Raw genomic sequence first — 144,179 nt, forward strand, 5'->3', positions numbered from 1 at the left:
AACCCAGGAATATCCTCCAGAAATTGTCACACATTTCCCATGATGCCCTGTACACTGTTTCTCTATTCATTAACAGAACACCATCAACTACTCTCTCCTGTTCTAAAATAAGAATAAGAGAGATTGCTACTGCTACTATGCTTCCCCTTTGGGACTACCTACAACTACAGAAAAATAATCAGTATTTGATTGTGGATCTGAAAGCCTTTTTTCCCTACTTCAACTGTGTGGCTTTAACTAACCTACTCTGAATAACCATTTCAGTCTGGTAACATATTTTCTATTTCATTCATGCCATCTCATGTGATTTGATTGACCTCAGGATAGACTTCTTGAAATGGAGGGGTTAGATAAAGCTCTCAATAATCCCTATGGGGGTGGGGGTGGGGTCTTCTGAGCTGAATGAAATCATCTGGAGATAGCAAGAATAATCTAGAAAATACAACACCAGTCTGAAAGAATTAATTTTTACATCTCTCTGTACAACAAAATTATTTAGTAAATTTCTTTGGAGAACATTAAAGCATGGACACAAATGCCCTGAACATGTCATCAGTAAAAAACAAGACACAAGGTTCCATCCAACATTTAGATTTTGTTACAGTGTTTGTTTTAAATGAACAAGGATCCCATATCCTTTTCAACCAAAGAGATGACCAAGCATAGTCAGACTGGAGTGTCATTTTGACTAGAAACCAAGGATAATCATTCCTACCTCATAAAAAAAGCCCAACTAATTTCCTGTATTCAAGATGTGTGAGTGACCCAGTTTCATCAGTTGAACCAGACTATAGTGTACCAACACTAGCCCTGTGCTTTGTTTCATACTGTCAATCACACAATCTGGGAAAGTGTGTCTGTGGCACTATTCCTGCTTCAACTACTGTACATTATTAACCCCTCCAGTCTGATGATGTATAATTTTACTCTTGCTATCTCCACACACTTCAATTTAGGAGAGATTTTTTTTGGAAATGGAAGGATTAAATACAGAACTGATCCCTCCACTTTCAGAGCACTTTCCTAACCAAGAGTGAGATGTGTGTGATAGTAACTAGAATAAAATAGTATTAAAAGGTCACCATTATACTGAAGAGATTTAATTCACAGCTATGCACCACATACATTATAACATTGTTATTCATACCTTAAATTCACTTCTGCTGAGTCTTGGCATATTCTTTTAAACCTTCTTTGATCAGGTCTGATGTTACTCCATCACGAACTAGAATCATGAGGACACCGATGGTATCCAAGTCTCTCTTGTTCCGCATCTCATCATCAAAGAAAAGCATATCTTTGAACTCGATTCCAGAGGCTTTCTTGATTCTGGAAAGAGTACAAACTACATATAGAAACCATTCCATGTACCAAAGCAATATATACGGTACAGAAATATACTGTACAAAGTCAGGGATAAAAGTCTTTGTATTGTTTCACTATGTCTACTTCACATTTGTTATCCATCGTGTTCCTCCCTGATGTATTCAAGAAAATCAACCACGAGCAAGGAAATATACCAAGCCTCTCAGCGTAGGAATAATAACCAGCACAGGTAAGGTGAGGAATAGACTACATGAAATATTACACAAAACCCATGTCCCTGACTGCAGAGTATAAGTCCTTGTTTTAAGTCCCTTTATTCTTTATTAGTGGTTAGCAGGGATCCCCATCATCCACTTGATGTATTCTCTCTCTCTCTCTCTCTCTCTCTCAGGTGGCTCTAAATTGAGTGACATGTCAAATAGTGTCAAATAGCTTCCTGTACCCCATAACATCATATACTATACTGGGTGGTAATTATATAACCTGAAGACAAATGATGCCTGGTGGTCTAGTGGGTAAGGTGTTCCAACCTGATGGAGCCTGTAGGGCTGTGGTGCACAAACAGTGGACTGGGACCAGCCCTGGTGTGGATCCCAGTGACTTCCCTCACTGAGGGTACACTAACTTGCTCAAAAATATGTCTATCTATCTATCTATAGCCCGACGCCCTAATCCCGCAAAGGGTGGCCGCAGACATCACGCCTCCAAGTCGCTCTGTCACCCACCATTTGACTACCCTCCCCCCAATTCACCCCCCCCTTCCCTCATATACCTCTCAACTCCATCCCTCCACCTCATCCTTGGTCTACCCCTCCCTCTTCCTCCCTCCACCTCACCTACATACACCCTCTTAGTCAGTCTTTCATTCTCCATTCTCTCCACATGTCCAAACCACCTCAATGTATTTCTCCTAATTTTCTCAACCACATCCACATCCACCCCACAATGTTCCTTCACTTCTTCATTCGTCAACCTGTCCCTCCATGTCACTCTACATACTCCTCTCAAGTAACTCATTTCTACTGCTCTCACTCTTGACTTGTTCTCCTCTTGCAGGGTCCACGCCTTGCTTCCATACGTCAGGGTAGGGATCACAATACTATCATGCAGTGACTTCTTAACTTCCATACTCACCTCCCTATTCCTCATCACTGCTTTCACTGAGCCAACAACCTTCCTTCCCTGCTATACCCTTTCACGCACTTCATCCCCCAAAGTTCCATCCTTACTCATCACACTACCCAAGTACTTGAATGCACTCACATTCTCCATATCCTCACCATCCAACCTTACTGTACATTCTGTGACTTCAATCCTCTCAAACACCAAAACTTTACTTTTGTTTATATTAACTTTCAGCTTCCTCCTCCTACACACTGTCCCAAATTCATTCACCAAACCTTGCAACTCCCATTCGTCTTCACTTAACAATACTGTATCATCAGCAAACAGCGACACCGGAATCTTCCAAATCTCACCCTCATTCATCAGAGCCACCCCCACATCCACTGCCCTACCTTGCACTTCCTTTACAACCTCATCCATGTATATATTAAACAGCCATGGAGACATCACACAACCCTGTTTTAGTCCCACATTGAGATCAAAGAACTCACTCAGCTCACCATCCACTCGCACCGTAGCCCTAGCTCCTTCGTACATACTCTTCACAGCACTCAACAATTTCCCCTCCACTCCATATATTCTTAATACCTTCCACATACCTTGCCTACCTATTCTGTCATAAGCTTTCTCCAAGTCCACGAAGGCAGCATACACTTTCCTTCCCTTCTCTAGATACTTCTCCACTAAACATCTTAGAACAAATATCTGATCTACACACCCTTTTCCCTTCCTAAATCCCCCTTGTTCTTCTCCAACTAGCTCCTCTGTCATATGCCTAACCCTATCAATGAGTATTCTACCATATATTTTACCAGTCACACTAAGAAGGCAAATACTCCTATGGTTACCACATACTTCTCTCTCCCCTTTTCCTTTGTATAAAGGAACAATTATACCTGATTTCCAGTCCTCTGGAACCCTTCCCTCTTCCCAAGCCAATCTACACAACATCCATATCCACTCCACAACAATCTCACCCCCATACCTCAGCATTTCACCACACACTCCATCAATTCCTGGGGCCTTTCCCAACTTGATCTTCTTCACTGCTTCCACTACTTCTGCCCTACTGATCTCTTCCTCCCTCCTCTCATCTCTTCTCCCAGCCATTCCCCAACCACTTATACTTGCACTGCTCTCACTCTCTACATTCAACAAATCCTCAAAATGCTCCTTCCATCTCCTCAATTTCTCTCTCTTCTCCACCAACAATCTATTATTCCTATCTTTCACTCCCCTACTATTTCCCCTTTCACACTATCTTACTTTCTTTACCTCCTTCCAAAACAATTTCTTACTCTCCCTCCATTTCACACTCAAATTCCTCCCAAACTCTTCATCCACTTTCTTCATACTCTCATTCACCAGTCTCTTCATCTCCCTTCTCCTGCTCACATATACCTCTCTCTTCTCTCTCTCATCTTCTCCCCTACCTCTCCTCACTAACCATTCACTATATGCCTTCTTCTTTTGTTCCACAGCTCGTTTCACCTCATCATTCCACTATGCTGTCCCTTGCACACCCTTGCATCTCCTCCTCACTCCACAAACCACCTCACATGCTGCGCCTATCTCTTCCGTAAATATCTTACATACGTCTTCCACCCCTTCCATCTGCTCTAGCTCATACCTTCCCAATCTTTCTTCCACTATGCTCTTATACTCTGCCATTCTCTCACTATCTTGCAAATTCTCCACTCTTCTCACAGGAGCTGTTTCCTCCTGTCTTCCCCTTTGTCTCCTCATCCATTTTCTTTGCAGCTTTACCTTGACCATCACTAAGTGATGGTCTGAGACTCCATTCCCCCACCCTCTCCACACTCTTGCATCCAACACTTGTCTTCTCATTTGCTCATCCACACACACAGTCTATCATTGCCTTTCGTTCAACAAGTTCACCATCCATCCTTCTCACTACTCTCCATGTATACCAGTGGATCATCTTATGCTGAAAGTAGGTGTTGGCTATTGCCAACCCCTTACCAGCACAGATGTCCACCAACGCACTACCATTCCCATCTACTTCAGCTGGCACACCCCACTGACCAACCACTCCATCCACTCGTACATTCCCAACTTTGCCATTCATCTCTTCAATCAAAAGCACTCTCTCGCTCCTCTCAAATTTGTCCATACATGCTTCTACTCTCGCCCAAAACTCATCTTTCACTCTTGCTACTCGGTCCTCTGTCGGAGCATACACACATATCCCACGCCTGTATACCTACTTTCATCCTCACCCATACTGTACAATCCTTGCACCCACTGTTCCATACTCTCTTATATTTTCCTTCCACTTCTTGCTTATCATCAGACATACTCCCTCTCTTGCCCTCTCATTCTCATTGACTCCAGCACATATACCTAAACCATATTCCCATTCTCTCACCCTTTCACCTTTCCATTTAGTTTCAGTCAAACCACATATATCCACTTTTGCATCATCATGCACCTGAACAATCTCTCTCTCTTTCACTTCATCATTCACTCCTCTCACATTCCATGTCCCCAGTAAAGTGAAGATATCTGACTACTTTTTTTCACACTACGGCTTAACTTAGTAGCATTTCACAAAACTGTCTACTTGCATGAAGTTCAGCTACTGTAGTTATAACTTGAGATATGTGTATTATATGCAATTTTTCTTTACAGAATCCATGATATAAAAATATAAATATATCAACCTGTTCACTTCATGTTTTACACAGCAGATGAGTGAGGCTACTTACTGAGAGGTCAATAATTTTTCAGCTACTCCAGGTGCTCACACTCCTCAAATTAACATTTCATTACAAAGACATATTTGCCCTGTAATCTTGTCAAAATTTAATACTGGTAACTCCTCCATCCTTCTTTACTTCCATCATCTTCTGTCTTTCCTTCATTCTTTCCTCATCCTTCTGCCTATGGGTGACTTTACACTCCCTCTTCTGTCTTTCTTTCCTCTTCCTTCTGCCTGTGGGAGACTCTACATTGGGTGACAAGCCAAATGGTTTCTTGTACACCAGGAAACCATTTACTACACTGGGTGGTAACCATATAACCAAATTTTGGTGCCTGGTGGTTTAGTGGTTAATTACAGTGCATCAGTCGGATTGAGCCGGTGAAGGTTTATATCCAAGGGATGGTTGGGGTTTACTGCTCACGTAATGCCACTCAGGGATAGGTGAGGCCGGTCACTCTCATCTTAAATGTCAGGACCAGCTTGCCTAGCCAAGGGCTCCTATGCTCCTCATGTGGCAATGTAGGATTGGATGATGATGATGATGAACTTGAGAACTGTATTTCCAGTCATGAGAACACTGTAAATCCATGTAGCAAGCTGTATTGCAAGTATCCTCAGATTTTTGTCATAAGGCTGTTTAAATGGTGGACTTACAGGGCTCCTGACAGGTGCTGGACTGGTTGCACAGTGGACAGTGCAAAATACTTGGGAGGATGTGAGGACAACATGAATGTTGTTATAAAGCGAGAGTAAAAGTAGTCTGGGCCATTGAAAATATTTCTTTCTTTTCTTTTCTTTCAAATAAGATGGAGACAATGGTAGTGTGGTGAATGGTTCTGCATGACTAGTTTCACCACCGAATATCTTCACTTTACTGACATGAAAGGAGTATATGGCAACTACCTTAGAGCAAATAGGATGGAAGTAATTCGAGTATAAGTGGCTGAGGAATGGCTGGGAGAAGGAGGGAGATGAGAAGACAGGAAGAAATCAGTAGGGTAGAAGTTGTGGAAGCAATGAAGAAAGTTAAATTGGGGAAAGCCCCAGGAATTGATGGAGTGTGTGGTGAAATGCTGAAGCATGGGGGAGAGATAGTAGTAAAATGGATGTGGAAGATGTGCAGATTGGCCTGGGAGGAAGGTAGAGTCCCGGAGCACTGGAAGTCAGGTATAATTATTCCCTTGTACAAAGGAAAAGGGGAAAAAGAAGTGTGTGGTAATCATAGGGGCATTTGTCTTCTTAGTATAATAGGAAAAGTGTATGGTAGGACACTTATTGACAGAGTTAGAGAAAGAACAGAGGAATTAGTTGGAGAAGAACAGGGAGGCTTTAGGAAGGGAAGAGGTTGTGTAATCAGATATTCATTCTTACATCTTTAGTGGAAAAGTTTCTAGAGTAGGGAAAGAAGTTGTATGCGGCTTTCATGGATTTGGAGAAAGCATATGACACAGTGGATAGACAAGGATTGTGGAAAGTATTAAGAATATATGGAGTAGATGGGAAGTTGTTGAATGCTGTGAAGAGTATGTATGATGGTGCTAAGGCTGCAGTGCGTGTGGATGGTGAACTAAGTGAATTTTTCTCTTTGAAAGTTGGGTTGAAACAGGGATGTGTCATGTCTCCATAGTTGTTCAATCTGTACATGGATGGGGTAATTAAAGAGGTACAAGGTAGGGTAGAGGACGTTGGAGTGGCCCTGGTGAGAGAGGATAGTGTTTGGAAACTCCCTGTACTGTTGTTTGCAGATGATACTGTGTTGTTGAGTGAAGACGAGGGGGAGCTACAAGGCTTGGTGGATGAGTTTGGGAGAGTGTGTAAGTAACAGAATCTAAAGGTGAATGTAGGGATGAGTAAAGTGATGAGATTTGAGAGAGGTGAAGTCAGTGAATGTATGGCGAGGTTGGATGGTGAAGAATTGGAAAATGTGAGTACGTTTAAGTACTTGGGTAGTGTGATGAGTAAGGATGGAGGTTTGGAGGGTGAAGTGCTTGAAAGGGTACAGCAGGGAAGAAAGGTTGCTGGCTCTTTGAAAGCAGTGATAAGAAACAGGGAAGTGAGCAGGGAAGTGAAAAAGTTACTACATGACAGTATTGTGATACCAACTCTAATGTATGGAAGTGAAGCTTGGACATTGTTGGAAGGACACAAGTCAAGAGTGAGAGCAGTGGAAATGAGTTATTTAAGAGAAGCCTGTGGAGTCACATGGAGAGACAGGCTGACGAATGAGGATATAAAGGAGCGTTGTGGTGTGGATGTGGATGTGATAAGAAGCGTTATGAGGAACACACTGAGGTGGTTTGGCCATGTGGAGAGGATGGAGGGTGAGAGACTGACGAAGAGAGTGTATGTGAGTGAGGTGGAGGGGGGAAGAGGGAGGGGGAGGCCGAGGATGAGATGGAGGGATGGGGTGGAGAGGTATATGAGAGAGGGGGGTGTGAGTTGGGAGCAGGGCAGTGAAATGGCGGGGGACAGGGCGATGTGGAGGCGATTTGTTTGTGGCCACCCCAAACGTGATTGAGGCATCTGGCGATAGATAGATATTTTACTCCGGATGTTATTTTTCCTAATCTTTCATGTCCTTTTCATTATCGTTTAGAAAAATAACTATGCATGCATTCTGAAATACTCTGAAGCGAGTACTCATTCGTAAATTCTGTTACATTAAAAATATGATGCTTTTTTTATCCAGACTTAAGACACATGGGAGGGCAGTGTGACTGTGTCTTCAAAGAAAGGCGAATCCTGCAGTCGGGGTTTCCATCTGAGGGATAGCTGGAATTTATTACTCACATAACGCCACTCAGGGCCAAGTGAAGCTGGTCACTCTTGCCTTAAATGTCAGGACAAACAAGTCTAGCCCTGCATCCCTATGCCCCTTTATGTATGGGGCAAAATGGGAATGGATGATGGATGGATGAATCATGCAGAAGGTAAATTCCAGATACTGTATATTGTTTATTAATGTTTCATTGCTACTAATAGCTAATCTTCTCCAATTCACAGTACCAGCTGTATGTAAAATGCTGATATATTCTGGAACACAGCTCAGACTTAATATGAGGAATGGCTGTACAGTAGCCTTCATAGAGAGAGAGAGAGAGAGAGAGAGAGAGTACTCCAAAAAGTAACATTTTTCATTCAGTTATTGTATAAATAACTAGCAAGGGAAATATATTTTTTTTTGTATAAAATTTCTCACATTGCTTAAGAACTTTACACAAGACCTTAAATCCAGGGGTCATTATGACTGGAAGTCAGTCAGATAAATTACTGTATTTGGATGGATAATCTGACCAAAAATATAGAAACACCTTGTTATTCTCAGTTATCTCTACTATCTACAGCCAGATGCCATAATCCCATAAGGAGTGGCCATTTGTTTTTGAGTTAGTGATTTTACAGGGAGGGGCACTAACCCTCCACCAACCCGCTTACTGACACATGGGGTTCATGTATGGGTTGGGTACAGTAAATCTTTGAAATACGAAAACCCGAAGTACGAATTTTCGATGATACGAAAGCGATGAATATAGGACAAATTCCACAATACGAAAATATGTCTCAGTGATACGAAAACCGATACGAAAGGAAATACAGAGACAGCCTGATTATCCAGACTATATGGTGTGAAGGGATGCCTGAATAGTCTGAAGTCACGATTAATCTGGCGGAAACAAAACACAAGTACTGTACTGTTAGATTGATTGATTTACTGGTAAATGTACACTTGAAGCAGCAGAAAGATCATACCAATTCAACTCATAATCCTCCAGCTTGTTTCTGTAATTTTCTGACAACTTTCAGTTTCGCAAACTACGTTTTCTTGCTGAAAAATTTCCTCCCCGTTATTATCGTCACTTTCCTCTACGATCGTTTCCAGCGCAGTGGAAAAAGCTCAATGTGCTCAAAGGTGGATATTGTTTCCCAATTTCCCAACTGGAGGTTAGGTTAGGTTAAATTATTAGGTACAAATAAGCTCGGTTAGGCCAGGTTTAGTTAAACACTTAGGGAAGAACAGTCCTTTCCGCCATCATGTTAGCGAAATAAACAAGAGTTTTCACACCAGAACAGCTAAAAACGATGGAGAAACAAATTTAACAAGAAATGTTTATTTACTAACCCAGAAATAATCTGAAAAATATACCGGTAATAGATTATCAGGAAGAACTGGTTTGGTAATATGCTTTTATTGCTTTAAGTATATTTGGCCATGTGGAGAGGATGGAGGGTAAAAGACTGATGAAGAGAGTGTATGTGAGTGAGGTGGAGGGGGGCAGAGGGAGGGGGAGGCTGAGGATGAGATGGAGGGATGGGGTGGAGAGGTATATGAGAGAGGGGGGTGTGAGTTGGGAGCAGGGCAGTGAAATGGCGGGGGACAGGGTGACTTGGAGGTGATTTGTTTGTGGCCACCCCAAACGGGATTGAGGCGTCTGGCAATAAATAGATAGATAGAAAGCGTATGTTTAGCCCCCTCAGTGGCTGTGGATTCTGAAATTTGCATGGTCGGCCTCGGGATCGTTTTTTGAAAGTTCTAAAATCAATTTCTTTTTCTTACATATGTGAAAACACTCATCTGGCACACCTGGCCTTTTCTTTTATTTTTTCCCCTAAACTCATCCTGTGATTTGCTATGATTCGTGAAAGAATTAATAAAATTAGGATGCATGCTATGTTAGCATGTAAACATCAGCGAAAACATCTGGGATGAAGTGAACTGTGAACGCCTGACTGCTTGGGATGGTAGAGTAGGGTCGTGTTAACACACCAATGACCTTCGTTCCCTTCCCATAATTGCTTGCAGTTTTTTATAGCTCGCCCTAACTCAGTGTCACTGACAGTAAAGCAATGTTCAAGGCCAGCAGCTATGAAAGCAATAATGGAATACATTACTGTTTGTATCAGTCCTCTCTCCTTCACACATACACAAAAGAACAAACAAAAGAATGAGCAGTAAATGTACACATGCTTTAAGGAGCAGAAATAACCGTACTCAGTCGGTTCGAAATACCGTACAGTAATCCCCGTACTTTCTGGACGCCCACTTTCCGGACACCCCACTTACTGGACATTGTGGGCCTGGACCATCAGAACCCAAAAATGGCCAAAAAAAAATTTTAAATCCCCCCAAAATCCTAATTTTTTCCCACCCATAATTTACTGCCGTGCGGCACCGAACAGCTGGTTTACACCACGGCCCCTTCACCCCTTCCTTCCTCCTCTCTCCCCCCTCCCCTGTCAGTGTTTCCATTTGGTATTTTTCATTACCAAATGTGGATCAATTTGGTAATGAAAAATTTGTTTGGTAATGAATCAGAATAATGCATTACCAAACGGATTTTTCACATGTGTGAGGATACACAGGATGGAGATGGTGGATTGTTTGCTCTCTCTGATTAATCTGCTAGCCAACATAGCGTGAAAATAATCAACATGCTGTTAATGTTGAGAGAAGAGTGATTACATGTATTTCCACTTGTATATATAATTGGTGAAGAATAAATGCTAGCTTTACGAATTTGGTAATGAAAAGTTAAAATTGGTAATGAAAATTGAGGAGTTTGGTAATGTGGCCGTTGCGATCTGGCAACTCTGTTTCCCCATCACCAACACTCCCAACAGTTACTGCCTAACTTCGATGGAAAGTAGATGCCTATCGCAATGGAAGCCACGTGCTCATTTTTTGTGAATAAACAGTGAATGAGCAGCGATACCTCGCCACTAGACCACACAGGAATTTACAATGTTGTGCAGTGTTAAGAAATTAGAATTTAGAGTGCAAAGGATTAACCGTGGAGAGTAAATTGGTGGTTGAAACTGGCGTGGTGCAGTCAAGAACAATGTGCAGTGTTAAACAATTATAACTCACAGTGCAAAGAACTAAGCGCAGCACAACACTGGATTATGTACGAGCTTCGAGAGCATTTTCACCACTGCCAAAACCTTAGAAAAGCCGGCCACAAACGTGCTGTAAGTACCCTGGCTGAAGTACAGTCACTTCTAATTCTTCATTCTTTGGTTCCTTTTCATTTATTTCATGCTTTATGTCCATTATTGGTGTGAATAGGGTCTTAAATAGGTATAAATAGGTGCTATGCATGTCTGGTAGGGAGTTATTTAGGTGGCTTTCAAAGTTAGGCTGGGTTAGGGTTCTTAAGTACCAGTCCAGGAGCTAGGGGTCCACTATCCGGACGGGACCACTTTCTGGACATGCTTTTGGCTCTATTACATCAGATAGTAGAGAGATTACTGTATATTGGGAAGAGAGATACCAAATGGAGAATGTGGACCTGAATTCTAACCTACGAAAACATGTGGGACGAAAGAGTACTTATTTTTTTCTGATTAGCGAACATTTTTGTTCCATTTTGTCTCCTAAAATTGTGAAACCCATAATCCTTTGTGTAAGCATACAGCCTAAGGACCTTACCAATTCAGTTCATATTGTTCTAGTTTATCTTCTATATTTTTCTGACTATTTTGAGGGTGGTAAATTATGTTCTCTTGCTGAAAGAAACTTACTCAAAATTACAGCGCATGTTTGGAAACTCCCTGTACTGTTGTTTGAAGATGATTCTGTGTTGTTGAGTGAAGACAAAGGGGAGCTGCAAGGCCTGGTGGATGAGTTTGGGAGAGTGTGTAAGAAACAGAATCTAAAGGTGAATGTAGGGAAGAGTAAAGTGATGGTCTTTGAGAGAGGTGAAGTCAGTGAATGTGCAGCGAGGTTGGATGGTCAGGAATTGGAAAATGTGAGTATGTTTAAGTACTTGGGTAGTGTGATGAGTAAGGATGGAGGTTTGGACGGTGAAGTGCTTGAAAGGGTACAGCAGGGAAGAAAGGTTGCTGGTTCTTTGAAAGCAGTGATAAGAAACAGGGAAGTGAGCAGGGAAGTGAAAAAGTTACTACATGACAGTATTGTGATACCAACTCTAACGTATGGAAGTGAAGCCTGGACATTGTTGGAAGGACACAAGTCAAGAGTGAGAGCAGTGGAAATGAGTTATTTAAGAGGAGCCTGTGGAGTCACATGGAGAGACAGGCTGACGAATGAGGATATAAAGGAGCGTTGTGGTGTGGATGTGGATGTGATAGGAAGCGTTATGAGGAACACACTGAGGTGGTTTGGCCTTGTGGAGAGGATGGAGGGTGAAAGACTGACGAAGAGAGTGTATGTGAGTGAGGTGGAGGGGGAAGAGGGAGGGGGAGGCCGAGGATGAGATGGAGGGATGGGGTGGAGAGGTATATGAGAGAGGGGGGTGTGAGTTGGGAGCAGGGCAGTGAAATGGCGGGGGACAGGGCGACTTGGAGGCAATTTGTTTGTGGCCATCCCAAACGGGATTGAGACGTCTGGCAATAGATAGATAGATAGATAGTAACATTAGCATGCAAAAGTCGATGAGTACATCTGGAGTTAAGTGAACGCCTGACTGCTTGGGATGTTAGAGTAAGGTCGTGTAAACACACCAGTGACCTTCGTTCCCTTCCCATAATTGTTCACAGTTTTTTATGGCTTGCCCTAACTCAACGTCACTGACACCGAAACAGTGAAGTGTTGTTCAAGGCCGGCAGCTAAGAAGTGGTTAATGGAATGCTGTATGAAAAATTCAAAACGAGCGCGGTGCACAGCGCCGCGCTCGCTGGTCGAGAGAAAACAAACTAACCCCTATCTGGTAAACAAATTTTCACGTGTTTCTCAGTTGAGTCCACGTCCCTCCTCTCCTCGCAGCCACGCTGTACGTGAGGCTATTTTTGGAGCTCTTCATCTTTTAGCATTGTTTCGCCACGCCTCCCAAGCGCCCTGCATCATCTCCAGCATCGGAGGATCCCACTGCAAAGCAGCAGCAGCACCATACTCTAATTCCGAAAAGGAAATTGGAAATTATAAGATGCCACGAGGAGGGGCAAGGAGTCTCGGAGACTTGGCGTGCTTTAGGCCTTGCATCTTCCACCACTGAGACTGTGAAGAAGAAAAAGGAGATGTACAGTTACCTCCACTTCTAACGAGTACAGTAGGTGGTGTGTCTGGTGAAATGTGGCACCACTGTGTTTACATCGTAGTAATGGTAAGTGAGTGGGCAGACCCGGCAGAGTTTCTCCTCCGCTACAGTATCTAGTGCCCACAGAAACAATGTTCCATCAAGTTATACTCAGTCTGTAAATACAAGTGTTTTCCATGTAGGTATATTGGAAGGTAGAGAGAAAAACAAATAGTAATGACACTGGCATCCATTTCTTTCTGACACGAGGTGACTGTGAGGCGAGGTGGAATGGAGGGAATCGGGGGAAAGGTGGTGGGGGTAAATGTATCGAAACTTTGACGTGTTTTGTTAAGAAAAATGCAGAATGTGATTATACAGATATTCTGAGGTGATCTGTAACTCCGTATGCAGTAACGTGTATTGGATGAATGGTGGAGTCTTGATGTTCGTCATACAATGTGTTGAACAACTGTAGTTGAGCATAAATGTTAGAAAGTGAGATGTCCGGTGTCTCGGAATGTGGTTCACCTGAGTCTAGTGTGTGTGTGACTCTACTGATGTAACATTTTTGTGGCCGAATTACGGTGGCCACAAATGATTCATGATTATGCATTTGACAAAAAGGTAATGCCATGTTGTGGATCATCTAGTCTGTTTTATTGTGAGGCTCACCAATGATTAAATTTGCAGACCATGGTATACGTTGATATCCTGTTGCATAAGATAATAGCTACGTTGAGTGCTGGACAGCTATTGGCTTGTTGTGCAAAAATGTTGTGCAGTCATCATACTGATGGATCACGCAGAGGTAATGAGATACTGTATTTACATAATGAACGCAAATCTGGTAATATAATAATTCAAATAACGGTGTTACGGATGTCAAGTCCACAAATGACGTCGCTTACTTCGAGGTGCTGTAAGCAACATTGGTGCACCAGAACCTGGATGGTAAAACCCAGCCACCACGCATTAGGCAAAATACCCCCGGATTCTAAAGCTACGCCAAGTCATCCTCTCTCTCTCTCTCTCTCTTTGTCGTTAAATTCCTGCCATTGCTTGTATTATGGTTAACAAGAACTGATATTGACTTCTTTATCACATCGCATCACTACGATGAGATTGCAGCCTTATCAATGACCTTGTGTAAATCTACTGGATGACGTGGGGTAGGTTCAGAATCCGGAGGTATTTTGCCTAAAGCGTGGTGGTTGGGTTTTACCATGCAGGTGCTGGTGCACCAGTGTTACGTTTAACTGAACGCTCTAGCAGCACTCAACCTTCATCCTACCACAGGTCCAGTTTATCCTTCCCTGTGGTATACTGTATCAGCCTGTATGATGACAAGGTGCATAAAACACTCCTTACTTAACATACAAAATTGCATTGTTCATTGTATTATTTAATGATTCTATTAGTTGAATACTGGACTTCATTCAGACTGCTGAGAGGTGAAACTGTGTTCAATGGTCAGCCAGTATAGCCAACAAAACCGCGACTTTGGCTGTTATCTTGGTATGAGTGTGAATAGGTCGATGAAGTATATTACCAGACTCCCAGCACAAACACACGTAGACTATGAGGAATTTTACACTATCCCAGCAGTACCACGCTACAGATATTTTGTGTAACCGTGGCTACATAATAAAACCTTGTGTTATAATGGCAGACAACGGAGAGGCATGCATTTTGTGGCCTGTGTTGCAGTTCGTTATATGTCTGTTTATCACACACAAACGTTGCAGACGTCATCTACTGCGTTAACATGGGACTGGATTAGCCAGTTGCGTTACTGGACCCCCTCCACAAACAGGGCTAGACCATGCAGTTTTCCTAGCAACACCACACAACCGAAACTTGTCCGTAACATTGAATACCAGCCCGAGACTATCCTTGCAATTTCATGACAGACAATGGACGCACACAGTCTACCAATCGTAGGACAAAGGTAAGCAGGGCCTAATAATCATGTGTAATGTGTATCAGGCACCGTGGTGGTGGTGATTGTAGATGGAATGCGAAACGTCGTCATACTATAGTTGTTTGCAGCCATCATATGAGATTCATAACCTCAAGTTCGACAATAAAGTTTGATATTACAGACATCCGTTATCCCGTGTCCCATGACGCTGAACACTGAAAACGATATTCCCAAGGTAGTTAGAATAGAATATTTGGTAGGTAAGGGAGGGGACTTGAGGAGAACTTGGGCAGTGGGACGGGGTATTAGGAGAGAAAGGAAATGTTGCAGAAAAGGAAAGGGAAGGTGGGGGGGGGGGCTTAACTACCCTACTTAGTGGCAAGGTGTGTGTGTGGATGCGGACTGGTGTGGAGTAGGGGCGAGTGAGGAAGTGGGCAGGTGGGAGTGGGATCATCACCAACATATGTGACGTTTGGTGTATGTTGTTCCTTTGGATAAACAGTGTGTGAGTGTAGACACACAGTTATATAATAAAATGTGTCTGGAGCTAAGGAGGGCATGAATGTGTAATACTCGTATGAAACCTAATGTATGAATGTCTTAAAGAGAATATGATAAAAGATGATCTGTGTTTGTGGATGTTGTGTTACAACCATCCAAACTAATGAAACAGCACCTCAAAGTAAGCGACATCATTTGTTAACTGGACACCTGTAACACCGTTATTTCAATTATCATATTACCAGATTTGCGTTCATTATGCAAATACAGTACCTCATTACCTCCGTGTGATCCATTAGTATGATGACTGCGCAACATTTTCACACAACAAGCCAGTAGCTGTCCAACCCTCAACGCAGCTATTATCCTATGAAACAGGACATCAAATTATACCATGGTCTGCGAATATAATGACTGCTTTTCCTCACAATAAAACAGACTAGATGATGCACAACATGGCATTAACTTTTGTCAACTTCATAATCATGAATCATTTGTGGCCACCGTAATTCGGCCACAAAAATGTTACGACAGTGGAGGCACACACACACTAGACTCAGGTGAACCACATTCCGAGACACCGGACATCTCACTTTCAACATTTATGCTCAACTACAGTTGTTCAACACATTGTATGACGAACATTAAGACTCCACCGTTCATCCAATACACGTTACTGCATACGGAGTTACAGATCACCTCAGAACATTTGTATAATCACATTCTGCATCTTTCTTAACAAAACACGACAAAATTTCGATACATTTGCCTCCACCACCTTTACCCCGATCCCCTCCATTCCACCTCGCCTCACAGTCACCTCGTGTCAGAGAGAAATGGATGCCAGTGGCATTACTATTTGTTTTTCTTTCTACCTTCCAATATACCTACATGGAAAACACTTGTATTTGCAGACCGAGTATGACTTGATAGAACATTGTTTCTGTGAGCACAGTACTTGATACTGTAGTGGAGGGGAAGTTCTGCCGGATCTGTCCATTCACTTACTATTACTATGATGTAAACAAACACAGTGGTGCCACATTTCACCAGACACACCACCCGCTGTGCTCGTTAGAAGTGGAAGTAACTGTACAAGAAAATGACCACCTCCTTCTCTACAATTGTTTAAAGGTAGTGCTTATTTCAAAATGGGGGAGGAGGCTAAAGTTTAGGTGGGGGGTTTGAGGGGGTCCTGGGATGTATCCCCCATATCTTTGTATATTTCAATGGGGAAAATCGTTCCGATATACGAAATTTCGAATTATGAAAGGTTTTTTGGTCCGTATCCCTTTCATATACTGAAGACTCACTGTATATGGTTACCACCCGGTGCTGTAAATGGTTTCCCAGCTTACAGAAGACCATTAGGCTTGTCACAATGTAAAGCCACTGAGACTCAGCTGTCTGAGGCAAACTGAGAGCAAAACCCTTTTCTGTTTCCTCCTACTTTCTCTATACTCATTTCAAAGCCAAAGGTGGCTGCTGTGTATGTGTACACAACGACTTACCTTGCTCTCATGTTCCTGAATTGATTCTTCTGAATTCTCTACTCTATGGCTTCGGCTTTCCTGTCATTTTCTGACTAAATATACCTGCAGTGCTTACTCATCCCCTAATTCTACTGACTATGCAAAATTCTTCAACTATCTTACTTCTATGATGGAACACATTCTATCCATTTCTCCTTTCTCTGAAATCTCCATTCTAGGAGATTTCAATGCTCACCAACACCTTTGGCTCTCCTTGCCTTTCACTGATCCACCTGGTGAACAAGCCTACATCTTTTTTATCCTTAATGACCTACAGCAGCTTGTACAGCATCCTACTCATATTCCTGACTGCCTTGGAGAGAGCTCCAACATATCTGCCCTCTTCCTTACAACTAATCCTTCTGCTTACACTGTTAATCTTTCCTCTCCGTTGGGCTCCTCCGATCACAACCTTATTACCTGAACCTGTTCTATCATTCCGGTACGGCCTGTGGACCCTCCAAAGAAATGTCGCCTGTGGCACTTTGGAGCTGCGGACTGGGAGGCCCTCAGGCAGTACTTTGATTTTCCCTATAATGATCATTACTGCCATGGCAGGGAGCACATTATGGAGGTTATTCTCTCGGGCATGGAAGCATACACTCCCTTCTCATATCCTTTGATTACAGTACTGCAAGAAAGCCTTGGTTTAATCATGCTTGTTCTAATGCTGTCCACAACAAGGAAAGGGCCTATAAAAGGTACCAGAGCCAACCCACCCCTGAATCACATTTTTTTTATGTTTCTGCCCGGAATCATGTCAAGTCTGTTCTTTGCACTGCTAAAAATAATTTCATCCGTACTAAGTGCTCTCAACTCTCCAACTCGAATTCTTCCTGCTCTTTCTGGTACCTTGCCAAAAACCTTTCTAACAACTATACCTCATCATCCTTGCTTCCTCTTCTCTACTCTGATGACTCTTTAGCTAATTCTTCTACTGATAAAGCAGATCTGTTTGCTCAGACTTTCTCCTCCAATTCCACCTTAGATGATTCCGGTGCCGTTCCTCCATCACTACCCCTCTCTGACTTCCTCATGGCCGATATTAAAATTTCTTCAGCTGATGTATTTTCTGCCGTCACTAGCCTCAATACTAACAAGGCATATGGGTCTGATGGAGTCCCTCCTGTTGTCCTCAAGAACTGTGCTTCTGTGCTTACACCCTGCCTAGGTAAACTCTTTTGCCTTTGTCTGTCAACTTGTACCTTTCCCTCTTGCTGAAAGTTAGCTCGCATTCAGCCAGTCCCAAAGAAGGGTGACCATTCCCAACCCTCTAACTAGCGTCAAATTGCTATAACATCCTGTGTCTCAAAAGTTTTCGAGTGTATTCTTAACAGAAAAATATTAAAACATCTTTCCCATCAAAACCCTCTTTCTGATCGTCAGTATGAATTCCATCAGGGATGCTCCACTGGCGATCTTCTCACTTACCTTTCAGACTCCTGGTCATCCTCCTTTTGGGACTTTGGCAAAAGCTTTGCCATTGCACTTGACATCTCAAAGGCTTTTGATCTAGTCTGGCATAAATCTTCAATTTCCAAACTGCTCTCTTACGGCTTCTATCCTTCTAGCTGTGCCTTCATCTCCAGCTTCCTTTCTGGTCGTTCTATAGCCGCTGTTGTAGACGGTCATCGTTCTTCTCCTAGATGTATCAACAGTGGTGTTCCTCAGGGCTCTGTCTTATCACCAACTTTCTTCTTTTTATTCACCAATGACCTTCTAAGCTGTACATCTAACCCTATCCACTTGTACGCTGATGATTCCATCCTTCGCTGTTCCATTTCCCACAATGTTCATCTCAGCAATTACTTCAACAATCAATGGATGAGGCTATGGCACACCTCATGTCTGACTTGGCTCGTATCTCTGACTGAGGTAAAAAAAAAAATCTTGTTTTTACTGCATCAAAGACTCAGTTCTTACACCTATCAACCCAACACAATCTTCTACAGGAGAACACACTAATGTTTAATAATATCCAGCTCAATCCTTCATCATCCTTGAACATGCTTGGGGTTTCATTCACTTGGGACTTATCTTGGAATGATTGTATTACATCTCTCATATAATCTGCTTCCAAAGAGATTAGGTGTGCTAAGCCGACTCCATACTTTCTTTACCCCTGTGCAGTTGTTGACTATATACACAGGTTTTATTCGCCCCTGTGTAGAGTACAACTCTCATGTGTGGGGAGGCTCCCCCATACAGCTCTTCTCAACAGGGTGGAGCCAGTGGTTTTCATCTCATTAACTCTCCTCCTCTTACTGGCTCCCTTCAACCTCTATCTCTTTGCCGCACTGTTGCATCATTATCTCTTTTCTATTGCTACTTCAATGGTCACTGCTCCTCTGAACTGTTTGCTTGCATCCCTCCACCTCTACGATGGGCGCGTAGCACCCGTCTAGCATTAAATTCTCATCCCTTTCCTGTCCAACGCAAGAGTTAACCATTACTCCCAGTCCTTCATTAATGCAACAGATCAATACTTTCTACTTCCTACGATCTCCAGTCTTTCAAATGCAGTGTGTCCAGGCATCTCAAAATGAACGGATCTTGAATTTGGCTCTCTTTTGTACTGTTTTTGTTTTTTTTCTTGAAAGGAATGGTTTGCGGGCTCCTGGCCTTTGGTTCCTTCTTCCTTACATTAAAAGAAAAAAAAAAAAAAACATGAAAGGGAAAGAAGAGTAATAAAAAGTGACAAGAAAGATGGGAGAAATGGGAAGAGAGGAAGGCAGACACAAAAAAAGAATGATAAAGCAGACAGCACTACATTAAGTGAGAAGATGATGGTCGCCACCATCTACCTAAATTATACTCCTGATTTATACATACAAATCAGTTTTTAAAAATATATGACTAGATATTTTACGGTTGATTTTAACAGGTATGCACCAAATTGAATGTATGGCCAAACAGAAAACAAAAAAAATCATTATTTAGTGCACCCCTACAGACAACAAAAAATCACTGTGCTCTTTTATGATTGCAGCTGAGGTTGATGCACTTGGGTATTTTGTTCCGGCTTGAACCAAAAGCTTTTGTTCAACTAAGAAATCCTAGTAGTCAGAGGTTTCAAAGACAATCTCCAGTAACCTTTTTTCTGCCATTATGGTAGTAGTAGCAGTAGAGCATTATATACTTGTGGCTCCATGTTTACCTGAAACGTGAACCCAGCGGACAGAAGACTTAAGTTAATCTTCTCCTGGTGTACATCCTCCTCCGTTGGGGAGACAGAGAATTAATGGGGCATTTGTATAATCAAGGAGTTGAATAACCTAGTTATATCAGTGCCACCACATGAAGGCATCCCTTTCCAGCACCACCTATTTTGTTACACCTACAAAATGTATCTTGGCTAACACCAGGCAATTTTGTTTCCTTGAGAGAAATCCTTACAGTCAACGGTTAAGAAATCTTTCTCCCTTAAAAAGCCAAACATACGGTACAAAATGGGTAGTTCAGTAAATAATGGATGAATGACTGTACTGTATTCACTTTCATGTTGAACTGAGTCCACTGAAAAACAATGCCTTCAGTAATAATAATAATAATAATAATAATAATAATAATAATAATCTGGTCTTTTGCTACTCAAAAGCACCAGTTCTTCCACTGGGAATTCACAAGCACTCAACACACATGTACATAATTTTTACAATTACAAGAACTGTGACGTCTCTCATATACAACAGAAACTTCATCAGTAAAAAAAATGCAAAAGTGGCAATAACTAAACCCTACGATTATCCGTCATATTGCCACTCTCCAGATCGTAGCACTTTGAAGAGATACGGGTTTTAGCTGTCTTTTAAAAGATTCAGCAGAAAAGAGTTGTCTCGTGGACAACAACAATCTATTATATAACTTAGGGGCTCTATACACAAAAGAACAATCAGAGAAAGGTGATTGGTGAATGGATCCAGGCTCGTCAAGATGCAAGGAATCATCTTCACCATGTAACATCACACCTGGGCATGTCAATGAGAATTTCAATAATTCAGCAAAGTACTTCGGTTCACCAAACTTAAGAACCTTGAATGTAATAAGACAGTTTAAATTCAATTCTAGCTTTCACTGGTAAACGTTGCAGCTCAATTGGGAATGGGGTAGCCGAGGAAGCCCTGCTGTCCTGTACAACAAAGAGTGAACTTTTGCTAGTGTATTATTCAGAAGACCAATTCACAGAGAATTACAATAACCGACACAAGACAAGATCACTGCATGGACCATTGTTAAAAGGCAATGTCTATTCAGGAATTTTCTCACAGTGTACAGATCTCTGATATGCAAGTTACACCCTCTGACAACTTGACTAATAAGTTCTTTGTCATTTAACTTTGAATTAAAATAAACAAAGATTTTGAAGAGAAATGACTACATGAAGCTGTGACACACCAATGTTCAAAGTCACGGAATTATCAGTCATCAACCCTTCTGTTTCCTCGGATGATGATGATCTCAGTTTTACCATAATTTAGTTTAAGTTTCCTCCTTGCCATCCAAATCTTAATGCCAGAGATGGAGATTCAAGCTTAGTCTTGGCATCACTAAAATCTGACATCTTAACACAGGGCTGAGTGTCAACACAAAAATGATATGACACGTTGTGAGTGTCAAGTAAAGCTAAACTACTGGTATGGACTGTAAATAGAACTGGACCCCAAAATGATCCTTGAGGGATTCTGAACAGAAGGGAAGCAGAATCTGGGCTAATGTGATCAATAGCTTCTCTCTGGGATCTGTCTGATATATATGACTTAAAGAGCAAAACAACACTGTCACAAATGCCATAAAAATAGATCATCTAACAATAGTTTATGATATACTATGTCAAAAGCTGCAGACAGATTCAACAGAACTAAAAGAGTGGACATCACACTACAGGTGTTTGCCACCAAGTCACTATGAAGCTTTGTTAATGCAGTCTCATATGAATAGTACTTTCTGTATGCTGACTGAACAATGGGAACAAGCCTGTTATGTTCCAGTGGTGGCAAAAGTTGACCAGTTATGGCCCACTCAATAATCTTAAATAACAAAGACAGAAGAAAGACAGGATGATAACCTGTCATGTTCTCAAATCAAGGCTGGGTTTCTTGGGTAGGGGCATGAGCAAAGCACATTTCTCAGACTGCACAAAATTACTTTCTAAGAAGCATGTATTTATCATGTTGCAGATAAAGGCTGCTCCATGCTCGTTCACATCAAGCAGTTGTGAGATGGTACATGGATCAAGTGGGCAAAATGTTTCGTTAAGTTCTCTGATGTAACATTTGACTTTATTTACATCCAGTGGATGAAATGTTGAATGCAAATGCCCCTAATTCTCTCATCTTTCCTGTCAATTCTTATTGCTTTTCTTTACAGGTGGCTTTACATTGTGTGACAAGCCAAATGGTTTCCTGTAAGCCAAGAAATCATTTACAATGCTGGGTGGTAATCATATAACCAAACCATACGTGCTCCCTACGTGTCAACAAACGTGTTGGTGGAGGGTTAGCGCCCCTCCCCGTAAAACAAATAACTCAAAGTCAAGTGGCCACACCTTACAGGATTATGGCGTCTGGCAACAGATAAATAGATAGAAATGACCCCCTATCCGCCGTGATGGGATGTCAACTGGGTACACATTACTAGAAAAACAGTTGTCTACATCACTGCTTATGTGATATATCTTAGCTGTAAAAAACAATGCAAAATTAGAAGCCAACTGGGCATTAGATACAGAAGTCGGCTTAACAATTACATTCCTCCAACCTACCAAACTGTTCACAACTGCAGCCAGTTTTTTTTTGTTTTTTGTTTTTTGTTTTTTTTTTGTTTTTGTTTTTTTTACCACCACATGAATCAACTTTGTTTTGACAATAACTTGCCTTTTGGGCATTTACAGCATGAACAACTGCTCTTCTCACAGAAACATAACGCAAACAAGTCAATTTGGTCCGTTTCAAGTGTCACTCACATTCTGCCTTTCTACTTTGTCTATGCAAAGAATTAATGGATGGATGGAGAGAGAGATTGTCCAGGTGCTTGAGGATGCGAAAGTGGATGTATGTGGAATAACTGAAACAAAATGGAGAGGAGAAAGTGTGAGAGAATGGGAAAATGGATGGGGTATATATGCATGAGTAGGTGAGAATGAGAGGGCAAAGGAAGGAGTATGTATAGTTGTGAGTAAAAGATGGAAGAGGAGCATAAGACAGTATGGATCAGTTGGATCAAGGATTGTGTGGGTAAAGTTGGAAGTTGGAATAAAAATGTGGGCGATTGTGTGTGTGTATGCGCCAACGCAAGAGCGTGCTAGAAGAGTGAGAGAAGAGTTCTGGACAAATGTAGAAGTGTGCATGGAAAAGTTTGGAAGGAATGAGCGAGTGTTTTTGATTGGTGATATGAATGGTAAAGTTGGGAATGTGAAGGTGGATGGAACAGTTGGTGAGTGGGGTGTGCCTGCTGAGATAGATGAGAATGGGAGTGCATTAGTGGACATTTGTGCTGGGAGGGGGTTGGTGATAGCCAATAACCTCTTCAGGCATAAAATGATCCACAGGTATACATGGCGAGTGATGAGAAGGGTGGGTGGTGAACTGAATGAAAGGAAGGCAATGATTGATTATGTGTGTGTGGATGAAAGGATGCGAAGATGTATATTGGATGCAAGAGTTTATAGAGGTTGGGGGAGTGGACTTTCTGACCACTACTTGGTGGTGGCCAGAATTAAAGTTCAAGTAAGATGGAGGAATAGAAGAAGGGAAAGACGAGAGGAAGGAGTAGTTGCAAGGAGAGTGGAAAGGTTACAAGAGGATGAGAAAAAGGCAGAGTATAAGAGAGAAGTGGAGGAACGATTAGGCAAATATGAATTGGAGCAGATGGGGGACGTGGAAGGTGTGTGTAGAATATTTACAGAAGAAATATGTGCAGCATGTGATATGGTGTGTGGAAGGAAGAAAAGACGGAGGGGGGTGCAAGGAACAGCGTGGTGGACTGAAGAGGTGAAACGGGCTGTGGCACAAAAGAAGAAAGCATACAATGAATGGATGAGAAATAGGGGCGTGGAAGAGGTTGAGAGGCGGAAGAGAGAGTTATATGTAGAAAGAAAGAGAGAGGTGACAAGATTAGTAAGAGAGAGTAAGAAGAGAGTGGATGAGGAATTTGGAAGGAATTTGAGTGTAAAGTGGAGGGACTGTAAGAAAATGTTCTGGAGAGAGGTGAAAAGAGTAAGACAGGGTGGAAGTGAAGTTAGCAGGGGAGTGAAAGATAAAAATGATAGATTACTAGTGGAGAAGGGAGAAAAAGTGAGCAGATGGAGAGAACACTTTAAGGAATTGTTGAACGTGGAGGAAGGAAGTAATGCGAGTATAAGTGGCTGGGGAATGGCTGGGAGAAGGAGGGAGGTGAGAAGACAGGAAGAAATCAGTAGGATAGAAGTTGTGGAAGCAATGAAGAAAGTTAAATCAGGGAAAGCCCCAGGAATTGATGGAGTGTGTGGTGAAATGCTGAAGCATGGGGGAGAGATAGTAGTAGAATGGATGTGGAAGATGTGCAGATTGGCCTGGGAGGAAGGTAGAGTCCTGGAGGATTGGAAGTCAGGTATAATTATTCCCTTGTACAAAGGAAAAGGGGAAAAAGAAGTGTGTGGTAATCATAGGGGCATTTGTCTTCTTAGGATACTTACTGACAGAGTTAGAGAAAGAACAGAGAAATTAGTTGGAGAAGAACAGGGAGGCTTTAGGAAGGGAGGAGGTTGTGTAGTTCAGATATTCATTCTCAGATCTTTATAGAGGAAAAGTTTCTAGAGAAGGGAAAGAAATTGTATGCGGCTTTCATGGATTTGGAGAAAGCATATTACAGGGTGGATAAACTAGAATTGTGGAAAGTGTTAAGAATATATGGAGTAGATGGGAAGTTGTTGAATGCTGTGAAGAGTATGTACGATGGTGTGAAGGCTGCAGTGCGTGTGGATGGTGAACTAAGTGAATTTTTCTCTTTGAAAGTTGGGTTGAAACAGGGATGTGTCATGTCTCCATGGTTGTTCAATCTGTACATGGATGGGGTAATAAAAAAGGTACAAGGTAGGGTAGTGGATGTTGGAGTGGCCCTGGTGAGAGAGGATAGTGTTTGGAAACTCCCTGTACTCGTTTGCAGATGATACTGTGTTGTTAAGCGAAGACGAAGGGGAGCTGCAAGGCTTGGTGGATGAGTTTGAGAGAGTGTGTAAGAAACGGAATCTAAAGGTGAATGTAGGGAAGAGTAAAGTGATGGTCTTTGAGAGAGGTGAAGTCAGTGAATGTACAGTGAGGTTGGATGGTGAGGAATTGGAAAATGTGAGTACGTTTAAGTACTTGGGTAGTGTGATGAGTAAGGATGGAGGTTTGGAGGGTGAAGTGCTTGAAAGGGTACAGCAGGGAAGAAAGGTTGGTGGTTCTTTGAAAGCAGTGATAAGAAACAGGGAAGTGAGCAGGGAAGAGAAAAAGTTACTACATGACAGTATTGTGATACCAACTCTAACGTAAGGAAGTGAAGCTTGGACGTTGTTGGAAGGACACAAGTCAAGAGTGAGAGCAGTGGAAATTAGTTATTTAAGAGGAGCCTGTGGAGTCACATGGAGAGACAGGCTGACGAATGAGGATTTAAAGGAGCGTGTGGTGTTGATGTGGATGTGATAGGAAGCGTTATGAGGAATACACTGAGGTGGTTTGGCCATGTGGAGAGGATGGAGGGTGAAAGAGTGACGAAGAGAGTGTATGTGAGTGAGGTGGAGGGGGAAAGAGGGAGGGGGAGGCCGAGGATGAGATGGAGGGATGGGGTGGAGAGGTATATGAGAGAGGGGGGTGCAAGTTGGGAGCAGGGGAGTGAAATGGCAGGGGACAGGGCGACTTGGAGGCGATTTGTTTGTGGCCATCCCAAACAGGATTGAGGCGTCTGGCAATAGATAGATAGATAGATAGACCATACCACGGAGAATTATCACATACAATTATTGTTTTTACTACCTCCATCCATCCATCCATCATCCAATCCTACAATGCCCCATGAGGAGCGTAGGAGTCCGGGGCTAGGCAGCTGGTCCCGACATTTAAGATGAGAGAGACGAGCCTCACTCATCCCTCAGTGGCATTACATGAGCAATCAACCCCAACCACCCCTTGGATATAACCCTTCACCGGCTCAATCCGATTGGAGCGCAATAATTACCCACTAAACCACCAGGCGCCAAAATTTGGTTATATGGTTACCACCCAGCGTAGTAAATGGTTTCCTGGTGCACAGAAAACCATTTGGCTTGTCACTCAGTGTAGAGTCACCCACAGGCTGAAGGAAGTGGAAAGAATGAAGGAAAGAAAGACAGAAGAGGAAGTGTAAAGTCACCCATAGGCAGAAGGACAGGGAAAGAATGAAGGAAAGAAAGACAGAAGAGAATGGAAGGAAAGAAGGCTGGAGAGGAAAGGGAAGACATCCGAGAGCCGCACTACATCAGGACAATAATTATGGTAGGTGCAGGCACCCATCATCCACTAACTCAATGAAGGGATGTGTTATGAGCTCTACACTCAGTGACAAGCCAAATGGTTTCCTGTACCCAGGAAACCACTTATTACACTGGGTGGTAACCATATAACCAGGGTTTTTGGCTGGGTTAGGTGTCCCCCAGCTTCCCTTATTTAAAATCACTTAATCATTGCAAATGTTTTGGAGAGCCTCGGAGGGCCCAATACCTGCCCAGGGCCCCAACCAAATGGACAGATTCGCAAGGCCATGTGGAATGTGAAAGGTGTGAATGAGGAGAGCAAGAAGGTGAAAGTGGTGAATGTGTTTACGAGTGCGAGATATGCTGTGATGGCATTGTGTTAAACATCTTGAATCCAACAACTTAATTAGTGATAGACAATATGGTTTTCGCCATGAAAGATCCACCATTGACATACTCAATCTCTTAACTCATACCATCCATCAATCAATTGATCTTTTTGGAGAAACTCATGTAGTAGCTCTTGATATCTCTAAAGCTTTCGACAGAGCATGGCACCGTTCCCTGATGTCCAAACTCCCTTGCTATGGACTAATGTCTTTTGTTCCTTTGATTTCTTCATATATCAGTGACAGGAAAATAAGAGTAAAAGTAGATGATGTACAGTATATTCGAATTTCCACTCAATTAACGCCGGTGTGCCGCAGGGATCAGTTCTGGCACAAACCCTATTTCTGGTTCATATTAATGATCTCTTATCTGTCACCCATAATCCCATTCACTCATATGCAGATGACTCAACACTACATAGTTCATTCACACTCAGACATCCATTTACAAAGTCTAATATCTCTACCTCTCAACTCAGTACAGCCATCTCCATAAATCAAGATCTATCTACAATCAGTGAATGGGGACAAAACAACCTAGTCTCTTTTAATGCTAGTAAAACTAAATATATACAGTTTACTAATAGACAGATATTGCTAGATTCGTACATTACCTTAAGTGCTACTAATATTCCCATCTCCAAAAGTATTGAAATTCTTGATGTCTCACTTAACAGTGCCCTCAGCTGGACCTCTCATGTCAGATCACTTGCTAAAACTGCCTCAAAGAAACTAGGATTATTGTACAGAGTCCATAACTTCTTCGCCGATGAGCAGTTAGCTATAATTTATAAGAGTCATGTGCGCTCTCAGCTTGAATATTGCTCACCCTTGTGGAATGCTTGTGGAGAGGTTGCATTAAGACAACTAGACAAAATTCAGAATAAAGCTGTTAGAATCATTAACAACCCTGCCATTACATATAAACTACCTCCCCTGCAAGTAAGAAGGAATGTTGCCTCCCTTGCATTATTATACAGATATTTTTTTGGCAAATGCTCAGACAAAGTTGCGTCCATGGAGCCACCTCTCCATGCCTTCCCCTGTGCTACACGGGCATCTGGTAGCGCTCATGACTGGAATGTCACTCAGCCATATTGCAGAACTTCTGCCTATCAGAATACAGTAATCCCTCTAATATCCGAACGCCCAATATCCGAACATCCCCACTAACCGGACATAATCCTCCTGGGATCCAATATTCCCAAAATGGGCCAAAAACTGCAAAAAATTCGAAAAAAATCTGACTTTTTTCCCTCCCATAATTTGAAATTCCCGCCTGGCGCCAAACAGCTGTTACACCGTGGTCCCTTCACCCCTTCCTTCCTCCCCCTCCCCCCTCCCCTGTCAGGTTGCCATTTGGTATTTTTCATTACCAAGTGTGGGCCAATTTGGTAATGAAAAATTCGTTTGGTAATGCATTAGAATAATGCATTACCAAATGGATTTTTCACATGTATGAGGATACACAGGATGGAGATGGTGGATTGTTTGCTCTCTCTGATTAATCTGCTACCCTACATAGTGTGAAAATAATCAACATGGTGTTAGTTATAAGGAGAGTGATTACATGTATTTCCACTTGTATATATAATTAGTGAAGAATATATGCTAGCTTTACGAATTTGGTAATGAAAAGTTATATTTGACAATGAAAGTTGAGGAGATTGGTAATGTGGCTGTTGCGATCTGGCAACTCTGTTACCCCACCAACATCAACAGTCACAGCTTAACTCCGATGGAGAGCAGATACTCATAACAGTGCAAGCCACAGGTGCTTGTTTTTTGTGAATAAACAGTGAATAAACTGCAATACCTTGCCACTAGAACACACAGGAATTTACAGTGTTGTGCAATGTTAAGAAATTAGAATTTAGAGTGCAGAGGATTAACTGTGGACTGCAAACTGGCGGTTCAAACCAGTCCAAGACCAAGGGACTTGTAAGTACCCAGAATGTTTAATATTGTATAAACTCACCTCTAAAACCTCATTTTATGGTTCTTTTGCATTTATTTCAGTCTTTTATGTCCCTTATTGGTGTGATTTGGGTCTTAAATAGGTGCTATGCATGTCCAGAGGGAGTTGTATAGGTGTTTTTCAGAGTTAGGGTCCGTAAGTACTAGTCCATAAGCTGGGGCCCAATATCCGGACAGGACCACTATCCGGACCTGCCTATGGCTCTATTGATCCGGATATTGGAGGGGTTACTGTACTTTCATTCCCCGAACTGAGTCTCTCTGGAACTCGCTTCCCCAGAGTTGTTTCCCTCCAAATTTCAACCCACAACTGTTTAAGTCTAACTGTTACAGATATTTTATGAACAAAGGACACCAGTAATCTGGTGTATGGATTATTTTTTTTTTACTCATTTACTTCATCATCCCAACCTCTTTTCCCACTCAAGGATGGGGTGAGGAAAAAAAAAAAGAAGCCATTATTTCTTCTATGCTTCTGGGATATATATATATATATATATATATATATATATATATAAAAGATGAAATGGCATGAGGTGGAGGACTGGGAGAGTGTGAAATGTGTAAAATTCACAGGGCCATGTGGAATGTGAAAAGTGTGAATGAGGAGAAAAAGATGGTGGAGGTGGTGAATGTGTTTAAGAGTGCAAGATATGCCATGATGGCATTGTGTAAATAAAAAATGAAAGGGCGTGAGGTGGAGGAATGGAACAGCATGAAATGTGTAAGATCGAGCATGAATGGATGAGGAAGATGCAAGGCGGGAATAGCTTTGTTGATGAATGAGGTGTGGCAGAGTGGAATGTGAGATTACAAATTTGTTAGCTCGAGATGTATGTATGTAAATTTCAAGTATGAGAAGGTGAAAGTGGCAGGAATTGTAGCATATGCACCATGTGATGACAGGAGTGAGAGAGAGAAAGACGGGTTTTGGGATGAACTGCATCAAGCAGTGGGAAAAATGCCCAGAAGCTATGAAGTGATCATAACAGACAATATCAATGGAAGAGTAGGCACTGGTCCTGAGATAACATAATAGGTCGTAATGGAGTACCGATAATGGGAAGCGACTGAAGGATATGTGTCAGGAAAGGAGGTTGTGCATTTGTAACTCATATTTCAAACACAAGGATGCACATAAATATACATGATATAGAAGGAATAAGGATCATGTTGAAAGGAGCCTGACTGATTACATGCTCGTAGAGAGGCTGATGCTGGGAGTGGCTGCTGATACATGGACAGTGAAAGGACGATGTGGAGGTCTCTCATATCAAGATCAAGCCGAGAGGAGTGAGGTGGACCAGGTGAAAGAGGAGCATTCAGGGAGAAAGACTGTAGGTCGAGAAGCTGAGGATCATAGAAATAGCAGATAAATACAGGATCAAAGTAGGGGAGGAGCTGAAATCAGTAAACTGGAAAGGAATGGATCTAGACAGCTTGTGGAATGCATGTAGGGATTGCTTAGTTTGGAATGCTAAAGTGATGTGTGGTGTGGCAAGAGTAACAACAAAGAAGAAAGGTACGGCATGGCAGGATGAAAAGGTTAAGAGAGCAGTGGAGGAAAAGAGGAAGAAGTGGCTAGAGCAGTCACAGGACAGGGGTTCATCTGAAATAAGAACTGAACATACTGAAAGCAAGAAGCATGTAAAGCCTCTAATGAAGAGGAAAAAGAAAGGAGATAAATGATGATCTAGGAAGAAAAATGAATGCAAATTACTCAGAAACTAGGAAGTTATTCTAGAACGAGGTGCAGAAATGTAGAAGTGACAGTGGAAAGAAATGTGAAAGTGTGAAGGATGTAAGTGGTAGATTATCAACCCATGAGGATGAAGTAAGAACCAGATGGAATGAATATTCTGAAAGTCTGATGAATGGGAATGGACAGTGCAAAGCGGCTATTAACATACAGTAAAATCTCAAATTTCGATGGACATATGTACCAAAAAACCGCATCTAAATTCAAAACATCAAAATTTAAACTGAACTTCTTATGGGAAAAATCAATTTGGGTCCAGGGCCTCCAAACTTCACTACGTAAAATCATGATTTTTTGCCCACACTCCGTGTAAACTTTATGAACTATAAATGTGGTTAAGTAACTGTAGTTCTGCACTGTATTGTCATACTGTACTGTAGTGTAGAATACAGCAAAATTTGTTACAGTTTGTCAGTGTCCTGTCACAGTTTTTATTACATTAGTTACAGCACACTGTACAGTACAGAACTAACCTTAGGTTATGGAATATTATCACTTGGCTGGCTGGTGTTGGTGGTGTGTGGCAGGGGTGGACCACTTAGTTGAAGCAGCCTCCTCTGTGGAGGTATCCAACCCAAATTCCTCAAAATGAAAATCATCCTTGAGTATCTGGACATCTGCAGTGACATCTTCCTCCTCACCCTCTTGGATGGTTATATCTTGCAACACCCTAGTAATTGGCCTGAAGAAGGTGATGATCTTTGACTGTTTCTGCTTATGAAGCCCGTGACAGCATCGAAATTCGCGATTTTGTATCGAAAAGTGAGGTAGGCAGACAACTCCAAAATGCATCTAAATTCGAATCATCGAATTCTAAACTGACAATATTTGAGATTTTACTGTAATTGGTTTTGGGGGTGTGCTGAGGAATGCAGTGACAGGTAATGTGACACTCGCACAGGTAAAGAATGCTGTGATGCAGCTGAAAATGGGAAAACAGATGGAGATGACGAGGTGTATGCAGAGATGATTAAGTGTAGTGGAGAAAGCAGAATGAAGTGCCTGTTGGAGATATGTAATTAGACGTGGATGAGTGAAACTGTGCCAGCAGAGTGGAAAAGGGCTATGACTGTACCCCTGTACAAAAATAAAGGTGAGCAGAGTGAGTGCAAGAATTATCATGGCACAAGTTTATTGAGTGTTGTTGAGATGGTATATGGAAGAATTATTATAGAGAATGTAAGAGAGATATCAGAAGTCCTAGCAAGTGATGAATATGGTGGTTTTAGGAGTGGCAGTGGAAGTGTGGATCAAATATCTGCTGTGAGACACAGTGGAGAAGGCTTGTGAGAAGGATTATAAGGTGTTTATGGCATTCGTGGACCTGGAAAAAGCATACAACAAAGAAGACAGAGAAAGATTGTGGAAGGTTTTGCGCATGTATGGTGCAGATGGTAAGCTGCTAAGTGTCGCCAAGAGTTTTTATGATGGTAGTGAGGCATGTGTAAGGGTAAATGGGCATCTAAGTGAATGGTTCACAATCAATGTGAGATGCGACAAGGTTGTGCGTTGTCCCCATGATTGTTCAATATATATACATGGATGGCATGTTGAGAGACATAAAAATGGCGTAAGGATGGCGCTGGAAATGAATGGTGATGAAATTGAGTATCTCAAATTTGTTGTATGCTGATGATGCAGTGCTACTTGCAAATACTGGACAAGAACTTGGTAGACTAATGCAGAGTGTTGCTTATGTCTGTGAGCACCATGCCTTGAGAGTGAATGTAGAAAAAGAGTAAAGTGATGGTAATCGAGAAAGAAAGTGACTCCCAGTGTGATGTTACAGTAAATGGAGAGAGATTGGAATTGGTAAGAGAGTTCAAATACCTGGATACAGCAATAGAAAGGGGAGGAAAATGTGCAAAAGAACTGGAAAGTAGAGTGACACATGGAAGGAGTGTAGCTAGTGCTATGAAGGCCTTAATAAGAAACAGAGGCTTGAGTGCTGCAGCTGTGCAAGGCTTACATGAAGGAATGTTACCGCCAACTTTAACATATGGATGTGAGACTATGGTGTGGCATTAAAATAAAAAGCCAAGAGTGACAGCAGCGGAGATGGGACTCCTGAGGAATGTATGTGGAGTACAGAGAGTGGATGGGATACGAAATAAGGTGATTCGTGAAAGATGCAGAGAGAGGAAGTCGGTGGACACCAGAATAGAAGAGTGTACTGAGATGGTATGGTCATGTGGAGAGAATGGATACCAACAGAGTGGTGAAAAGGGTATATCTGAGCAAATTTAAAGGAGAAAGGAGGCGAGGTAGGCCAAGGAGAAGGTGAAGGGATATGGTAGATGAGTGTGTGACAAAGAGAGGTATGGAAGTCGGTGAGGCTAGGGGTCTGACAAGAGATCAAGCTGGCTGGATGAATGTTGAAAGAAGAAGTGCATGATCAGGGATTTGGCACCCCTTTTTAAGACGACAGCGTCCGGATTTACTCTATCAGATATGTTTATGTGAAGCTCCAGAATGTGGTGAAAGTTTTTGGTGTATCAGATACAGCCAAGATTCCGGGGGTTTGAATGATGAGTAATGAAAGCATGGCCCATTGGACTGGGCAAACTTTGGCTGTGTGGACATTGTTACTCCTCACCCCGCCCTAGGGTGGGAAAGGAGGTCTGGATGATGATGAGGAGGAAGACAATAATGGTCAAATACTGACCTAAGCTCATTGTTATATATGAGGCGCTGAGTGGAATAACCTCTCGTGCGCCAAATATAAAAAATGGGAAAAAATGTAGTTAAAGTTTGTTTACTTTCAAAATGCCATATCTTTTCAACTGATAAAGATATTCTGGTGATTTTTTTTTTTTTTTTCAAATGTAGCTGAAAACATCTGCTTGCATGTTAGAATATGTAAATCAATGGCATTTTGAAAAAACAATAAATTACCAGCGTCTTTCTCCTCTTGCCTGACAACAATGAACTGCATTTTCCCAAAAATGTGTGTTACTGTAAGCCAACCTTACGATGTATGCCTATACTTTCACAATATCCATTAATATAGCACAAAACCAGCACAAAAAAATAAAATATGGCTAAGAAGATCTGTCCATACCATACTGCTGCCCATACTATACTGCTGACCTTGAACACTCATAGTTACATTTCTCTCCCACAATACTGTTATTCTAAAACCATAATAAAAATTAATGAACAATGTTATAAGAATAATAACACTTACACCCTCAAATATACTGGATTTAATGATTGGCCAGCAACTCAGTGCGTGGTGTCCTGTGGTGCTTGAGTGGTTATTACTAGCATTCTGCGACTTCCCCCACATGGAGCTGACAACAGATGCGTGTCTTAACGTGAATACATAAGAAAAATCAACCTTAACACCAGTGGAATAACTGAGCCTGATGTTGGTTTCCAGGGTTCAGAACCTGGGGAAGACAATGCTAAGCCACAATGATTTTCGGACTGAATCATTCAGGCAAAAATGGACCTAATGTCCACCTAGCAGAGTATAAACACCTTCGTGTCCAGCACGGTCAGTCAGTACCCTCTATAAAATGGGATTTTCACCCTTATTGGGGGCCTTTTGTCACATGATTCATTATTGTACTAGTAGAAGAGGGTTTGGGGAATACATTGGTGTACTTAACTCCAAAATGGCCGCTGCGGCGGACAAGAGGTTATTCCAATCAGCACCTCATACATCAACCAAATCATCAGAGGAAAGAATTGAATAATCAATGTAGTTTAAACATTGATCAATTTAAGACACACCAAATAGCAGTCAACGTTCCTGTAATTTCTGAACCTGTTAACCTTTTTATAAGAGAGAGGATTCAGGATATCAAAACTAGAAGTGATCAGATTATGATCAGAGATGAGGGGGTCTACTGAAACAACCTCCACATCAGATACGCGCCTGCAACCAACAGGAGACAAGAGCAAGTCAAGGACATGTCCCAAGAAGTGAGTTGGATCACTCACATGACTGAAAATATTATTCTGGTAGATCAGCTAAAGGAATTCTCAAGAAAATGGTTCTGACTGCGGACTGTTCACCCAATAACTGAAATAACTGCAAACAAGAAGTCCTCCAGATTTAAGAGAAAAGCCTTGAGAAACTGACCAAACACCTTCATAAAACCATGGTCTGTGCCTGGATGACTAGGTCAATAAACAATTGCAATTCTACTGGTTTTCTGATGGAAATTTATCAACTTCTCTATCCAACTATTGCCAGATGCCTCAATCCCATAAGGGGTGGCCACAAATAAATCATCACATCACCCTGTCCAATGCCACTTCACAGTCTTGCTCCTAGCTCACACACACCCCTCTCATATACCTCTCCACTCCATCCCTCCATCTCATACTCGGCCTCAACCTCCAATTTCCCTCCCTCCACCTCACTCACATACACTCTCCTCATTAGTCTCTCGTTCTCCATCCTCTCCACAAGGCCAAACCACCTCAATGTATTTCTCCTTGCACTTTCTATCACATCCACATCCACACCACAATGCTCCTTCACTTCCTCATTTTTCAGTCTGTCTCTCCACGTAACTCCACATGCTCCTCTCAAATAACTCAATTTCCACTGCTCTCACTCTTGACTTGTGTCCTTCCAACATGGTCCAAATTTCACTTTCATACGTTAGTGTATCACAATGCTTTCATGCGGCGACTTCTTTACTTCCATGCTCACTTCCCTGTTCCTTATCACATCTTTCAAAGAACTAGCAACCTTTCTTCCCTGTTGTACCCTTTCAATCACTTCACCCTCTAAACTTCCTTCCTTATTCATCACACTACCCAAGTAATTAAACACACTCATTTTCCATTTCCTCAACATCCAGCCTCACTGTACATTCAGTGACTTTATTTCTATCAAAGACCATCACTTTACTCTTCCCTACATTCACTTTTACATTCCGTTTCTTACACACACACTCCCAAACTCATTAATCACGCCATGCAGTTCCCCTTCATCTTCAATTAACAATACAGTATCATCTGCAAACAACAGTACATGGAGTTTCCAAACACTTCCCTCTCTCATTAGGGTCGCTCCAACATCCACTGCCCTACCTTGAATCTCTTTTATAACACCATCCATATACAGACTGAACAACCATGAGCACAGGACATATCCGTTTCAATCCAACATTCACATAGAAATATTTACTCAGTTCACTATACACCCACACTGCAGCCTTGGCCCCCTCATACATACTCTTCAAGGCATTCAACAACTTCCCATTTACTGCATATATTCATAATACTTTCCACATTCCTTGTATAACCACCCTGTTATATGCTTTCTTCAAATCCATGAAGGCTGGATACAACTTCTTTCACTTCTCTAGAAACTTTTCCACTAAAGACATAAGAATGAATATCTGATCTACACAGCCTCTTAACTTCCTAAAACCTCCCTGTTCTTCTCCAACTAATTCCTCTGTTATTTCCCTAACTCTGTCAATAAGTATCCTACCATATACTTTTCCTATTACACTAAGCAGACAAATGCCCCTATGATTACTAAAGACTTCTTCTTCCTCTTTTCCTTTGTACCAGACTTCCAATCCTCTGGAACGCTACCTTCTTGCCAGGCCAATCTGCACATCTTCCATATCGATTCTACTACTCTCTCCCCCATGTTTCAGCATTTCACCACACACTCCATCAATTCCTGGGGCTTTCCCCATTTTGACTTTCTTCATTGCTTTCATTACTTCCATCCTACTGATTCTTTCCTGTCTTCTCACCTCCCTCCTCCTCCCAGTCATTCCCCAGCCACTTAAACTCGCATTACTTCCATTCTCTATGTTCAACAGTTCTTTAAAGTGTTCTCTCCATCAGCTAATTTTTTCTCCCTTCTCCACTAGTAATATATATACCATTTTTATCATTCACTCCCTGAATTACTTTTTCATCATCCTGTCCAAAATATTCTTACATTTCCTCCACTTTACACTCAAATTCCTTCCAAATTCCTCATCCACTCTCTTCTTACTCTCTCATACTAATCTTTTCACCTCTCTCTCCCTCTTCTGCCTCTCAACTCCCTCCACACCCTTGTTCCTCATCCACTCACTATTAATTACCAATACTTCCATAAATTCAAATGAACATGGAGTCAGGTCAGAGTCTATGAAAGAAACATTTGCGAGTGCTGCCAAGCAGATAAGTGCTACACCTCCTCCCGGATAGTCAGCGGCAGGCCTGGGAATACTTATAATAGAATGTGTCTTACGCAAAGCACTACGAATAATATTAGTATCAGACTCATACAACCAAGTTTCTGTCAAGCAAAAACTGTCAAGCTTGTGCTGCTTTAGAGCTTCATTAATACAGCTACCACAAATTGACCTGGGACCTCCCCCCACAAGGTATTTAAAAACACAGAGTGTATAGTATATCACAATGTTTGTTCATGAAATGCCATTCATTAATATGAAATCATGTTTCCCTTGTTTTTCAGGACCATTTGGATGCATTTTGGCATAAATCACTTAGATCTCTAAAGTAATCTAAGGACATTTCTTTGCACCAAACATTTGTCAGTTCAGTCTTGAGGTTGTCCAGATTGGGTGTCTTCTTCTCTGCCATGATTTTCTTCATCTTTCTCTAGCAGTTTTCTATTGGATTTAGATCTGGACTGTTGCCAGGACAGTCGAGCACCTCAATCCGATTATCCAGAAACCATTTTGTCACCTTTCTTGACTTGTGACATGGAGCTGAATCGTGCATGAAAAAGTCGCACCCATGAATAGCAAAAAAGTTTAACAAATGATCTTTCAGAACTTGAATGTACTGGCCACCATTCATCATCAAGTTCTTATAAAGAAAGTAGAGGCCTCTCCTTCCCATTTCACCTGAGAAACACCCCCATACCATTAATGATTGTGGGATGCTTAACAGTCGGCACCGTGTATGCAGGGTCATATCGACTACAGGAGGCAGGGCGACAAACCTTGGCAGAAAGCACCTGGAACACTTGAAATGTGCTTTCATCGGAAAACATAATTTTTCTCCACTCATCCGATGTCCAGTGTGCATACTTCTTGGCAAACTGAATGCGCTGCTTCTTCATTCAGTCAGTGAGAAGCGGTTTCCTGGCTGTGGTGCAGCTTGGCAAACCAAGCTCTTTCTGCAAGTGGTGTTGAATACAGAACTTCAAACTGAGACATCTTGTAACAGCTGGGGATGCATTCTCCTCAATTCTGCTGCTGTCAGTCGAGGATTCTTGATTACTTCCATCTCCAGAAGAGTATCTGTACCTCTGGAAGTCATCCTCATCTTTCCACCATCATGCTTGTGCTCTGGCACAACATCAGCTTGCAGACTGCGCACTGTAGCAAAAATATTCATGTCGGTGGACTTTGTACGTCCAGTACGTTCACAAATCGTGTTGACGGACATTATCCTGCTTCCATGCAATGATACAGACCCTCTCATCCCTTGAGCAGTACAGTACTTTCCAGGCATGACAACTCAATTCTAAGCATATAACAGGGCAAACAGTAATCTAACTATCTATCCATTGCCAGACACCTTAATCCCTTATATGGGGTGGTCACAAACAAATCGCCTCCATGTCACCCTGTCCCCCGCCATTTCACTGTCCTGCTCCCCAAGCCACACACACCCTCTCTCATATACTTCTCAACTCCATCCCTTCATCTCATCCTCAGCCTTCCCCTCTCTCTCACTCCCTCCACCTCACTCACATACTCTCCTCCTCAGTAATGCACACGAAAAAAGAGGGAGGTGCAAGCTCGGAGCAGTGGGAACATATACTCCCACTCTCGCTTCTGGGCAAGCACTGACGTGCTGAGTATTTCATCACCTTCCGCCAACACCAGAGGAGTTGTCAGTTACTTCTTGCCCAAAAAATTCACTTGGTAGAGGTAGAGGTGGAAACACAAAGCAAAGACAGATAACTCTTTCACAGCAATTCTGTGTGTAGGTCCTAAGTCAATTTGCGGTGGGTGTATAGTCTACCCTACTACAAATGGAACGAATAATTAAAAGACCTATTCTCCATCCATCCAACCATCATCCAATCCTACGTTGCCCCACGAGAAGTGTAGGAGCCTGGGGCTAGGCAGTTGGTCTTGACATTCAAGATGATAGTGACCAGCCTCACTCATCCCTGAGTGGCATTACGAGAGCAATAAACCCCAACTACCCCTTGGATATAAACCTTCACCAGCTCAATCCAACTGGGGCGCAATAATTACCCATTAAACCACCAGGCGCCAAAATCTGGTTATATGGTTACCACCCAGCATAGTAAATGGTTTCCTGGTGTACAGGAAATTGCTTGGCTCGTCACTCAGTGTAGAGTCACCCACAAAGAATGAAGGAAAGAATGAAGAGGAAGCGTGAAGTCACCTGTGGGCAGAAGGACAAGGAAAGAATGAAGGAAAGAAAGACAGAAGAGGATGGAAGGAAAGAAGGATAGAGGAGAGGAAAGGGCAGACACCCAAGAGTAGCGCTACATCGAGTGAGTGGATGGTGAGTGCCCCCACCTACCACCTAAGACCCATTCTTAACTGGCTTAAATGGGATGTAGTTTTTTGAATGGTCAAAGCTGGTGTCTTCAATCAGTCTATTCCTGTGAGAAATCAAAACTGGACAGGCTTTCCTAGATGCAACATGGGCAACTGACTGTGGATTAGTGTCAGCTTCTTGGTGTCTTAAGGTGGGTCAGTTGATGCATTTAGGAGAATTTCTGTTACTACAATCCTTAGATTTATGGGCTACTGCACAAAAAACACATTTAGGTTCATCATTTTTTCTAGAACACCTATCAGACATATGACCAAAACCCTGACAGCGATAACACTGTGTAACCCAGACTGTCAAAGGCATCTTGTAAGATCCACATAGATACAGTTGCCCTGTTCTATGATGAAGGATCTCACCTCTGGTGACATCTTCAGGACAGAGGTTTTAGAGTCATTCTTAGTTCTCTTGAAGAGAAGGTTGAGGGTGAAACCTCCACCCACAAGCATCTTAATTTTACTGTTTTTGCTCAAAATGTTTGGGACGATGTCAGCGTCGCCCAAGGAAGAGGAAAGGCCTGTCAAGGTCATTTCTGGCAGCATTTTCTTTGGCTCTGATATGCAGAAAGTGCCACTGGAGCCAAAATAATAATCCGGCACCTCAACCTTTGGCCTCAGCTGATGGATACTTTATTATTAGCCCACCAGCCTTGGTCTTAAGGTAGCTATCAACTGGTACCGAGTCAAGTACACCACTGATGTCTTCTGGTCCCAACTGACTCATTAGAGAGTCAGCACTGCTTTTTGGTTTTACAATCAGTATCTGTTGACTACGGATGGCTTTTTTCTGGCCACGAGCACTTATCCCAATCATGCCTCTCGGCTGATTCATCCCATCTCCCACGAGAGACCCCCAAACAGCATCCACAAATGACTTGGCCTGATCTTGGGTGACAGCCATGGTTGATGAGACCTTGGTCTCTAGTGCCTCCAGTCTACTCGAAACATCCTTGATAGACTGAAAAACAGGCCCAACTACCCCATCTTCCAGCTCCTTCTTTGCAAATGCTTCCTCCACCATCCAAGACATCATCTAAAAATATAACACATTGGGTACACAGCCAGTGAATGCCCAGCTGGTAACATTTGTCACAGATGGATAATCGTTTGCATCCATATTTTCACATGCTGGGTGAACCAACTCACTGCAGCAGATGCACTTGAGTGCTTGCACACTTTTTGCAACAGACTTATTGCAGTGAGGTCATTAGTGTTGTCAGCTCATGATAAAGGAAGAAAGAAAATGAAAAAACAAACAGCAACAGCAAAAAAATATATACACAATACTACCTGGTATACACCCGGGTAGCACCACCCCCATTTGTGTCACCCTAATTTAGGGGGTAGTGGTGACATGTAGAGGTGTATGGTATGTAGGAGGACTGCTGGGCCTTGATAGCAGGCTGTGAAGCCTATGCCCAGAGTCGGACACATAAAAAAAAAAAAAAAAAAAAAACAAAAAAAAAACAAAGAAGAAAACCAAAAAACACGAACAATGAACAGAAATTTAAAAAAACAGGGTGTCTGCGAGGACACCACGAGCAGGTGGGGTAGCTATGACTTGATTATCTTTCTAGGAAAGGTACCCTAAACCAAGATGACACAAAAGTGCTGAGATGGTATTTTATAACTTTTCCCAATTAGAGCTTTATACCAACAGCAAATATAATTATCACATAGGAAAGACCTTATTGGTTACTATATTGCCACTGTGCAAAGCAGCCACTGAACTACCTGTACATCAATCATGAACATCTTTGCTAGAAGAAGTTCTTCCCCCATCAAGCAGAATCACACAATCTAGCAGTAGCATAAAATAAAGTCTTAATAATAGCTACAAGAATTAACAATGACTACATAAATACACAATGACAAAAATAAAACTTAATATATCAAATTGGCTTTGTATCCCTCTGGTTCATGTTCCTTAAGCTAATGGTACCAAGAAGTTATTATTTCTAATCCCTTCGCCATAACAGACCTTCCCACTGCTAAATAAATGCATCTGGTGTACCAAGTGAAAACAGAAAAGATATCATATGGAAAAGGTGAGCAGGGTATGTCCTACAGCTTGTCAGAAGAAAACATAATAAGGTCCAGAAAAATGGTGAAAAGGTTAATGAAGGCTGGGAGATGGAACGGGACAAAATAATTCCGACAAAATTACCTCTTTCGTGAATGATAGACCTGTGACATATACACTCAATCAGTGTACTCCATACTCTTGTGGGGGTCAATAAATGGTACACAACCATTTTTGTTTCTCCAGGTATAAGTGTTACAACACCATTGACCTACACAACAAAAAACTTTCTTAAAACTATGTAACTGTGGCTTATTAACAACTAAATGTAGACACATGCATACAGTGTCACAGTAGTACTTCAAATGACTTGATATTAAAGCCACAATGAAAAAAATTATGTCCAAATCAGGAAAAAATTTATTAAATTACACTGGAAGGATGGCAATACAAAAGTATCTGCAGTATTAGACAAGATACCATAACTAGTCATCCAATTTATCAAAGTTTAGAAACTCAAAAATTTTGTGATTAGTAAAACAACTGACCTGGTAAAGTGCGTTATCTTGGAACCTGGGTAGATCTCCTTGTACGTAAAATATTTATCCCAGTCAAATAGGTGTAACAGCTGGTTGGCACCATCTATCTCTCCCGTTCGAGACGCAGCCGCCAGTATGTACCCCTCATCCGTCAGCTGCTTCAAGATACCTCCTACCTCAGGGTATGGTTTGATCTTCCGGCCTCGTGAATCAACCACATGACCTTTCCTTTCGAGAGAACAGGCACCATTAAAAAACTGTAAAAAATTTTGAAATGCACCTTACTAGAAGTTCTCATTTTAAGTTAGGGATATGTTCCAAAATATCACTGTTGAAGAGCATAGACTTAAAAGAAAAAATGCATAACTGTGTACTGTACCTTACAGGCAATCATTAATTAAAGCCAGCCAAATTATCACTTTTTACCATTCACTGGTACTGTTGTTGCTAAACCCCAGTCACACCTGTCCCAGCAGATCCCTCAACCACAGGGAAGCAACTGCATCTATGGGGCCGTCCCATATTTACCTCTGCCAAGGAGGTTATGTTTTTGACCGTGTTGGTTTGCTTATTTGTCTGTTTGCCTGTCTGTTAGCAGGATTACTCAAATGTTATGAATGGATTTTCCTGAAATTTTTTGGAGGGGCAGAGAATGGCCCAAGGAACAATCCATTAGATTTTGGCTGTGATCCAGATCATCATCCAGATCCAGAAATTTGTTTGTTTGTTTGTTCAAATGATATCTCCAAAGGTTCTCGATGAATTTCAACAAAATTTTCTGGAAGGGTGGGCTATGGACCAAGAATGAACTGATTAAAATTGGGGGTGGATCTGGATGTGGATCCTGCAATGGCATTGGCAGAGCTATGCACTCTCTGTGTGCTTTCTAGTTCCCTATACCACTTATGCTGTCTCTGCATCTTAGTGTGGCATGTGTTGTACTGTGCTCCATAATGTAGGTTATACTGAGTGGGCCTATTCTACAAGCTGGGCACATGTCATGTGATTCCACCCACCCAAAATCTAAACTGGAAAACGTTAAGGGCTAGATAATGTCCAGATCTAACCCTGGTTCGATTCAACCAGCTATATTTAAGGATACCTCTGATCAGCGGATGTCAGGAGGGCAGCTTGTAGTATAGGGTATAGCGTTCTGATCAAGGTGTTGTACTGCCCTGCTTGTGAAATGAGTATGTAGGTGCTTCTTTACAAGAGGCATTTCTTCACAACTAGTGTTGGAGTGTCTGAAGGTGGGATGTTGTAGAAGAGGGTCTGATAATATTTGGATAGTGACTACTCTGTGTATCTAGTTATGCTGTACGACTGCCATATAATGAATGACAGGGGTGTTGTATGTTAGCACAAACTGCCAGGTAAAACTGTATGCCTGCTATGTCTTGATGTTCTCTAGCAAGGACAACTTTAAATTCAATGTGAAAGTGGTTTGTGGGAGTGGTAATGGCACAGACGGTGATAACGCACAAAGCACTGTTCTGCACGGTATGCAAGGTATCGGACTGGGCATAAAATAAGAGGAGGGACCCATGTTAGGGCGGCATAGGACAACTGTTCTGACATACTGTTTTTAGGGTAGGCAGAGTTATTTCCCTTTCCCCCCTCCCCCCAGTCTGTCTCCGTAACTGCTCTATGTGTGCTGTGTCTGCGAGTGCATTGCCTCTTGGCATCTTGTATGTGGTCCCTCAACGTGAATCCAGCATCATGACACTCCAGGGATCGAGGTGGAGGGAGAGGGGTGTCACTGGCACTGGTGCATTACTAAGCGTGATGTCCGGGATGTATCTGTGTTTATGACTGCTGCTGAGAGTGAGTGTAGTGACAGATCTCACAGAAGCAATAGTCAGTGCGCTGTCCTTGACCCATGTTTGAAGTAAGATAAGGTAGTCTTCTTGCAGTTTCCAGGCTATGTCTACAATATAGTGTGAGGCAATGTTTGTAGTCAGTTGGGATGTAGGAATGCCATGCATATAATGTATAGGTTGAAACGTATGGGACAAAGAACGAAGCCCTGAGGAACTCCAGTAAGGAATTTTCGTGTTAATGATAGCATGCCCTGGAGTTTAATATGTGCCTGTGTACCAGAGAAGTTGGCACGCCATTGTCTGGTATTGTTGTCGATGTCTGTGTTGTAGATATTGATGATTACTTGCATTAGGGATGGCATCAAACTGGTATTGTGAATTAGGGCAATCAGCAAGTCAGTTTCATAAATATCATATGAACTTTAATGGTCAACTCTTCTACAATATCATATGGATGATGCAGAAAAGAATAAAAATATACATACAGTGGAATCTCCTGAATCGCACACTTCTGAACAACAAATTCATAATATGCAGCAGCATCATGCAACAGTTTGCAATATCAGCTGGTTACCAACCACTGCACTGACTGGATGCATCAGTGTATCACGCATTCTAAATCCTCATTTATTGCTTTCAGGAGTATGTTTATATAAATGTCCAGTAGCTGTGGTAATCCAGGAATAATTATATGTAACCTTTGAAAGACTCATTTCAACAGAAAACAGGTAAAGGTCACACCAGTCTGGTAAAAAATTAATAACACATTGTAATTCTTCACTAGACACGTGCGGCAATTCCACCTATAATAACAAACTCACAATCTCTATATCTATCTATCTATCAATTGTCAGACGCCTTAATCCCGTAAGGGGTGGCCACAAACAAATCGCCTCCATGTCGCCCTGTCCCCCGCCATTTCACTGCCCTGCTCCAAGCTCACACACCCCTCTCTCATATACCTCTCCATTTCATTCCTCCATCTCATCTTTGGCCTCCCCCTCCCTCTTCCCCCCTTCCACCTCACTCACATACACTCTCCTCATCAGTCTCTCACTCTCCATCGTCTCCACATGGCCAAACCACCTCAATGTGTTTGTTCTAATGCTTCCTATCACATCCATATCCACACCACAACACACCTTCATTTCTTCATTTGTCAGTCTGCCTCTCCATGTCACTTCACATGCTCCTCTCAAATAACTTATTTCCACTGTTCTCACTCTTGACTTCTGTCCCTCCAACAAGGTCCAAGCTTCACTGCCATACATTAAAGCTGGTTTAACAATACTGTCATGAAGTAACTTTTTCACTTCCATGCTCACTACCCCATTTTTTATCACTGCTTTCAAGGAACCAACAACCTTTCTTCCTATTTCATCCTTGTTGTCCCCTTTCAAGCACTTCACCCTCCAAACTTCCATCCTTACTCATCACACTACTCAAATACTTAAAACGCACTCACATTTTCCATTTCCTCATCATCCAACCTCACCGTACATTCACTGACTTCACTTCTCTCGAAGACCATTATTTTACTCTTCCCTACATTCACCTTTAGTTTCTGTTTCTTACACACTCTCCCGAACTCATCCACCCAGTCTTGTAGCTCCCCTTCGTTTTCAATTACCGTATTTCGCGGCATGTAAGACGCAGCATTGTGAAAGACGCACCCTAATTCTGGCAGGGCAGTTCTGTGAAAAAAAAGTTTGCCCCAACCAAGACTGCAGTAAGGTTTCTTGATAAGAGCCATTACCACACAGATACACACTCACCTTACAGAATCTATTCATTACTGATCATCAGCCTTTGGTTTCTTTTTTTATATACAAAGAATGGTACAGGAAAAGAAAACAATGCCCCTTCTTGACAAAACGTGACTGATATGAGCCACTATCACTTAGATACAACACTCACCTTTCAGAATCTATTCAGTACTGCTCATCATCCTTTAGTTTCTTCTTTTATGTACAAAGAATGATACAGGAAAAGAGAAAACAAAACCCCGTCTTAACAAAACGTGACTTCAAACCACGAGGCCATCTCAACTTTGCTGATAAATATGTATCAGTAAACTGATATAAACACTGTTTTTAATATTCTATGAATTTAAAACCACAAATGAAGTCAATAAACTCTATTCTTTCATTCACTGACGAAAACATAAAATACAATGAATGTTCACATCAGTTCATTTATCCTAAAAGAACCCCGTCATATTCCACACCTGTTACGGAATTTCCTCACATTGCCTTGACTCAAGCACAATATCAGACGACTACCATCATTAATCATGCACTCTAACTAACCTGTAATTACCTCCACAAATAATATAAAAAGATAGCACTTGTAAATACACAAATTACAATGTTTTACAACCAAAGTTCAATTTAGCAAGCTGCTTGGGAACAGGATAGACAGCTGTTTTTACTCTCTTCTCTCAGTATCACTCCTTCACTGTCAGCTATGTTTGCCTTGCAGCATCAACAATTAAAAATGTATGTTTCACTGATCATAATTTACTATAAACATTCATTTCAAAACATACTATGGTGAAAACATCCATTGCTACACCTTAGTAACACTGCTGCCTCCCAGTCGCTAGACAGCAGTCTCTACCCCTTCCTCTCAGTATCACTTCCTCACTGTCAGCGATGTTTCCCTTGCAGCATCAACAGTTAAAAATACGTTCTTCACTGATCACAATTTACTAAAAACAGACATTCATCTCAAAACATGTCGAGAATGGTGAAACTATCTCTTAGCAACACTGCTGCATCCCAAGCGCTAGACAACTGGCTCAACCCTCTTCTCCCAGTATCAATCCCTTACTGTCAACTGTTTTCCTTCCAGCATCAACGATTAAAAATGCATATTTCTCTTACCAGAATTTGCTAAAAACAGACATCCATCTCAAAACATTCGAGTACTGTGAAAACATCCATTTTTGGTCTTAACACTGCTGCCTCCTAGTCGCTATGGTACACACACGCACACATGTACACACCACATGCAACATTCGCTCACCTCTGAAACATTTACATCAGTCCGTTTTGGAGTACCCAGTGGCTTTATTATATGCCAAAAACATCAAAATGTATTTGGTTGTTCAATATAAATATCATCACTTAAGGACATGAAACATCTCAAACAATTTATTCATCCAAACATCGTCAGTGCAAGACTAAAGGTGTACAGCACCATTGATCCTAAATTTTCCATGGTTGCATCTGTCATGATCACCTAAAACCTATATTCACTTCATATTACTGACATGGTGAAAATTTCACTGCGTCTTCAAATCCTGAGAATTCATCACTACTTCCCCCAAGTCCTGAAGCATCACTGGAAGTCATCACCACGGTCATCATCACTGTTTCACTGTCACTTTCATACAGTAAATGGTCCTCAGTACCATCCATTGAATTGCTTATACCACACTTCATACGATTTTAACTTGGCAATCGTTTTAACTGAGCACAGGCGATATTCAGACTTGGGGCATTTGATACAGCCCACATTAACCTCCTCAGTACATGTTTCCTGAACTGAATAAAATCATATGGCGAGCATGAATAAACTACACTATAAAATACATTGCTGGGCTGAAGGGATTATAATAAGCGGATTATCAGTTCCCCAGCCTGACTCTTCCCACTTCTACTTCCTTAACTACACCCACACCAAACTCTCACCTACACCTTAGGATTCTGGTCGTTTCGGCCGTAACGTCCAAAATGGCAAACGATTTTACAACCTAACCTAACCTAACAAATTTGGACGTTACGGCCTAAATGATCCCCATTGCCGATCATGAGAGCTTTGCTTAGGCAGCAGAGATGCAGAGAGTGAACGTTGTCAATCATTCTGATCGCTTTCGTCTGCTAAGAATACAGCAGAAATGGCGGACGCTGATATGAATGCCCGTCAGGCACTGCTATTTCAGATATTGCATCAGTTATGCTACTCAGTGAATTTTATCCTATTTTCATAACAAAATACTGTAACTGGGTGTGCCCTGAGTTGCATAGACATTGCTAAAGTACTTCACTTGGCTGAAAAAGTGAAGCTGTAACTTCGTTAGCTTGCTAGAGTAGGGGTGTACGCTAGACACTAAACTGCTAAGTTGCTAAACCGCTAAACCCCTTGACGGTATTGGCCAGTTGAGCTGAAAACAATCCCGTGAATGCTTTGTGTTTTTGAACTTGCATGTTTTAATATCTGCTGCATATATACACTCACAAAATGTCACAAAAGTAACTGACCTAATTAGGGTTACTGAATTTCCATACGTGACGAAAGTATGTTTTGGTGACTTGGCAGTTTCACTAGCCAGCATCTCTCCAGCATGATTGCTTTGCTAGTTAGTTAATGGATGGCAAGCAAAGTGGTCATGATTGCCTTTCAGAAGGTTAGCAGACAGTTCACCAGTGATCATGTACGTTAGCTTGCTGGAATAGTGCGGATGCTAAACTGTTAAATTGCTAAACCGCTAAATATCTTCACGATGTTAGCCAGTTGAGCTGTAAACAAACCCGCGAAAGTTTTATGTGTTTCTGATCTCGGGTGTTTCTGAAATCTGCTGCATATACACACTAGTGTATATTATTTTTAAGAATAAAATCAAGTCTGCATACTGTAGAAGACACCTGTGGTTGCTAAGCATTGAGATGATCATCTTTATAAGAGTTTCTTCTCAGTGAAGCCTAACTAACCTGCCTTAGTCTAACATGCAGGACGCATGGGGATATTTTAAGGTAACTTTGAGACAAAAAAGTGCGTCTTATATGCCGCGAAATACGGTAACAACAAAGTATCATCTGCAAATAACAGTACAAGGAGTTTCCAAACACTATCCTCTCTCATTAGGGCCACTCCAACATCCACTGCCCTACCTTGTATCTCCTTCATTACCCCATCCATATACAGATAGAACAAGCATGGAGACATGACACATCCCTGTTTCAATCAAACCTTCAAGTAGAAAAATTCATTCAGTTCACTATCCACAAGCACTGCAGCCTTAGTACCCTCATACATACTCTTAGCAGCTTTCAACAACTTCCCATCTACTCCATATATTCTTAATACTATCCACAATCGATGTCTATCCACCCTGTCATATGCTTTCCCCAAATCCATGAAGGCTGCATACTGTTAGGACTCCATATTATAATTACAAATCATAATAGATAGATAGATAAATAGATAGATACACAGACAGATAGAAGCAGCAAGTCAGATGATGAGAAGGTATTGTGTCTGCGAGAATCGAGCAATGCTAAACATGCTTACACACTCTAACTCAAGGAATGCTTTATAGGCACACAACAGCACCTAGTGACCATACACACACATACACACATACTCACACAGAGGCTTCTAGAACATTCCAACAACAGTGAAACACACGTGACACGACCCCTGCTACACCAGAATTTAGGAAGCAGAGCTCAGAAGGAGACAGGCTATAGAACCGGCAGGTAGTAGGGAGAACGAGCCTAGCAACATGGGCGAGAGAGAGAGAGAGAGACTGGGAGGTAGCTCGCGGGACTTTATACTTCACTCTGTGTGAGACTTTGTTAATATTTCCAAGACAAATAAAAATAGTCCCATAATATTCTTTACCTCTCCTGTCTTTGCATGATCAAAGGGAACCAAGATTATCTACTTACAAAGCTACTCACATATAACAACCGCTCATCCACAAGTCTAATATATGTATAACTGATCTACAAAACATCACTACAACAAACTACAAAGTTATTGTAAGAATACAACTTCTTTCCCTTCTCTAGAAACTTTTCCACTGAAGATCTAAAAATGAATATCTGATCTACACAACATCTTCCCTTCCTAAAACCTCCCTGTTCTTCTCCAATTAATTCCTCTGTTATTTCCCTAACTCAGTCAATAAGTATTCTACCATATACATTTCCTATTACAATAAGAAAACAAATGCCCCAGTGATTAACACACACTCCTTTTTCCCATTTTCCTTTGTCTATCTATCTATCTATCTATTACCAGATGCCTTAATCCCATAAAGGGTGGCCACAAACAAATCACCTCCATGTCACTCTGTCCCCTGCCATTTCACTACCCTGCACCCAGCTCACACACCCTTCTCTCATATACATCTCCACTCCATCCCTCCATCTCATCCTTGGCCTCCCCCTCCCTCTCTCCTCCTCCACCTCACTCACATACACTCTCCTCATCAGTCTCTCACCCTCTATCCTCTCCACATGGCCAAACCACCTTAATGTGTTTCTCCTAACGCTTCCTATCATATCCACATCCACACCACAACACTCCTACACTTCCTCATTTGTCAGTCTGTCTCTCCATGTGACTCCGTTTACTCCTCTCAAATAACTCATTTCCAGTACTCTCACTCTTAACTTCTGTCCCTCCAACACTTCCATACATTACAGTTGGTATCACAATACTGTCATGTAGTAGCTTTTTCACTTCCATGCCCACTTCCCTGTTTTTTTTGACTGCTTTCAGGGAATCATCAACCTTTCTTCCCTGCTGCACCCCTTCAAGCACTTCAGCCTCTAAACTTCCATCCCTACTCATCACACTACCCAAGTACTTACACGCAGAGTCTCCATTTCCTCCCCAATCTCACTGTACATTCACTAACTTCACTTCTCTAAAAAAAACATCACTTTACTCTTCCCTATATTCACCTTTAGATTCTGTTTCTTATACATTCTCCCAAACTCATCCACCAAGCCTTGCAGCTTCACTTCGTTTTCAATTAACAACACAGTGTCATCTGCAAACAACAGTACAGGGAGTTTCCAAACACTGTCCTCTCTCATTAGGGCCACTCCAACATCCACTGCCCTACCTTGTATCTCTTTTATAACCTCATCAATATACAGATAGAACAACCATGAAGACATGCCACATCCCTGTTTTAATCAAACCTTCAAGTGGAAAATTTCACTCAGTTCACTATCCACAAGCACTGCAGCCTTAGCACCCTCATACATACTCTTCAAAGCATTCAACAACTTCCCACCTACTCCATATATTCTTAATACTATCCACAATTGTTGTCTATCCACCCTGATATATGCTTTCCCCAAATCCATGAAGGCTGCATACAACTTCTTTCTGTTCTCTAGACACTTTTCCACTAAAGATCTAAGAATGAATATCTGATCTACACAACATCTTCCCTTCCTAAAACCTCCCTGTTCTTCTCCAATTAATTCCTCTGTTATTTCCCTAACTCAGTCGATAAGTATCCTACCATATACTTTTCCTATTACAATAAGAAGACAAATGCCCCAGTGATTAACACACACTTCTTTTTCCCATTTTCCTTTGTCTATCTATCGATCTATCTATTACTTGACGCCTTCATCCCATAAAGGGTGGCCACAAACAAATCACCTCCATGTCACTCTGTCCCTCGCCATTTCACTGCCCTGCACCCAGCTCACACCCCTTTCTCTCATATACATCTCCACTCCATCCCTCCATCTCATCCTTGGTCTCCCCCTCCCTCTCTCCTCCTCCACCTCTCTCACATACACTCTCCTCGTCAGTCTCTCACCCTCCATCCTCTCCACATGGCCAAACCACATTAATGTGTTTCTCCTAACGCTTCCTATCACATCCACATCCACACCACAACACTCCTTCACTTCCTCATTTGTCAGCCTGTCTCTCCATGTGACTCCACATGCTCCTCTCATATAACTCATTTCCACTGCTCTTACTCTTGACTTCTGTCCCTCCAACAATGTTCAAGCTTCACTACTATACTTTAGAGTTCCTATTACAAATACCGTCATATAGTAGCTTTTTCACTTCCAGGCTCACTTCCCTGTTTCTTATCACTGCTTTAAAGGAACCAGCAACCTTTCCTCCCTGCTGCACCCTTTCAAGCACTTCAGCCTCTAAACTTCCATCCTTACTCATCACACTACACAAGTACTTAAACATACTCACATTCTCCATTTCCTCCCCATCCAATCTCACTGTACATTCATGCATTGACTCGCTTCTCTCAAAGACCATCACTTTACTCTTCCCTACATTCACCTTTAGATTCTATTTCTTACACATTCTCCCAAACTCATCCACCAAACCTTGCAGCTCCCCTTCGTCTTCAATTAACGACACAGTATCATCTGCAAACAACAGTAAAGGGAGTTTCCAAACACTGCCCTCTCTCACTAGGGCCCATCCAACATCCACTGCCCTACCTTATATCTCTTTTACAACCCCATCCATATACAGATTGTACAACCATGGAGACATGACACATCCCTGTTGCAATCCAACCTTCAAATAGAAAAATTTACTTAGTTCATTATTCACAGGCACTACAGCCTAAGCACTCTCATTCATAATCTTCACAGCATTCAACAACTTCCAATCTACTCCATATATTCTTAATACCTTCCACAATCCTTGTCTATCCACCCTGTCATATGCTTTCTTCAAATCCATGAAAGCTGCATACAACTTCTTTCCCTTCTCTAGAAACTTTTCCACAAGAGATATAAGGATGAATATCTGATCTACACAACCTCTTCCCTTCCTAAAACTTCCCTGTTCTTCTCCAACTAATTCCTCTGTTATTTCCCTAATTCTGTCTTAAGTATCCTACAATATATATATATATTTTTTCCTATTAAACTAAGAAGGCAAATCCCCTTATAATTACCACACACTTCTTTTGCCCTTTTTCCTTTGTACAGGGGAATAATCATACCTGACTTCCAATCCTCCAGGACTCTACCTTCCTCTCAGGCCAATCTGCACATTATCTACATCCATTCTATTACTAACTCTCCTCCATACTTCAGCATTTCACCACACACTCCATCAATACCTGGGGCTTTCCCCATTTTAACTTTCATCATTGCTTCCACAATTTACATCCTACTCATTTCTTCCTCTCTTTTCACATCCCTCCTTCTCCCAGCCATTTCCCAGCCACTTATACTAGCATTACTTTCATTCTCTATGTTCAACAATTCATTAAAGTGTTCTCTCCATCTGCTCACTTTTTCTCCCCTCTCCACCAGCAATCTACCATTTTTAACTTTCACTCCCCAACTAACTTCTTTGGCACCCTGTCTAACTCTCTTTACCTCTTTCCAAAACATTTTCTTACATTCCCTCCACTTTACACTCAAATTCCTTCCAAATTCCTCATCCACTCTCTTCTTACTCTCACTCACTAATCTTTTCACCTCTTTCTTCCTCTCTACATATAACTCTCTCTTCTGTCTCTCAACTTCTTCCACACCTCTATTTCTCATCCACTCACTATATGCTTTCTTCTTTTGTGCCACAGCCCTTCTTACCTCTTCAGTCCACCATGCTGTTCCCTGCATCCCCTTTCGTCTTCTCTTTACTCCACACACCACTTCACATGCTGCACAGATTTCTTCTGTAAATATCTTGCACACACCTTCCACTTCCCCCATGTGCTCCAATCTATATTTACCCAATCACTTCTCCACTTCTCTCTTATATTCTGTCATTTTTCCATCCTCCTGTAATTTTTCTACCCTTCTTGTAAGAACTACTTCCTCCTGTCCTTCCCTTCTTCTATTTCTCCATTTTGTTTGAACTTTGATTCTGACCACCACTTGGTGGTGGTCGAAAAGTCCATTCCCCCAACCCCTATATACTCTTCCATCCATTACACACTTTCTCAGCCTTTCATCCACACACACATAATCAATCATTGCCTTCCGTTCCTTCATTTCACCATCCACCCTTCTCATCACTCACCATATACAGTATACCTATGGATCATTTTGTGCCTGAAGAGGGTATTAGCTATCAACAACCTCCTCCCGGCACAAATGTCCACTAAAGCACTGCCATTCTCATCCAACTCTGCAGACACACCCAACTCACCAACTACTCCATCCACCTTCACATTCCCTACTTTTCCATTCATATCTCCAATCAAAAACACTCTCTCATTCCTTTCAAACTTTTCCAAACATGCTTCCACATTTGTCCAGAACTCTTCTCTCACTCTGCTCGCACGATCTTGCGTTGGAGCATACACGCACACAATCGCCCACATTTGTAGTCCAACTCGCACTCTTACCCACACAATCCTTGCACCAACTGATCCATACTCTCTTATATCCTCCTTCCATCTGTTACTCACAACAATACACACTCCTTCTTTTGCCCTCTCATTCTCACCTACTCCTGCACATATACCCCATCCATATTCCCATTCTCTCACACTCTTACCTCTCCATTTAGTTTCATTAATCCACATACATCCACTTTTGCACCCTCAAGCACCTGGACAATCTCTCTCTCTTTTTCACCTCATCCTTTGCACCTCTTACATTCCATGTAGATATCCGTACCAAGTCCTTTGTTCGGTCCTTAGTCGTCACCTTTTGGTCAGTCCTGGTCCGAGGCTTTTTGTTCATATTTTTAGTTAGTTGTTTTCCACGGAGGGGCACTGAACCTCTGCCAACCCACTTGTCATCACGTAGGGAACATGTGTTGGTTGGTAATAAGGTTACCACCCAGCTTTGTAAATGCTTTCCTGGTTAACAGGAAATCATTTGGTTTGCCACTTAATGTAGAGCTACCCCCAAAACAGGGTACCACTACACTTGTGTAGAGTGGGTGGATGATGGGCACCCCCACCTATCACAAGGGAATAATTATACAGTACCTGACTTTCAATCCTCCGAGACTCTACCTTCCTCCCAGGCCAATCTGCACATCTTCCACATCCATTCTACTACTATCTTTCCCCCATGCTTCAGCAATTCACCACACACTCCATCAATTCCTGGGGCTTTCCCCAATTTGACTTTCTTCATTGCTTCCACAACTTCCACCCTACTGATTTCTTCCTCTCCTCTCACATCCCTCCTCCTCCCGGCCATCCCCAGCCACTTATACTCACATGACTTTCATTCTCTATGTTCAACAATTTCTTAAACTGTTCACTCCATCTGCTCACTTTTTCTCCCTTCTCCACTTGTAATTTACAGTAAGTCCTCGTGTCTGGACGCATTTTACTTCGACACCTCGTTTTTCACACAAGAAAAAAGTTTCCGAGTTGTCTCACAATTTGCAAATTTCCCCACAATTCGATGCTCCCAGCCGGTAGCCGACACTCAGAAGACGATGCATACCAATGCTCAGTCATGGCACTGTCCATTTTTCTATGCAACAGCTTTCCATGATCTTTATACAGCAGGTCCAGCTGGGCAGTAGACACACGTGAGTTTGTTATTGTTTGTGATCGTAACGTACAATCTTCAGCCATATCGTGCTACTATTTCTTAACAAAGAATCATTATATGTTTCTCATAACTGTATTTATTTTTGTTTTGATGGACAAATACCTGAAATGGATGTAAAATAAAGCTTGTCAATATTTAAGGAAGGAAAGAATAATAACTGTCCCAATACAGAGATGGTAGACTCAGCCCACCAATTTTTATTTTATTACAGCCTCGCTTCCATTTAGCAGTGAGTAAAATAATGTTTTTATAATTTCTCCCTTCCTCTTAGTGACAAAGAAGGCACATAAAATGACCGGGTTTAGTTGACCTACTTTGATGTCGAAAATTATATAATCTGATGAAAAGTCGCAGCTTTTCCTTGGTTAGTGGCATTGGGAACTAGCCCATCCACTCTCAACACACCTTCACTTGCCACTCAAGCCAGTCTTCACTTAATTTTCTGGTAAGGATTTTTGGTGTTGCAACTCTTTATAACAGTTTTAATGTCTTTTCAGGTACATGTTTATTGTGTTATGCTGTTTTAGCACTAGTAAACACTCTTCATTTAATTTTGGGTAGGGCCTGTTTAGTGTTATAGTACTTTCTGATAGGGTAGGTATATGTCCCACCGGAACGCTCCTCTGTTTTTCCCATTGATACTTAACTACACAATTTGACGTTTCATGTTTCGCGTGGTTTTAGCGGAACGTCCACGCCGCGAAAAACAAGGATTTACTGTACCATTTTTATCTTTCACTCCCCGACTACCTTCACTGCCGTCCAGTCTAACTCTCTTTACCTCTTTCCAGAACATTTTCTTACATTCCCTCCACTTTACACTCAAATTCGTCCACACACCACATCACATTTTCCAATTCCTCACCATCCAACCTTGCTGTACATTCACTAACTTCACCTCTCTCAAAGACCATCACTTTACTTTTCCCTACATTCACCTTTAGATTCTGTTTCTTACACACTCTCTCAAACTCATCCACCAAGCCCTGCAACTCCCCTTCGTCTTCACTCAACAACACAGTATCATCTGCAAACAACAGTACAGGGAGTTTCCAAACACTGTCCTCTCTCACCAGGGCCACTCCAACATCCACTACCCTACCTTGTACCTCTTTTATTACCCCATCCATGTACAGATTGAACAACCATGGAGACATGACACATCCCTGTTTCAAACCAACTTTCATAGAGAAAAATTCACTTAGTTCACCATCCACACGCACTACAGCCTTCGCACCATTGTACATACTCTTCACAGCATTCAACAACTTCCCATCTACTCCATATATTCTTAACACTTTCCACAATCCTTGTCTATCCACCCTGTCATATGCTTTCTCCAAATCCATGAAAGCCGCATACAACTTCTTTCCCTTCTCTAGAAACTTTTCCACTAAAGATCTAAGAACGAATATCTGATCTACACAACCTCTTCCCTTCCTAAAGCCTCCCTGTTCTTCTCCAACTAATTTCTCTGTTCTTTCTCTAACTGTGTCTATAAGTATCCTACCATACACTTTTCCTATTATACTAAGAAGACAAATGCCCCTATGATTACCACACACTTCTTTTTCCCCTTTTCCTTTGTACAAGGGAATAATTATACCTGACTTCCAATCCTCCGGGACCCTACCTTTCTCCCAGGCAAATCTGCACAGCTTCCACATCCATTCTACTACTATCTCTCCCCCATGCTTCAGCATTTCACCAGACACTCCATCGATTCCTGGGGCTTTCCCCGATTTAACTTTCTTCATTGCTTCCACAACTTCTATCCTACTGATTTCTTCCTGTCTTCTCACCTCCCTCCTTCTCCCAGCCATTCCCCAGCCACTTATACTCGCATTACTTCCATCCTCTACGTTCAACAATTCCTTAAAGTGTTCTCTCCATCTGCTCACTTTTTCTCCCTTCTCCACTAGTAATCTACCATTTTTATCTTTCACTCCCCTGCTAACTTCACTTCCACCCTGTCTTACTCTTTTCACTTCTCTCCAGAACATTTTCTTACAGTCCCTCCACTTTACACTCAAATTCCTTCCAAATTCCTCATCCACTCTCTTCTTACTCTCTCTTACTAATCTTTTCACCTCTCTCTTTCTTTCCACATATAACTCTCTCTTCCGCCTCTCAACTTCTTCCCCGCCCCTATTTCTCATCCATTCATTGTATGCTTTCTTCTTTTGTGCCACAGCCTGTTTCACCTCTTCAGTCCACCACGCTGTTCCTTGCACCCCCCTCCGTCTTCTCTTCCTTCCACACACCACATCACATGCTGCACATATTTCTTCTGTAAATATCTTACACACACCTTCCACATCTCCCATCTGCTCCAATTCATATTTGCCCAATCGTTCCTCCACTTCTCTCTTACATTCTGCCTTTTTCTCATCCTCTTGTAACCTTTCCACTCTCCTTGCAACTACTCCTTCCTCTCGCCTTTCCCTTCTTCTATTCCTCCATCTTACTTGCATTCTAATTCTGGCCACCACCAAGTAGTGGTCAGAAAGTCCACTCCCCCAACCTCTATACACTCTTGCATCCTTTACACATCTTCCCATCCTTTCATCCATACACACATAATCAATCATTGCCTTCCTTTCATTCAGTTCACCATCCACCCTTCTCATCACTCGCCATGTATACCTGTGGATCATTTTATGCCTGAAGAGGGTATTGGCTATCACCAACCCCCTCCCAGCACAAATGTCCACTAACGCACTCCCAGTCTCATCTATCTCAGCAGGCACACCCCACTCACCAACTATTCCATCCACCTTCACATTCCCAACTTTACCATTCATATCACCAATCAAAAACACGCTCTCATTCCTTCCAAACTTTTCCATGCAGACTTCCACATTTGTCCAGAACTCTTCTCTCACTCTTCTAGCACGATCTTGCGTTGGTGCATACACACACACAATCGCCCACATTTGTATTCCAACTTTCAACTTTACCCACACAATCCTTGACCCAACTGATCCATACTGTCTTATGCTCTTCTTCCATCTTTTACTCACAACTATACATACTCCTTCCTTTGCCCTCTCATTCTCACCTACTCCTGCACATATACCCCATCCATACTCCCATTCTCTCACAGTTTCTCCTCTCCATTTTGTTTCAGTTATTCCACATACATCCACTTTCGCACCCTCAAGCACCTGGACAATCTCTCTCTCTTTCACCTCACACCCATGAATAGCAAAAAAGTTTAACAAATGATCTTTCAGAACTTGAATGTACTGGCCACCATTCATCATCAAGTTCTTATGAAGAAAGTAGAGGCCTCCCCTTCCCATTTCACCTGAGAAACACCCCCAAATCATTACTGATTGTGGATACTTAACAGTCGGCACCGTGTAAGCAGGGTCATATTGACTACGGGAGACAGGGCGACAAACCTTGGCAGAACGCACCTGGAACACTTGAAATGTGCTTTCATAGGAAAACATAACTTTCCTCCACTCATTCGATGTCTAGTGTCCATACTTCTTGGCAAACTGAATGTGCTGCTTCTTCATGCGGTAAGTGAGAAGCGGTTTCTTGGCTGCGGTGTGTCTTGGTAAACCTAGCTCCTTCTGCAGGCAGTGTTGGGTACTTCGAACTGAGATGTCTTGTAACAGATGGGGATGCATTTTCCTCAATTCTGCTGCTGTCAGTCGAGGATTCTTGATTATTTCCCTCTTCAGAGCGTATCTATACCTCTGGAAGTCGTCCTCTTCTTTCCACCGTCATGCTTGTGCTCTGGTATGACATCAAGTGGCAGGCCGCGCGCTGCAGCAACAATCTTCAAGACGGTCGACTTTGCATGTCAATTACAGTAATCACTCTAATATCCGGACGCCCAATAACCGAACATCCCCACTAACCGAACCTTATCGTCCTGGGATCAAACATTCCCAAAATGGTCCGAAAATCCAAAAAAATTGGAAAAAAAACCGATTTTTTGCCGTCCGTAATTTGAACTTGCCGCGCGCGCCGCGTGAGAGCATTGTTTTGGTTCGTCATTCCTCCGACGTCCGATAGAGCGCCGCTGCATCCTCCCCACTTCCCGCCTGTCTCTCACCGCAACTGGACCTGCGCTCTTCGTAATGGCTGCCCACGTGCTCGCTTTTGTGGTGGTGCCGTACTTGCTGCAAGGCCTCCTGCTGCTCTCTGCCCTACTCTTAGTGTGTGTGATGATGGCCCCGCCTCCTGAGAAAAGGAAGAGAGTGGTGTTGACTCTGGAGAAGAAACGGGAGATATTGGAGAAGGTTGATGCGGGTTGGTCTTCCTCTCACATTCTCCGCGAGTTCAACCTGGCCCGGTCGACTTTGTTTGATATCAAGCGTTCCCGAGACAAGCTCATGCAGTACACGGCTGACTTCTCGTCGAGAAGCAAACGCAACGTGGAGAGGAAGGTTATGTTTACTCCCAAGTATGCAGAGATCGACCGCTCCACGTTGATTTGGTATCGACAGCAACGTGCAGCTGGTGTGATGGTACGTGGAACGGAGCTGAAGGCTGCTGCTGAGAAGTTTGCAAGGCTTCACGACGCCCTAGACTTCAAGGCATCCGAGGGTTGGCTCTTCGCGTTCAAGTTGCGACATGGCCTTACTAACCGTAAAGCACATGGCGAAGCATTGGACGCTAACGAGGATGGAGTGGACGAGTTTCGGCACAAGGTGAAAGGCTTGATCGACAGGGAGGGCCTCACTCTCGGTCAAGTCTATAACGCTGACGAAACTGGCCTATTCTATCGCTCGGTGCCAACGAACACTCTCGCCGATGAGACGGAGAAGCGTGTACCTGGCCGCAAGCTTTCTAAGGAACGGATATCTGCTTTGTGTTGTGCCAATGCTAACGGCATGCACCGGCTTAAGCCCGTTATTGTTGGCCGTGCAAAGCAGCCTCGGTGCCTTCGTGGGGTGATGGATGTCCTTCCTGTCGTATGGTACCATTCTTTGAAAGCATGGTTCACAGCTGTGATTTTCAAAGACTGGTTTCACCATCACTTCGTCAAGGAGGTCATACATTACCAGACGAAGACACTGGGAATTCCTCGCGACCAGGTAAAGGCTCTCCTTCTCCTCGACAATGCACCTGCCCACCCGTGCGACAAGGACTTGGTTGCTGAGAATGGCCGTATTAGGTGCATGTTTCTGCCACCTAATACGACTGCTCTCATTCAACCAATGGACCAAGGAGTGATCGTGGCAACAAAGCGCCTGTACCGTCGGAAGTTCCTGGACGAGGTGATGGTGGTTCTCGAGGACGAGGACGAGCGCAGGGAAGGACGTGACACTCGAGGCAAGCGGACTTTGGAAAACCTTCGCCGCTACAACATCAAGTCTGCGCTGTACAACTGGGCTAGTGCATGGAAGGAAGTCCCTGTGAAAACTCTTGAAAATGGTTGGTCTAGTCTGCTTCTCGGAACAGATGTGGAGTACGATTTCCTAGGGTTTGACGTGGATGACTTCCATGCACGGCTACGTACGCACGGCGACGATGTTGATGTGGACGATGTTCGTGAGTGGTTGGACGACGACGAGGGCGATCCTGGGTATCAGACGTTGTCTGATATCGAGATCGCGTCTTCGGTTGCTGGTGTCAGTCCCGAACTTGAAGATTCCGACGACGAAGGCGATGATGATGCAGACTCCGCCCAGCAGGACACTACTCCAGCCATCCCCAAGCTGAGCGCACTCCGGGAACATCTAGAGTTCGTCCTAGACTACCTGGAACACCCGGACTGCGACAGGGAGATGGGGCCCTTGGGACTCGTGGAGGAAGTGCGTGCTTTCCGGCAGCGCATCATCAATCGCCAGAATCGTCGGTCCTTGCGTCAGTCAACGATTGACAGTTTTTTCAGGCCCGTGACCCCCGCTGTGCCAAGCCCTGGTTCCACTCCGTTGCCTCCCCAAGACAGGCCCTCATGCTCCGAGCCACAGCCCAGCACATCAGCTACAGTGGAGTCACCGCTCGACGTGAGTTTGCGGCTGTCTTCAGAGTCTTCTGTAGTCGGTACGCCATCACCACTACCCACCGATGCACCCCTTGGACGCCTGCCAGTGATACTCTCGGGCTCTGACAGTGAATAAACAGCAAGAACTTCTCCACTAGACCACACGGGAATTTTGAGTGTTGTGCAGTGAAAAAACGGTGTGTTGTGTTAAGGTTTTCAAGTTGGGAGAAAAGACTAAGTAGAAAAGAAATTTAACGTAACTAACCTTCTTTGTTTTGGCTTTGGAAACTTAAAAACTTGGGAAAAGTTAATGTGCAACACTTAAATTTAATGGAACATTATTTGGACTAAAGTGAACACTGTGAAAAGAACGGACTTCTGTGTGTTAGTGACTAAGTTCAGTGCAAGACTTCAGGAAGAGTGTAGTGCAAGTGCTTCAGGAAATCGTTCTTACTGTCAGAGTCCGAGAGGAGGCGGTTATTCATCGAGGTGGCCAGGGACTTGCTGTAAGTAGCCAAAATGTTTCATGTTGTACTATTTTCCATACTATATTTACCAGAATGTTTCATATTGTATTTTTTCCCATACTATACTTACCAGAAAGTGTCATACTGTACTTCTTTCCATACTAAACTTACCTCATGCATGTGCAGTAGGAATGGGTTTTTCAGAGTTCGGTTAGGTTCGGTTAGGTTAGGTTCGGTTAGAGTCCATAAGTACCAGAATGTTTATTAATGTATGAACATACTTCTAAACCCACATTTTATGTGTCTATTGCATTTATTTCAGTCATTTATGTGCCTTATTGGTGTGATTTGGGTGTTAAATAGGTGCTATGCATGTCCGGAGGGAGTTGTATAGGTGTTTCTCTGTGTTAGGGTCCGTAAGTACAAGTCCATAAGCTGGGGCCCAATATCCGGACAAAACCAATATCCGAACCTACCGATGGCTCTATTGATCCGGATATTGGAGTGATTACTGTACATTCACAAATCGTGTTGATGGCAACATTATCCTGCCTCCATCCAATGATACAGACCCTCTCATCCCTTGAGCAGTACCTTCCAGGCATGACAACTTGACTCTAGGAAAATAACGGGGCAAATAGTAATGCATAAAAAAAAAAGAGGGAGGTGCAAGCTCAGAGCGACAGGAACATATACACCCACTCTCGCTTCTGGGCAAGGCCTGACGTGCTGAGTGCCTCACCACCGCCAACACCAGAGGAGTTGCCAGTTACTTCTTGCCCCAAAAATTCACTTGGTAGAGGTGGAAACAAAGCAAAGACAGACAACTCTCCCAGAGCAATTCTGTGTGTAGGTCCTAAATCAATTTGCAGTGGGTGTAAATCTTTAATTTCCAAACTGCTCTCTTATGGTTTCTATCCTTCTAGCTGTGCTTTCATCTACAGCTTCCTTTCCGGTCATTCTACTGTATAGCCACTGTTGTAGACGGCCATGGTTCTTCTAGATTTATCAACGCTGGTGTTCCTCAGGGCTCTGTCCTATCGCCAACTCTTTTCCTTTTATTCATCAATAACCTTCTAAGCTGTAAATCTAACCTTATCCAATCGTACGCTGATCATTCCACCCTTCACCTTTCCATTCAGTTCTTGCAACATCCATCTCAGCAGTTACTTCAACAAACAAGGGATAAGGCTATGGCACACCTAGAGGCTTTCTATTTTATGAAGGTACTTGGGTAGTGTGATGAGTAAGGATGGAGGTTTGGAGGGTGAAGTGCTCGAAAGGGTACAGCAGGGAAGAAAGGTTGCTGGTTCTTTGAAAGCAGTGATAAGAAACAGGGAAGTGAGCATGGAAGTGAAAAAGTTACTACATGACAGTATTGTGATACCAACTCTAATGTACGGAAGTGAAGTTTGGACATTGTTGGAAGGACACAAGTCAAGAGTGATAGCAGTGACAATGAGTTATTTAAGAGGAGCCTGTGGAGTCACGTGGAGAGACAGGCTGACGAATGAGGATATAAAGGAGCGTTGTGGTGTGGATGTGGATGTGATACGAAGCGTTATGAGGAACACACTGAGGTGGTTTGGCCATGTGGAGAGGATGGAGGGTGAAAGACTGACGAAGAGAGTGTATGTGAGTGAGGTGGAAGGGGGAAGAGGGAGGGGGAGGCCGAGGATGAGATGGAGGGATGGGGTGGAGAGGTATATGAGAGAGGGGGGTGTGAGTTCGGAGCAGGGCAGTGAAATGGCGGGGGACAGGGTGACTTGGAGGCGATTTGTTTGTGGCCACCCCAAACGGGATTGAGGCGTCTGGCAATAGATAGATAGATAGATAGTTTGGGTAGTTGGGTAGATTGGCTTGGAAGAAGGAAGGGTTCCAGAGGACTGGAAATCAGGTATAATCGTTCCTTTATACAAAGGAAAAGGGGAGAGAGAAGTATGTGGTAACCATAGGGGTATTTGCCTTCTTAGTGTGACTGGTAAAATATATGATAGAATACTCATTGATAGGGTTAGGCATATGACAGAGGAGCTAGTTGGAGAAGAACAAGGGGGATTTAGGAAGGGAAAAGGGTGTGTAGATCAGAGATTTGTTCTAAGATGTTTAGTGGAGAAGTATCTAGAGAAGGGAAGGAAAGTGTATGCTGCCTTCATGGACTTGGAGAAAGCTTATGACAGAATAGATAGGCAAGGTATGTGGAAGGTATTAAGAATATATGGAGTGGAGGGGAAATTGTCGAGTGCTGTGAAGAGTATGTACGAGGGAGCTAGGGCTAGGGTGCGAGTGGATTGTGAGCTGAGTGAGTTCTTTGATCTCAATGTGGGACTGAAACAGGGTTGTGTGATGTCTCCATGGCTGTTTAATATATACATGGATGGGGTTGTAAAGGAGGTGCAGGGTAGGGCAGTGGATGTGGGGGTGGATCTAATGAATGAGGGTGAGATTTGGAAGATTCCGGTGTTGCTTTTTGCTGATGATACAGTACTGTTGAGTGAAGATGAATGGGAGTTGCAAGGTTTGGTGAATGAATTTGGGACAGTCTGTAGGAGGAGGAATCTGAAAGTTAATGTAAACAAAAGTAAAGTTATGGTGTTTGAGAGGAATGAAGTCACAAAGTGTGCAGTGAGGTTGGATGGTGAGGATATGGAGAATGTGAGTGCATTCAAGTACTTGGGTAGTGTGATGAGTAAGGATGGAACTTTGGGGGATGAAGTGCGTGAAAGGGTACAGCAGGGAAGGAAGGTTGTTGGTACACTGAAAGCAGTGATGAGAAATAGGGAGGTGCATATGGAAGTTAAGAAGTCACTGAATAGTATTGTGATCCCTACCCTGACATATGGAAGCGAGGCATGGACCTTGCAAGAGGGGAACAAGTCAAGAGTGAGAGCAGTGGAAATGAGTTACTTGAGAGGAGCATGTGGAGTGACGTGAAGGGACAGGTTGACGAATGAAGAAGTGAAGGAACGCTGTGGGGTGGATGTGGATGTGGTTGAGAAGATTAGGAGAAATACACTGAGGTGGTTTGGACATGTGAAGAGAATGGAGAATGAAAGACTGACTAAGAGGGTGTATGTAGGTGAGGTGGAGGGAGGGAGAGGAAGAGGTAGACCGAGGATGAGGTGGAGGGATGGAGTTGAGAGGTATATGAAGGAGGGGGGGGGTGAGTTAGGGGGAGGGTAGTCAAATGGTGGGTGACAGAGCGACTTGGAGGCGTTTTGTCTGCGGCCACCCTTTGCGGGATTAGGGCGTCGGGCTATAGATAGATAGATAGATAGATAGTTTGGGTGGGGCCTCCTAAGACCTCACACCACTAGCTTAGTTGCCACATCACCGCCGCCACATATGTGTCATTACTCCTGCTCACCTCTCTCTCTCCCTCTCTCTCTTTCCTATTTTAAGTTCGTAACAATTTATAAATGAATTTTAAATACTCTGCCTAGATGTAATTAAAAAAAAAAAAAAAGGCTATAGTATAGCATAAATCCCATAAGACTTGTCAACGTTGCTTTTGCGACCTTGCTAAGTGCAGTGACATGACAGGTGTGCGAGTCATACTCGGTCAGATTCCCGCCATGGAAGCTTGCCCATCAAAAGTCAAAACAAGAGAAAAAAATGAAGAAAATAAAATTAGAAGCAGTTAATAAAAATATTAATATGAGAGAGAGAGAGAGAGAGAGAGAGAGGAGCACATGTGTGGCGGCGATGTGGCAACAGAGCTAGCGGTGTGAGGTCTTAGGAGGCCCCACCGAAACTGCCTTCATAAAATAGAAAGCCTATAATGTCTGACTTGGCTTGTATCTCTGATGGGTGAAAGGGACCTTGTTGTTTTTGATGAATCAAAAACTCAGTTTTTACACCTACTAACCCGACACAATCTTCCACAGAAGTACCCACTAATGTTTAATAATATCCATCTCAATCCTTCATCATCCTTGAACATGCTTGGGGTTTCATTCACTTGGGACTTTTCTTGGAAAGATCATATTACATCTCTTGTAAAATCTGCTTCCAAGAGATTGGGTGTGCTAAGCCGACTCCATACCTTCTTTACCCCTGCACAGTTGTTAATTTTATACACGAGTTTTATTCGCCCCTGTGTAGAGTACAACTCTCATGTGTGAGGAGGCTCCCAACATACAGCTCTTCTTAATAGGGTGGAGTCAAATACTTTTCATCTCATTAACTCTCCTCCTCTTACTGGCTCCCTTCAACCTCTGTCTCTTCGCTGCACTGTTGCATCTTTCTCTCTTTTCTATCGCTACATCAATGGTCACTGCTCCTCTGAACTGTCTGCTTGCATCCCTCCACCTCTACGACGGGTATGTAGCACTCGTCTAGCAACAAACTCTCATCCCTTTTCTGTCCAACTCTCTAATGCAAGAGTTAACCATTACTCCCAGTCCTTCATTTATGCAACAGGTCAACTCTGGAACTGTCTCCCTCTATTTGTATTTCCTACTTCCTATGATCTCCAGTCTTTCCAATGCAGTGTGTCCAAGCATCTCGAAATGAACAGATCTTGAATTTGGCTCTCTTTTGTATTGTTTTTGTTTTTATCTTGGAAGAACGGTTTGTGGGCTCCTGGCCTTTGGTTCCTTCTTTCTTGCACTAAAAAAAAAAAAAAAAAAAAAAAAAAAAAGGCAATATCACCAGTCATGGTCAGGTAAGAATCTTACAATATTGTTCATATCCATTAAATATGTTTTCCTGAATTCTCTTCCAGGTTGTTAGTGTTCACTGGTGACCAGTTTGATGTAGGTTTTGACCATTTTGATGTGGGTCTGCGGTAAAAAGGGCGATTTATCCAAGATGACAGACTCATACGTTTTTTTCCCCATAAGATTAGTTATTTCCAACTCACGAAATTCTCAAATCACAGCCTATGCCCAGTCTCACAGGACCATGAAGTACGAGATTCCACTTAACAGGTATACCCTGGTTTAACGAGGCAACTGGTTAAGTAAAAACCCATCGTTAGGTTGGGTATCATATCTTGGCGTAGATTTAACATGTCAAGTATAGGGATACATTTCTGAGCCTTGGGTGTCCCCCCCAATCAAGTCCTAAACCTGCCCGAATGAGTCCAAAAACAAGTCTGAAGCCAATCTAACTGGCCTAACAGCTGTAAAAGAAGCTAACCTAAGCCTACCACCTGCAAATAAGTCACTAAAACCAACAAATAAAATCTTAAAATTGTCAAATATAAGTTTGAAAAAAATCAAGCTTAGTAAACAGTATCCCAAAATGACCATATTCGCCCCACCTATGGCTAAAACACATTAACCTACATATAAAAACAGTTTATAAATCAATCTCAACACACAATTTTAGTCGAAAATATCATCAAAATCAGTAAAACAGAAAAATCAATACCCATCGTTAAACCGGAGTTTGGCCATCGTTTGGCTGGGTATGGTGGAATTTCTAACCCCATCGTTAAGCCGGAGTATCGCATCTACGGGTATCGTATATCATGGTATACCTGTATATAATTAGTGATTTATGTACATATGGTACTGTACTAACAAATTGACAATTATTCTCAAAGATGATAGGCTCTTAACTCCTTCACTAAAAAGGGCCTCCCCAAGTTCAATAAAATGACAAGTGGATGTAAAGTAATTCTGTACTGTATACTGTATAAACTTGTAACATATCACCATCACCATAATTCCATCTCCCAATAAAAAAAATGGAGTGGAAAAAATCTAGGAGCTAGAAATGGAAAGTATAAATGTAGAAATATCAACAGTGCCCAGTAAACTGAGCCATAGCTATACAGCATTTGTCATTCTTAACCCTCTGGAGTGGTAGGTGGTGGGAACCATCATCCACTCACTTGATGTACAGTAGTGCTGTATACTTCTTCCTTCGCCTTTATCATTTCTTTTTTGTGTGTGTGTGTCTGCTCTCCTCTCTTCCCATTTCTCCCATATTTCATGTCACTTTTTATTACTCTTCTTTCCTTTTCACATGGTTTTACACTGAGTAACAAGCCCATCAGTTTCCTGTAAGGCAGGAAACCATATACAATGCTGGGTGGTAATCATATACTGTAAACAATCCATACATGTTCCCTACATGTCAAAAAGTGGGGTTACCAGAGGATTAGTGCACCTTACCATAAAACAACTAACTCAAAGACAAATGGCCACCCCTTACGGGATTATGGTGTCTGACTATTGATACACAGATCAACCCCCTGTGAGAAATGGAAGCTATTGCTAGGCTGAATAAAGCTGTTGCTGGAAAGAAGACTAAAACAGTTATGATTATTCATGCCCTGATTTTTACATACATTATGTGAAAGATAATTCTATACACAGTACTTAACAAAGATTTTTAAAATCTTGCTGAAAAACTGATAACTAATCTACACCGTACAGTAGTTCAGTAAACTAAGTTGCATTACAGTAGCAAAATTATTCCTTTCAAAGAAAAAAATATATATCTTGAAGACTGACTTACCCATTCTTTGAAAATGGTGGATCCACATGAGTGTCCACCCAGAATGGCCACAGTGTGTAGTCTGTTAACAGAAAAATAAATATATGAAAGACTCCTTTCATCATCACCATCTTCTCTCTATCCCATTATATGGAAAGAGGATATATACTGTATAATCTCTATACCTGACAGAACTTGGGTACACAAAGTACAGTAATAACAAATATCATTCTTGCTTTCAGCAAGCACTTTATACATAGCAAAAAAGTGAGAGGCATAGTGTAATTCCAGATTATTAAACACAGCATCTCAAATTACATAAGCTAACCTAATCTAACCCACGCTGAAGAATGTCTTCCACAGGATAAACAGGTAAAAAAAAAAAATGATAAATCATGCATTAGTTACATTTAGGTTAGGTTAGATGAAGATGGGTTTTAAGTACTGTCCATTATGCACAAGACAGAAGGATGCATGTACAAGGAAAACAAATTTGACAGACATCAGGGAAACTGTCAAATAAGAAAAAAAACACAAATATACAAGAAAACAAAACAAGCAAACTAGTAGTGTTTATATCTGCTGCTCAGTATACAACTTATCAACATTCCCCACACAATTAAGTCATTGTAAAGCTTGGAAAGTACAGTGCAGTACTGGTAAAGTATGGGAAGTTAACATTAATGGGGGATACAAGGTGAAAAAGAGTATTTCAATTAGGAAGCAACGACAGAAATACCCTTTTATCTTTATGTACAACTGATTAGTTTCTTTAATGCAGCAATTAACTTGTACCTACAAAAGTATTGTTATACATTATCTTAATTTTGTTCATTACCAGAACATCATGAACATAACCACAAACAAACTGATTGCAATAATTAGCTAACACACATTGTTTCCCACATATGTCATAGCCATTGTTTTAGTCAGTGAGCAACCATAGACTGGAGTTAATAAAAATAATAATAATAACTATAATAATAATAATAATCATAATAATAATAATAATATTATTATTACTATTATTATTATTATTATCATTATTATTAATCATCATTTTCATCTAATCCTGTGTTGCCCCATGAGGAGCACAGGAGCCCTGGGCTAGGCAAATTGGTCTATCTACCTATTGCCAGATGCCTTAATCCCTTATATGGGGTGGCCACAAACAAATCACCTCCACGTCACCCTGTCCCCCACCATTACACTGCCCTGCTCCCAATTCACACCCCCTTCTCTCATATACCTCTCCACTTCATCCCTCCATCTCATCCTTGGCCTTCCCTTCCCTCTCTCCCCCTCCACCTCACTCACTACATTCTCCTCATCAGTATCTCACTCTCCATCCTCTCCACATGGCCAAACTACCTCAATGTGTTTCTCCTAATGCTTCCTATCACATCCACATCCACGCCACAATGCTCCTTCACACCCTCATTTGTCAGTCTGTCTCTCCATGTGACTCCACAGGCTCCTCTCAAATAACTCATTTCCACTGCCCTCACTCTTGACTTGTGTCCCTCCAACAACGTCCAAGCTTCACTTCCATACATCATAGTTGGTATCACAATACTGTCATGTAATAACTTTTCCACTTCCATGCTCACTTCCCTGTTTCTTACCACTGCCTTCAAGGAACCAGCAACCTTTCTTCCTTGTCGTACCCTTTCAAGGGGTATTGGGGGGAGGCGGTGGCTCAACCGGTAAAGAGGTGGCCTGCAGTCCTACTGGACCCAAGTTCAAATCCCCGCTGGGGCAGGGAACAGTTTAAGGATTTGAATTTCACAATATCAGACTTTACTGATCTACCAGAAGACCCTCCGACACATCGTAAAAATAACCGCGCTAATACCAATGCACCAGTCCTGTATGAGACAGCCCTAGGATGTATTCAATATGGACAGATGGTTTTAGCACTGAAGTAGTGATATGTAGAGGTGTATGGTATATAGGAGGACTACTGGGCCTTGAGAGCAGACTGTGAAGCCTATGCCCAGAGTCGGACACACACACACACACAAACTTCCATCCTTACTCATAACACTACACAAGAACTTAAACATACTCACATTTTCCATTTCCTCATCATCCAACCTCACTCTACATTCACTGACCTCACCTTTCTCGAAGACCATAACTTTACTCTTCACTACATTCGTTTCATTTTTAAAGGCTCCAACATGCTTGCATGCGTTGGCCTTTGTCACCTAATGGCGGCTCTCCACGCTGCACGATCCACTGCAGCCTCCCTGTTCAGTCCCTTAAACCTGAGGTCACATTTAATGACCTCTTCCCATGTCTTTCTCGGTCTACTACTCATAACCCCACCCCTAATATTAACACTTCTCACCTTCCTCACGCAATTATCATCCCCCATCCTCTCCACATGTCCAAACCATCTCAATCTACCTCTCCTCATCACAACACCAATACACTCCAGTCCAATCCTACCTCTCAACTCTTCCATCGTAAACCCAGCCCCACCGGACCTTGCATGCAGGGACGCACTACACATCCACCTAATCATTGTCATTTCTGTACGTCTGAGCCGGCGAATATCCTCCTCCTTTACTGTCCAGGTCTCACTACCATACAGCATTACACTCCTAACACATGCTGCATACAAAGACCCTTTAGTACGTAGGGAAAGCCCTCTCAATGTCAGAAGAGGCAAGAGCTCCCTGAACTTCTTCCAAACTCTTCTCACCCTAGCCACAGAGCTAGCTCCAGCCCCACCTCCAGCACACAACATGTCTCCCAAATAACAAAACCCTTCCACACACTCAAGAGATTCACCAGCAAGTTCAATCCTTTCACGCCTGACAATCTCCACCTGCTCTCCCCGACATGCTGTACACATAAAATCAGCATTATCTCGCAGTCTACCTCTGATACCACTACATCTCTTGTGCATTATTTATCACAAACACCGCACAAGATAAAATTACTTCCCACATCCTTGTGGCAAACTGCACATGGCCACTCTCCCTCTTCTTTGACAGTATTGCCACCGATCCTAGATATCATCACTTTTGTTTTATCTCCATTTACCCTAAAGCCCTTGTGCCCCATACCATCTCTCCACTTCTTACACCTTTCCTCCACCTCCCTTTCGTTCTTTGCAATCAACACCAAATCATCAGCATACAACATCTCCCAAGGGAGTCCGCTTCTAAAGTCATGTGAGAGGGCTCCAAGTACCATGATAAACAACATGGGACTCAAAACTGACCCCTGATGCACACCAACATTCACGGAAAACTCATCACTCAAATCTCCATTCACTCTTACCTGGGTGTGAGCACCCACATACATAGCCATAACCACCCTAACCAGCCACTCCTCAGAGCCAAGCTTTCTCATTGCCCACTTCACCACCTCTCTAGGGACTCTGTCAAAGGCCTTTTCAAAATCAACACAAACAAAATACAGATCCCTTCTCCTACCAATATATTTTTCTTGAAGCTGTCGAACAATGAATATGGCATCATGGTGCCCCCACCTGGCATTACCCAAACTGCATCTCATCAATATTCACTCTTTCTCTAATCATACCTTCTAAAACTCTCTCCATTACCTTCATTATATGTTCTACAAGCTTTATATCTCTATAATTTCCTCTTTCCAGGGCATCACCCTTCCCTTTATACACATATACAATTACACTCTTCAGCCAAGCATCTGGGACAACACACTCATAAATAATCATATTTATCACGTCGGTGACTAACCTCACCCCTATATCTCCTGAGGCCTTCAACATTTCGGCAGTCAACCCAGACACACCTGCTGCCTTCCCCACCTTCATCCTGCCTATTGCCTCACTCAAAGTAGCAGCATCAATCAAAGGCCAATTACCAAACACTGGATCTGCTGGCTCCAAACCTTCCCTGTCCCAGTCAAACTCCTCATTCAACAACAGGCTATAATGCTCTCTCCATGCATCTTTAATATCCTCGCTGTTCACCACTACCCTTCCTTCATCATTCTTCACACACTGCTCACCTATAATATCCCGATTATCCCTCTTCATCTAATTTGCCACCCTAAATATCATTTTTTTCTTTTCCCCATGATTTAGGTTATCAGGTAAAAGTCTCTGTGACTCAGACCTCACCCTGTATACCTCTCTTCTAGCCCTACGCTTGGCAGCCAAATATTCCTCCTTGCTACCACCCTTCTTCCATTCCCGAAAAGCCTTCTTTTCTCCTTAACCGCAGCTTCTACACCCTCGTCCCACCACCAAGTTACTTTACATCTTGGTGGTCCTCTTGTCCAACTGCATGTTACATCAGTAACTCTCAAGAGATTGTTCTTGAGGGCTCTGTACTGTTTATTAACGCCTCTGTATTCTGCTCCCTGTTCAGCCACCACTCTCCTCATCTCGCTATAGAAGGCATCCCTTACTACTTGGTTTTTCAGCTTCCATACTTTCCTCCTAGGTACATAAGTCCTCTTTTTCATCACTCGTTCTTTAAGCAACACATCACAAATCAATAGTTTGTGCTGCTGCACACACTCCTGTCATAAAGACTTTGTAGTTACTTGTAGAGAAGTATATTTTAGACTTGTGGTCGAGCGGCTTTTATATCTTGTAGTAGTTTCCCCACCAGATGTCATGTAGTGACGGGAGAGGTAAAGAATAGTATGGGACTATTTTTATTTGTCTTAGAAATATTAAACAGGTTTCTCACATGGAAAGAGTATAAGTCCCGGGTAGCTACCTCCCTGTCTCGCTATCTCTCTCTCTCTCTCTGTCTAAGGCTAATCTCCGTCTCGACCTCTCTCTAGGGTCGCTTGTCTCCTTCTAAACTCTCTTTCCTAAAATCTGGTGTAGCAGGGGTGTGTCACGGATGTTCCTCATGGTTACCAGATCTTTCTCACGAGAGGACTGCTGACAGCTAACTGCATCATCTCCTTACTGGCCGCTGTCGTCAGCTTTCCTCAGTGTTAAGAGTGTGTAAGCATGCTTAGCACTGCTCGATTCTCGCAGACACAACACCTTCTCATCATTTGACTTCCTGCTTCTATCTGTCTCTCTATCTATCTATTTATCTATCTATCTAGTATGATTTGCAATTATAATATGGAGACCTACCACACTCCTACTTCCTATAACTTTAACATCCCTCACTAATCTCCTATCAGCCCTCCTAACCAGATAATAATCTATCTGACTGCTATTTCCTCCATACTCATACATAATTAACATACTTTCTCTTTTCCTAAAATATGTGTTGCACACAATCATGTCCGTTGCCTCCCCAAACTCGAGTATCCTTTCCCCTTCCGCATTCCTTATACCATACACACATCCCCCATGTACTCCTCCATAACCTTGTGCTGCTTCACCTACACGACCATTTAAGTCCCCTCTCAAAACCACTATCTCATCATCCCACATACCACCTACTACACGTATTAAATCATCCCATAATCGATCTTTCTCTGCATCATCCAATCCTGCCTGTGGAGCATATGCCGATATAACTGCAGCTATCTTTCTGCCGAATAGAATTTTCACTACCAATATCCTATCGCTTACTCTTATAACATTCATAACATATTCCACCCATTTCTCAGCAACCATCACACAAACACCCCCATATCCGTCTGTCCCCCCCTGCCAAAACAACTTACAGGAACAGTCTTTCCCAACAATCTTACTGGCTGATCCACCCCTGTACCGGACTTCCTGCAAACACGCCACATCCACACACCTCCTACTGAATGCCTCAACGACTTCCCCCGCTTTTCCCCTCAAACTTCCCACATTCCATGAACCCACCCTCATCCCTCTGGGTGATTTACTGTCCTCAGGCTTGCTTTGAAACATATTCTTGTGTTCTGTCTTAGCCAGGATTAATAAAGGGGGATAGACATGCCACAGGCCCCACTCACTGCACAGTCCCACGTCCACCTTTAAATTCCATTTCCTACACACTCTCCCAAACTCATCCACCAAGCCTTGCAGCTTCCCATCGTCTTCACTTAACAACAAAGTATCATCTGCAAACAACAGTACAGGGAGTTTCCAAACACTGCCCTCTCTCATTAGGGCCACTCCAACATCCACTGCCCTACCTTGTATCTCTTTTATAACCCCATCCATATACAGACTGAACAACCATGCAGACATGACACATCCCTGTTTCAGCCCAACCTTCAAATAGAAAAACTCACTCAGTTCACTATCCACAAGCATTGCAGCCTCAGCACCCTCATACATACTCTTCACAGCATTTAACAACTTCCCATCTACTCCATACATTCTTAATACTTTCCACAATCTTTGTCTATCCACCCTGTCATTATGCTTTCTCCAAATCTATGAAGGCTGCATACAACTTCTTTCCCTTCTCTAGACACTTTTCCACTAAAGATCTAAGAATGAATATCTGATCTTCACAGCCTCTTCCCTGTCTAAAGCCTCCCTGTTCTTCTCCAACTAATTCCTCTGTTACTTCCTTAACTCTGTCAATAAGTACAGTTTCCTACCATATACTTCTATTACACTAAGAAGACAAATGCCCCTATGATTATCACACACTTCTTTTTCCCCTTTCCCTTTGTATGTACAAGGGAATAATTATACCTGACTTCCAATCATCCGGAACTCTACCTTCCTCCCAAGCCAATCTGCACATCTCCCACATCCATTCTACTACTATCTCTCCCCCATGCTTCAGGATTTCACTACACACTCCACCAATACCTGGAGCTTTCCCCATTTTGACTTTCTTCATTGCTTCCACAACTTCCATCCTATTCATTTCTTCCTGTCTTCTCACCTCCCTCCTCCCAGCCACTCCCCAGCCACTTATACTTGCATTACTTTCATTCTCTGTGCTCAACAATTCATTAAAGTGTTCTCTCCATCTGTTCACTTTTTCTCCCTTCTCAACTAGGAATCTACCATTTTTATCTTTCACTCCCCTACTAACTTCATTGCCACCCTGTCTGACTCTCTTCACCTCTTTCCAAAACATTTTCTTACATTCCCTCCACTTGACACTCAAATTCCTTCCAAATTCCTCATCCACTCCCTTCTTACTCTCTCTTACTAATCTTTTCACCTCTCTCTTCCTTTCTACATATAACTCTCTCTTCCATCTCTCAACTTCTTCCATGCCCCTATTTCTCATCCATTCATTAAATGCTTTCTTCTTTTGTGCCACAGCCTGTCTCACCTTTTCACTCCACAGCCTGTCTCACCTCTTCATTCCACCATGCTGTTCTTTGCACTCCCTTTCATCTTCTCTTCACCCCACATACCACCTCACATGCTGCACAGATTTCCTCTCTGAATATCTTGCACACACCTTCCATGTCCCCCATCTGCTCCAATTCATATTTACCAAATCATTCCCCCACTTCTCTCATACATTCTCCCTTTTTCTCATCCTCTTGTAACCTTTCCACTCTCCTTACATCTACTCCTTCCTGCCGTCCTTCCCTTCTTCCATTTCTCCATTTTACTTGGACCTTGATTCTCACCACCACCAAGTGGTGGTGAGAAAGTCCAATCCCCCAACCTCTATATACTCTTGCATCCATTACACATCTTCACATCCTTTCATCCACACACACATAATCAATCATTGCCTTCCTTTCATTCAGTTCACCAACCACCCTTCTCATCACTCGCCATGTATATCTGTGGATCATTTTGTACCTGAAGAGGGTATTGGTTATCACTAACCCCCTCCCAGCACGAATGTCCACTAAAGCACTGCCATTCTCATCTATCTCAACAGGCACATCCCACTCACCAACTACTCCATCCACCTTCACATTCTCTACTTTACCATTCACATCACCAACCACAAACACTTCCTCATTCCTTTCAAACTTTTCCATGCACTCTTCCACATTTGTCCAGAACTCTTCTCTCACTCTGCTTGCACAATCTTGCAAGTTGGTCCTGACATTTAAGATGAGAGTGACCAGCCTCACTCATCCCTGAATGGCATCATGTGAGCAATAAACCCCAACCACCCCTTGGATATAAACCTGCACAGGCACCAAAATTTGGTTATATAGTTACCACCCAGCATAGTAAATGGTTTCCTGGTATACAGGAAACCATTAGGTTTGTCACCCACAGGCAGAAGGAAGAGGGAAGAATGAAGGAAAGAAAGACAGAAGAGGGAGTGTAAAGTCACCCGTAGGCAGAAGGATGAGGAAAGAATGAAGGAAAGAAAGACAAAAGAGGATGAAAGGAAAAAGCGATGGAGGAACGGAAAGAGCAGACACCTGAGAGCAGCACTGCATCGAGAGTGGATGGCGAACACCCCCACCTATAATTATTATTAACCATCCATCCATCATCCAATCCTATGTCATCACATGAGAAGCATAGAAACTAGGCAAGGCAAGTTGGTCCTGACATTTAAGATGAGAGTGACCAGCCTCAATCATCTCTGAGAGGCATAATGTAAGCAATAAACCTGGATATAAACCTACACAGGCTCAGTTCGACTGGAGTGCCTTAATTACCCACTAAACCACCAGCGCCACAATTTTGTTATGTGGTTACCATCCAGCACAGTACATGGTTTCCTGATGTACAGGAAACCATCTGGCTTGTCATTCAGAGTAGTCACTCATAGGCAGAAAGAATGAGGGAAAGACAGAAGAGGGAGGGTAAAGTCACCCGTAGGCAGAAAGAAGAGGAATGAAAGAAGGAAAGAAAAACAGAAGACGAAGGAAGGAAGACAGGAAAGTGTAGAAACCCACTGCAGCACCACATCGAGTGAGTGGATGGTGGGCGCCCCCAGCTACTGCAAAAATTATTATTATTATTCTCAATCTTACATTAGAAGCTAGTTGGCACTAACACTCTTCATGTAAGCCTTGCGCAGCTACAACACTTAAGCCACTGTTTCTTATCAGGGCCTTCATAACACCATCTACTTTCCTTCCAAGTGTCACTCTACTTTCCACTTCTTTTGCACATTTACCTCTAATTTCTATCACTGTATCCAGGTATTTGAACTCTCTCACCAATTCCAATCTCTCTCCATTCATTGTAACAGAACACTGGGAGTCACCTTCTCTCTCAATAACCATCACTTTACTCTTTTCTACATTTACTCTCAAGGCACGATGCTCACAGACATCAGCAAAACTCTGCACTGGTCTTTAAGTTCTTGTCCGGTATTTGCAAGCAGTACTACATCATCAGCATACAACAAATCTGAGATATTCCATCCTTCACCATTCATTACCAATGCCATCCCTCTCTCCATTACTTATGTTTTTACTTCTATCATCACCCCATCCATAAACATATTGAACTACCACGAGGACATCACACAACCTTGTCACACATCCACAATGATCATGAACCATTCACTTAGTTGCCCATTTACCCTTACACAGGCCTCACTACCATCATAAAAACTCCTGACGGCACCTATCAGCTTACCATCTACACCGTACATGAGCAAAACCTTCCACAATACTTCTCTGTCTACTTTGCTGCAAGGTTTTTCCAGGTCTATGAATGCCATAAACACCTTACAGTCCTTCTCACAAGCCTTCTCCACTATCTGTCTTACTGCAAGTATTTGATCCACATATCCTCTGCCACTCCTAAAGTCATCCTGTTCATCACTCATAAGGACTTCTGATATCTCTCTTACTTTCTCTATAATAATTTTTCCATATATCTTCCCGACCACACTCAATAAACTTATGGCACGACAATTCTTGCACTTCACTCACCTTTACTTTTGTACAGGGTGTACCCCTGTACAAAAACAGCCTTTTTCCATTCTGCTGGCACGGTTTTGTCCATCCATGCCTTCTTACATATCTCCAACAAGTACTTCATTCCACTCTCCCCACTACACTTAATCATCTCTGCATACACCACCTCAACCCCAGCTGCTTTCCCATTTTTCAGCCGCTTCACAGAATTTGAATAGTATAACTGTCGGAGACAGTTACTGATTTCCTATCTATCTATAGCCCGACGCCCTAATCCCGCAAAGGGTGGCCGCAGACAAAATGCCTCCAAGTCGCTCTGTCACCCACCATTTGACTACCCTCCCCCCAACTCAGCCCCCCCTCCCTCATATACCTCTCAACTCCATCCCTCCACCTCATCCTCGGTCTACCTCTCCCTCTCCCTCCCTCCACCTCACCTACATACACCCTATTAGTCAGTCTTTCATTCTCCATTCTCCTACATACACCCTCTTAGTCAGTCTTTCATTCTCCATTCTCTTCACATGTCCAAACCACCTCAGTGTATTTCTCCTAATCTTCTCAACCACATCCACATCCACCCCACAGCGTTCCTTCACTTCTTCATTCGTCAACCTGTCCCTCCACGTCACTCCACATGCTCCTTTCAAGAAACTCATTTCCACTGCTCTCACTCGACTTGTTCCCCTCTTGCAAGGTCCATGCCTCACTTCCATACGTCAGGGTAAGGATCACAATACTATCATGCAGTGACTTCTTAACTTCCATACTCACCTCCCTATTTCTCATCACTGCTTTCAGTGTACCAACAACCTTCCTTCCCTGCTGTACCCTTTCATGCACTTCATCCCCCAGAGTTCCATCCTTACTCATCACAATACTCAAGTACTTGAATGCACTCACATTCTCCATATCCTCACCATCCAACCTCACTGCACACTTTGTGATTTCATTCCTCTCAAACACTATAACTTTACTTTTGTTTACATTAACTTTCAGATTCCTCCTCCTACAGACTGTCCCAAATTCATTCACCAAACCTTGCAACTCCCATTCATTTTCACTCAACAGTACTGTATCATCAGCAAACAGCAACACCGGAAGCTTCCGAATCTCACCCTCATTCATTAGAGCCACCCCCACATCCACTGCCCTACCCTCCACCTATGAGAATACTGGTGACCAGTAAAACTTACATTTTGTATAATAACTCAAAAACCACTGGACAAACTGTTACCAAACAGCATACAGACCTGGTCCAAGGCCTGACAAATCTTCTAGGGTCATGAAGTACCTCATTTATGTTTTGATTTTTCCTGTATGGAAGAGCAACTGAAAAGTGGAGTGTCTGGAATATCTTAATGTTGTTGAAGAATGACCTTCATTTTTTCCATACAAATGTTTGGAAAATAACTTTATCACGGGATTTCCTTTTTTGTTTATGCATCTATAGCTAATAGTTCTGGAGAAAACTAAGGATGAAAGTTCATGATTTTATGGACATTCTTGGCCCAGCCACCTTGAAAAGTACGTGATGGTCGCTGAAACTTTTTTTTTTTTTTGATAACTAAAAAACCACTGCCCACCAAAAAGTATACAGACCTGGTCCAGGACCAGATAAAACTTCTAGAGCCAAGAAGTGTCTCATTTATGATTTGGTTGTTCCTGTATGGAAGAGCAATTGAGAACTGGGGTGTCCGAAATATCACATTGTCACGCATGACCTTCAAATTATTTCCATACAAATGTCTGGAAAATAATTTTATCATGAGACTTCCATGTTCATGTATCTACGATACTTTTGGAGTAAACTGAGGTTGAAAACATTTTTGGACCTGTGACTTTGAAAAGTAGATCACGGTCACTGAAACTGAGTCAGTGTAAGTCATGATGATGTAGCTATATGCTCAGTAAGTATGATGAAAACTGGAGGAGGAAAGTGATGGAACAATGATAAATAATAAAGACAATGATGGATACGAAGATCTTTACCTATGATAGTAGGTGGAGATCAGTAATAATAATATGTTAATAATAATAATAAAGCGTGAGGGTTAACTGATACTAACCTTTTTTTTTTTTTGTTGTCGTTGTTTTTTTTTTAATAACAGAACAGAAGGAAAAACAAATGAATAAAAAAAAGAAAAATCCATACACTAGATTACTGGTGTCCTTGGTTCATAAAATATCTGTAACAGTTAAACATGAACAGCAGTAGGTTGAAGTTTGGAGGGAAACAGCTCTAGGGAAGCGAGTTCCAAAGAGATGTAGTACAAGGAATGAGAGTATTCTGATAGGCAGAAGTTCTGCAATATGGCTGAGTGATATTCCAGTCATGAGCGCTACCAGATGCCCGTGTAGCACAAGGGAAGGCATGGAGAGGTGGCACCATGGACGCAACTTTATCTGAGCATCTGCCATAAAAATATCTGTAAAATAATGCAAGGGAGGCAACATTCCTTCTTATTTGTAGGGGAGGTAGTTTATTTGTAATGGCAGGGTTGTTAATAATTCTAACAGCCTTGTTCTGAATTTTGTCTAGTTGTTTTAATGCAACCTCTCCACATCCATTCCAAAAGGTGAGCAATATTCAAGCTGAGAGCGCACATCTATCTATCTATTGCCAGACGCCTCAATCCAGATTGGGGTGGTCACAAACAAATAGCCTCCACGTCGCCCTGTCCCCCACCATTTCACTGCCCTGCTCCCAACTCACACCCCTCTCTCTCATATACCTCTCCACCCCATCCCTCCATCTCATCCTTGGCCTCCCCCTCCCTCTTCCCCCATCCACCTCACTTACATACACTCTCTTCGTCAGTCTTTCACCCTTCATCCTCTCCACATGGCAAAACCACATCAGTGTGTTCCTCATAATGCTTCCTATCACATCCACATCAACACCACAACGCTTCTTTATATCCTCATTCGTCACCCTGTCTCTCCACGTGACTCTACAGGCTCCTCTTAAATAACTCATTTCCACTGCTCTCACTCTTCACTTGTGTCCTTCCAACAATGTCCAAGCTTCACTTCCATACGTTAGAGTTGATATCACAATACTGTCATGTAGTAACTTTTTCACTTCCAGGCTCACTTCCCTGTTTCTTATCACTGCTTTCAAGGAACCAGCAACCTTTCTTCCCTGCTGTATCCTTTCAAAGCACTTCACCCTCCAAACTTCCATCCTTACTCATCACACTACCCAAGTACTTAAACGTACTCACATTTTCCAATTCCTCACCACCCAACCTCACTGTACATTCACTGACTTCACCTCTCTCAAAGACCATCACTACTCTTCCCTACATTCACCTTTAGATTCTGTTTCTTACACATTCTCCCAAACTCATCCACCAGGCCTTGCAGCTTCCCTTCGTCTTCACTCAACAACACAGTATCATCTGCAAACAACAGTACAGGGAGTTTCCAAACACTATCCTCTCTCACCAGGGCCACTCCAACATCCACTACCCTACCTTGTACCTCTTTTATTACCCCATCCATGTACAGATTAAACAACCATGGAGACATGACATCCCTGTTTCAACCCAACCTTCAAAGAGAAAAATTCACTATAGTTCACCATCCACACGCACTGCAGCCTTAGCACCATCATACATACTCTTCAAAGCATTCAACAACTTACCATCTACTCCATATATTCTTAATACTTTCCACAATCCTTGTCTATCCACCCTGTCATATGCTTTCTCCAAATCCATGAAAGCCGCATACAACTTCTTTCCCTTCTCTAGAAACTTTTCCACTAAAGATCTAAGAATGAAGATCTGATCTACACAACCTCTTCCCTTCCGAAAGTCTCCCTGTTCTTCTCCAACTAATTCCTCTGTTCTTTCTCTAACTCTGTCAATAAGTATCCTACCATACACTTTTCCTATTATACTAAGAAGACAAATGCCCCTATGATTACCACAAACTTCGTTTTCCCCTTTTCCTTCGTACAAGGGAATAATTATACCTGACTTCCAATCCTCCGGGACTCTACCTTCCTCCCAGGCAAATCTGCACATCTCCCACATCCATTCTACTACTATCTCTCCCCCATGCTTCAGCATTTCACCACACACTCCATCAATTCCTGGGGCTTTTCCCAGTTTGACTTTCTTCACTGCTTTCACAACTTCTATCCTACTGATTTCTTCTTGTCTTCTCACCTCCCTCCTTCTCCCAGCCATTCCCCAGCCACTTATACTCGTATTACTTTCATCCTGTATGTTCAATAATTCCTTAAAGTGTTCTCTCCATCTGCTCACTTTTTCTCCCTTCTCCACTAGTAATCTACCATTTTTATCTTTCACTCCCCTGCTAACTTCACTTCCACCCTGTCTTACTCTCTTCACCTCTTTCCAGAACATTTTCTTACAGTCCCTCCAATTTACACTCAAATTCCTTCCAAATTCCTCATCCACTCTCTTCTTACTCTCTCTTACTAATCTTTTCACCTCTCTCTTTCTTTCTACATATAACTCTCTCTTCCGCCGAAATTTCAACTTCTTCCACGCCCCTATTTCTCATCCATTCTTTGTATGCTTTCTTCTTTTGTGCCACAGCCTGTCTCACCTCTTCAGTCCACCACGCTGTTCCTTGCACCCCCCTACATCTTCTCTTCCTCCCACACACCACATCACATGCTGCACATATTTCTTCTGTAAATATCCTGCACACACCTTCCACATCCCCCATCTGCTCCAATTCATATTTGCCCAATCGTTCCTCCACTTCTCTCTTATACTCTGCCTTTTTCTCATCCTCTTGTAACCTTTCCACTCTCCCTGCAAAAACTCCTTCCTCTCGTCTTTCCCTTGTTCTATTTCTCCATTTTACTTGGATCCTAATTCTGGCCACCACCAAGTAGTGGTCAGAAAGTCCACTCCCCCAACCTCTACAAGCTCTTGCATCCCATACACATCTTCGCATCCTTTCATCCACACACACATAATCAATCATTGCCTTCCTTTCATTCAGTTCACCACCCATCCTTCTCATCACTCGCCATGTATACCTGTGGATCATTTTATGCCTGAAGAGGGTATTGGCTATCACCAACCCCCTCCCAGCACAAATGTCCACTAACGCACTGCCATTCTCATCTATCTCAGCAGGCACACCCCACTCACCATAAATCACAGCTAACTGCTCGTCAGCAAAGAAGTTACGGACTCTGTACGTTAGTCCAAGTTTCTTTGAGGTGGTTTTAGCAAGTGATCTAACATGAGAGGTCCAGCTGAGGGCATTGCTAAGTGAGACGCCAAGAATTTCAATACTTTTGGAGATGGGAATATTAGTAGTACTGATGGAAATATACGAATCTGGCAATACTGCATATGTCTATTAGAAAATTGTACATATTTAGTTATACTAGCTTAATAATTAAATGAGACAAGGTTGTTTGTCCCCATTCACTGATCGTAGATAGGTCTTGATTTATGGAGAGGGCTGTACTGAGTTGAGAGGTACAGTGCTCGTCAGAAGTATCGAGCGCCCTGCGTCCCTCCTACGAAACAAACCTTTCAACATTGAAAAAACATATAAATAATACATTTTATTTATCTTTAGTACTTCGTAGGGTATTCTTTACGCTTCTTCACGGACCTGAGACGTTTTGGAAGTGAAAGGGCGAGGTTCCCGAGGTGCTGGAGGGGTATTTTGTCCCAGGAGTCACGAATGGCGGCTTCCAGCTTAGGCAGAGAGCTCACGTCCTTCCCTTGGAGATTCTTCTTTACGAGGTACCATAGGTTTTCAATCAGGTTGAGGTCTGGGCTATTTCCTGGTCAGTCTTTCATGACTGATACCTCACAGTCACGAAGCCAATTGGTGACCGATTTGGCCTTCTGCGCAGGTGCACCGTCCTGCTGAAACACTCGTGCACCTGTTAGCTCGAATGACTCAGGTAAATGATCACACCGAAGCTCCAGATAAACATCCTGATTCACTCTGCAGTTCCTGGGAAGCACAACAAGCTTCCCCAAACCTTTACCAGAAAAATAACCCCATACCATGAGTGAATCAGGATGTTTAACTGTGCTTTCAACATACCATGGGTCAAGTGGGTCACTATCATTGCGCCAGTACACACGTGCTCCTCTGTTACAGGTTACACTAAACGTTGCCTCATCAGACCACAACACTGACAACCATTGCACCTCACCCTAATTAAGGTATTTGTTAGCAAAGGCAAGCCTATGAAGTTGCTGGTTGCTTGAGAGAAGAGGCTTTCTCACAGGCCTGTGACTTGTGTAACCAAGTTCATGGACACCTTCGAGACACTGCGCACAGAAACCTCACCAAACACTTCCGGGTTGCTCTCCTTTATTTTCCTTGCACTCACACGAGGATTAGACTCCACTGCAAGTTTTGAAACATTAACAGACCTCGGGGAAGTTTTCCTAAGCCTACCAGACCACGGTTTCTTTGTGGGAACGTCACCACTGTTTTCCACTCGAAAACACGCGCACCACCTATGCACTGTCGATCGAGCCACGCCAACCAATTCACTAATTTCCTTCGTTTGGTGGCCTGCCTCCTTTAGAGCAATGATCTGGGATATGATTTCACTCGACAGTTCACGGGTAGGTGCCATAACAAAGTGGCGAATGCCAAAGCACTGCGGGGCACTCGGTAAAAAATGGAGCAAAAAGAGAGGGAGACGCAGTGGAGTTCCTCTCTCTCAGGCAGCCCGTAGGCAACTGAGGCGGGAACCAACCAGCGCGTAGGAAGGCCTCAGGGTACCGGGATGTCATGCTAGTGCCACAAATTTCTGGCTCAATTTTTATTACCAAAAACGGGTGATTCTTTTTTGGCCATAAGTATTGCGCGCCTGGCCATAGGCGCTCGATACTTCTGACGAGCACTGTAGAGACATTAGACTTTGTAAATGGGTGTCTGAGTGTGAATGAACTATGTAATGTTGAGTCATCTGCATATGAGTGGATAGGGTTGTGGGCAACAGATAAGAGATCATTAATATGAACCAGGAACAGGGTTGGCACCAGAACTGATCCCTGCGGCACGCCGGCGTTAACTGAGTGGAAATTGGAATATACATAATCTACTTTTACTCTTATTTTCCTGTTACTGAGATATGAGGAAATCAAAGGAACAAAAGATATTAGTCCATAGCAAGGAAGTTTGGACAGCAGGGAACGGTGCCATACTCTATCAAAAGCTTTAGAGATATCAAGGGCTACTACATGAGTTTCTCCATGTAGATCAATTGATTGATGGATGGTGTGAGTTAGGAGGTTGAGTATGTCAATGGTGGATCTTTTGTGGCGAAAACCGTATTGTCTATAACTAATTAAGTTGTTGGATTCAAGATGTTTAACCCCGAAACAGCAGGTTTGTTTTTGCTTGACTTGCGTGTCTCGTGGGCAGATTCGTGCTCCGACAGACTCTCTAAAAATATTTGCCAAAAATCAGTTATTAGTCCTAGAATATTAAAATTACATATGCATGTGGCACATACCTTCAGCTTTCTCCTGGGATGTTTGTTGAGCCTTCGTCAAGTACCGCAGGACTTGTGGAGACCTCTGAAGTTGGGTAACGAAGTCTCCACTTTACACTTCCCGACAACCCGTAATATGATTACCACAGCCTGATATTATCACTAGAAACTCTATTCTATGATTCTCAAATAGTTTGGAATCCATACTCCAAAAAAAAAAAAACACTGTGAGAGCAATGAAAATTACGAGTGCGTATGACCTTCCCACTTGCGCTCGTTCACCGCTGGTGTTCTGTCATTTATTATTCATAAAAACACACTTTATATTTCTCTTACTAAATAACATATATATCTACAGTCTTTATCCATAAGTTTCCTTCAGGAATAGTAGTTTATTGTCACTGTAGGCATTCAATTTCTCTTTCAGTAAAATACATAGCATTCACTTTCTCGTCCTGTATACTAGCGTTGAGAGTGAATCTGTCACTTTCACTTTCACTTTCATAACTCATAGTATTCATACATGCTAGAGTGAAACTTTCACTTTCATTACTCCTAGTATATATACTCGTATTCTTATATTACTACTCATTTACATTTCAATTTACATTCTCTATTTTATTAACATTATTTACATTTCTATTTTATTTACACTGTGTTATGCACTGTCACTTGCAGTAACTTATAAAACTATTTTCCACTGTTCACTTGTATTTACATTCGCTGCTTTCACTTGCTGTTTACACATTATTTACACATTATTTACATTTCCACTTGCACTGTTTTACTTACCAGAAAGATCGTAGTCACTCTCTATCAATTTCATTGACAAATTAGCCAGTTGACGTTCCACAGCAGTCACTTAGCCCTTTACCCCTTTCCACACGAGGTTTAGTAGGGGGTAGAGGCACAGGGCCCTTTGCATGGGGATAAAAAGCAGCAGAATTGGACAGGCGTGAATCCGATGTGGTTTCACCTTGAAGACAACAGTACACTGTATACAGTGTGGTGGCCTAGGGGGAGTGCAATGCCGCCAATGTCAGCATGGTGACAGCTGCTAATATATACGCTATGAAATGATTGGCAGGAAATCTAGATAATACATAATACAGGTAAGCCCTTAATTCAGGCGAACTTTTTTCACACGATTTCGCTTATCCACGAATTTTTCATACAATAATTAAAACATAAAATTATAGTATTCGAATAAATAATCTTAATATACAAGAGAAATAAATAAAATATAAAAATGCCTACCTGCTGCCCGTGTGCATACATGTGTGTGTGTGTGTGTGTGTGTGTGTGTGTGTGTGTGTGTGTGTGTGTGTGTGTGTGTGTGTGTGTGGGAGGTCAGTCTACCAAGCACCACACAGTCAGTTTGAATCCGACAGTCGAAATATGCGTGACTTGCGAATCGTTATTTGTGGCTTATTTTTCTGCCTTCCAGTGATTGCTTGCCTTGTCTGCCAACATGAAGCCTAAGCGTAGTGCTAGTGATGCATGTGGTAACACACCAAAACGGACTAGTAAAGTGATGTTGCTGACAGAGAAAGTTAAAGTGTTGGACAAACTTAATGGAGGAATGTTGGCGACAATTCTCCGTCAGGACGATTCCCCGTCATTTATTTACATACAAGTTTATTTAGCAAGTACAGTACACTAGTTTTTTACTTATATGAGTTATAAAATCCCCCGGAAAATTAGTTACTAAAGTATTAATTAATCAATAATAAATATATTTATAGAATGACAGGAAATCGTCCATGTTTTGATGGTGAATTGACTTCGTGGTGAATTGTCTTGGAACCTTGTGTTTGGGGTGAGTCAAGTTAGTCAACTGTTCTTACAATAAAGAAGGCAGAACGTAGCATAAGGGAGGCAGTGAGGGCTAGTGCACCAGACTGTGCTGAAGTGTTTCCACCTACTCATGTGAACTGGCTCAGAACCGTATGTTTGGGGTGAATGAGTCAACTGTTTGGACAATAAAGAAGGCAGAATGTAGCATATGGGAGGAGTGAGGGCTTGTGCACCAGACTGTTGAAGTGTCTCCACCTACGCCTGTGCTTGTTAGGTTTCAGTGTTAAATTTCTTACATTTTTGTTGTTTTTCATACCGTATGCTAGTTTATAAGGTGTATGTAGTGCATAAACAGTATTATTCAGATGTAATATACTTAGTAGACATGCATAATTATGTGCACACAAGGCAGAACATATACGCGAATTTACCACATACACGAAGGGTCTGGGAACATAACCCTCGCGTGAATTAAGGGCTTACCTGTAAATTACATAGTTCCAGGTGAATGTAAATATCACTTAGGCTTCTCCCTTTCTTTCTTATATATATTTTTATTACGAGAATAGATTATACGGCATATTTCAAGGGGAAATAAACAGCGAAAATTAGCGAACGAGTGCACGTGAGGTGTTGTCAGGTGATAATTAGCCAATTCCAGGTGTATGGCACTATCACTTACCTTATTTCTTTTTTGTATATATTATTTGGTATAAGAATAGGGCATAGGGCTTATTTCAATGGATGAAATCAGTGGAAAATTCCAGGGAAGATTTACTTAGCGTAGCACGGTTGGGCAGGCGAGAGGAGAGGGTAATGGAGGGGAGGTAGGGAGGGGAGTCAAGAACGGGGAGAAATGACTAAATTGTCAACAGTGGATGGGAGTACAGATGAGATTTGGAGTGCTGACTAGTGTTGGACATTGGCAGTACTGATAGATGATACAAGCCACCACCTGAATGCCTGGCCGAATTCAAAATAACACAATCAGAAAAGTGATGCCCCGCGGTATGATCCCTTGCCCCCAAGCGTCACGAAAGTGACGCCCCGCAGTTAAGGGGTTAACCCGTCACGTCCCAACCGATTTTCCACCACTGACTCCCCCCAATTCCGACCAATTTGGAAAAATTTTTTTTGGCTCAAACCTCCACTTTTGGTGAGAAACATCGAAAATTCATAGAGAAATCGCTCACCTGAGGTTTAAAATACTCGATACAGCTAGCAGTACACCTTACCTTACTGGGTTTTCTATCAGGCTGGCTCCAAAGAAAATGAGTTCTATGGGATGGTAACTATTCCACACCACTCATAGAGGGTACAGTATTTATTTATTTATTTGGTACGAATTTATATGTAGTATGAGAGTATATTGGCTTTCACACAGTAATACAAGCAATATGAGCATTGTTTCACTCACTAACACACCAACATACCTGACCTTTTTTGGCAACATTACCTGATCATCATTTCTGACTGTTTCTTCCTCTAATGCTACGTAAACTTTGTCCTCCACATTGTCATCGATTGGGGAATCACTCTGGCCCTGAATGTCTTTATTAGTCAGGTCACTGATAACAGGTGACTTGCCGAGACAATGGCATGCGGGGGGGGTAGAGGTCATGCGGGGTAAAGCATTGTCCCTGTCCTGGCATCTTGTAGAAGAAGGTGTCCTGTGTATACGTACCAAAAATCGCGCGAAAATTGAAAATTGTGCAAATTATGAACCTTGCAATTGTGCGACGTACTGCTACGTCGATGGGACTAGCTGTGACAAAACGTTGCGACGTGCCCATACATTAATGGAACGCCTCGGGTTAACAATGTCCTTATTAATTAAAGTTTCAAATACTGTACCCTACCAAGAGAAGATGTGACTAATATTGGTCTGTAATCAGAAGGGTCAGAGGAACCTCCTTTCTTCGGAATTGGGTGGATATTGGCTTCTTTCCATGAATTTGGGAATGAAGAAGTATGCGTGCATAATCTGAATAATTTAGCTAGGACAGAGGCAAATCGTGGGGAACACTTTTTCAAACAATTGGCGGAATTCCATCTGGGCCTGGAGCTTTGTTTGTAGGTAAATTGTCTAGGATGGATGTTATGTTCATTGTCTGTATTTTAAGTGGAACAATTTCAGGAGAGTCAAGTTCTAGTACTGGGATGTTCTGGTTGGCATCATCTATGGTAGAATTTTTGGCAAATGTACTGGCAAAAATATCTGCTTTCACATGGGGGTCATTTGTAATATTGCCATCTGAAGATTGTAGTGGGGGAATGGATGATGACTTGTTAAAGTTATTATTGAAAGAATTAAGAGCTGACCAAAATACAGTAATCCATCCACTATCCGATGTAACAGAGCCAAAGGCATGTCCGGAAAGTGGTCCCGTCCAGAAAGTGGTCTCATCCGGAAAGTGGGCCCCAGCCTCCTGGACTTGTACTTATGGACCCTAACTCAGAAAAACACCTATACAACTCCCTCTGGACATGCATAGCACCTATTTAAGACCCAAATCACACCAATAAGGGACATAAAAGACTGAAATAAATGCAAAAGAACCATAAAATAAGGTTTTTGAGATATATTTATACAATACTAGACATTCTGGGTACTTACAACAAGTCCCTGGCTCCTGGACTGGTAGTTATGGACCCTAACCTAGCCTAACTTAGAAAAACATCTCCCTACTGGACATGCATAGCACCTAAGACCCTATTCACACCAATAAGGGACATAAAAGAGTGAAATGAGGTTTTAGAGGTAAGTATGGAAAATACAGTACAATATGAAACATTCTGGGTACTTTCAACAAGTCCCTGGCCATCTTGATGAATAACCCGCCTCCTCTCAGACTCTGACAGTAAAAAGGAGTACCTGAAGCACCTGCAGTACACTGTACATGAAGTCTTGCACTGAACTTAGTCATTTGCACTCAGAATTCCATTCTCTTAACATTGTGCACTCTAGTCTTACTTGCGCTCCATTGTACCTTAATGAAATAAGTGTTGCACTCTGTTAAAGTCTTTGCACTCATAAATCCATTTTCTAAACATAACACACTCTAGTTAATTTGCGCTCCATTGAAAGTCAATAAAATCAGTGTTGCACTCTGCACTTTAGTCTTTGCACTAAGAATTCTAATTTCTTAACACTATGCACTGTTGTTTTTCACTGCACAACACTGTAAATTCCCGTGTGGTTTAGTGGAGAAGTTCTTGCTGTTTAATCATTGTCAGAGTCTTAGAGTAGCTGATGCAGGTGGCCTAGGGGTGCGTCGCTGGGTCGTGATGATGGAGTACCCACTGCAGACGACTCCGAAGAGAGGCGCAAATTCACGTCAAGAGGTGACTTCACCGTGCCTGATGTGCTGGGCTGTGGCTCGGAGGATGAGAGCCTGTCTTGGGGAGGCAATGGAGTGGAGTCAGGGCTGGGCACAGCGGGGTTACGGGTCTGAAAAAGCTGTCAATGGTTGATTGACACAAGGAACAATGATTCTGGTGATTAATGGTGCGCTGCCTGAAAGCGCGCACTTCCTCCACAAGTCCCAAAGGCCCCATCTCCCTGTCGCAGTCCGGGTGTTCCAGGTAGTCGAGAACGAACTCTACGTGTTCCCGCAGTGCGCTCAGCTTGGGGATGGCTGGAGTAGAGTTATCCTGAGAGGAGTCCGCATCATCGTCGCCGTCCTGGTCGGAATCTTCAAGCTGGGAACTGACACCTGCAACTGAAGATGCGATCTCGATATCAGACATGGTATGATACCCAGGATCGCCCTCGTCGTCATCCAACTACTCACGCACTTCGTCCACATCAACATCATCCCCATGCGCACGTAGACGTGCATGGAAGTCATCCACGTCAAAGCCTAGGAAACTGTGCTCCACATCCGTTCCGAGAAGCAGACGAGACCAACCATTTTCTAGAGTCTTGACAGGGACTTCCTTCCATTCACTGGCCCAGTTGTAAATGGCAGACTTGATGTTGTAGCAGCGAAGGTTTTCCAAAGTCTGCTGGCCTTGCGTGTCCCGTCCCTCCCTGCGCTCGTCCTCGTCCTCGAGAACAACCATCACCTCATCCAGGAACTTCCGTCGGTACAGCCTCTTCGTTGCCACGATCACTCCTTGGTCCATTGGTTGGATGAGAGCAGTCGTATTAGGTGGCAGAAACATGCACCTAATGCGCCCATTCTCAGCCACCAAGTCCTTGTCACACGGGTGAGCAGGTGCACTGTCGAGGAGAAGGAGGGCCTTTACCTGGCCGCGTGGGATTCCCAGTTCCTCCGTCTGGTAATGGATGACTTCCTTGACGAAATGGTGGTGGAACCAGTCTTTGAAGATCTGGGCAGTGAACCATGCCTTCAAAGAATGGTACCAAACGACAGGAAGGACATCCATCACCCCACGAAGACACCGAGGCTGCTCTGCATGGCCAACAATAATGGGCTTAAGCCGGTGCATGCCGTTAGCATTGGCACAACACAAAGCAGATATCTGTTGCTTGGAGAGCTTGTGGCCAGGTACACGCTTCTCCGTCTCCTCGGCTAGAGTGTTCGTTGGCAAAGAGCGATAGAATAAACCAGTTTCGTCAGCGTTGTAGACTTGACCGAGAATGAGGCCTTCCCTGTCGATCAAGCGCTTCACCTTGTGCCGAAACTCCTCTACTCCATCCTCTTTTGCGTCCAAAGCTTCGCCATGGGCCTTACGGTTGGTAAGGCCATGTCGTAACTTGAATGCGAAGAGCCAACCCTCAGATGCCGTGAAGTCTGGGGTGTCGTGAAGCCTTGCGAACTTCTCAGCAGCAGCCTTCAGCTCCGTACCATGCACCAGCACACCAGCAGCAGGTTGCTGTCAATACCAAATCAACGTGGAGCGGTCGACTTCAGCATACTGGGGAGTAAACATCATCTTCCTCTCCACGTTGCGTTTGCTTTTCGACGAGAAGTCAGCCGTGTACTGCATGAGTTTGTCGTGGGATCTCTTGATATCAAACAAAGTAGATCGGGCCAGGCTGAATTCATGAAGGATGCGTGAGGTTGACCATCCAGCATCCACCTTGTCCAATATCTCCCTCTTCTTCTCCAGAGTCAAAACCACTCTCTTCCTCTTCTCAGGCAGCAGGGCCATCATCACACACACTAACAAGAGGCACGAGGACAGCAGCAGAGCCTGCATCAGGTAAGGCACCACAACAAAAGCGAGCACGTGGGCGGCCATGATCACAAGCGTGCACTCGCAACAAGTGACGTGCGGAAAGTGGGGAGGATGCAGAGGCACTCTAGCATACGGCGGCGGAACTACACACCAAAACACAGCTGGTCCGTGCCGCGCGCGCCGAGTTCAAACTACGGGTGGAAAAAAGTCGGATTTTTTTTTTTTTTTTTTTTTTTTTTTTTTGGGGGGGGGGGGGGATATTGGATCCCGGGACCAAAATATCTGGTAAGTGCGGATGTCTGGAAAGTGGGTGTCCGGATAGTACAGGGATTACTGTATTCTACTGTCATTAGGGTTGTTAAGTAGTTTTGATGCTTGCTTTTGAAGAAAGTTAGATTTAGCTAGATTTATTACAGCTTTTGCATGATTTCTAGCAATTTTAAATTGAGAGAGTGATTCAGATGTTTTTTACTTTAAGTAAGAGTTACATGCTAATGACTTTTGGGCTGTTGCTCTGGTACAGTTGCTATCAAACCATTTTGGAGAGTTCGATCTTTTAGTGAACTGTTGACTTGGTATGAATAAATCCATACCAACTAGTATTAAGTCGCAAATGTGGGACTGGGTAGAATTGGGATCACTAAAGAAGAAAGACTGCCATGGAATGTCAGCAAGATAATTTCTAAATCCATCCCAGTCTGCCCTATCAAAGTGCCATCGGGTCATCCTGACAGGTTCAGAATGGGGAGGTGTGGGAGGGTTAACTAATGAGGCTTTGATGAGATTGTGGTCTGAGGATCCAAGTGGTGACAGTACCTCTATCCTGTATTGATCTGGATTATTTGTCAAGAATAAGTCCAAGAGATGGGCATTATGGTCAGGATTATCAGGTATTCTGGTTGGTTGCTTTACCAGCTGGGTGAGATTAAACGATTCTGCAAACAACTCGCACTCTAGAACAGCGTCATTAGTCCTGGCAGAGTGCAATAACCATTCAACATTATGTATGTTAAAATATCTAAAAATGGTAATTTCGGTACTGCGGGAAAGGTTAAGGTTACTCAACTGTGTGGATGTGGAATCAAATACACTGGGTTCCGAAGAAGCACTGGGGGAGCGATAGACTACACAGATATACTTGGTAGTATTTTGACAATTTAGTTTATACAATACACAAGTCAAGAGTGAGAGCAGTGGAAATGAGTTATTTAAGAGGAGCCTGTGGAGTCACATGGAGAGGCAGGGTGACGAATGAGGATATAAAGGAGCGTTGTGGTGTGGATGCGGATGTGATAGGAAGCGTTATGAGGAACACACTGAGGTGGTTTGGCCATGTGGAGAGGATGGAGGGTGAAAGACTGACGAAGAGAGCGTATGTGAGTGAGGTGGAGGGGGGAAGAGGGAGGGGGAGGCCGAGGATGAGATGGAGGGATGGGGTGGAGAGGTATATGAGAGAGGGGGGTGTAAGTTGGGAGCAGGGCAGTGAAATGGCGGGGGACAGGGCGACTTGGAGGCGATTTGTTTGTGGCCACCCCAAACGGGATTGAGGCGTCTGGCAATAGATAGATAGTTTATACAATGAGTAATCAAAACTGGATGAAGTGAAGTTTATAAGTGCGTCAACTGCATATTGGGATTTGATATAACAACAGGTGCCGCCCTTGTTATGGAAGTTTGTGAGGAGACGGTAACTGGCAAAACAAAATGGGGATATATCAGTAGAGGGTGAGATTTGTGGTTCTGTGAGGAAAAGGGCCAGAGGGGATTGGACTGAAGGAAAAAATGAACTGAGTTTAAATCTGTACTAAGGTCGCGGATGTTGGTGAAGAATAAGGCCGCACTTTCACTTCTCCACTGACGAGCATCACCAGAAATTGTAAAAGTCACTGCCGGCACAGCAACTTAATGGCGACCGGGAGGACCCTGTGCCGCCAGCCCTACCCTGCCGGTGGTGGCAATCCGAGGTACCACCTCATCTGATAGTAACATTGCAGCGGCCATTGCTAAAGAGAGTGAATAGAAGGTGAGATATGTTATGCGCGTGTAGTGTGGTGTAGACAGTTGAAGGTAGAGGTATTATGAGAGTATGCTGGCCTACTCTCTATGTAAATGAATGCACTGAAAATGTTCAGCAAAAGGAGATGGTCAGGATCAAGTCCTAAGGACTGGTGAAACTGGAGCTCCAGCTCTCCCTATCACCAGCTTGTCATCCACCTCAGGAGTACTGCCCTGTTCGACTGGTGCTAGTCTACTCCTCACCTTACAATAAAACAGTATTATACTGTCAAGTCTTATTTAGTGTGGTTTACTGTCAGGGTGCAGTATGTCACGTGCATATTAAATGTACAGTACCTAAACACCAGTGCACCCCCCCCCCCAAAAAAAAACAACTCAACTTGCATTATCCACAATAATACAATGTTCTTTCTTCTATGCATGGAAGAAGGAACCAAAGACCTGAAGCATGCTTGAATGCTTCCTCTGACAAAAAATAAAAAGATAATAGATAGCCAAATTCACGATGCATTAATTTTGAGATGTCTGGACACAATGAGTTTGAATAACTGGAGGTCATGGGCAGTAGGGAATGCAGACAGACAAAGACAGTTCAAGAGATGACCTGCTGCATACATGAAGGAGTAGGAGTACAGTTAACTCTTGCATTACAGAGCTGGACAGAAAAAGGATGAGATTTACTGCTAGATGAGTGCTAGCCTATGCTCCTGCCGTAGTGGTGAAGGTATGTAAGCAGACAGTTCTGAGGAGCAGTGACCAATGAAATAGTGACAGGAAAGAGATAAGACACAATAGTGAGTCAAAGAGACGGAGGCTGAAGGGAGCCAGCAAGAGGAGGAAAGTTAATGAAACATAATGCCTCTGACTCCAGCTTGCTGAGAGAAGCTGTATGTGGGGAGCCTCCCGATACATGAGAGTTGTATTCTCCACAGGGATGAATAAAACCCCTGTATAAAGTCAATGACTCTGTAGGAGTAAAGAAGGCACGGAGTTGGCTTAGCACACCTAATCTATTGAAGGCAGATTTTACAGGAGAGGTAATATGATCTTTCCATGATAAATTCCAAGATAATGAAACCCCAAATATGTTCAGTGATAATGAAGGACTGAGCTGGAATTGTTTAAAATTAGAGGATACTCTTGCGGAAGATTTTGACAGACTGAAAGATATAAGAACTCAATTTTTTTTATGCTTTAATAACAACAAGATTACTTTTACCCCAGTCAAAGATATAAACCAAGTCAGACATTAGGTGTGCCACTGCCTCATTCCTAGTTTGTTTAAGTAACTGCTGAAATGGACGCTGCAAGAGGCAGATGGAAAGGTGAAGGATGAAGTCATCAGTGTTTTAGTAGGTAAGGCTAGATGTACAGCTTAAAAGGTCACTGATGAATAGGAGGAAGAGAGTTGGTGGTAGGACAAAACCCTGAGAAACACCACTAGTGGCAGCTCGAGAAGAACAGTGGCCATCTACAACAGAAGCTACAGAACAACCTGAAAGGAAACTAGAGATGAAGGCACAGACACAAAGATAAAGACCGTAATAGAGCAATTTGAAGTTTAAAGATTTTTGCCAGACTCAATCGAAAGTCTTTGTGATGTCATGTGGAATGGCAAAGCTTTCACCAAATTCCTGACAGGAAGATGGGTCAGAAGGAAGGTGGGAACACCAGTAAAGCATCCCTGCTGGAACCCATCCTGATGATCGGAAAGAAGGATGTGATAGAATAGGTACTTTAAAATTGTGTTATTAAGAATAGATTAAAAAATGTCAGAAATACAGGGTGTTAAAACAATTGGGCAATAATGGTCACCCATCTCTGGGAAAGGCAGAATGATATTTAATGTACGTTAACTGATGCCAATATTCATATCTTTCAAGAAGGAAAAGGAGCAGGACAGCAATATTTACTATAGTTCTTACCTAAATCAAAACCAATGAGCTTTGGTTTCAGCTTGGTAGTGTCATTCATTCTGGGTGCCTTCTCAGATGATGCAGGTACCTGAAAAATGGCAAATTTTAAATATACAGTTTACTGATATATATATATATATATATATGCACACACACACGCCATAAGATAGGGCTATTCGACTCACCTGGGGCAACTTAGCGTATTAAGGGGTAATGAGACTCAGGTAGTCCAGACAGTGTAAATAGGGGTATATTTGACTTTTTCTTATGGCACTATGTTCTACAATCGCTAATTTATAAATCTAGGGATAGCATGCTGAAGGCAAGTGAGCTGTGATCAATTTTTCATTCTTGTTATTTTCAGATTTTTTTGAGCTGTGATATGCAAGCATAATTACAAGATTAATTGTATTTTCCTCTGCTGTCCCTTGGATATATGATAACAAGCTAAATGTCATTAATGTTTATCCACCTACAAATGTAAGTTAGCTGCTTTTGTTTATAAGATATTATGATTTTAGACTACGGTAATGGGGCAATCTGACTCGCCCTCTGGGGTAATCAGACTCGGCATTTGGGGCACTTTGACTTGGCACTTTGGGGCAATCAGGTCTCTTGCTTGGCGAGCCACAGCTCACAAATGTCAGTAATTTTTCCCTTCGACAAACAAACTTTACATGGAAGTCGCCTTTTGGCGAGGAGAAAATACATCCACCTCAAAATCCAGTGCTACAAAATAAGTAAATCTCACTTAAATGAACAAAAAAGCACGTTGTGATCGATTATCAAGTCTTTCCATGTCACCACTGTGAATGTTTAAAACATCAATATATGATTCTAATCATCACAGTGGGTAAAAAAATAAATAAATATGTTTATTGCTCGTAAAATATTTCGGTTTGTAGTCAGTTTGGCTGCTAAAAATTTATTTTGCTCGTAAATCTGAAACCTCAGGAGCCAAATCGGCAGTTAGCAAGAGCCCTGGCAATTCATGTGCTGCAAATTCTACAAGTACCATCTGGACAGTTGTTGACACTACATCATGGATTTCAAGGATAATCTCCCAGGTACAGACTGAGTATATGGTTTCCTGAGAAGACATAAAGACCTTCTGTCCTCCAGGACATGCCAAAATACTCGTACTTCGAGGAAGAAGGCTTCTGTCTCTGAAGAGGTCATAATGGCCTTCTTTAAAAAGCTAGAAGAGAGTCTTAGGGGAGTACCTCCTACAAATATCATTAACTATGACGAAATGAACATCACGGATGTTCCTAAGGGAAGGCTCCAGATATTCCGGTTTGGTATATAACATGTGGAGTGTATCATAAATACGGCTAAGAGTTCATCATCCATCATGTTCTCCATCACCAGTGGAAAACACCTTAGTCCATATGTTGTTTACAAGACTGAAAGCTTGCAGCAGTCATCAACTGAAGTAGGACCAATCAACATACATAACCCACCTTCTTCTGGCTTGATCGATTCAAAATGAAGCAGGGGGAGTGGCGAGGTGGGTCTCCTGAAGACACACAAAGGACAATACTGGGCATGAAGGTACCGAATATTGGAGTGATTCGAATGAAAACTTCATATGTTCCACTGACGGAAAGCCCACCAAGTCTAACTGCCCCACACCAGATGCTGAAAATCATTTTCATTTTTCACATATAGCATGTCTTTTCTACGTTACTACGTTTTCACATCTGATGTTGGATCATTTGTGTTTCATTACCCATACAGTAAAAATGTTGCACTACAAATCTTAGTACAACAAAAAATAACCAAAAGTGAGTCGAACAACTCCATTTTACGTTATATATATATATATATACAGTGGAATCTCAAATTTTGACTGTTTAGAATTTGATTAATCAAATTTCGATGCATTTTGGAGTGGTCTGCCTGCCTTACTTTTCGGTGCAAAGTCGCGTATTTCGATGCTCTCAGGGCCAGACTCAAACCAAAACAAGCAAAGATAATATTTTTGATGCAAACCAAAATGCTAGAAGTGAAGGAAAATTATAAGAAAAAGTATGAACCTAACCTAATATCGTATGTGACATGTGCTCTCAGAGCCAGACTCCAACCAAAACAAGCAAAGATAATATTTTTGATGTGAACCAAAATGCCAGAAGTGAAGGAAAATTATAAGAAGAATGAGCCTACTCTAACATCGTATGTGACATGTGTCATGAAGAGAATGAAAATCAACATCATTTATTCATACAGTATATGACGCATATGATGATATGGTTCCGAGACAATTCACCGTCAAGTCAATTCGCCCGTCAGATAATTCCCAGTCAAACATGGACGATTTCCTGTCAGGACAAGTCGCACCCTGGATGATTCCCTGTCATTCTATAAATATACTTATTATTAACTAATCAATACTTTAATAACTTGAAGATATAACAAGAGAAATTAAAGGAAGAGAATCAATAGTGAAAATACTAAAACAAAATGAATTACAGGTGGTAGCAAATACAGTAGGCAGAATACTGAAACAAAGAGAAGTACAGTAATTATGAATATAAGGAGCAACATAGAAATGAACAATAGAGACTGAGAAAAAAAAAAAAAGTCATGTTGTTTAAGGACAAGAGCTCCCAGATGAGAGTAGGCACCACCAACAACAAGCCATGTGCAAGGCGATGCTCTGTTGTTGGCGACCATCTTGCAACTGTCCTGCCAGCAGCCAGTCCTCTACAGCCAAATGCCGCACTTTCAGCCTGTACCTTTCACTGCAATTCAGTTGTATGTACAGTAGGCTCGCCCAGTGCGCGTCATCACAATGCGCGAGTGACCAAAAATCATAACGAAAAACCTTAAATGCGCGAGTTTACCCCACAAAACACGAGGTAGAGGCAAGAAGTGGCTTAAAAACACCATTTTCCATCAGTACGCGACCCCCCCCCCACACAACGCACCAATAGTGACCTAGAGGCTCATGGGGAAGGTGCTCAAGAGGAGTCTACAATAAGACATCGCCAATAACAGCTTCAATAATAACGTTTTCGGCAATAACAGTAAGTTAGAATAGGTACCCAGTTTCTATAATAATGATGTTTATTTCGTGAATACCAAGTTGTTATACTGCCAATACATCTATAACAAGATGAGGAATGAAACAAACAAGCAAGAAGAGATGAAGGAAATTGCCGAAAATGTGAACAGTAGCGAGGAGGAGAGGGAGGATCCTCCCCTCACCACCTCCCCTGACTCGCCCACCGCCGTCCTCCACTGCCCCACCTGACTCACCAGCCGCCTCCCTCTCCACATTCACAGCCCCACCTGACTCACCTGCTTCACCTGGCATACCTGCAACCCCCACCATAATGATGGAAGAAATGTAACATTCAACAGGCCATAAATTTCTTCGTCAAAGCCTGGAATAATACAACATTGGCAACCTTTAAACAAGCGTGGTGCGGCCGGGGTGGTGGCGGGGGCACTGTAAGTGCGTTGCCGCGCCTCAGAACTCTTGTTGTTTAAATCCATCAGGCCTGTTGTCTACTGATGTAAAGGTGACTGCCCATATTTTGTTACTGCAGCTATATCTGTAGTACAATGTCTGAAAAATTTGACCTTTTTTATGTCTCTAAGGGCCAAAAAATGTCCAGGAATTAGGGCGTACCGCCCATATGTAATTTTTCCCATGAGATTATGTATTCTCAGTGCGCGAATTCCCAGTGCGCGAAGTCGTGGACCGCCCAATCTCTCGTGCACTGTGTGAGCCTACTGTATTTTCTTTGTATTTTCGTTGCAACTTACCTGTTTCAAGATGGCAAGCAAGAGTGGTTCTTCGGGTAGCAGTGGTAATGGATGAGAGCAGCCTGGCTCCTCTAAATCTTTGCAGCCAAAGGAGAAATGGCAATACAGGAAAGGGCAGAAATACACCAAGTATACAGTTGCTGACAGTATGGCAATACAATGCAGAACTACAGTTACTTAACCACAATTATAGTTCATAAAGTTTACAGGGGGTGTGGGCAAAAAATCAAGATTTTTGGTAATTAGGTTCGGAGGCCCCGGACCCAAACTACTTATTCCCATAAGAAGTTCAGTTTAAATTTCGATTATTTGAATTTCGCGGTGATTTTTAGGTACATATGCCAATCGAAATTTGAGATTCCACTGTATATACTTATATATATATATATATATATATATAGATATATATATATATATATATATATATATATACCGTATATGGTATATATTTTAGTTAATACATGCTAACTGAAACATCTTTTTATATCTGCAAAACAGAAACCAGTAAATGCTCAAAGCCTGAATATGACTGTCACTGCCATTGAAAACTGAACAAAAGAAAGCTAAAATCAAGATTTGTTTAACTTGAGAAGCCTGTATACATTGCATTTAAAAGACTGCAAGTCATAAAACAGGAAGGCAAACTGAGAAAAGTAAAGATTCTCAATTTGACAGCTGGGCATGCGAAGGGCAAATCATACCACTTCACTCTAGCTCTACAGAACTGGAGAGGAAAGGGAGAAAGCGTATAACTAAACAGGTATGCATGCCCACTATAATGGGGGATAGATGAAGGCAGAATTCAGGAGAGCAATGATTTGTGCAATATCAGTACCAACAATAGAAAGATATGCAACATTTCAACAAAGAGAAAGGGGCTGAAGTAAGTTGCTGTGAGAAGATGGAAAATGTACAGAATGTGGTGATGTATTCCAAGTCAGGGTACAACAGGCTGCTGTACTTAGTCAACGAGAGAGAGAGAGACAGAGACAGAGAGAGAGAGAGAGATTTAAAGTAAGATTTTGCAAAATGTACATTTTACCACTAGCTACTAATTACATTTTTCAATCATCATGATACATACCAGTCCTAGTAACAACACTATGCCAATAACTTCATACAGGCACTTGGAATGATACCACATGTTCCAATTCATTCCTGACAAAGAAGTTTAAAATCTCTTATTATTGGTATGTCAAAACATTATGCTTTCAAAATCAATCTTACAGATTTTTTTTTTTTTTTTTTTTTTTTTTGTGTCCGACTCTGGGCAAAGGCTTCAGGGCCTATATCTCGGGGGCAGTAGCCTATCCCAAGGCCCAGTAGTCCTCCTCCACCTCTACATGTCACCACTTCCATCCATACTGAATACATGCTAGGGCTGTCTCATACAGGACTGGTGTACTGGTATTAGCAGGGGTATTTTTATGACATGTTGGCAGGTCATCTGGTAGATCAGGAAAGCCTGCTTTTTATGAAATTCGAATCCTTAAACTGTTCCCTGTCCCAGCCGGGATTCGAGCCTGGGTCCATCAGGACTGCAGGCCGCCTCTCTACCGATTCAGCCAACATAAAAAGATACAGCGTTTCGTTTCATTATTGAAGGCTCCAACATGCATGCATGCATCAGCCTTGGTCACCTAATAGAGGTTATCCATGCTGCTCGATCTATGGCAGCCTCCCTGTTCAGTCCCTTAACCCTGAGGTTACTCTTAATGACCTCGTCCAACGTCTTTTTCGGTCTACCCCTCACAGCCCTGCCCCCAATATTAAAACTTCTCACTTTCTGCACCCAATGATCATCCCCCAACCTCTACCTCTCCTCATCACAACACCAATACACTCCAGTCCCATCCTACCTCTCAACTCTTCCATCATAAACCTAGCCCCCCAGGCCTTGAGCGCAGGGACGCACTACACATCCACCTAATCATTGTCATTTCTGTATGTTTCAGCCTGTAAATATCCTGTTCCTTTATTGCCAAGGTCCCACTACCATACAGTATTACACTCCTAACACATGCTGCATACAAAGACCCCTTAGCACGTAGGGAGAGTCCTCTCAATGTCAGGAGAGGCAAGAGCTCCCTGAACTTCTTCCAACCACTTCTCACCCTAGCCACAGAGCCCCACCTCCACCACATAACATGTCTCCTAAATAACAAAACTCTTCCACACACTCAAGAGACTCACCAGCAAGTTCAATCCTTTCACACCTGACAATCTCCACCTGCTCTCCACGACACGCCACACACATAAAATCAGCATTATCTTGCAGTTTACCTCTAATACCATTACATCTTTTATGCACTCACTTACCACAAACACTGCATAAGATGTAATTACTTCCCACGACCTTGTGGCAAATTGCACACAGCCATTCTCCCTCTTCTTTGACAGTACCGCCACCAACCCTAGATATCATCACTTTTGTTTTATCTGAATTTACTCTTCAGCCCTTGTGCCCCATACCATCTCTCTACTTCCTAAATCTTTCCTCCACCTCCTTTTCATTCTCTGCAATCAACACCAAATAATCAGCATACAACATCTCCCATGGGAATCCATTTCTGAAGTCACATGATAGGGCTCCAAGTACCAAAAACGTGGGACTCAAAAATGACTCCTGATGCACACCCACATTCATGGAAAACTCATCACTCACATCTCCATTCACTCTTACCTGGGTGCGAGCACCCACATACATGACCATAACCACCCTAACCAGCCACTCCTCCATCCCAAGCTTTCTCATTCCCCACTTCACCTCTCTAGGGACTCTGTCAAAGGCCTTCTCCAATTCAACAAAAAACAAAGTACAGTTCCCTTTTCTTTCCTTACACTGTTGAACAATGAATATGGCATCAGTGGTCCTCCTGCCTGGTATAAACACAAACTGCATCTCATCAATATTCACTCTTTCTCTAATCATTCCTTCTAGAACTCTCTCCATTACCTTCATAATCTGATCTAAAAGCTTTATACCTCCATAATTTTCCCTTTCCAGGACATCACCCTTCCCCTTGTACACATTTCCAATTACACCCTTCAGCCAATCATCTGGGACAACACACTCATATATAATCATATTTATCAAGTCAGTGACTAACCTCACTTCTATATCTCCTGAGGCCTTCAACATTTCAGCAGTCAATCCAGACACATCTGGTGCCTTCCCCACCTGCATCCTGCCTATCGCCTCACTCACAGTAGCAGCATCAATCTATGGCCAATGGCCAAACACTGGATCTGCTGGCTCCAAACCTTCACTGTCCCAGTCAAACTCCTCATTCAACAACCAGCTATAATGCTCTCTCCATGCATCTTTAATATCCTACTATTCACCACTACCCTTCCTTCATCATTCTTCACACACACTGTTCACCTATAATATCCCATTTATCGCTCTTCACCTGACTTGCCACCTTAAATATCATATTCTTCCTTTCCACACGATTTAGGTCATCAAGTAAAAGTCTCTGACTCACACTTCGCCCTGTATACCTCTCTTCAAACCCTACACTTGGCAGCAAAGTATTCCTCCATATTACCACCCTTCTTCCATTCCCGGAAAAGCCTTTTCTCCTTAACTGCAGCTTCTACACACGCATCCCACCGCCAAGCTACTTCATGTCTTGGTGGGCCTCTTGTCCAACCGCATACTGCAGCAGTAACTCTCAAGAGGTTGTTCTTGAGGGCTCTGTACTGCTCATTAGCACCTCTGTCAATGGCTCCCTGTTCAGCCACCACTCTCCTCATCTCGCTACAGAATGCATCCCTTACTGCTTGGTTTTCCAGCTTCCATATTTTCCTCCTAGGTACATAAGTCCTCTTTTCCATCACTCGTTCTTTAAGCACCATGTCACATTTCAATAATTCATGCTGCTGCACATACTCCTCGCTTCCTATAACTTTAACACCCCTCACTAACCTCCTATCAGCCCTCCTGACCAGACAATAATCTATCTGACTGCTATTTCCCCCAGACTCGTATATAATCAATCTATCCTCTCTTTTCCTAAAATGTGTGTTGCACAGACTCATGTTCATTGCCTCCCCAAACTCTAAGTATCCTTTCTCCTCCTGCATTTCTTGTACCATTTGCACATCCCCCATGTACTCCATATCCTTGACCTGCTTCACTTACATGACTGTTTGAGTCCCCTCCCAAAACCACTAGATCATCATCTCCCATACCACCTACTACATGTACTAAGTCATCCTAAAATCAATCCTTCTCTACCTCATCCAAGCCTGCCTGTGGAGCATATAGCCTACCGACATAATAGCAATCATCATTCCACCAAACAAAATTTTCACTGCTAATATCCTATCACTTACTCTTACAACATTCATAACATATTCCACTCATTTCTCCGCAACCAACACACCCACACCCCCATATCCGTCCGCCCTCCCCTGCCAAAACAATTTATAATAGCAATCCTTCCCAACAATCTTTCTGGCTGATCCACCCCTGTACCAGACTTCCTGCAAACATGGCACATCCACCCACCTCCTACTGAATGCCTCAAGAACTTCCGCAACTCTACCCCTCAAACTTCTTACATTCCAAGAACCCACTCTCATCCCCCTGGGCGATTTAATGTCCTCAGGCTTGCTTTGAAGCTGTATTCTTGTACAGCCTTACCAGTGGCTGTGGTAGTAGCCTCAGGGCACACTACCAGGACAGCTACAGGGACACCCTCCAAGCGCACCTTGGCACTGTAACTGACCCGCCATTATGCACCCATTGATAGGGCAGCCTCCTGGGGTGCTACTCCCAGGTTCGAGCCCCTCTCTATTGGGCGGAAGTGGCAGCCTGGAAACTGCAATGCCTTGTACCCTCTAGCACAGGTTCGAGTCCCATCTCACCCCGGACGCACGATCTATGCCGGTGGAACCCCTGTCACGCCTCCCCCCAGAAGGTCCTCCACTAGGTGATGGGGGCAAAGTTTTCTGGCCATATGCCCTTGCTGGCGTCAACCCCTGTAACGTAGTAAAGCAAATTTTGTGTAGTGCATAAGACAGATGGAGGAAATGTTTGAGAGAGTATGGTGGTCTACTCTCCATGTTAGTGTCACACTGAAAAGGTCAGCAAAGGGGGATGGATAGATAGCTAGTGAAACAGGAGTTCCAGCTTTCCCTATCACCAGCATTCCCATTCCCCTTGGGAGTACCACCCTGTTCGGCCAGTGCTACAGCCTCCTCCTACTATCTACAGCATGGAAAAATAAGCAATACCGATAACACCGAATTAACTATCCTAGTAAGATCACTGTCTGCATGAAACGTATAGGTTATTTTATTACCTGACTTTTGTATCATGCCAGATCTGATTAGAATAACTAGCTACTGGTACCTTGTTTGCAGGATCTAGTAATTAAACCACTGGTGGTATTTCAAAGGAATTCTACTATCTACTGCCACACGCCTCAATCCCGTTTGGGGTGGCCACAAACAAATCGCCTCCAAGTCGCCCTGTCCCCCGCCATTTCACTGCCCTGCTCCCAACTCACACCCCCCTCTCTCATATACCTCCCCACCCCATCCCTCCATCTCATCCTCGGCCTCCCCCTCCACCTCCCTCTTCCCCCCTCCACCTCACTCACATACACTCTCTTCATCAGTCTTTCACCCTTCATCCTCTCCACATGGCCAAACCACCTCAGTGTGTTCCTCATAATGCTTCCTATCACATCCACATCCACACCACAACACTTCTTTATATCCTCATTCATCAGCCTGTCTCTCCAAGTGACTCCACAGGCTCCTTTTAAATAACTCATTTCCACTGCTCTCACTCTTGACTTGTGTCCTTTCAACAATGTCCAAGCTTCACTTCCGTACGTTAGAGTTGGTATCACAATACTGACATGTAGTAACTTTTTCACTTCCCTGTTTCTTATCACTGCTTTCAAAGAACCAGCAACCTTTCTTCCCTGCTGTACCCTTTCAAGCACTTCACCCTCCAAACCTCCATCGTTACTCATCACACTACCCAAGTACTTAAACGTACTCACATTTTCCAATTCCTCACCACCCAACCTCGCTGTACATTTACTGACTTCACCTCTCTCAAAGACCATCAATTTACTCTTCCCTACATTCACCTTTAGATTCTGTTTCTTACACACTCTCCCAAACTCATCCACCAAGCCTTGCAGCTCCCCTTCGTCTTCACTCAACAACACAGTATCATCTGCAAACAACAGTACAGGGAGTTTCCAAACACTATCCTCTCTCACCAGGGCCACTCCAACATCCACTACCCTACCTTGTACCTCTTTTATTACCCCATCCATGTACAGATTGAACAACCATGGAGACATGACACATCCCTGTTTCAACCCAACTTTCAAAGAGAAAAATTCACTTAGTTCACCATCCACACGCACTGCAGCCTTCACACCATCGTACATACTCTTCACAGCATTCAACAACCTCCGATCTACTCCATATATTCTTAACACTTTCCACAATCCTTGTCTATCCACCCTGTCATATGCTTTCTCCAAATCCATGAAAGGAATTATGACTTCTTATTGCATATAAACAATCTAGGCTATAGTTACTTTGATTAGCCTACCACAAGGAATCTTAGTACCATACCCTATATCAAAACCTTTGCAGATATTAACGAAAATGGGCTTTGAAAAATGGTACTGGTAACAGCCGATAGTAAATCCAAATACCAGTTGTTCTTCTACAGTACCAGTATCCTATTACAATGTATCTTCTAATCTGGGAAGAAATAACCACTTCTAAAAAAAAAAAAAAAAATACCGTACCATTTCACAGCAGACGAAAGAGAACTCAAGTAGCCTAATACTGTAGGCTACCAAGATGTATACCAGTATCTATATACCGGTAGTTTATAACATTGCTGGTTAGGGCCTACCAAAAGTATTATTTTAGAATTACACCCTACAATCAGACTGTAGTTAATGTTCACCATTTAGTTTATGCAATTTTAAGCAATTTCTTTCAATAAACATCTGCTTAATGTGCAAGTTAACCATGTTTTGGAGCATACTAGTAACACAGTAGCTAGTACAGGTACTGGTAGTAGTGATATAACAGTAGCAGTAGTGGCTGTAAATAGTAGTAGTAATAATAGGCGGCAGCAGTAGCAGCGGTGGCTGTAAACAGCAATAGTAACAACAACAAATAACAAGAGAGAGGGAAATATCCAGCTCCAAGCTGCTTCTGTTATTCTATTGATGTTAAACTTAGGTTAGGTTGGGTTAGGTTTGCTAGTTGGGTTAGGTTAGCTTGCTTAACTTAGCTTACCTTATCTTATGCTTGGCTGTGGTAGATATGTTCAACTTATTTTATATTAAAATAAATGTAATAAAAGAATGAGATAGGAAATGGAGAATCTCTCATCTCTGCATTTACTAAGAATGTAAAAAAAAGCAAGTACGGTAAGAGATGTTTACAGAAGAAAAAATGCTTAGAACTGCTTAAGTTTAGCAATGTGCATATTAATTCAAGTGATTGTTAGTTGGGTGTAAGTTCGAAAATTTACGAGGAAAGTGAGGTGGGTGGTGGTGACCATCATCCACACTTGACGTAATGCTGAATACTTCTTCGTTCACCTTTAGCATTCTTTTTCCATGTCTGCCCTCCTCTATCCCTATTTCTCCTATCCTTCCTGTCACCTTTTATTACTATTCCTTCCAGTTCAGAGGGTTCTCCAATAAGTAACATGTCTATTAGTTTCCTGTAACCCAGGACACTTTACAATGCTGGGTGGTATTTGAACCATATAACCAAATATGTAACGGGGTGATGCATACGGTGCCCCTGTTAACTGGACAGTATGCAAATGCGGCGTCCATCCAGGAACCAAACCTCCACAATCTTCCATGCACCTCACACTGGTGAGGCACTGTCCACCCAATGCGAACATCAGTTCACTGCATGGGACAGCCCTGCGAGACAGTTGCTTGGCTGCAGTTGATGGGTCTACTCGACCAGACAGACCAGGGTTACTCAACAACAACCAAGGTAATGAGCTACACATATTTCAACAAACTTAAGGTTCTTTCAGCTATAAAGGGCTCTGGCTATGTGCACTTCAAAACAGCAACTGAAAGATCTAGATCAACACATGCCTAATTACGTAATTAAAGAGGAATGCACGAAGCTTTAAACCTTCGAAATGATGGTCCTTTTCGAGATGGGCATTTCTGATTTTATTACCAAGCTCTGCGACGGTTGAAATAACTTTAACACATCTATAAATTATACCGTCAACATCAGCACCAATAATGTTATCATTGTCAGCGTACAATCAGTGATACACCCCAAAATATTAAAGGTGACACTTACCCGTGCACACGATACCGGCATCTAGCAACCTTGTAAACAAACTATGATGCAATCGAGTTCTGAATTAATCGGTTCAATTTACAGTTTTGTTTGAGTTTGCACTACTTCAACATTGGTGCTGAATAAACGATGCTGAGATGAGGAAAGAGTTTTTTTTAACACAAGCTGAATGCAAGTTTTGGAACAAAAAAAAATACAACTGCCGAGTCTGACTACTCGGCGCGTTTTTCGAACTCCACGCTGAAGGCACATTGCGCTTGAAGGACTGAACGTCATAGGCAACAGGCAACACAGACAGCGCAAAGACAGTTCCAGAGTTGACCCGTTCACACATGAAGGACTGGGAGCAACGGCCAACTGCACCAGAAAGCTGGACTGATAAGGTTTGTGAGTTTGTTGCCAGACGGGCGCCACGTACTGTACCCGTTGCAGCGGTGGAGGGACGCAAGCACCGAAGCAGACAGCCCAGGGGATTGTTGTGCTGTTGTTCCAGGTTCATTTGAACGTACGGTGGACTGCAGGCAGAAATTGCCCTTCCCATGCAGGTCCAGATTAACCCTATGGTACATTAGATACGGTGGTTTCATTACAGCTCACGCAACCAACCAGAATTCCAGATAATTAATCCTCACCATGGCGCCTATCTCTTGGACCTATTCCTGACAAATAACCCAGATCAGTATAGGGTTGAGGTGCTGTCACCACTTGGATCCTCCTACCACAATCTCATCAAAGCCTCATTAGTCAGTGTCCCCAAACTTCCCGGTTCTGAACCAGTCAGGGTGACCAGATGGCATTTTGATATGCAGACTGGGATGGATTTAGGAATTGTCTTGCTGATATTGCAGTACAGTCTTTCTTCTCCACGGACATCAGTTCTACCCAGTCCCACGTTAATGACTTAATACAAGCTGGTATGGATTATGTTCATACCCAGTCAACATTTTACTTAAAGATCGGATTCCTCAAAATGGTTTTACAGCCAGAGCAACGACCCAAAAGTCCTTAGCATTTTCCTTCTTTTTTTATGCAAGGAAGAAGGAACCAAAGGCCAACAGCCCACAAACCGTTTCTTCCAAGGAAAAAAAAAAACAATACAAAAGAGAGCCCAATTCAAGATCCGTTCATTTCGAGATGCCTGGACACACTGCGTTTAAAAGAAGTAGGAAATACAGACAGAGGGAGGCAGTTCCAGAGTTGACCTGTTGCATAAATGAAAGACTGGAAGTAACGGTTATCTCTTGCATTAAACAGAAAAAGGATTAGAGTTTGTTGCTGCACGGGTGCTACGCGCCTGTCGCAGAGGTGGAGGGATGCAAGCAGACAGTTCAGAGGAGCAGTGATCATTGAAGTAGCAATAGAAAAAGATAAAGATGCAACAGTGCGGCCGTGAGACAGAGGTTGAAGGGAGTCAGTAAGAGGAGGAGTGTTAATGAGACGAAAAGCCTTTGACTTCACTCTACTGAGAAGAGCTGTATGTGGGGAGCCTTCCCACACATGAGAGTTGTAGGCTACTCTATACAGGGGCGAATGAAATCCTTGTATAAAATCAACAACTGTGCACGGGTAAAGAAGGTACAAAGCCGCTTCAGCACACCTGATCTCTTGGATGCAAATTTTACAAGAGATGTAATATGATCTTTCCAATACAAATCCCGAGATAATGAAACTACAATTAAGTGTGTTTAAGGATGATACAGGATTGAGCTAGATATTATTAAACATCAATGGTTACTCCTGTGGAAGATTTTGTCGGGTTGATAGGTGTAAGAACTGAGTCTGATGCATTAAATACAACAAGACTACTTTTACCCAGTCAGAGCTACGAGTCAAGTCAGACATGAGGTGTGCCATAGCCTCATCCCTTGTTTGTTCAAGTAATTGCTGAGACGAACGTTGCGGGAACAGAATGGAAAGGTGAAGGGTAGAATCATCAGCGTATGAGTGGACAGGGTTAGATGTACAGCTTGGAAGGTCATTGATGAATAACAGGGCGAGAGTTGGTGATAGGATGGACCCCTGAGGAACACCACTAATGATAGATCTAAGAAAAGAACGATGGCCGTCTACAACAGCACCTATATAACTACCAGAAAGGAAGCTATAGATAAAGGTACAGGTAGGAGAGAAACAGTAATAGGGCAGTTTGGAAATTAAATATCTGTGCCTGACTCGATCGAAAGCCTGCGAGACGTCAAGTGCAATGGCAAAGCTTCTGCCAAAGTTCCGAAAGGAGGATGACCAAGAGTCTGAAAGATAGGTGAGAAGATCGCCACTGGAGTGTCCCTGACAGAACTCGCACTGACGATCAGAAAGAAAGCTGTAATAGGAAGATGCTTTAAAATTTTTCTGTTAAAAATAAACTCGAAAACTTTTGAGACAGGGTGTTAAAGCATTTGGGCGATAGATAGAGGGTTGGGAATGTCGCCGTTCTTAGGCACTGGCTGAATGAGAGCAAACTTCCAGCAAGAAGGAAAGGTACAGTACAAGTTGACTGACAAAGGTGAAAGAGTTTACCTAGGCAGGGTGTAAGCACAGAAGCACAGTTCTTGAGTACAACAGGAGGGACCCCATCAGGCCCATATACCATGTTAGTATGAAGGTCAGTGATGGCAGAAAAATACATCCATTCAAGAAATTTCAATGTCAGCCTTGAGGAAGTCAGAGGGGGGAAGTGATGGAGGAACAGCATTGGAATCGTCTGGGATGGAATTGGAGGAGAAAGTCTGAGTGCAGAGATCTGCTTTATCAGTAGAAGAAATAGCTACAGAGCAATCAGAGTAGAAAAGAGGAGGGAAGGATGATGAGGTAAAGTTGTTAGAAAGGTTTTTGGCAAGGTGCCAGAAGGAGCGGGAAGAAATAGAGTTGGTGACTTTAGAGCATTTAGTACGGATGAAATTATTTTCAGCAGAGCGAAGTACAGACTTAGCATGATTCCGTGCAGATACATAAAAAAGATGTGATTCAGGGGTGGGTTGGCTCCTGTACATTTTATAGGCCATCTCCTTGTTGTGGACACAAACGTGATTAAATCAAGGTTTTTCTGCATTAGTTAAAGGATACGAGAAAGGAAAGTATGCTTCCATGCCCGAGAAAATAACCTCTGTAATGCGCATGGCACACTCAGATGGCTCCCGGCCATGGAAGCAATAATCATTCCAGGGAAAGAAGTACTACCCAATCAGCAGTTCCAAGTGCCACAATCGACGTTTCTTTGGAGGGTCCACAGGCCATATTGGAGTGATAGGAGAAGTTAACGTAATTAAAATGCCCGCGACCGGACCTTCCGCCCCGCCACCCCCCACACCACCACCGGGCCACCACCACCCCACCACCCGAGGAGGAGATAACGGTCAGGTTAGTGACCCGGGACAAGAGGGTCATCCGACCACCTCTGACCTGGGCCCCTTCTCCCCGCAACTACCTCAACACCAGGTGAGCCCAGACCCGCAACAAGTTATACGGCGGGTTAACCCTCGACAGCAGTGGGGTGGGACTGATATGTCAGTCCCTCGTAGTCTTGTGGTGACGACCACAACTTCACCCCAACGGGACAGGAGGTCCCTAGGTGAGCCACGGGGTGTTTCCACCTACTGCCACCGCAAGCCACGAGGAAGTCCCTTCCTCTGCCGCAGTAACCCAGGTGAGCCACGAGGGGCTTGTCTCCTCTGCCACAGTGAGCCACGAGGGCGTAATACCCTCTGCCACTATCAGGACAGGAGGTCCTTTGACGAGGGAAGAGAGCCCTCTATAACAAATAGGGCAGGAGGCCCAATAGTGGATTGTACGGGGCTCACGCCCCTAGCCACTCTAAGGGTAAGAGACCCTCACACACCGCCACAAGTGGGTCCCAGGACCGATCGACCTGGTGCCACGGCAATTATAAAGACAAGAGAGAGAGTCGCCTCTGTGCTACCCTCCATAAGTGTAAGAGAGACCACGGCCTCCGTGTGTCCTCTAGAGCCAGCTAACTCCTGCAGGAGTAGCCGGACACCACTCGGGGGAGTTACCCCTAAAGTGTCACCTGAACAGAGGCCTGGTCCCAGTCGGGACCTACCTCCTACCCCCGGGAAATTCTTGTCTTCCCCAGGTACCAGCGGGAGACGAGGCCGCAGCCCACACCTGACAGCGCGTCCCCCGGTGGACTTCCGCAGTCCTCGGACCCCTAGGCGAGCCCGGCAACCCGTCAACGCCGACCTCCCCCTGCCGCAGACCCTACGACGTCAGGCCCGTCTGCTACACCTGTTTGGCCCCAGTCCCTAGGGCCAACACAGACAGGCCTCCCTTCACAGTGACCAGAGGAGGGCCTACAACAGGTCGAGACCCCAGGCAAGAGGGTCTCCCTGCACCGTGACCAAAGGAGGACCTACAACAGGTCGAGACCCCAGTCAAGAGGGTCTCCCTGCACCGTGACCAGAGTGGGGACCTACACCTTACAGTGACAAAGTGATATCGCCCCAGAAACTCGGGCAAGAATAGTGACTTCCCCTTCCCTGTAGTGATCCAGTGACAGAGTGAACCAGCGGGATTACACCAAAAAGTGTCCGTAAATACCTTCCCCTAACAAAGACTATAAGTTCTGGGTTCATCCGAACAGTGCTATCCCAAAGTCCAATCTAGAGTAGTCCCCCCCCCTTGTCAGTGTACACGCGGGCGAGAGTTGCCGCGCCGAGCCTAAACAGTGAACTCTAGTGCTCTACCTCCCTTGCTAACTTATAGTAATAATCCCTCCTCGGCTCATCAAGCCCAGACATCTCCATTGCCCCGACACGCTAAGACCTTTTGGACTTTGATACAAGTGAATCCCATCCACTTACGGACTCTTAACCTATTATAAAGCATAATTAAGGAGTGTGTGAATATCCCATATTACATTAACGTAACTCTGTATGTCTGTATCCTCTGTTTATAATACCATCCTATGTGATATTGTTAAGGTGTTGTAATTAAGGTAATAGATGTGTTAAAGGTGGACTGCCTAGTTTTTATGTCCTGTTCCCTTGTTAGTGCATTACTTCCGGTCCGGAAAAAGGACCCCGTTCAGTAGCTAGTGTCTTTAGTACGAGGAGTCGGCCTAAAAACACTCAGCATAACACTGGTGGCAAGCGGTGGTTCTGGATCCGAGTAACGCACGGGGGAACGTTAAAGGAAACCTTGCACAATGGCAGCTAAACCGCACATTCAATTACCAAAATTCAACCCGGACCAATGTGACATGGATGTTTATTTGGACATGATCAAACCCCTTTTAGACATAGGATTTGAATCAGATAAGGAGAAAATTGCAGTCACACTACCGAATCTGGGAAAAATTATCACAAATGTCGCACCCAAAATAGTCCCAGAACTGTCATGGGACCAGTTCACTCAGATAGTGAAACAGGCTTTTATGCCTTCCATGGGCAGAGTTGTCGCACTCTCACAACTCGACGCCCTCACCTATGACGGTAAACTGGATGATACTTTCACCCAGGCTCGGCGCCTCGTCACCGCCGCTTATCCCGAAGCTGAAGTAAATACTCGGGACACTCATACCTTCAACGCCCTGCTGAGGATCCTCCCGAGCATAGTCAGGGAACATTTCTCCATATATGATCCCTCAGGAAATATGGATCAAGACCTGCAGCTCGTCAGGCGTCTTCTCGCCGCCCGTCCCACACCACAACCGCTTCACGCAGTGACAAAGTTCCCCACAAACCACAACCCTCCACCAAAACCCAAGCCGCCGCCTCACCAGTCGCCTGCAGAACCACCTCCCACACTACCCAGGGCTTACCCGCAAAGGAAGCGCCATAACCCCAGGGAACAAGGTAACTTCATTAGTATAAACCCTTGGGAGTTCACGGCTTGCAGCCGCACCTGCCCCCTTCATGACATAAGGGAGCAACTCAAGGCGAATCGGCGAAAGAATCCCCAACAAGGCCGTAGGAAAGTTTCCTCCCTTGATGACGACGCCCCGGAGGACGACGTACCACCACTGCTCTACCAAGAACCGGACGACGACGAGCACGACGACTACCCCCATCCTCAGCAGATGGATTTTTTAGGGCCGCCCCCGCACCTCCCCACGGTGGCGGGGGCCACCTCACATAGCTACAGGCCCCCAGTCTACAACAAGGTATGGCTGAACGGGGTCAAGGCAAGATTACTGGTGGATACGGGAGCAGCCAGGTCTTGTCTCTACTCCCATTTTTACTCCCGCCACACCTCAGCATTCGGCCCACTTCTCCCCACTTCAGCCAACCTCGTAGACGCCGGGGATGGCCCCCTACCCATCCGTGGGGAAACCAGGGCCTTACAAACTACCACCCACCAACAAGTCTCCACCGACCACCCATTCATCATTTTTGACTCCTCATGTAGCCAATATGATGGATATCTTGGCCTGGACCTGCTTCAGAAACTCCACGCGACCATTGATTGCTACCAACGTCGCCTTCACTTCGGTCCACCCCACCCTAACCAAGCATCCACCAACAAGGAAAGAAAAACAAAAGGAAACAAAAACAACACCACCACCCCCACACTGCCCACACACACACCACCCCACCACACTCTCCCTCTCCAACCCACCTGTACATGTAAACCCAACCTAACCTCCCTAAATGCCTCACTTCATCCCCTTCCAACCCCATCCCCCACCCCATCCTTGCCATCCCAGACTCCCTCATTCCCTGCCACTATTGCTTCCACCATTACCATTCCACCTCACCACGAAGCATGGGTTACACTCACCAGACCCTCAGGTACATCAGTTCTCTTTTCACCGTCCATCCCCACCGGACCCCTGTCATCCTGTCTAGTCTCCCCCACTTTCCTCCCTCCCAACGCCCACCAGATACGTATTGCTAATCTCGCCACAACACCTTTAACCCTGCCCCGAGGCCTCATCATCGGCGACACAGAAGAGGCAGAACCATGCCCAACACCACCCCCCAATCACCCCACCCTCCCCAACATACCACCACATCTCTCCCCTACCCAGTCAACCAGCCTCCACCAACTACTCCTGGACTTCCAGGACTTGTTCTCCGTCGGCCCCACTGATCTCGGCCATACCACCTACCTCAGCCACGAAATTCACACTACAGGACCTCCCATTCGCCAACCATCTTGCAGAAAAAATCCTAAACAACGGGCTGAAGAAGACCGGCAGGTTCAAGAAATGCTGGATGCCGGCGTCATATCAAACTCCACCAGCCCATGGTCATCACCTGTAGTACTCGTGCGAAAAAAAGACGGAACCATGCGGTTTTGCGTCGATTACCGAAAATTAAATGACGTTACCATCAAAGACGCTACGCCACTACCCAGGATCGACGACTCCCTAGATTCACTACATGGATCCACCTGGTTCTCTACCTTAGACCTCCAAGCAGGCTATTGGCAGGTTCCAGTTCACCACGACGACAAACACAAAACCGCTTTTTCTACATCAAACGGGAAGCACTACGAATTCAATGTCCTTCCCTTTGGACTCTGCAACGCCCCTGCGACCTTCTCCCGCCTAATGGAATCAGTGCTGAGCGGACTCACCTGGGAAACCTGTTTAGCCTATCTGGATGACGTAATTGTCTTCAGCCATACCTGTGCCGACCATCTCCACCGCCTCAAACAGGTTTTCCACTGCATACGACAGGCAGGATTGAAGCTAAACCCCAGCAAATGTGTGTTAGCTGAAAGATCAGTCTCCTTTCTCGGACACCTGATCAACGCAGAGGGCATCTCCCCCGACCCCGACAAGCTGCGTGCAATCGCCAACATTCCACCACCCCACGACGTGCACGAAACCAGGGCCTTCCTAGGACTAACATCCTATTATCAGCGGTTCGTGAAAGGCTTCGCGAACATCGCAAAACCCTTGCACGATCTGACAAAGAAGGGAGAACCTTTCGCCTGGACTGAACCCCGACACATCGCTTTCACCACCCTCAAAGCCAAACTCACCTCCGCCCCAGTCGTCGCCTTTCTGGACTACAACCTACCATTCCACCTGTACACGGACGTCTCCCTCCAAGCAATAGGGGCAGTCCTTGCGCAAGTACAGGACGGCTGTGAACACATCATCGCCTGTGCCAGCCGCACCCTCAACTCGGCGGAAAAAAATTACGCAGCCACCAAACGTGAATGCCTAGGGATAATATGGTCACTGGAGTACTTCCGCTCATACATCTCAGGCACCCATGGGCTCATCATCACGGACCACCAGTCCCTACAATGGTTGCACCAGTCCAACACCACAAACGCCCAGCTCACTAGGTGGCGCGAAACCTTAGAAGAATACGATTTTGAAATATCGTACCATCCAGGCAAGCTCCACACGAACGCCGACGCCCTATCAAGACTACCCATTAATGCCATAACACCAGAACCCGACCTGATTAAGATGTGGCAAGACAACCAACGCCCTACCTGGATTCCGCCTCATATCTTCAGCAAGCTCCACCTGCATGGCGAACACTTGTTTGACCCTAACGGCCACATAGTCCTAAGCCCCACAGCCGCCCATGACACCATGCTCCACCTCCATGCCGACAACGGAATCCACTTGGGCACCAAGAAACTCACCCAAGTGTTCAACGACATATACTGGACACCGAACCCCACCACCATCGCCAAAACGATCGTGCAATACTGCCGAGCCTGTGCGCTCGGAAAAGATATCACCCGCACACCAGGCCCATCCGGAAAACTTACGGCCACTAAACCTTGGCAACTGCTATCCCTTGACGTCGTCGGACCACTCACCCCCAAGGCAGGATATAAATATATTATCACCTTCGTCGACGTCTACTCAAAATTCATCATAGCTTGTCCTGCTAAAGATCACAGTGAAGTATCTGTCGCTGATGCTTTGACTCGCCACGTGTTCCCATATTTTGGCATTCCCCAGGCATTGCATTCCGACAATGCACCAGAATTCACCGGAAAAGTCTGGCAGGAATTAGCTAAAATATTCGGATTCCACATCTCCCACTCATCTCCCTACTGGCCACAAGGCAACAGCATTTGTGAAAGAAGCCATCGCTCCCTCCTAAATCAAGTCCGCACTCGCATCACACAAACAGGAAATGAAGACTGGCCTGCCCACGTCAAAATAGTTCAATGGGGCTTGAACACATGCCCACGAGAAGACGGCATAACACCACACAAGCGAGTATTCGGGGAAACCCCGCTCCTCCTCCCGCTCCGCCACCACCTCCAGCCACCCTCCCCACCCTCCCCCACCGACCCCCTCCACCATCTCAAACGACGCCTCCACCACCTACAAGCACAACAAGACTTGACACCCGATACCAACCACACCAACCCCTACAAAACAGGACAATCCGTCGTCGTCGCCCAACTACCTACTCCTAACAAAATGGCACCACGATTCATCGGACCCTTCACCATAACTCAAGTCCCCAACCCGTATCAAGTCATCATCAATCAACACGGCCAGCAGCGCACGTATCGCAAACGCCACGTGCGACCCTTCTACCCACCCAACAAGAACCACACGCCCAGCACCCCTGCCCGACCACCTGGCCATGACGACACTTCCGGAAATTACCACGCCTACTACTTCTCACCCCCACCCAGTACCTCACCTACCACCTCACTACCCTCCACCACCCCAGACCTTGACCCGACTCAACCGCCGCCCTCACCACCACCCCCACCCAGCACCTCACCTACAATCACACCACCCCTCACCACCCCAGATCCTGACTCACCTCAGCCGCCGCCTACACCACCACCACCACCCACCACCACCACATGCTCAACAACGCCCACACCACACTCCCCCACCCATTCACGCACCACCCCTCACACCACACCTCCTCCATCCCCTACCTCTCCATCAACCCAAACCACTGCCTCCTCAAACCATACTCCTCCACCTTCGCCCACCTGCGCCTGCACCACGCCCAGAACCACCCAAGCAAACGCGCCCGCCCTACCCAGCGACCATGCTCACTATACCCGCCACACAACCAGGCCACCCCCCTCACCTCCCACCACCCGTACACCCTCACCACCACCACGTGCTTAGCCACCCTCACCACCCACACCCACCCTTACCACCACCACTACTAGATCAGGCCGCCTTTCAAGCCCACCACCCAGATATACACCAACATCACCCCCCGGTAACCAGCCAACCAACCATACCCCACCACAAAGACCCCCTACCCCAAACACCTCCCCCATCACTCTCCCTCTCCACCAAGCACGATGGAAAAACCCCAAGTCCCAATTCCCCAAAGTCAAATCCCCTACCCACCGACCCATCCCCCATATAAGCACCAACCCGCCAACCCTAGCCAGCATTCAGCTACAGCCGCCCCACCAAGCAGCAACCACCAGCATGAAAATCACCTGCGTCCAGTGGCTATCTCACGGCCAGCCGCCCATCCGAATCCGACAGACGCACCAGCTTCTTCGCCGTCTACGCCGCACGAACCACCCATCCTCCATCAGGCCATTCATCAACCCAGCCCACGAAACAACCAGAATGACCAACCACTGGACCAACCTCCTGCATCACCTCACCCCAGTCAACATGACACCAAACACCATCACCTACCACCTGCAGTCACGGGGTCGTGACTTTTTCACGAACGACGGTGGTAAAATGCCCGCGACCGGACCTTCCGCCCCGCCACCCCCCACACCACCACCGGGCCACCACCACCCCACCACCCGAGGAGGAGATAACGGTCAGGTTAGTGACCCGGGACAAGAGGGTCATCCGACCACCTCTGACCTGGGCCCCTTCTCCCCGCAACTACCTCAACACCAGGTGAGCCCAGACCCGCAACAAGTTATACGGCGGGTTAACCCTCGACAGCAGTGGGGTGGGACTGATACGTCAGTCCCTCGTAGTCTTGTGGTGACGACCACAACTTCACCCCAACGGGACAGGAGGTCCCTAGGTGAGCCACGGGGTGTTTCCACCTACTGCCACCGCGAGCCACGAGGAAGTCCCTTCCTCTGCCGCAGTAACCCAGGTGAGCCACGAGGGGCTTGTCTCCTCTGCCACAGTGAGCCACGAGGGCGTAATACCCTCTGCCACTATCAGGACAGGAGGTCCTTTGACGAGGGAAGAGAGCCCTCTATAACAAATAGGGCAGGAGGCCCAATAGTGGATTGTACGGGGCTCACGCCCCTAGCCACTCTAAGGGTAAGAGACCCTCTCACACCGCCACAAGTGGGTCCCAGGACCGATCGACCTGGTGCCACGGCAATTATAAAGACAAGAGAGAGAGTCGCCTCTGTGCTACCCTCCATAAGTGTAAGAGAGACCACGGCCTCCGTGTGTCCTCTAGAGCCAGCTAACTCCTGCAGGAGTAGCCGGACACCACCCGGGGGAGTTACCCCTAAAGTGTCACCTGAACAGAGGCCTGGTCCCAGTCGGGACCTACCTCCTACCCCCAGGAAATTCTTGTCTTCCCCAGGTACCAGCGGGAGACGAGGCCGCAGCCCACACCTGACGGTGCGTCCCCCTGTAGACTTCCGCAGTCCTCGGACCCCTAGGCGAGCCCGGCAACCCGTCAACGCCGACCTCCCCCTGCCGCAGACCTTACGACGTCAGGCCCGTCTGCTACACCTGTTTGGCCCCAGTCCCTAGGGCCAACACAGACAGGCCTCCCTTCACAGTGACCAGAGGAGGGCCTACAACAGGTCGAGACCCCAGGCAAGAGGGTCTCCCTGCACCGTGACCAGAGGAGGACCTACAACAGGTCGAGACCCCAGTCAAGAGGGTCTCCCTGCACCGTGACCAGAGTGGGGACCTACACCTTACAGTGACAAAGTGATATCGCCCCAGAAACTCGGGCAAGAATAGTGACTTCCCCTTCCCTGTAGTGATCCAGTGACAGAGTGAACCAGCGGGATTACACCAAAAAGTGTCCGTAAATACCTTCCCCTAACAAAGACAATAAGTTCTGGGTTCATCCGAACAGTGCTATCCCAAAGTCCAATCTAGAGTAGTCCCCCCCCCTTGTAAGTGTACGCGCGGGCGAGAGTTGCCGCGCCGAGCCTAAACAGTGAACTCTAGTGCTCTACCTCCCTTGCTGACTTATAGTAATAGTCCCTCCTCGGCTCATCAAGCCCAGACATCTCCATTGCCCCGACACGCTAAGACCTTTTGGACTTTGATACAAGTGAATCCCATCCACTTACGGACTCTTAACCTATTATAAAGCATAATTAAGGAGTGTGTGAATATCCCATATTACATTAACGTAACTCTGTATGTCTGTATCCTCTGTTTATAACACCATCCTATGTGATATTGTTAAGGTGTTGTAATTAAGGTAATAGATGTGTTAAAGTGGACTGCCTAGTTTTTATGTCCTGTTCCCTTGTTAGTGCATTACTTCCGGTCCGGAAAAAGGACCCCGTTCAGTAGCTAGTGTCTTTAGTACGAGAAGTCGGCCTAAAAACACTCAGCATAACAGTAATAATCTTGTGATCGGAGGAGCCCAAAAGAGAAGAAAGATTAGCAGTGTTAGCAGAAGGATTAGCTATAAGGAAGAGGTCAGGTATGTTGGAACTCTCTCCAAGGCGGTCAGGGATACAGGTAGGGTGCTGTACAAGCTGCACTAGGTCATTAAGGATAGAAAAGATGTAGGCTTGTTCACCAGGTGGATCAGTGAAAAAAGAGGAGAGCCAAAGGTGGTGGTGAACATTGAAATCTCCTAGAATGGAGATTTCAGAGAAAGGAGAAATGGATAGGATGTATTCCATCGTGGATGTAAGATAGTCAAAGATTTTTTCATAGCCAGCCGAATTAGGGGATAAGTAAACAGCACAGGTATATTTAGTCAGAGAATGACAGGAAAGCCAAAGCCAGAGAGTAGAGAATGCAGAAGTACCAAGTCAAGAACACGAGAGCAAGATAAGTCGTTGCATACAGTACATATACACAACAGACACCTTTGGCTTTGAAATGAGTATAGAGAAAGTAGGATGATATAGAAATGGGTTTGCTATCATTTGCCCCAGACAGCTGAGTCTCAGTTAAGAAGAGAAGGTGAGATTAGAGAAGGAGAGGTGGTGCTCAACAAAGGGAAAGTTAGAGGAACGACCGCGAATGTTACAGACAGTGGTTCCAGACAGCTCGTTTTGTCGTCCCTAAATCAATTTAAAAATGCGAGAAACCATGGAAAAACAGAAATAAATCTCGTTAATTCAAATTTTCTTCACAACCAAGCTTCCAAACTATTAAATAATCCTAATGACAATAGAATATTCTGGTCAACTCTCAAATGTTTCAATAACAATTTTAACTAGTGGTCGCCCGTTCCCTCATTAAAATCTTCACATGGAAACATTATAAATGACCCATGTGGAAAAGCGAACATCCTTGCTAGTATACTTGCCACAATTCCTACCTTAGAGGAAGTCAGTCAAAACAACGTCCCTGTCCTAGAACTCGACTCTCCCGAAATTGCTCCACTAGATACGTAAAATCCATCCTAGACAATATGCCAACCAACAAAGCTCCAGGTCCAGAAGGAATTCCTCCAGTCGTTTTGAAAATGTGTTCCCTAGAACTTGCTCCTGTACTAGCTAAACTATTCAGACTATGCATCCGTACTTTTTCATTTCCTAAAATTCTTGGAAAGAAGCCAATATCCACCCATTCCCCAAGTAAAGAAGTTCCTCTGATCCCTCTGATTACAGACCAGTAGCTATCACATCTTCTCACAGTTAAGTATTTGTGGCTGTAATTAATAAGAATATTGTTAAACATCTTCAATCCAACAACTTAATTAGTTTCAGACACGAAAGACCCACTGCTGATATACTCAATCGCTTGACATATACCATCCATCATGGAGAAATCCATGCCCTTGATATTTCTAAAGCTTTTGACAGAGTGTAGCACCGTTCCCTGCCATCTAAACTCCCACTCTATGGCAGATCATCTTTTGTTCCACTGATTTCCTTATATCTCAGTGACAGAAAGATGAGAGTAAAAATAGATGATATATAATCCAGTTTCCACTTGAGCAGTGCTGACATGCCACAAGGATCAGTCCTGGCTCCAACATTATTCCTAATTCATATCAGTTATTTATCTATCGCCCATAATCCCAGTCACGCATATGCAGATGACAACACTTCACAGTTCCTTCACACACACACATTCACAAAGTTTTAACTCGTAACTCAGTACAGCAGTCTCCATCAATCAAGACATCTAAGATCACTGAATGGGGACAACGTAACATTTTCTCTTATAATGCTAGGCAATCCAAATATACACAATTTACTAATAGACAGATAACGCAGATTCTCATATTGCCTTCAGTGCTATACTAATATTCCTATATCTAAAAGTATTGAAATTTTAGGTCTTTGACTTAACAATACCCTCGGCTGGATCTCCCATATTACATTACTTGCTAAAACCGCTTCGGAGAAACTTGGATTATTGTATAGAATCACAACTGTTTCACTGACGAGCAGATAGCTATAATTTACATATGTCATGTGCGCTCTCAGCTAGAATATTGCTCATACTTGTGGAGTGGATGTGGAGAGGTTGTGTAATAGCTAAACTAAAACCTAACAAATTAATCACGCTGTCCTAGCTGGGTTTCGATCTCATGCCCCCACGCTCCAACTGTCCACTCGTTACCACCTAGCCAAATACATGATCCCCGCTTTGGTTCTGGGCAATGCAGGCTTTTATAGACCCCATCACATCACTCTTTTCTCCCTTTGGTGATTACTTTGGTCAGTTTCGAACACATGTAGCGTAGCACTGGTCACCATATGGGACCCTGTGGACCACACCAAACAGCCCATCCCTGGTATGTAAGTGTAGTGTCATAATTTTAAGTATTAGTGTAAGTCAGTATAAGCTAGTATTGTAAATGTAAGTTTAAGCATTGTAAGTATAGCTCATGATTTAACCATTAAGTTCTATATTTAAGTTTAGTCTTAGCTGATATTCATAATGTGAACATGATTCTGATATTGATAGTACTAAGTCAAGTTTTGATGTGAATATGACTAGTGTTTTTTTTTATTAATTCATTATTTTTTTTTTTTACGTGTCCGACTCTGGCCAAAGGCTTTAAGGCCTATTTCTTGGGGGCAGTGACCTATCCCAAGACCCAGTAGTCTTCATACACCTCTACATGTCACCACTTCGGCGCTAACACCCACCATCCATATTGAATACATGCTAGGGCTATCTCATACAAGACTGGTGTATTGGTATTAGCAGGGGTATTCTTACAACATGTCGGCTGGTCATCTGGTAGATCAGGAAAGTCTGCTTTTTAGGAAATTCAAATCCTTAAACTGTTTCCTGCCCCAGCCAGGATTCGATCCTGGGTCCATTAGGACTGCAGGCCGCCTCTCTACCGATTCAGCCACCGCATAGTGAACCACCCAATTTCAACAAAGACGTATAACCGCAGAAATTTTTGCATAGATTAAAAATTGCGAATGTCTTCCGTTATATTCTAATCTAGAGATTTACCTGCCAGAGTTAATAGATTTCCCCTTTTGAACTATGCAGTGGTGATTAAGAGTTGACTGAAATAAGAATGCTGATGATTGTCATTTGTGAAGCGCGAAATTCATGTTATTGAGTCCTGTTTACAGTCATGTAGGCATGTAACCGACACGGGTAATAAAACTATTCGAATTCTTAATTAATTTGGCTTCATTATAATTAAAGTTCCTGTACCCTTATCACAAAAATTTCAACATCGTAAGTCACTTTTCTATGTATGTTGAGTGCAAACGTATCTCTCTTATTCCTTGAGGATCTAGTAGAGTCAGTTGTATTACAAAGAAATCAGTTGAAGTTTTAGCCGATTCCTGAATACTGTCTTGATGCTTACAAAAGGCAAGAAACCGCGCCAAACAATTCAGATCATCGCTCCTTTTCATCGTTGCAGGTTAGTGCCCAAGCTCTCATCCCCCCCTTTTCTCCCCCGTGTATTAAGTCATCATATATGTTCGTGAGTTAAATTACTGATATTTTTTCCTGATCCTTCTTGTGTTGAATAATGAGATCATCGCTCCTTTTCATCATTGCATTTATGGAGGGCTGTGGCTCACATCCCAAGATTTCGAGCGTTCTAGCCGCAGCCTAACCGCTAACACACTAAATCACCCCCCCCTTTTAGTTCATGGAATCAAAGTGAATATTGGCTGATCTCTTTGTCTATTTGATTACGGTCCATGTGATTACTGGTCCTTTTGATTATTGTATCTAGTTTATATAAGATTATTCAGTTATCGTGTATTTAGTCTTAGAGAATATTCTTTGATGATAATCTTTAGGTTCCTTCCTGACGAGTCCGTCAGAGACCACGGGACTATATCCATGTGTATCAGTGTTCTTGGGATATTAATCCATTGTGTAAAGATACGTATTTCTGGAGTTATACTGTATATCCTCATTACTGAATAGTAATATGCGTGCCCCCACTGCCGGACCCCCCACCCCGCTATGGAGCAGCAGCCCTACCTCCACCCCAGGAGGACACCACGGCGGGCCAGGTGAGTGCGACTCTGGCCCAGAGCAAGACAGGCGCCGGGGTGCCCTGACCTTGTGTCCCTCTTCCCCTCAACCTGCCCAACCACGACGTCACAGGAATGCGACGCTACTTCTCGGCCAGACCAACCTTCATCAGGATCGGGGTGGGACTGCTCCAGATACAGTCCCAGGCAGCACCACGGTAACGGCCACTGTACGTACCAGGGAGGGAACAGCCACTGTACGTCCCTCATCCACCTCCTCCACCTCCTACGGGAGTAGCCCTGTGGTAACGGCCACTGTACGTACCGGGGAGGGAACGGCCACTGTACGTCCCTCATCTGCCTCTTCCTCCTTCGGGAGCTGCCCCGCGACGACGGCCACTGTACGCGTCGGGGAAGGAACGGCCACTGTACGTCCTTCTGCTGCTACCCCTAGAGGCTGTGGAACCTCAACGACGGCCACTGTACGTGTCGGGGAAGGGACAGCCACTGTACGTGTCGGGGAAGGGACGGCCACTGTACTGGAAGGTTCTTCCAGAGGAGAAGGTCCCTTGCGCGGCCCACTCTCCACCCCTTGGCTGCATGGGACACCCTTCTGTCTCTCCCTCCAGGTGTGGTTCCCCAGAGATGCTGCCATTCCAGGAGTGGTGATAAGGTCGGGGTTCATGCCCTTCAGTCTGCCCCAAGGTAATGTCGGGTCCTGATGGATGCCCCGTGGGTGAGGTGCCGTGGTCAACCACTGACGGCGCCCCCACCCAGCAGCGACCGCAGTCCTCTTCCTTCCAGGGCCAGCTTCCAGACCCCAGGGCGGGACTGCTCTGACCTCACTCACCGTCAGCCCTCCACGAGGAGCAAGAAGCAGCAGGCACAACTCCTGACGCTGTTTGGCCCCAGTCCCGAGGGTTCCTCACCAGGTTGAGGCCCGAGCAGAAAAGGGCCTCCCTGCACCCCAGACCAGACATGCGCCCCGGCCGTGACGCCCCCGAGAGCTGTCCCATGCCTTCTGCAGAAGGGCCCCCCAGGAGGGCTCCGTCACACTCCCGGACGGCACCTCAGTTAAGCCCAGACCTCAGCAGCCCAGTGACGACGCCTCCAGACCCCAGTGTCGTGCTAAAGACTTAACAGTGACAGTGACTGTAGGTGATATAGAAACAGTGAAACAGAAACACTACCCACAAAGGTCTCTATTCCAGTTTATCTAGAGTGCTGTGTGTATGTCTAAGCGCCCCAGAACCAGAGTTATATACTAGTGTGTGGCCAAGAGACCAACCTACCACGTACAGTCCAAAGAGACCGAGTGTATGAACAGTGTCACCACGGCTATGCGATATTCTCTCGTGTATTAACTCAGGTGTGAACACAGTGCCCATGAGATATGTTATGCTAATATTAATTAATCTGTCACTTTACCCCATCCATATTCAGTGTATCTCTGTATGTATATTGTAAGAAAATTGAACTAAGACAGTAGATGTGTTAAGGTGTCCTGCCGAGTTTTTATGTCCTGTTCCTTTGTAAGTGTTCTATTTCCGGTCTAGAAAGAGGATCCCGCTCAGTCGCTGGTGTCTTTAGAACGAGAAGTCGGTCTATAAACATCTAGCACAACAAATAGTAATTTAGTTCGTGAAGATTCATATTTCTGAAAAGTGTAACAGTAGGCTATTCTTTGAATAGGCTATTCAGTTTGAGAAGATTCATATTTCTGGTGATACAGATCCTCATTATATTTTGCTTGGTATAAATCACAGTTTGAAGAGTAATCTGTCTCAGTTCTTAATACTTAGTAAATCTTAGGTTAAGTCATTCTGAGTTTGAATTTTGCTATCCTCCAAGGAGTGGTACAGACGAGGTTGAGTGGCCCGCAAGGTGCTCACGCCCTCTCTAATAAGATCAAGCTACATCATTTCTCATAAAGCCATATATTCTCAAATAAGATCATGCTATCCTATTTCTCTATAATTTCTAAAATTCTCGGCGTTACACTAGAATTATCTAAATTCTGATCATTACACTGGTGACTAATCCTCAGCATCATATTGGTGGCGTATCAAAATTTTCGTTATTATCCTGGTGGGGCAGCGGTGGCTTAAAAATTTTCGTTATTACAGATAAGGACAAGGACGCTGTCAGCTAATCAACATCATTCCCTCAAAGCCTCACCTCACATCCCACACTGCTGCCAACCAATGTAATAACTGAACTGAAACTCAACAAATTTAACACACTGTCTTGGCCAGGATTCGATCTCTGGCCCCCATGCTCCATACGTGTGCACGTTACCACTGAGCCAGAAGGTCCTCGCTGCCTGTTGTTGTAGTTGTTGTTTAAAGATTCTCTGCGCCTGTAGTGCAGGCCGGGCCATACATTAGCCCGGTCAGTGGGGTATGGGCTGGTTAAATAACAGTAAGTGGGGAGGACAGGACCTGGGGATTGCCCAGCACACACGTCCTGTCTCCTGGCTGGCTTTGTGGTGTGTGTGCCGCTGCCTGTGGGCAACGTATGTAGAGGTGTGCGGTATGTAGGAGGACTACTGGGCAGGCTGTGAAGCCTATGCCCAGAGTCGGACACATTAAAAAAAAAAAAAAAAAAAAAAAGTGGGCTTTTATGTACCCCATTACAGTTGCACTAAAACAACTGGGCAAAATTCAGAACAAAGCTGCAAAAATTATTAATAATCCTGCAACTATAAATAAACTACCTCCCCTACAAGTAAGGAGTAATCTTGCCTCCCTTGCATTATCTTACAGATATTTTTATGGTAAGTGCTCAGACGAAGTTGCATCCATTATGCCGCCTCTCCACATCTTCCCCTGTGTTACGTGGGCATCTGGTAGCGCTCATGACTGAATTGACGCACTGTCATATTGCAGAACATATGCCTATCAAAATTCTTTTATTCTCCAAACTGTAAATCTTCGGAACTCGCTTCCCTAGAATAGTTTCCCCCAAAACTTCAACATACGGCTATTCAAATCCAAGTTTTAAAGTTATTTTCTATAAATGGTGGACACCTGTAATCTGGTGTGTTATGCTAGGTGTTTTAGGGTCGGCTTCACGTCCCTTGATCGCCTAGTGTGCAGCTGGGTTCTCTTTCTAGACCGGAGCTTAGACAAATTAGAGAGAGGCAGGACACAAAAACTCAAGGCAACAACCTTACACGTGTATTGACAAATTCTATATGTGGAACGGGTAGATGTCTCAACAACAGGAATCTGGGCAATTATAAGACATACGCAAGGATTATGGGCAGTAGTATCACGCAGGATACTATTTGGACAATAGTTCAGGGCAATAGGTGAATAGCACAACGAACAGTATTTAAGGTCTTTTGGGCAGGAGACTAGGTCATGGTCACTTTGAGGGAAATATACACTGTGCTTAGGATGGGCACCTTATTCACAGGTCTCGTAGTGCAGCGGAATCACACCGTGAAGGCCGAGTCTAAAGTTCACTGAAATCACAGCACTCTGGTTGGGTCTTCATTCTTTCTCTCACTATTTGTCCAAACCGTGACTATCACACATTAATGTATCTCGGACTTAGATTCCCTCGGATAATACACTGCTTGATATTCAGGTCACTCTTACGCTGTCACTGCATTTTCATTGTCACTCAATGTTGGTGGGGTGGCGGCGTGGTTGGGGGAGGCGGCGGGAGAACCCATAGCTCGACTCCTGATAGGGGCTGAGTCCCGCCTGTGGCCTCTGTATCCAGTGGCCACGGGATCACTCACAGGGGCGTCCTCTCTCGTCTGGGGCTGTGGGCGGCGAAGGCCCCTGCACTGTCGGGGCTGGGAGCTGGAGTGCGGCCCTCAGGGCTGGGGCCGAAAAACCGCCTGAAGTGCTCACTTAGGCTCCTGAAAGAGGACGAGGGTCGTCTGCATCGGGGTGGGGAGAGGCCTCGCCCGGGGGTCCTGGGGGCGGCCTCAGGGGCCCGGCAGCTGAAGTCTCCTGTCGTCTGGGAAGCCGTCAGGGGTGAGCTGCAGCGTCGGCCTTCATCGAAGTCCGTCAGGTAGGGTCTGTCTGGAGCCGACCAGGCAGAGAACAACCCTGGGGATAGCACAGGGCCTCTCCACAGGTCCTTGGGGCTGGGACCTTCCTCCTGAAGGTTGTGTCACTGTGGAGGTGTGGCAGCACCTGATGGAGGATCAGCTACTGGCTGTCTCCTGCCGTAGGGCCTGGCTACTGGCTGTGGCCTTTTAGGGGCGCGGCTACCGGCTGTCGCTGAAGCCCAGCTACTGGCTGTGGCCCGTGTGGGGGAGTGGCTACCGGCCGTCTCCTGAAGGAGGAGTGAGCGGCTACTGGCCGTCTCAAGGGCACCTTCCGAGCGGCTACCAGCCATCTCCTGATGAAAGTGGGAGCGGCTGCAGGCTATCTCCTGATTGCCTCCTGAGTGGCTACAGGTCGTCTCCTGATTGCCTCCCGAGCGGCTACTGGCTGTCTCCTGAAGGAGGTTTGAGCAGCTACAGGCCGTCTCAAGGGCACCATCCGAGTGGCTACCGGCTGTCTCCTGACGAAGGCTGGAGCGGCTGCACGTCGTCTCCTGATTGTCTCCCGAGCGGCTACAGGCCGTCTCCTGAAGGAGGTTTGAGCATCTACAGGCCATCCCAGGGGTGCTGCCTTGAGCTATAGGAGTGGCCCTACCCCGATCCTGTCGAGGGTCAGCTAACGCACAAGGTAGTCTCCTTTTCCTGCTATGGTGGCGGCAGGCTAGTTCCTGGTCATAGGGGCACGCGGCCCAGGTGGACTTATGTCCCTGTCACCCAGGATTGGGTTGTGCTCTGTCTGCCCCTCCATAGGCACCTCCCGGGGGTGTCATGCTGCCCTCAGTCACTACTCCCAGCATTTTACCACCATCGTCGGGGAAAAAGTCACGTCCCTGTGACTGGAGGTAATTGACATTGGTGTTGTTGGTGTGGTGCACGGGTTGGAGATGTTGAAGGAGGGCGTTCCATGCTGTGGTGGCCGGGTTTTCTTCCATCTGGGTGTTGCAGGTGATGAAGAGGGTGGACGGGTCAGTGGTGGTGTGGAGGAGTTGCAGGAGGTGGAGGGGGCCACGGACGCTATGTCTGTGTGCGAAGGGTGGCACCCATGTGGCTTGTCTGATTCTCATATTGGTAAGTCTTGTCTCCTGTAGAGAGCTGTGCTGAATGCTGGAGATCGCCGGGGAGCGTGGGGTTTTATGACGGGGCAATGCAGTGTGGTGTCTCTGGGGAGTGGTGGTGGCCGGGATTTGTGCTGGTGTAGCATGAGTGTGATGGGGCTCATGTTAGGAGGAGGATGTGGTTTTGTGGTGAGGTGGGTGGTGTAGGGGTGGGGGCATCTCGAGTGGGTGGGCGGGAAAGGCGGCCGGAGCGTGTGATGGTGGTTTTTAAGGTGGGTGTGGGTGGTGAGTTGGGTGCATGGGGGCAGTGTGGTGGAGTTGAGGGTGGTGGGGAGGTGGGAGGGATGTGTGGGGGCGGTGGTGCAGCGGCAGAGCTGGGGGTGGTGATGGACGGTGGGCAGGGTGAACTGTGGGCGGGTGGAGGAGAGGTTGGTCCGTGGGCAGGACATGTGGCGATGGGTGTGGGGGATGGGGAGGCAGGTGGGGGTGGGGGGTGGTGATGGGGGTGGGAGTGGGGATGGGTGGTGGGCGAGGTGAATGCTGGGTGGATGGAGGAGAGGTTGGTGCATGGGCAGGACGGGTGGAGGCGGGTGCGGGGGAGGGGGAGGATGGCGGGGAAGGGGTGCGGGAGAGGTCAGGATTTGAGGCGTCGGTGAGTCTTCATGTGGGGTGTGATACGGCGTGACGGGGGGAGGGATGGGAGAGGACAGGCAGGGGGAGGCTGAGAGGGAAGGCGAAGGGGATATGTAGCAGTCGTAGGAGGTAGGGGGAGGCGGGGCGGGCTTGGTGGGCAGCTTGGGGCACGGGGTGGGGTTTGGGGAAGCGGGGGCACGGAATGGGCGCACATGGCGATTCCTGAGTGTGCTGGACGTGTTATGATAATCAACTGTCACGTGGTAGGGGTTGGGGATGTTGGTGATGGTGTAGGGTCCTGTGAAGCAAGGTGCAAGCTTGTGGGGTGTAGGGAGCTGTGTTATCATGATGGTGTTACCCGGCTTGTACGGGTTGGAGGCAGTGTCAGGTTGGAGGTCTAAGTTACTATGTAGGTGAGAAAGTCGCCTTTTGAGATGGTGGAGGGGGTCAGAGGTGGGGGAGGTTGCGGTGGGTTGTAGGTGTTGCCACATTGGTAGGGGGAGAGCCGCTTCCCCAAACACACATTCGTAGGGCGATATGCCATCCTCTCGTGGGCAAGAGTTTAGGCCCCATTGCACGATCTTGACATGTGCGGGCCAGTTGTCGTTCTTTGTTTCTTCAATCCAGGTGCAGAGCTGGTTCATTAAGGTGCGATGGTTTCATTTGCAAATGGCATTACCCTGTGGCCAGTAAGGGGATGAGTGGGAGATGTGATACCCGAAGATTTGAGGTAACCCCTACCAGATTTTAGTGGTGAACTCTGGGGTATTATCGGAGTGGATAGCCTGTGGGACGCCAAAATACGGAAAGACATGACGGATCAATGCGTTGACAACTGCAATGGCATGAGGTTCCTTCTCTGAGCAGGCGACGATGAATTTTGAGTATGCATCGACAAAAATGATGACGTACTGATAGCCTGATTTTGGTGGCAGGGGCCCCACTATATCGATGGATCATAACTGCCAGGGCTTGTGGGCAGTGATGTGGCCTGACAGGCCAGCAGTGCGGGTGATGTCTTTCCCTAAGGTGCATGCCTGGCAGGATTGGATAATATCCTTGGCTAGGGTGGATGGGTTGGGGGTCCAATATGCATCATTGAAGACCTGCAGGATTTTCTTCGCGCCCAGGTGGATCCCATTGTGGGTGTGTAGGTCTCAGAGGGCGTCAAGGGCGGTGTCTGGGGTGAGGACGATATGCCCCGACAGGGTGAACAGGTGGTCGCCTTGGCGGTGTCATTTTTGGAAGAGATGCTGGGGGATCCAAGGGGGTCGTTCTTTATATTGCCACTGTCGGAGGAGATCGGGTTCAGACTGTGCGGCATTGATGGGAAGCTGGGAAAGACTGTCCGCGTTTGTGTGAAGTTTGCCGGGGCGGTAGGAGATCTCAAACTCCTCCGGTGTTTCATGCCATCTGATGAGCTGGGCATTGGGGGTGTCAGATTGCCTCAGCCATTGGAGGGATTGGTGGTCGGTAATGATGGTAACTTGAGTCCCTGACAGGTACTCTCGGAAGTGTTCTAAAGCACAGACAATGCCCAGGCATTCCCTGTTCATGGCAGGATAGTTTTTCTCCTCCTGATTGAGGGTGCGGCTGGCGCAAGCAATGATGTGTTTGCAGCCCTCTTGGACTTGGGCTAGCACAGCTCCTATTGTTACCAGGGAGACGTCAGTGTAGAGACAGAATGGAAGGGAGTAATCGGGGAAGGCCATGATTGGGGCGGAGATGAGTTTGTCATTTAGTTATTGGAAGGCGACTCATCTTTCATCTATCTATCTATCTATCTATAGCCCGACGCCCTAATCCCGCAAAGGGTGGCCGCAGACAAAACGCCTCCAAGTCGCTCTGTCACCCACCATTTGACTACCCTCCCCCCAACTAACCCCCCCCTCCCTCATATACCTCTCAACTCCATCCCTCCACCTCATCCTCGGTCTACCTCTCCCCCTCCCTCCCTCCACCTCACCTACATACACCCTCTTAGTCAGTCTTTCATTCTCCATTCTCTTCACATGTCCAAACCACCTCAGTGTATTTCTCCTAATCTTCTCAACCACATCCACATCCACCCCACAGCGTTCCTTCACTTCTTCATTTGTCAACCTGTCCCTCCACGTCACTCCACATGCTCTTTCATCCATCCAGATAAAAGGTTCTCCCTTCTGGGTAAAGTCGTGGAGTGGTTTGGCAATGTGGGCGAACCCCTTCACGAAGCGTTGGTAATAAGAGGTCAAGCCGAGGAAGGCCCAGACTCCGTTGATGTCTTATGGCAGGGGAATGTCCGCGATGGAGCGGAGATTGTCTGGATCTGGGGAGATGCCGGGTGATGACGTCCCCCAGGAAGGAGACGGTTCTGGCAGCCAGGATGCACTTGGTGGGCCGTAGTTTGAGGCAGGCCTGTCGGATGCAGGAAAACTTTTTTCAGAGGCACTGGAGATGATCGGCCCAGGTCCTGCTGAATACAATAACGTCATCCAAGTAGGTCAAACAGATCTCCCAGGTGAGGCAGCAGAGGACAGACTCCATTAATCGTGAGAAAGTAGCAGGGGCCTTACAGAGGCCGAAGGGCAGGACATTAAACTCATAGTGCTTTCCGTTGCTGGTAGAGAAAGCAGTTTTGCCTCTGTCTTCTGGCTGCACCGGTACCTGCCAATACCCTGATTGGAGATCAAGGATGGAGGACCAGGAGGCGCCGTATAAGGAATCGAGAGAGTCGTCTATCCTGTGGAGTGGGGTGGCATCCTTGATAGTTGCGTCATTGAGCCAGCGATAATCAACGCATAACCTCATGGTGCCATCCTTCTTCTTCACGAGCACGACGGGGGAGGACCAGGGACTGGTGGAAGGGGAAACGACTCCGGCCTCGATCATTTCCTGAACCTGACAGTCTCTTCCTCCCATTGCTTGGGATTCTTCTGCCGGGATGGTTGGCGGATCGGCGGACCTGTCGTGTGGATCTCGTGAGTGAGGAAGGTGGTATGTCGAATGTCGGCGGGTCCAGTCGCAAACAGGTCCTGGAAATCCAGGAGAAGGCGGCGGAGGGTGTCTGATTGGTGGGGGGAGAGATGGTCGGGGAGGGGGAAGGAGCTGGGGGGGAAGGGGATCAAGGCTCGGCTTCTTCCATCTCTCCTATTACGAGCCCTTTAGGTAGTGTTAGGGGGGAGGGGGCGAGGTTAGCAATTCGGACTGCCGTGATGTGAGGGGGAGAAAAGTCGGGGGCAAAAGGCAGGCCGAGAGGGTACCGGTTGGCAGGTGGGAGGAGAACAGGACAGACGTATCCAGGGCCGGCCCAAGCAAGTGCGGGGCCCAGTGCAAGGAGTAGGGGCGGGGCCCCTCTGATTTTGAATGTCAAACCCAAAGCCCCCCAAAATAACAATTTTATAGTTATGCTTAATGCATGGACTCAGATATTAATGAAAATGATTCGTTATGAATTAGAAGTGTAAAACAAAGATTCCTAAACTACCATATCATAGATATATACAATAAGATACAAGATACAATATAATTTGCAAGATGGGTACAATAGATATATACAGCCACTACAATGATAAACAGACAGTGAGCATGTTCTGGATCATACTCATCTTTTTTGCCTTCATCCTTGAGATTAAGAGATTCATTGTGCGGTTTGACATCATTCACTGCTCCAGTGCAGTTTTAACTCTTGTAATGGAACTGAACCTTAAAGAATTATCTTGCGGGACTTAATGCCTGCAAAGTCTCTGATTATTTCATTGTAGTCTAGCTGAGATGAGACTTCATTTTCAATTGAAAGTATGGCTAGGCCATTTAGACGATCTTGTGTCATTGATGACCTCAGACATGTCTTAATTAAGCTTCAGCTTGGAAAAACTTCTTTCACCTGATGCCACAGTAACGGGAATAGTCAGCAATATCCTCAGGGCAATCCAAAAATTTGGGAAATCTACATAGCTGTTCCTTTTAGAAAGGAAGCTTAAGATTTCGGAGGGCTGGGAAGCGATCTCCTCTGGAATAACAGACTTTAGAGCACCCATTTCTTCTGCTAACATGTAACCGTCGATATCTGAGGTGCCATTTACGGTGAGACTTTTCTCCAAGTTGGCTGCATGCACTCTCATTTCTGCTTTGGTATGGTTGTGGAAAGAAAATAAGAAACCAAACAAAGCATCATGTGACTTCAATTGCTGGAATCTTTGTTCCATGGATGAAATTCCTCTATCAATGATGAGACTGAAACATCCAATTCTGAAACTTTCTCGTGGACTTTGAACTGGCTCATCTTGAGCTTCATATTGAAATGTTCGTTTCTTTCTACTAATTCTGTTCTCTTTTAAGACAAGTTCAATGCCCATATCATTGGTTATCTCCTTTGCATCTGCAAAAGCATTGTCAAATCCATCAGTTCTGTATTTTTGCAGCCATGCAATAGTTCTCTCCATGCTTTTGACTGCAACAGAAAGTTCAGCTGCCTCACCTTGTAGCTGTTTACTGACCTGATTGACCTGAAAGAGGATACCATACCAAAATACTATGGAAACAATGAACTTGAAATTAAGAAGATCACTGCATAGTGGCATAGCCTCACTGCGAGCTTTGGGGTCATTTGTTTCCTCAGCAATATCCACTAAGGCATCGTAAAACTGAACAATTTGGTACCTCACAGCTTTGACACTGTCAGTACGACATTCCCATCGGGTTTCACTGAGAGGTTTCACAGTCAAGTCCTTAACATGTCTTGTGAAAATTGCCCATCTTTGAGTTGACGCAGATAACAAGACATACAGCCTTTGAAGGATAGCAAAGAAGGTCATTCCCTCTGGACACGTCTTGGCAATATCCTCCAGTAACAAACTGTAACTGTGGCATGCACAGGGTGAAAAGAAAGCTCTTGGGTTCATTTCCAAAAGACGAGTCTGAACACCAGACTTATTGCCTCTCATGTTGGCACCGTTATCATAGCCTTCGCCCTGATATCTTGTAAATTAAACCCAGTGTCACTAACTTGTCAAGAAGAACATCCAGGAGACTCTTTCCTGTACTTTCCTGCACCTCAATGAATTCAATAAAATGCTCATATATTCCAACAGGAACAGTAGAGCCTGCAGATACATATCTAATTGTCAGAGACAACTGCTCTTTATAACTAACATCTGGAGTACAATCAATTATAACAGCAAAGTATTTTGAAGCTTTTATACGGTCAATAATGGTCTTCTGGACTTTGTTACCCATCAGCTGAATCAGCTCATTCTGGATACACTTGCCAAGGTAATGGTCATGGATCTCTTCATCCTTGATTCATCGCAGGTGTTCTTGCATGACAGGATCAAACTTGACAATCAGTTGGACTAGGCCAAGAAAATTACCATTTTTAGGTTCAAAGAGATTATCAACAGATCCTCGGAAAGCCATGTTATGTTCTTAGAGAAACTAAACAATAGCAAGGAGGAGCTGAAAAACATTTTGCCACCGTAGCTTTTCATGATTGATTCGCTGCTGATGCATTGAATCCAAAGAGCAACACTTCTTTAGTCTTTGTTCAGCCTCAAACCATTAAACACTTGCCTGCAAGTGACCACTGGACTTTTCATGCTCAACTAAACGCACACTAGCATTGGAGAGCGCGGCATTAACACTGGAAAAAAGCTTACAACAAAAAAATATCTGATTTTTTCTAACTGAATACACCAGCCATTTTCTTTGCATCACCTCCCCATTTGATAATTTGCGCTGTAGGTAGGAATTTGAAAATTTCCTGCCTGCTGCATCTTTGGGGAATTCATGGTTTAGATCTAACTCATGTGGACCCTTTGTTACCAGAAAATCTCGCTGAGCTGTGGAAAGAATTTTTGGCCAAGAGGCAGGATCCTCATAATTTTCAATAAAGCTAACATCAAGGCTGCTGTCTTTCCTCTTGATTTCTGATGTACGCTGCTGAGGCAAGCTAGATGATGATGTAGCTTGTTCAGCTGTTTGCATCGAAGGAGCTGCAGGAAGATTGGGCAGATCTTGGACCTCCATGGAACTGACTGACTCACAATCTGACTCTTCGGTCTCAGTGTCATTCTTTTCAATGATAAATTTCTCCATTGCTCCACTGAGACGTTTGACTTTATTTTCTTTTGCTGCCTTTATCTTCCTCTTTTCACTGCCACTCAGGTAGATTCTGTCAATGTCACACTTTCTTTTCGTCATCTCTTTGCAAGGGGGGAGGGCTAAGGTTCTTTAAACAATATTGAAATTTTTCAAAAAGATTCTCTTGACAAGTGTTAAATTAAGTGCAGTTCAGCTCCTGCTGTTAGCAAAAGATGAAACGAATTTCAGCTGGGGAATTTCTTAACCAAAACCACTAACAACTGGTGCGCTACAGTCAGAGAAAAGAACTGCTAAACATTGCTGTTATCAAATGGATCCAAAGACATAGATATCAGCAAAAATACAGAAAGGCCTGGGTCCTAAACTTCTAATCTTGGAAGTCACAATACCCACAGTCAGCTCATATAACTGCAAACTGATGCTTATAATCCCAGTAGAAATTCATTTAATCACTTAAGGCAAATATTTCCAATAGAAATTTACAGACTATATTTGACAGAATCTTTTCATAAGCCCGATCAGGATCTCACAAGAAAACTATGAAACCTAGGACAACAGCTGAAATCACTTGGCTCAAGGACTCAAGCAGTTAGCACTCTTTAATTCAGGAAAATGCATGCAACACAAATTTCACAGATTAGACCTCTGATAAACAACACTACCAAGACAATCAGTCAAGCCAAGAAAAACCACACACAGCTCGAAAACGTGTTGAAGAGATAAACATGAGGAAGAATGCGATAAATCTGCAGAGGTCACTAAAATACGCGCCTCCACCGCCGGCCCCCCCACCCCGCCACCCCCCACCCCACTACGGAGCCGCAGCCCTACCCCCACCCCGGGAGGACACCACGGCTGGCCAGGTGAGTGCGGGACTGGCCCAGAGCAAGACGGGCGCCGGGGCGCCCCTACCTTGTGTCCCTCTTCCCCTCAACCTTCCCAACTGCGACGTCGCAGGAATGAGACACGACCTCACGGACTGAGCAGCCTTCACCAGGATCGGGGTGGGACTGCTCCAGATACAGTCCCAAGCAATACTGCGGTAAAGGCCACCATATGTACCGGGGAGAGAGCGGCCACCGTACGCCCCTCAGTTGCTTCCCCCTGTAGCTCCGCGGTAACAGCCACCGTATGCCTCTCAGCTACTTCCTGTTGGGCAGGCAGAGCCGCGACAACAGCCACAGTACGTGTCGGGGAGGGAATGGCCACCGTACGTCACTCATCTGCCTCTTCCTCCTTTGGGAGCAGCTCTGCGGTGACGGCCACCATACGTACCAGGGAAGGAACAGCCACTATACATCCTTCTGCTGCTGCCCTTAGAGACTGTGGAACCGCAACAACAGCCACCATACGTGCTGGGGAAGGGGTGGCCACTGTACACCCTTAGTCTGCAGTCTCGAGGGTTCTCCTGGAGGGGAAGGCCCCTTGCGCGGCCGGCTCACTACCTCTCGGCTGCATGGGACGCCCTTTTCTCTCACCCTCCAGGTTTGGTTCCCCGGAGGTGCTGCCATTCCAGGAGTGGTGGCGAGGTTCTGTTCCTGCCCTGCAGCAAGTCGCTGGATGACGCCGACCCCTGACGGACGCCCTGCAGAAGAGGTGCTGCAGTCCTCTCCTGACGGCGCCCCACTCTGTAAGCGACCACAGCACCAAGCCACCCAGGGGCAGCCTGCGGATCCCAAGGCAGGACCGCCCCGGACCAGCTCTCTGTTGGCTCTCCACCCGGAGCAAGAGGCGGCAGGCCCGACTCTTGAAGCTGTTTGGCCCCAGTCCCGAGGGCCACCTATCAGGTCGAGGCCCCCAGACGGAAGGGCCTCCCTGCACCCCAGCTACGAAACATGCCCAGGCAGTGACACCTTTGAGAGCTGTTCCTTGCCTCCTACAGGAGAGCTCTCCCGAGGGGCCCCTTCCCACGCCTGGGTGCCACCTCTGCTAACTCCGGGGATAAGCAGTCCAGTGACGACATCTTCCACCTCTCGAGTCGTGTCAGAGATTTAATAAAGGTGACAGTAGTGAATGTGACCAATAAAGCAGGAACAATATACTAGAAAGTGACAGTCAGGAATATGAACATAAAGACAGAAACCAATGGTCAGTAAATACGAATAGTGAGACGACTGTGATATACCCAGATTCCCATCCTTATTGACCCAAGGTACTGTGTCTACACCCAAGCCCTACGGAACCAGGGAAATGTATCAGTGGCGGCCCAAGGCTACCTAAGACCAGTCAGTAAAGGCAGAACCAGCAAACAGTGTCGCCGCGGCTAAGTGACATTCCTGCGTGCCGCGACTCGGGTACAAACATTGCGCCCATGTGGTATGTGTAGTAATACTGATTAACCTGGCACTTCACTTCATCCATATATATAGTGTATCCTGATGACTGTACTAAATGAAAATTGTGCCTTACCTCTAACACCTACATTGTGCCCTAGTGACCTGTCATATCTATGTACATTAAGGAAGTTGTATTTTGCCACCGACATCATTACTGTGCTTGTGGACACATTCTACCAATAATAACAACTCTGTCACCATGTCCATTCCATATTCAGTATATCTTTGTTCTTGTATTGTAAGGAGTTCGAATTAAGACAATAGATGTATTAAGGTATACTGCCTAGTTTTTATTCCCCGGTTCCTTTGTGAGTGCTTTATTTCCGGTCTAGAAAGAGGACCCCACTCAGTCGCGGGCGTTTTTAGGAAGTGAGGTCGGACTAAAAACACTCAGCATAACACTGGTGGCAAGCAGTGGTTCTGGATCCAATTAGAGCATGGAGGAACAAAAAGGGAGATATTGCACAATGGCAGCCGAACCTCACATCCAATTGCCAAGGTTCAACCCTGAACAATACGACATTGATGTTTACTTGGATACCCTTATTAGACATTGGGTTTGACAGCGACAGAGAGAAAATTGCCGTCACACTACCAAACCTGGGCAAAATTGTAGCAACTATAGCCACAAAAATCGTCCCCGAATTGACATGGGACCAGTTCACACGTATTGTGAAACAGACTGTCACACCTTCACTGGGCAGAGTTATCGCCCTTTCGCAACTCGACGCCCTAACATACGATGGCAGCCTGGACGATGCTTTCGTCTAGGCACGGAGACTCGTCACTGCCACCTATCCCAAAGCAACCACAGCCATTCAGGACCAACATACCTTCAACACCCTGCTGAGAATCCTCCCGAGCACAGTCAGGGAACATATTACTATATATGATCCCTTGGGAGACATGGACCGTGACCTGCAACTAGTACAACGCCTCCTCGCCGCCTGCCCCACAACCCAGCCTATCCATGCTGTAAGTAAATTCCCCACAACCAAGGCGGCGCCACCCAAGCCACGGCCGCCCCCCTCACAGCCTACTGCGGAGCTGTCACCTGCTGTACCCAGGGCTCACCCCCAGAAGAAACGCCCTAACCCCAGGGAAACCTTCAATTTGATTTTCATTAACCCCTGGGAATTTACGCCTGCAGTCATAGTTGCCTGCTACACGACATCCACGAGCAGCTGAAAGCCAATCGACGTAGGGTGGCCACACAAGGGTGCTGCAAGGTGTCATCCCTGGAAGACGATGTTCCACAAGACGATGCTCCACCCATAATGTACACAGACCAAGGGGACGAGGAACCCGACAAGGAAAGCACCGTACAGCAAATGGATTTTTTAGGTCCGGCCCCACACCTCCCCACGGTGGAGAGGGCCACTTCACATAAATACAGACCCCCAGTCTACGATAAAATAAGGCTGAACGGGGTCAAGGCAAGGCTACTGGTGGACACAGGAGCAGCCAGATCCCGCCTCTACTCGCATTTTTACTCCCGCCACAGCTCCGCCTTCGGCCCCCTTCTCTCCACCTCAGCCAACCTCGTAGACATGGGGGAGGGCCCCCTGCCTATCCGTGGAGAAACCCGGGACCTGTGGACTGAAAACCACCAGCAAGTCACCACAAGACATCCCTTCATCGTCTTCGATTCCATCTGCCGTGCATATGACGGCTACCTGGGGCTAGACCTCCTGCAAAAGCTGCACACAAACATTGACTGCTACAAGCACTGCTTTCACTTCCGTCCAGTCCCCCAACCCCCCCTAACCACTCACGCAGTGTGTGCACACCCTCACCTCATACACCACCCGCCCCTCACCACCCTCAACCTTTCTGCACATGCATCACACCACCAATCACACCCTTCCCATCACCCAACACCTCACCTTCTCACCCCCACCCCTCATCCTCTGCCTCCCCTCTTTTACCTCCCCCTCCAAGTTTTCCTGCCATCATTGCCTCCACTATTACCATTCCACCCCACCATGAGGCTTAGTTACAACTAAACAGACCCTCCGGTACCTCCGTACTCTTTTCTCCCACCCTACCACCCGGGCCCCTTTTGTCGTGGATAGTGTCTCCCACGTTCCTTCCTCCCCATGTCCGCGGTGTGAATCGCCAACCTCGCCGCCACACCACTTACCCTTCCGCGAGGGTTAATAATAGGCGACATGGAGGAGGCCAAACCTTGTAAAACACCACCACCCTCCCACCCCACTCTGCCTACTCTACCTTCTCACATCTCCACCTCCCAAACTAACAGCCTCCGACAACTGTTCCTGGACTTCCAAGACCTCTTCTGATCCTGCCCAGCAGACATTGGGCACATCACCTACCTCAACCACGAAATTCACACCACGGGACCACCCATCCGCCAACCATCATGATGCAAGAACCCTAAACAACAGGCAGAGGAAGACTGGCAGGTCCAGGACATAATCAGTGCCGGCGTTATTTCCAACTCCACCAGCCCCTGGTCCTCCCACATCGTACTGGTTAGAAAAAAGGATGGCACCATGCGGTTCTGTGTTGACTACCATAAACTAAATGATGTCACCACCAAGGACGTCACTCCCCTACCCAGAATTAAAGATTCCCTCAACTCACTACACAGCTCGTCATGGTTTTCCACCCTCGACCTGCAATCGGGGTACTGGCAGGTCCCCGGCCACCCAGAGGTCAAACAAAAAACTGTCTTCTCCACCTCCAATGGCAAGCATTATGAATTTAACGTCCTCCCCTTCGAACTATGCAATGCCCAGGCCACATTCTCCCGCCTCATGGAGTCGGTCCTAAGTGGCCTGATCTGGGAGATCTGTGTGGCGTATCTAGATGACGTAATCATACTCAGCCGTACCTGGGCCAACCACCTGCACCACCTCAAACAAGTCTTCATATGAATATGCCAGGCCGGACTTAAACTAAAACCCTCAAATGCGTCCTAGCAGAAAGATCCATCTCCTTCCAGGGACACGTGATTGGAGCCGAGGGCATCTTTTTGCCGATCCCAACAAATTGCACGCCATCGTCGACCTCTCCCTACCTAAGGACGTCCACGAAACGGGCGCCTTCCTTGGACTTAACTCATACTACCGGCGTTTCGTCAAAGGCTTTGCCGACATCGCCAAACCATTACACGATCTGACAAAGAAAGGCGAACCTTTTGTGTGGACAGATACCAGAATAGTGGCATTCAACACCCTCAAGAACAAACTCATCTCAGCCCCCATTGTAGCTTTCCTGGACTACAACCTCCCTTTTTGTCTTTACACCGACGTCTCCATCATTGCATAGGGACTGTACTCGCCCAGGTGCAGGACAGATGGGAACATATTATCGCCTGCGCCAGCCACACCCTCAATCAAGCGGAAAGGAATTACGCCGCCACCAAGCGTGAGTGCCTGGGAATTATCTGGGCCTTGGATTACTTCTGCTCCTACATTTCAGGCACCCATGTAGTCATCATTACGGACCATCAATCGCTCCATTGGCTACGGCAGTCCAATACCACCAGCACCCAACTGATTCGATGGCGAGAGGCACTGGAAGAATTAGATTTTGAAATATCTTATCGACCCAGGAAATTACACACTAACACTGATGCCCTTTCCTGCCTCCCCATCAACGCAATTCGCACCGAACCAGACCTCTTACAAATGTGGCACGACAAACAATGCCCTACCTGGATCCCGCCACGCACCTTTGCCAAACTACACCAACATGGCGACCATCTATTCAACCCAGACGGCCATATTGTCCTCGATCCCAGCACTGCACAAGACGCCATGCTCCACCTTCATGCTGACAATGGCATCCACCTCGGCACAAAGAAGTTACCGCAAGTCTTCAGTGACATATATTGGACACCAAAACCCTCCAACGTTGCCAAAAACATCACCCAAACGTGCCGAGCCTGTTCCTAGGGTAAAGACATCACGCGCACAGCTGGACCAGCTGGGAAGATCTCCGCACAAAAACCATGGCAACTACTTTCGGTTGATGTGGTAGGACCCCACGCACCTAAAGCGTGTTATAAATACATCATCACCTTCGTTGATGTATACTCCAAATTCATCATCGCCTGCCCCACTAAAGACCATAACGCCATGACAGTTGCAGATGCCTTAGTCCGCCACATCTTCCCCTACTTTGGTATCCCCCAGGCCCTACATTCAGATAATGCCCCTGACTTCACGGGCAAGGTCTGGGAAGAACTCACAACACTATTCGGTTACTATATTTCACATTCCTCTCCATACTGGCCACAGGGAAAAAGTGTCTGCGAGAGAAGCCATCGATCCCTCCTTAACCAGGTATGAACCCGAACTGTTCAAACAGGCAATGACAACTGTCCAGCCCATGTCAAAATTGTGCAGTGGGGCCTCAACACATGCTCCAGAGACGATGGAATAACCCCTCACGAGCAAGTCTTCGGGGAAGCCCCGCTCCAGCTGCCCCTCCGCCAACACCTCCAACCCCCTCCCCCACCCTCCACCACTGACCCCCTACACCACCTCAAAAGGCGCCTACACCGCCTTCAGTCGCAACAAGACCTACAGCCCGACATGATCCCCTCCAACCCCTACAAACCGGGAAATTCTGTTGTAGTGGCACGCCTACCCACTCCCAGCAAAACCTCTCCCCGATTCAAAGGCCCCTTCATCATCATCAAAGTCCCCAACCCTTACCAAGTCATTATCCAACAGCAGGGACAGACACGCATGTACCGCAACCGACAAGTACGCCCCTTCCAACCCACCAACATAACCCTCCACTCAACAACGCACCACACACCTCCTGCCGCGCACCACTCACCTCAACTCCTTCCGAGAATCACCCCACTGATTCATATGCCTACTCCTTCTCACCCCCCCCTTCTAACTCACCTACCATCACACCTCCTCCTACGACACCCTCACCTGACCCACCACCACCTTCTTCCAACTCTGATCTCTCACCAACCTCACCTCCGCATGCATCTCTAACGCCCACCCCACCTCCTCCAACCCACCACTCTCAATCACCACCCCTTACCCCCACCACCAAATCCGCACCACACCACTCCGCGACAACTCCCTCCTTCACCACCGTGGAAACATCCACCCCCACTGTACCGTCATGACACCCCCCACACCCCACCCACACACCCCCACGCACCACCCCACGCACCACCTCACCCGCTAACTCCCCACGTGCACCAACTCCACCCGCCACCCACGCCACTCATTCCTCCACCCCTGTCTGCTCTTTACCCACCGACCATGCCCACTACACACGCCACCCCACACCACCAACAACTGCCCACAGCCACAACAGGACGCCCACACCACCACGTGCCTCCACAGCTTCACCCGCAACACCAACCCTTACTATCACTACCACAAGATCCAGATGCCTCTCACGCCCACCGACTAGATACGCTCCTACACCCACTCCTACCTCCCTTACTTCCCCACCATCACCCACACACACCACGCATACCCCCAACACCACCCCCATCACGCTCACCCTACATCAAGCACAGTGGAAATTTCCCCATACCCAATTCCCTAGGGGGAGATGACCCTCCCACCCAGACCTCCCCCATAAAAAGCCCA

At 44.6% G+C, this 144,179-nt stretch overlaps 3 protein-coding genes across 3 annotated transcripts; 1 reads left to right on the top strand and 2 right to left on the bottom strand.

Moving 5' to 3' along the window:
* Window positions 1-943: 943 nt before the first annotated feature.
* On the bottom strand, window positions 944-107,947 carry LOC145402652 (magnesium-dependent phosphatase 1-like). Its single transcript, XM_080274637.1, has 5 exons — window positions 107,930-107,947; window positions 95,828-95,906; window positions 67,778-67,838; window positions 41,806-42,024; window positions 944-1,329 (listed from the first exon to the last, which is right to left on the bottom strand). Exons 2-5 carry the CDS (start codon window positions 95,874-95,876, stop codon window positions 1,155-1,157), a joined length of 504 nt encoding a protein of 167 aa, XP_080130763.1. The 5' UTR covers window positions 95,877-95,906; window positions 107,930-107,947; the 3' UTR covers window positions 944-1,154.
* A 26,048-nt stretch (window positions 107,948-133,995) lies between these two features.
* On the bottom strand, window positions 133,996-135,090 carry LOC145402710 (uncharacterized). Its single transcript, XM_080274680.1, has one exon. It carries the CDS (start codon window positions 135,088-135,090, stop codon window positions 133,996-133,998), a length of 1,095 nt encoding a protein of 364 aa, XP_080130806.1.
* Window positions 135,091-141,516: 6,426 nt separating this feature from the next.
* On the top strand, window positions 141,517-141,876 carry LOC145402711 (uncharacterized). The gene has a single exon (XM_080274681.1). The coding sequence runs from the start codon at window positions 141,517-141,519 to the stop codon at window positions 141,874-141,876; it is 360 nt and encodes a 119-aa protein (XP_080130807.1).
* The last annotated feature ends 2,303 nt before the right edge of the window (window positions 141,877-144,179 follow it).

Source organism: Coenobita brevimanus, chromosome 58 (assembly GCF_032717465.1).
Source record: "Coenobita brevimanus isolate Jiangsu-jjx chromosome 58, ASM3271746v2, whole genome shotgun sequence".
In the NCBI taxonomy this organism is placed as follows: Eukaryota; Metazoa; Arthropoda; class Malacostraca; order Decapoda; family Coenobitidae; genus Coenobita; species Coenobita brevimanus.

Bases quoted from the DNA above. Each gene is read 5' to 3' on its own strand.
- LOC145402711 (XM_080274681.1), top strand. From the start codon at position 141,517: ATGCGTCCTAGCAGAAAGATCCATCTCCTTCCAGGGACACGTGATTGG.
- LOC145402710 (XM_080274680.1), bottom strand. From the start codon at position 135,090: ATGAGAGGCAATAAGTCTGGTGTTCAGACTCGTCTTTTGGAAATGAAC.
- LOC145402652 (XM_080274637.1), bottom strand. From the start codon at position 95,876: ATGAATGACACTACCAAGCTGAAACCAAAGCTCATTGGTTTTGATTTA. The intron at 67,839-95,827 runs GTAAGAACTATA...TTCTGTTAACAG, and splicing joins GCTCATTGGTTTTGATTTAG to ACTACACACTGTGGCCATTC. The intron at 1,330-41,805 runs GTCAGTTGTTTT...TACTCTTTCCAG, and splicing joins AAGATAACGCACTTTACCAG to AATCAAGAAAGCCTCTGGAA.